This window comes from Mus caroli, unplaced genomic scaffold (assembly GCF_978045245.1).
Source record: "Mus caroli unplaced genomic scaffold, Mus_caroli_1 scaffold_9, whole genome shotgun sequence".
In the NCBI taxonomy this organism is placed as follows: domain Eukaryota; kingdom Metazoa; phylum Chordata; class Mammalia; order Rodentia; family Muridae; genus Mus; species Mus caroli.
Genome location: NW_028227264.1, coordinates 27,566,619 through 27,710,797, shown reverse-complemented (window position 1 = coordinate 27,710,797; position 144,179 = coordinate 27,566,619). Strand labels below are relative to the sequence as shown.

The window sequence follows — 144,179 nt, the reverse complement described above, 5'->3', positions numbered from 1 at the left end:
ATTTAGACTAATTGCTTTGAAAAAGGCAGTCTGATGTACATTCTGTTGTGTGGTTACTAAAGTTCACTCTTATGAAGAGCATTTTAATGAGAAGGAGCAAGTTGAGAAAGAAAAAAAAAAAACAACAAATATATGGCTCAAGGGTTCAATTAAAGGGTCACTAGGAAGTAGAATAAAACTGAATCCTATATACTAGAAGATTCCAGATTAAGGGAGTGGGGCTTTGGGGCAAGATCCTACCCAGCTAAGTTTAGAACCAGGCATGGTGGTATATAACTTTAATCCCAGGAGCTAACCAAAGCAGATCTCTTGACTTCAAGGTCAACCTGGGAAAAAGCAAGTTCTGGAAGGTGAAGAAAAGCTTAAGTCCAGGCATGGTGGTACACACCTTTAATCCCAGGATGCAGGCATGCAGATCTCTGAGTTCAGGGTCCATCTACAAAGCAAGATCCAGGACAGCCAATCTTAGGTAGTGAAGAAATTGGAAAACAGAAGGCTACTGACAATGTAATAGAACATATGGGCCAAGGCAGGAATGTGATGGTTTGTATATGCTTGGCCAAAGGAATGACACTATTTGGAGGTGTGGCCTTGGAGTAGGTGACTTGCTGTGGTTGTGGGCTTAATACCCTAGTCCTAGCTGCTTGGAAGCCATTCTTCTTCCACTAAAAGACTCTCATCTGAAATCTCAACTCCTCCTGCATCATTTCTGCTCTTGCCTTGACAATAATGAACTGAACTTCTGAACCTATAAGCCAGCCCCAATCAAATATTGTTCTTATAAGAGTTGCCTTGGATGCTCACAGTCGGCTATTGGATGGATCACAGGGCCCCCAGTGGAGGAGCTAGAGAAAGTACCCAAGGAGCTAAAGGGATCTGCAGCCCTATAGGTGGAACAACAATATGAACAACCAGTACCCCGTGGAGCTCCTGTCTCTAGCTGCATATGTATCAAAAGATGGCCTAGTCAGCCGTCAGTGGAAAGAGAGGCCCATTGGTCGTGCAAACTTTTTATGCCTCAGTACAGGGGAATGCCAGGGCCAAGAAGTAGGAGTGGGTGGGTAGGGGAGTGGGAGGGAGAGGATATGGGGGACTTTTGGGATAGCATTGGATTTGTAAATGAGGAAAATACCTAATTAAAAAAAATTAAAAAAAAAAAAAAAAGAGTTGCCTTGGTCATGATGTCTGTTCACAGCAGTAAAACCCTAAGACAACATCCAAGGGTTTATACCAGGTATTCCCTAATTATTTTATTATTTTCTTGTTACAATGCTTAAACTAAGATTCATAAAGGTTAAGGTAATTTCCAGCAGTCCTATATCATGTATGGTATAGCATGTCAACATCTAATTTCTTTCTTTCTTAATATGTTAATTTGTTTGGAAGTTCTCATCAAGTGTGAAAAAAAATACTACACTTATCCAAGAAATTCTTTCTTGCTTGCATCACAAATCTCTCATGCAACCCAACTCTATCTCCCTTTTTTCTGTGTCTTGAAGACAGAGTTCACAGCATGGACAGTGAATGTATCTCCTTTGATCTTAGTCTGTTACTGGGGTTTTCACTAACATTCATCTGACTCTAAAACATGTTTTTAATCCATGGAAGACAGTTCAGGAAAACATTCTACTGCACTAACCTCGCTCCTGAATTTGGAATTCTGTAGATTTAAGTGAGGACATTTGCTCTATTAGACTAGTATACAATAAGATATCCAAAACTAAGCCTAGAAAATAGCCACTGCTACGTATGTATACATTGTCCTCAAATGAACCATGTCAGAAGATCATTTTAATTTATGAATAGGAAGTAGTATTGTGCTCCCGGGTTCTGCTGAGTGTCTTCTGAGCCATTTACATTGCTAAGGTGCTCTGAAACTAGTTAGATAAGAACCCCAGCCAGGAAGTTGGGACTAACAGGCACACCCACTTGCACAGACACACACATTCAAGAACTTAACATTTCTTGCTTTCTTTACTGTTTTCATATTCAATCCTGAATGTGTACTATTCAGTCCTCTATTGCCTTTTGTAATTTTGGGAACCGGGGGCTTCAACTTATGACTTAACCAAATACTGAGGTTTATAATCTCAAATCAACAACTTTGGTCTGCATTGACACGTAGAAACATGAAAATAGTTTTTTGTTTGTTTGAAGAAACATCCATGACTTTCTGAAAAACAATTGTTTTTAATTTTTTGCTCTTTTCTGTCAGTTTGGAAAGATCCTGACCTTTCTGGGACTTGTATATTATGGGTAGAGGCCCCGTTTCTTGTAAGGGCTTGGGAGTATCAGCTTGTTTTCATGGAAGTTTCCATAACTAGATGTAGCTTTTGTGACTCATGGAGGGACCTCCTCTCCCTAGGGCACCGAGAAAGTGTTAAGCATTGTTGAAGTATTGTTAAAAAAATCACTGTTGATTCTGAGTTTAGATTGTGAGTCCCCCATGTCCAATTTGCTATAAACAAACAAAGACATTGAGTACTTGGTGATTTGTCTCCTTCAGAAGTAGCTATCAGAATATCTTTTGCTGTGGAGTTTGAATCATTGGCTTCACAGCCAGTAGGACAAGCCTTGTCCTATCACCAGCCACTATGAACACACGACAAATGCCTCAGTATGAGTGTGCCCAGACTGAATACCATGGCTGTCAAAGGTGTAGCCTTTGCCAGGGCTGTTTAAATAGTTTGGGCCATACGTGTCATGCTATAAATTTGCCTTGAGGAGCTCTAAATGACTCTTGAGCATGCTCTTTATGAGAGACTAATGATACGATACAATGATATGATTGGCTCGGACAAGTGTCAAAACAAATGTCTGTGATTGGCCCAAATCCCCCTTTTTCAGGCTACACAATCTGACTACAGAGGCTCCCTCCCAGAATCATCTGGGAGATGATTCTGCAGAGATTTGCTTAGTAAGGTTGTTAGCTCAGGTTGTCCCCTCTTGCCAACTTTCAGTAATATGATCAGAGCTGGATCAGCAAGAAATAATGGACAACAGAAAGCAGAGGTAGTAGCAAGAACTCTAAGACAAGGACAATGACAAATGAAGAGACATCAGGAATGGACCCCTAGGCCCTGATAGGTAGATACTTTGGCTCCCAACCTGGTTCCACTGAGTAGTCCCTACTGTGGCTGCCAACCCAGTCATCTTGTTAGGATGGGGGAGTTGCCTGATATGAAGAAAATAAATAAAAAGATAAGGATCCAGTTAGAGAGTTCTAGCAGAAGTAGACTCAAGTATAGAGGGAGGCTTAAAGAACAATAGCCACAGAAGAGACCTTGCAGGCCTTGGTTGCCACAGAAACTCAAGAACTCAAGTAATCTTCATAACCAAGGGTCTCACTGACCAAGATGAGAATGGCCATACCCCTAATCCCTGGTAGTATCACTGATTATCTTTGCCTACAGAGTACTACATGTGGGGCTGGAGGATCCTGCAGTCCTTGGGAACAAATGAGCCCACACCACCTAGGCAATTCTAGGCAACACACATCCCACCGCATCATCTCCCTTTCGGTGATGTTCTTTTGCCCCTTCAGATTTCATCATCTGGTTCCGTAGTACATACCACAGCTTACTCACGACTTCCCTCAACTCTTATTAGACAGAATCTACACAATACACATATTCTGAAAAATGTCAAAACACAAAAACTGCCTTATTTCGTAGCCAAAAGAGGAAAGAAAGAAAAAGAAAAATGAAAGCAAAAGCAAAAAACAAAACAAAGCAAAACAAAACAAAAAATCAAACAAAAAAACTTGTCTTTATCCCAGAAATTTCCCTGATGTCTTACTATCATATTTTTAATAAGGTCATTCTACACCAAATTTGGCTTCTGGCCACAGATTCTCTTGGGTAGGGACTCCTTCAGTTGCTGTTATATATGTCACTATTGGTGCTGTTGTGTTAATAGCAAATGCAGTTTATGTGCTGGATATTGAATGAACAGCAAAACAAATAATGTTTCCAAAATGAGTGTTTTTGGCAGGCTCGTGGCCTGGCCATCATTACTAGGGGAGGAAAAACTTTCTCTGAGTTGTTCTGCTTTTATGAGAGTCTCCTTCTTCTAGCTCTTTTATTATTATTATTTTTTAGTTTTGGTATGTGTTGAAGTAGCCTTGTCTGAGACATTGAGTGGAAACTTTGGCTCGTAAAGAATAGGAATTCTTTCCTTCACTTGTTAGATATGTTTATGAAGTAGAAATTACTTGTTGGGCTGTTAGTTTTCATGACATATAATATATAACTGAGATAATTTGAGCCATGGACTTAAATAGCACTTGGGTGAGTGCCCAGGTGTGAAGAATCCTTTGGGATTATGGGTAGATGATACTGAATTCACAATAAACTGTCAGCTAAATGGGGTTTTCAATTCCTCGGGATACATTCCTAAGTCTGCTTATTAACTGTTTATTCTGTTGATAAACATTTCAACAGATTCAGAGGTTACACTTGAAAACAACTCCCCAAATTTAGCACTCTTTTAACACTGATTGGATATATTTTAGATACATCCAGAGCAATAACTTTTCCTTCTTCCTAACTTCATGAAGTATAAAATACCTTCACAAACAAAGAGTGACAGATGCAGTTTTTATGTAAACTCTACCCTTGTCCAAAATCAGGGATACAAAAATGATACTGAGGACAGAATTCATCTGTGTGTAGTGGGGTCATACCGAATTTCTTAATGCATGATTTTGTTCTCAAATTTATGTCACTATATGCCATCTGTATTCTGCTGAGCAGAAATAAATTTGTTACTTTGACTGTGATTAACTTATCTTATTTCATGAGCATTTTGTTGTTGTTGTTTTTGTTTGTTTGTTTTTGTTTTGTTTTGTTTGTTTGTTTTTGTTTTGTTTTGTTTGTTTGTTTTTGTTTTTCTAGACAGGGTTTCTCTTTATAGCCCTGGCTGTCCTGGAACTCACTTTGTACACCAGGATGGCCTCGAACTCAGAAATCCGCCTACCTCTGCCTCCCGAGTGCTGGGATTAAAGGCATGCGCCACCACGCCCGGCTCATGAGCATTTTTTAAACTTGGAGTAAAATTAAAATATTATCCCAGAGACCTGAATTTTGTTAAACCAAATATTGATTAGTTTCCTGGAACTCTCAGGTCTGTGGTCTTCTAGGGCTATAGTTTTCAGGGGAGAAAATATTATTAGGAGAGAGAAAGAAAAGAAAGTAAAAGTTGGAGTACTCAGGTGGCTTAGGAGCAAGTCTAAGTCATGAAAGCTTACTGGTCTGTGTGAGGAATGAGGGTAACCTTTCCTGTGGCAGGTTTGGCAAGGCTTCTGGAGATAGCAGAGGAGCTGGCAGAGTCAGCAGTACACATGGGATGGCTGACAGTGAGCAGTGAAACTATAGGGTAAAGCCAGAAGCTAGACTAGAACACAGTGAGGTTCCATAGCAACAAGATTAATGGAGTCTGCTACTAGGTTTAGGTAAGAACAGATATAAGGTCTCTGTCATATGCCTATGATAATTCTGATACTTGCTTTAAAAAGATGTGTCAGTGGATTGTTAACCCTTGACTTTCAATTCAGAGACCCCCCAACACAAAAAGCCATCTTGGGTGATCATGACACTGCCTCTCAAGGAAATCTCTAGTTTGCTGTGTAGAGGAATGCCATCCTCTCTAGGGAGAGATATGAGGGATGCCAGCCTGAACTATGGAAAACACTTGTCTATCCATCAGTGGTGAAGTCTCTTTAATACCTTATGTGTTTGGGTAATTGAAAGAGATCTTGAGAACCTACAAGAGATAATTAGTAGGGATTGTGTAATGCAAAATTGGACAATGAAGAATAAAATAGGGTCTTGGCAGGAGGTCTACTAGAGTGTTCTTCTGATCACTCTGCTTTTGTGTTTGTTTGTTTGTTGCTTTTCCTTGCCTGCCACCCATACAAGATTCAACATTTATATATTTGATCATTCTGCTAACCAAATAAATGTTCATGCAATTTGTGTAGAGTATTCCACACTTTGGCGAGATGGGAGAAAATGGTTTGTTTGCTTATTAGATAAATTGTTATCAATAAAAAGCTCAAATTGGACCTAAACAAAAACATTCCATGCAATTATGTTTTGGATCTGGATATATTTTGAATATTTTGTATCATATTTTGACTTTTGCTATGCTCAAATAGTTGTATAGGTATCATCATGGCATGAGTATTAAAGGTGTTTTTTTTGTTTGTTTGTTTGTTTTGTTTAGTTTAGTTTAGTTTAGTTCAGTTTAGTTTTGTTTTGTTTGTTTTGTTTTTTCGAGGCAGGGTTTCTCTGTATATCCCTGGCTCTGGAACTCACTCTATAGACCAGGCTGGCCTTGAACTCAGAAATCTGCCTGCCTCTGCCTCCCAAGTGCTGGGATTAAAGGGATATGCCACCACTGCCCAGCTCAAAGTATTTTTTTTTTTTTTTTTTTTTTTTTGGTTTTTCGAGACAGGGTTTCTCTTTATAGCTCTGGCTGTCCTGGAGCTCACTTTTGTAGACCAGGCTGGCCTCGAACCCAGAAATCCGCCTGCCTCTGCCTCCCGAGTGCTGGGATTAAAGGTGTGTGCCACCACGCCCGGCTTAGCTCAAAGTATTTTGAGAAAATTAATTTGATCATTAAATACTAGTATATCCTCAGATAATAGGTATTCATGTGGCCTCAAGATATGTTACTGCACTTTTTTTATTTAAATGTTTTTTTGTTACGTATTTTCCTCAATTATATTTCCAATGCTATCCCAAAAGTCCCCCATACCATCCCACCCACTCCCCTACCCACCCACTCCCACTTTTTGGCCCTGGCGTTCCTCTGTATTGGGTCATATAAAGTTTGCATGTCCAATGGGCCTCTCTTTCAAGTGAGGGCCAACTAGGTCATCATTTGATGCGTATGCAGCTAGAGTCAAGAGCTCCGGGGTACTGGTTAGTTCATAATGTTGTTGCACCTACAGGGTTGCAGATCTATTTAGCTCCTTGGATACTTTCTTTAGCTCCTCCATTGGGGGCCCTGTGATCCATCCAGTAGTTGACTGTTAGGATCCACTTATGTGTTTGCTAGGCCCAAGCCTAGTCTCACAAGAGACAGCTATATCATTGACCTTTCAGCAAACTCTTGCTAGTGTATGCAATGGTGTCATCGTTTGGAGGCAGATTATGGGATGGATCCCGGGATATGGCAGTCTCTAGACAGTCCATCCTTTTGTCTCAGCTCCAAACTTTGTCTCTGTAAATCCTTCCATGGGTGATTGTTTCCAATTCTAAGAAGGGGCAAAGTGTCCACACTTTGGCCTTCCTTCTTCTTCAGATTCATGTGTTTTGCAAATTGTCTCTTATATCTTGGGTATACTAAGTTTCTGGGCTAATATCCACTTATCAGTGAGTACTTATCATTTGAGTTCTTTTGTGATTGATTGTGTTACCTCACTCAGGATGATGCCCTCCAGGTCCAACCATTTGCCTAGGAATTTCATAAATTCATTCCTTTTAATAGCTGAGTAGTACTCCATTGTGTAAATGTACCACGTTTTTTTGTATCCATTCCTCTGTTGAGGGGCATCTGGGTTCTTTCCAACTTCTGGCTATTATAAAAAAGGCTGCTATGAACATAGTGGAGCATGTGTCCTTCCTACCAGTTGGGACATTTTTTGGATATATGCCCAGAAGAGGTATTGCTGGATCCTCCGGTAGTACTATGTCCAATTTTCTGAGAAACCACCAGACTGATTTCCAGAGTGGTTGTACAAGCTTGCAATCCCACAAAAAATGGAGGAGAGTTCCTCTTTCTCCACATCATCGCCAGCATCTGCTGTCACCTGAATTTTTGATCTTAGCCATTCTGACTGGTGTGAGATGGAATCTCAGGGTTGTTATGATTTGCATTTCCCTGATGATTTAGGATGCTGAATATTTCAGGTGCTTCTCAGACATTTGGTATTCCTCAGGTGAGAATTCTTTGTTTATCTCTGAGCCCCATTTTTTAATGGGGTTATTTGATTTTCTGGAGTCCACCTTCTTGAGTTCTTTATATATATATTGGATATTAGTCCCCTATCTGATGTAGGATAGGGAAAGATCCTTTCCCAATCTGTTGGTGGCCTTTCTGTCTTATTGATGGTGCCTTTTGCCTTACAGAAGCTTTGCAGTTTCATGAGGTCCCATTTGTCAATTCTTGATCTTACAGCACAAGCCATTGCTGTTCTATTCAGGAATTTTTCCCCTGTGCCCATATCTTCGAGGCTTTCCCCCACTTTTCCTCTATAAGTTTCAGTGTCTCTGGTTTTATGTGCAGTTCCTTGATCCACTTAGATTTGACTTTAGTACAAGGAGATAGGAATGGATAGATTCACATTCTTCTACATGATAACCAACAGTTGTGCCAGAACCATTTGTTGAAAATGCTAGTCGGCCATCACTGGAAAGAGAGGCCCATTGGACTTGCAAACTTTATATGCCCCAATACAGGGGAATGCCAGGGCCAAAAGAATGGTAATGGGTGGGTAGTGAAGTGGGGGAGGGGTATGGGGGACATTTGGGATAGCATTGGAAATGTAATTGAGTAAAATACGTAATAAAAAAAAAAGAAAAGAAAAAAAAGAAAATGCTGTCTTTCTTCCACTGGATGGTTTTAGCTCCCTTGTCGAAGATCAAGTGACCGTAGGTGTGTGGGTTCATTTCTGAGTCTTCAATTCTATTCCATTGGTCTACTTGTCTGTCACTATACCAGTACTATGCAGTTTTTATCACAATTGCTCTGTAGTAAAGCTTTAGGTCAGGCATGGTGATTCCACTAGAGGTTCTTTTATCCTTGAGAAGAGTTTTTGCTATCCTAGGTTTTTTGTTATTCCAGATGAATTTGCAGATTGCTCTTCTAATTCGTTGAAGAATTGAGTTGGAATTTAATGGGGATAGCATTGAATCTGTAGATTGCTTTTGGCAAGATAGCCATTTTTACAATGTTGATCCTGCCAATCCATGAGCATGGGAGATCTTTCCATCTTCTGAGATCTTCTTTAATTTCTTTCTTCAGAGACTTGAAGTTCTTATCATACAGATCTCTCACTTCCTTAGTTAGAGTCACGCCAAGATATTTTATATTATTTGTGACTATTGATAAGGGTGTTGTTTCCCTAATTTCTTTCTCAGCCGGTTTATCCTTTGTGTAGAGAAAGGCCTTGATTTGTTTGAGTTAATTTTATATCCAGCTACATCACCAAAGCTGTTTATCAGGTTTAGGAGTTCTCTGGTGGAATTTTTAGGGTCACTTATATATACTATCATATCATTTGCAAAAACTGATATTTTGACATCATCTTTTTCAATTTGTATCCCCTTGATCTCCTTTTGTTGTCGAATTGATCTGGCTAGGACTTCAAGTACAATGTTGAATAGGTAGGGAGAAAGTGGGCAGCCTTGTCTAGTCCCTGATTTTAGAGGGATTGCTTTCAGATTCTCACCATTTACTTTGATGTTGGCTACTGGTTTGCTGTAGATTGCTTTTATCATGTTTAGGTATGGGCCTTGAATTCCTGATCTTTCCAAGACTTTTATCATGAATGACTGTTGGATCTTGTCGAATGCTTTTTAGGCATCTAGAGAGATGATCATGTGGTTTTTGTCTTTAAGTTTGTTTACATAATGGATTACATTGATGGATTTCCATATATTAAACCATCCCTGCATCCCTGGAATAAAATCTACTTGGAAAGGATGGATGATTGTTTTAATGTGTTCTTGGATTCGGTTAGCAAGAATTTTATTGAGTATTTTTACATCGATATTCATAAGGGAAATTGGTCTGAAGTTCTCTATCTTTGTTGGATCTTTCTGTGGTTTAGGTATCAGAGTAATTGTGGCTTCATAGAATGAGTTGGGTAGAGTACCTTCTACTTCTATTTTGTGGAATAGTTTGTACAGAACTGGAATTAGATCTTCTTTGAAGGTCTGATAGAACTCTGCACTAAACCCATCTGGTCCTGAGCTTTTTCTGGCTGGGAGACTATTAATGACTGCTTCTATTTCTTTAGAGTATATGGGAATGTTTAGATCGTTAATTTTATCCTGATTTAACTTTGGTACCTGATATCTGTCTAGAAATTTGTTCATTTCATTCAGGGTTTCCAGTTTTGTTGAGTATAGCCTTTTGTAGAAGGATCTGATGGTGTTTTGGATTTCTTCAGGATGTGTTGTTATGTCTCCCTTTTCATTTCTGATTTTGTTAATTAGGATGCTGTCCCTGTGCCCTCTAGTGAGTCTAGCTAAGGGTTTATCTACCTTGTTGGTTTTCTCAAAGAACCAGCTCCTTGTTTGGTTGATTCTTTGAATAGTTCTTCTTGTTTCCACTTGGTTGATTTCACCCCTGAGTTTGATTATTTCCTGCCATCTACTCCTCTTGGGTGAATTTTCTTTCTTTTTTTTTCTAGAGCTTTTCGGTGTGTTGTCAAGCTGCTAGGGTTTGCTCTCTCTAGTTTCTTTTTAGAGGCACTCAGAGCTATGAGTTTACCTCTTAGAAATGTTTTCATTGTGTCCCATAGGTTTGGGTATGTTTCCACGTGAATGTTGGTTTTCCATTATTTATGTTATTGTTGAAGATCAGCCTTAGTCCATGGTGGTCTGATAGGATGCATGGGACAATTTTAACATTTTTGTATCTGTTGAGACCTGTTTTGTGACCAATTATACTGTCAATTTTGGAGAAGGTGCCATGAGGTGCTGAGAAGAAGGTATATCCTTTTGTTTTAGGAGAAAATGTTCTGTAGATATCTTTTAAGTCCATTTGTTTCATCACTTCTGTTAGTTTCACTGTGTCCCTGTTTAGTTTCTGTTTCCATGATCTGTCCATTGATGAAAGTGGTGTGTTGAAGTCTCCCACTATTATTGTGTGAGGTGCAATGTGTGCTTTGAGCTTTACTAAAGTGTCTTTAATGAATGTGGCTGCCCTTGCATTTGGAGCATAGATATTCAGAATTGAGAGTTTCTCTTGGAGGATTTTAACTTTGATGAGTATGAAGTGTCCCTCCTTGTCTTTTTTGATAACTTTGGGTTGGAAGTCGATTTTATTCGATATTACAATGGCTACTCCAGCTTGTTTCTTCAGACCATTTCCTTGGAAAATTGTATTCCAGCCTTTCACTCTGAGGTAGTGTCTGTCTTTTTCCCTGAGATGGGTTTCCTGTAAGCAGCAAAATCTTGGGTCCTGTTTGTGTAGCCAGTCTGTTAGTCTATGTCTTTTTATTGGGGAATTGAGTCCATTGATATTACTAGATATTAAAGAAAATTAATTGTTGCTTCCTTTTATTTTTGTTGTTAGAGTTGGCATTCTGTTCTTGTGGCTGTCTTCTTTTGGTTTGTTGAGGGATTACTTTCTTGATTTTTCTAGGGCGTGATTTCCGTCCTTGTATTGTTTTTTTTTTTTTTTTTTTTTCTGTTATTATCCTTTGAAGTGCTGGATTCATGGAAAGATAATGTGTGAATTTGGTTTTGTCATTTGGTTTCTCCATCTATGGTAATTGAGAGTTTGGCCGGGTATAGTAGCCTGGGCTGGCATTTGTGTTCTCTTAGTGTCTGTATTACATCTGTCCAGGATCTTCTGGCTTTCATAGTCTCTGGTGAAAAGTCTGGTGTAATTTTGATAGGCCTGCCTTTATATGTTACTTGACCTTTCTCCCTTACTGTTTTTAATATTCTCTCTTTATTTAGTGCATTTGTTGTTCTGATTATTATGTGTTGGGAGGAATTTCTTTTCTTGTCCAGTCTATTTGGAGTTCTGTAGGCTTCTTGTATGTTCATGGGCATTTCATTCTTTAGGTTTGGGAAGTTTTCTTCTATAATTTTGTTGAAGATATTTGCTGGCCCTTTAAGTTGAAAATCTTCATTCTCGTTTACTTCTATTATCTGTAGGTTTGGTCTTCTCATTGTGTCCTGGATTTCCTGGTTGTTTTAAGTTAGGATCTTTTTGCATTTTGTATTTTCTTTGATTGTTGTGCCGATGTTCTCTATGGAATCTTCTGCACCTGAGATTCTCTCTTCCATCTCTTGTATTCTGTTGCTGATGCTTGCATCTATGGTTCCAGATTTCTTTCCTAGGGTTTTTATCTCCAGCGTTGCCTCACTTTGGGTTTTCTTTATTGTGTCTACTTCCCTTTTTAGGTCTTGGATGGTTTTAATCAAATCCATCACTTGTTTGGTCGTGTTTTCCTGCAATTCTTTAAGGGATTTTTGTGCTTCCTCTTTAAGGTCTTCTTCCTGTTTAGCTGTGTTCTCCTCTATTTCTTTAAGTGAGTTATTAAAGTCCTTCTTGATGTCCTCTACCATCATCATGAGATATGTTTTTAAATCCAGGTCTAGCTTTTCGGTTGTGTTGGGGTGCCCAGGACTAGGTGGGGTGGGAGTGCTGCATTCTGATGATGTTGAGTGGTCTTGATTTCTTTTAGTAGGATTCTTAAGTTTGCCTTTCGCCATCTGGTAATCTCTGGAGCTAGTTGTTATAGTTGTCTCTGGTTAGAGCTTGTTCCTCTGGTGATTATGTTAGCCTCTATCAGCAGACCTGGGAGACTAGCTCGCTCCTTAGTTTCAGTGATCAGAGTACTCCCTGTAGGCAAGCTCTCCTCTTGCAGGGAAGGTGTCCATATATCTGGTGTTCGAACCTGCCTCCTGGCAGAAGTTGTGTTCCACTTACCAGAGGTCTTAAGATCCCGTGGGGGATCCTATGGGGGTCCTTGCGGGTTTCCGGAGACTCTGTGGGCAAGTAACCCCAGTGCTGGCGTGGACCGGAAGGGACTTGTGACCCTGCTCAGGCCGGGTTCATGTTACTGCACTTTTTAAAAGCTTTATTTTTACAAGAACACTATTGCCTTTAACACTAAAGATATATTTTTAAAATTTTAAACCTTTATTCCAATTTCATCTTAGGCTCTAATTATCAGACAGTTATTTTTCAAGTATTTGAAGTTAATTTGTACTCCAGGTTTTTTTTTTAACTAGGATTTAATGACTTTTAATTATTTCAGTTAATCATTTTATAACATCTTTTTTTCTCAGAAACTTTATCTGTAGTTACTTCTATAATCAACTTAGACTTGTTTTTTTTTTTTTCCAAAATGTAAATCAACAGAATGGAATCTGTTACATTAGGGATTGTAATACCCTGCTGCCTGTGGATTTTCCATGTCTGTTAGTATATGCCAATGCTGGCTTGATTAGTTTGGTTTTGTATTTTAATAGTTACATACTTTTCTGTTCATAGTAAATTTATATTAAACCTTGTGTTTGTAACAACATTCTTTCTCACTTAGATTTCTTTATGTAGAAGAAATACTGTTGTGTGCTTTTAAAAATATATATTCAGAACCAAATCTTATTTTGTATTCTTTTATTGACTCATTAAGCAGATGTCTGCAAGTTTTCAGGCACAGAACTTGGGAGGGAGGTCAAGGCTGAATAAAAAATGTGTTATTTCCTAATGAAGTATTTGTTATTGGGTGTACCACCAAATATCACAATGAATAGATAGCTTCTCACAGTGAAGAACTATCTGGTACCACAGAAAGCATGCTATGATCTACTCCCTGTGAGAGCTCAGATGATGGCTCACCAAATATCTTATGAGAAAGTGTAATAAACCTAAATCATCTGTCTTTTCTTGGGTACCGTGTAAGATTAAAGCACAAGTCTCAGTGGCACATCACTAGGCAATTCATTGGCTACATTTTTTTCCCACACTAAACAATATTCAAAGCACAGCTTCCAATCAAGATCCAATTTACTTAATTCATTCTGGTCACATTTATTTCTCTAGTCTTTATGTTACTTGTTAAAATACATTGTCATAAAAATAAATAAATAAATAAATAAATAAATAAATAAATAAACACTTCAGCAAATGTTTTCCTAAAGTTGGGATACACAGGATTTCACCTCTCTTAAAGAAGCAGTTTAAAAATATTTCAAAGGATAAAGAATGTATTATCCTCGAAGTCTTTTGAAATTATTGGATCACCATACATATGCAGGAAAATTTTAATTTTTTAAGTATTCCCATTGAGGGTAGATGTAGAAATGTGGTGTGTGCATGGAAATATTCTTTGACCTTACATTGGAAGACATGAGTATGTATCTGTAGTGCCCACAACTTCTTGATATGTATTTGTTTTAAGATCATTTGGTGAATAATTTGCTATGCAATAGACTAACACAAGCCTTGATTTATTTCCATTTTATCTACTTAATATATTTCTTTCCATCTTTTGAGACAGTCAGTCTGCTGTTCAAGCTCCTTTGGTCCTCACTATATAATCCAGTCTGCCCTCAATCCCTCAACAATGCACCTACTGCAGCCACCTCTCTCTTGGGACTGTGGGCCCCTTCTTTACCTATGTCAGTGCTGTCGTAAGTAGCCTGCAAGTAGCACTAGGGATTCAGATTGTTTGTAGTATATCTATCTCAGTGTTGTCACTTTCCATAATAAATATGGCTGGACCTAAATAACAAGACTATTAAAGAGATGAGGACCTGTGATTTTAGAAGCTGGTTAGAGAAGATAGTATTACTTCATCTTTATTTCTCCAAAATGAGTTAGTGATGTTGTCATGCAGGAAGCCAGATACCATATCATAATAAGGATGTCCATAAATCCCCATGGAGATATCTATGTGGTGAGAAGGTGTGGGCTAATTCCATCAGCCAGCACTTCATGTGGCTACAGCTCTGAAGACATCTCTACTGCACATTCATAAGCTTAAGACACCCCTTGCCAGAAACATTCTAAGAAGATATTCCCAAATGCTTCACATACAAATGAAGAGCTGGTGCTTTTCATTTGTAAGTAGCAGTACTTTGGGCTAATTTGCTAGGCAAAACATAATAATTTATGTAACTCACCTATGAGAGCCTTGTGCAGAAGAATTCTCCTTATATTTGAATGAGTTAGACATGTTGAATTAGGATTATATAGAAAAATGTTAAGTTTACATTTCATGAAGAAAATGTCTTAGGTCAAACAATAGTCTCCTAACTACTTCAATCTGTTTCTGAATAACAATAATAATGCCATTTACAAATGTGCCATTATTGCTTAAAATTTCATTATGTTTTATGTGATGATGGATTTAAAGTATAAATACTACACTGGTGTTTAGAAAATGTGGTCTGCATTTTCATATTATTTTAACCATTATATCTTGAATGTTTCTATATAGTTTTATAAACAGATACTGAATGCCTTCTTCACTCTTATAGGTCCTGTTTGACTTACAAATTATTTCACCTTTCTTTTTCTTGGGTTAGGCCCAGACCAAGCTCTGTATTATATATTAGAAAAATGGGGATGGTTTTCTTTGTACTATATCCAGTAGAACATATGTATTTCTTCTGAAATGGCTTATTGTTTTAGAATGGTTCCAAAAACAAAATAAAACACATACATAGGCGCTCACACTCACACCACATTAAATACATATATACAACACACATACATACACATATCTATCAACACAGCCTGTATTTTGTTCTAGGGATAACCATCTGTATTTGAGTCCAAGAAAAGAAGCATTTTCTGGAAAATGCCAAGAAACTAACTAAAACCATGAACAATAAATACAATGGATAGCAATTGGGCCATTTTTTTTAAAGCTATTTTAAAAATCTATAATGAAGGCCTTGGTTTCAGTGAAAGAATAATTTGATGTGCTTTAAAATGAACATCTCTTTTGCTGTTTATTTTGGCCTCTCTTATAGTTGAAGAGAGTATATGGGGATTGACTGGGCTACTTCATTCAGCATCATTATCTCTGGTACCACAGACATAATCAGCAGTATGGGGAGTAGCTAAGAAGCTACAAATGTCTGTATCTCTTCCCTCAGAAAATGACTCCTAAAGCATTCCACTCACAGTGTTTTTGTCTGTCTGTCTGTCTGTCTGTCTGTCTGTCTGTCTGTCTGATGTGGTGTGTGTGTGTGTGTGTGTGTGTGGTGTCTATGTCTATCTCTCATGTGTGGGTGTGCATGGTGTATGTGTGTCTGAAGTTATCTCTTTTTCTCTCATGTGTGTGTATGTGCATATGTATAGTGTGGGTATGTGTGTGGTATATGTGTGTGTGGTAAGTGTGTGTATGTATCTGTGTCTCTCTCATGTGTATGTATGTACATGTATATGGTGAATGTGTGTTTGCATGTGGTGTATGTGTGTGTCTGTGTCTGTGCATGTATGTGTATTGAGTAGAAGCCAATCTGTATTATGAAATATTTGAGTACAAGTGACTATTATGAATAATAAAACATAAATAAAATGAAGACCTGATGAGACAGCTGTCTGTTAAGATGAAGTTCATAGGGTGCAAAACTGTGCTAGACATCTCGATTGCTGGTGTTAAATTATTCTATCTACTCCAAGTACTCTTCCCAAAAAAAGCTGATGCACTGTTGTTGACAGACAATTTATGAAATCTTAGCATGAGCCCCATGCCTATGCTTCTGGGATGTGAACTGCATTTAAAGTGTCAATAACAGCACTGCAGTAACATAATATTTACAACAATCTGAAAAGTTCCTCTTGTCTTCTTACTCAGACTGCAGACTATATTTAGTCACACGTGACTTTGTTCTTTTTTTTTTTTTTTTGGTTGACAAGACAAACATAGAGTTTTGTACAGATGTGATTTTTTCCTACAATGTTTTTGCTTTGTTGTCATGGACAGAACTGGATAGGAAAAAGGCTTTGAGTATCTTTGTTTATTCCAGCACCAGAGTGAGAGGAACACTCATCCCTGTGAGCAATTTAGCACCAAATGAGGATGAACTTGCTCTATTGAGTAATACATATTCATTGAGTCTCAATAATACTTGTATTATATATATATATGTATAATACTAATATAATACTAATATATGATATGTAATATATGTAATGTATAATAAGTGTTATGATATAGTGTATAGGTGGTGGAGGGTTACATGTAGTTTTCCTTTGTTATAAAGTTTAAAAGCAGTGGAGGAGACATACTACAAATATAAGTGTTATAAGTAGAAAATATAAGTGTTATAAGTAGGATGATGTGTGTATAGGTGTCAATGGAAAAGGAAAATTCAAAAGCTTTAAGAGTGAAGCTTACTGATGATAGGTAAAATGTGATCTCATTTTCGTTTTTTAAAACATAATTAAATGTATTCTTTGTCAAGTTAATGCACACACACGAGACATCCTGATTTATGTATAGGAATCACAATGTACTTGCTTACACCACACTTTGTAATGGTAATAGCCTCTATCTGTTGGACATGATTCTCCAAATCAAGATGTAATGTGGAATTCCTTCAGTAACACCCTTGAGAATGAGTCCCAAGCTGCCTGAATAATAGATTTAATTACCTTGGGAGTTTTTTGTTTGTTTGTTTTGTTTTTAATAATCTGGTGCCTGGGATACTCTCAAAACCAGTAGAATCAGAATCTGTGGGGGTGAACTCTAGACACCATCATTCTTCACAGCTTCCGGGGTTACTTCATTGTGAGGCTACTTAAAGCCCTCTGGGTACAGACTCAGATTTCCCGAAATTCCCTACAAGGACCTATGCCACTGTACCACTTCAGAAAAGAAAACATTTCTGTGATTATTTTAGCTACTTTCCTTGTTGCTGTGATAAAATGCATGGCAAAAGTGTCTTAAAGAAGTTTGGGCTCACAGTCTGAGAGTCTATTCTGTCATGGCTGAGAAGGTATCATAATGTGTACCTAGAAGTGCATGAGGCAGCTCATTGCATTGTCTGTATTCAGAAAGCATCGAGGAATGAATCTTACCTGGATTTATTTTTCCTTTGTAATCCTTTCAGGACTGCAGTCTTTGGAGTGGTACCGTTTACATTTAGGGTGTATCTTTCCATGTCATTTAGCCTAACCTATAAACTTCCTCACAGCCATGCTCAGAAGTTTGTACCTTAGGTGGTTTTACATCATGTGTAGATGACAGTATTAACCACCACAACCATTATGAGAAGTTCTAAAAATAATTTTTAAATTAAGTTATAATTATCTGCAAAGATGCACAAGTCTTGAGCGTAGTTGCAGTGAATTTTGGCAAAGCATGGTCCACGTAACCAGCAACAGCTGAAATACATTTCCATCAACACAGAGTTCCCTATAGTTTCTATTCATTCTCTGACACACTCCTTTGAGAAAAAAATAAATTCTACTTTTTTCTGATATGTCTTTGAGAATTTTGTATAATGGTTTTTTATCATATTTACCTTTTGTTTCCTCAATTTCTTCAAGATCTCCCCACTTGCCATTAATGTCCTCTCAAAAACCAAACAAATGAACAAATTAAAAAAAAACATCAAATTCAAGTTTTGCTGCTCCTATACTGATATATTCATATATGCATCTATTGGAGAATGTCTGACTTAGCAAGGACTATGCCCTTAAAGAAAATCAACTGACCTACTGATCTTCTTGCAGATGGTAGCAACTGTCAACAGCTCCTCAGTTATGAATTCGACTCATTGCCTTCCTCCGATTTCCATGGTGGGATTTGGTTCATATTGAGCTTGCATTAGTCTCATTAATGATGTCAATGCCACTGTGAGCTCATTCATGTTCTGCCCTGCATTGTACAAAATACACCATTCTCTTATAGTTATTCACTGTCTTTGGCTCTTACATAATTTTATCTCTTCTTCTGCACTGAACTTTAAGCATTGGAATGAGGGAGTGTGATGCAGATGGCCATTTAGTGCTGAACAGTCTACATTCCCTAATTATTTGCAAAATTTTAAGTTGTGGTTCATTGTGTTAATTACTATCTATTAGAGACAGAAACTTCTCTAAGAGAATTAAGAAATGCATTAATCTATGAGTGTGATTATAAGTCATCAGGAGTAGGTTTAGTACTAGGTTCATTTAGTTCTCCCTTAGTGTCTATAACCCATCTAGCCATAGAGGCCAGGTATGAGTTTCATCCTCTTGAGTGGGACTCTAATCCAAAACTTGTGTGGCTACCCCCATCATGTTTATGTCACTAGTGTACTAGTGTGTATTCCAGAGATCTGTTTTTACCATTTATCAGACTACAACAATAGCATGCATAATAAAGTCTTTTGTTCTGAAAAAATTGTGTTTGTAAATAATTTTTCTTCATGCAGTTGATAAAACAGATGTTTCCCCCAACCCACCTGACCTCTAAACTCCCTGAGACCTTCAGTCTCTTGAGTTTAGTTAAGTGCATCCTATCAGAATGAAACAGACCTGGAAATTCTCTACTCTATGTGTGTTGGGGGCCTCATATCAGCTGGCATATGCTGCCTGTTTGGTGGTCCAGTGTTTGAGAGATCCTGAGGGTCCAGATTAATTGAAACTGCTGGTCTTCCTACAGGGTTGCCCTCCTCCTCAGCTTCTTTCAGTCTTTCCCTGATTCAACAACAGGGGTCAGCTGCTTCTGTCTATTGGTTGGGTGCAACTACTCTTTCAGCTGCTCACTGGGTCTTCCAGAGTGCAGTCATGCTAGGTCTCTTTTTGTGAGCGCTCCATAGCCTCAGTGGTAGTGTCTGGCCTTGGGACCTCCCTTTGAGCTGGATCCCTCTTTGGGCCTGTCGCTGGACCTTCTTTTCCTCAGGCCCCTCTCCATTTCCATCCTTGTAATTCTTTCAGACAGGAACAATTATGGGTCAGAGATGTGACTGTGGAATCCCTCCCCCATATGCCCCCCATTTGATGCCCTGTCTTCCTGCTGGAGGTGGACTCTATAAGTTCCCTCTCTCTACTCTCAGGACTTTCTCTCTACTCTCAGGACTTTCATATAAGGTCCCTCCCTTTGAGTACTGAGAGTCTCTCACCTCCTAGGTCTCTGGTACATTCTGGAGGGTGCCCCCATCCTCCTACATCCTGAGGTTGCCTGTTTCCATTCTTTCTGCTGGCCCTCAGGGCTTCAGTCCTTTTCCCTCATCCAGTACCACATCAGGTTCCACTCCCCCCCCCATTCCCCATCCCCACCCACTTTCTCTCCCAGATCCCCCCTCCCTCCCCACTTGTGATTGCTTTCTTCTCTCTCCCAAGTGGCACTGAAGTGTCCTCACTTGGGCACTTCAGCTGTTGACTTTTTTGAGTTCTGTGGACTGTATCTCGGGTACCTTTTCCTTTTTTTTTTTCCTTTTTTTTTTTTTTGCTAACATCCACTTATTAGTGAGTACATACCATGCACGTCCTTTTGGATCTGAGTTACCTCACTCAGGATGACATTTTCTAGTTCCATCCATTTGCCTGCAAAACTCAGGATGTCCTCATTCTTAAAAGCTGAGTAGTATTCCATTGTATAAATGAACTACATTTTCTGTATCCATTTTTCTGTCATGGGACATTTAGGTTGTTTCCAGCTTTTTGGCTCAGGGGGAAATTTTCTAAACAGAACTCCAATGGCTCATGCTCTAAGATCAAGGATTGATAAATGGAACCTCATGAAACTGGAAAGCTTCATCTGTAATTCCAGTTTCAGGGGATATGTTATCTTCTTCTGTCCTTTACTGGCACCAGACACCTCATATGATGCACATATTTACATGCAGACCAAATAATCATACATTTAAAATAAAATAAATGCATCTAAAAAATAATTAAAAAACAAAGAGATGTGTACCAATTACTTAAGTGATGCAAAAGAAATTAGCATATTCTTTATTTTCCTAATATGCTCAAATAAAATAAATTTGTCACAGATTGTACCTGAATATAATTACATTACATTTTAAGAGTCTATACATATCTACTATAGTCAACAACTTTTATGATTTTGTCAAGATGACACTAGTGTGTCATCTAGCAGTATTTATATATTGAGAGGATGATTGTGCCCTAATGATTACCAAATCTTGCTGATATCATAAGTCAAATTCTTATATGATAGGTTTTATACGATATCAATAAAAAACAGAATAGGCTCCAATAAAGCCCAATGGGCCCATACAAGAAATTCTGACACTCAGGAGCTCAAGTGTGTAGTTTAAGTATTTCTCTTTTTCATAAACATTGGAAAATTAAAGTCAACATTTTCTGTTCTGGGACCTTCATCATGCCAGATTTTCAAGAATAATGGCTTTTGCTTGATAATTGGAATATAATCCAGCAAAGATAAAAGTGGAAGAATTTTCTTAAACAGCAGCAAAAATAGCATTGTGACAAGGTTAAGAAGTTGTAGTGGATTGGAAAGTACCATCATATGGTGATCCAGGCCACGTTCTCACTAAAAGATAGGATTCAGGAAATGTGTGTTATACCACTTTATATAGGACTTGAATATAGGGAGTTTTTTTGTTTTTAATTCTGTTATATTTATTTGTGTGTGTGTGTGTGTGTGTGTGTTTAAGTGGGTACACATGAACATACACAGAGCTGTGCATGTGATGGCATGCATGTGGGCAGTCAGAGGACAGCTTGTAGATTTTCCTTTACTTTTCCTCTAATATGCGTCCCAGGGGATCACACTTAGGTTGTGAGACTTGGTGGTAAAGGCTCTTCATACACTATGCCATCTTTTATGTCTTAGACGAGTAAATTTGCCTTCCTAGGTGAAGACATTTTAATTTAAGCAAAATCAACAAGCATTAATTGACTGAATGTCAGTAATTAAAAAAAATCAATTCCTCATATGATATAATTTATGGTTATTCAAGTAAATTACACTGATAACATCATTATCATTTGGAGCTTTCTGGAAATGTGAGGCAAGATCTCTATGAATGATCCTTGAAACAAACTATGGATTTCAACAAGATCCTTATGTGTTTTATGTGCACCAAAGTTTGATAATCATATCCTTCACTCCAATTTGATTTGGAAGAAATAGTTAAGGTTTCCACTCAACTCTTTTGTTTTAGCTAGTTGTAACATTTGTTTGCCAGATATGGTGTTGTCTCAGAGGCTTACTGCTGGCTGGTTGAACACAGCTGTCCTGGTTCTAAACTTCTCTCCAAGCTGACTGATTCAAAAACTGGCTTCTCTCAGCTTCTAACTGAATTGCTCTGCTTGGTCACAAACTGACACTGACAATCTGTTCTAAACTTCTGGCTCCTTCTCATTCTCTGGCAAGTCCTGTCTTTATAAAGACCTTCATCCTGTCATGATAAAAGTGTTCTGGTAAAATTGTCTCCTCTGTCTCTCTGTCTCTGTCTCTCTGTCTCTGTCTCTCTGTCTCTCTCTCTGTCTGTCTCTCTGTCTCTGTCTCTGTCTCTGTCTCTGTCTCTCTCTCTCTCTCTCTCTCTCTCTCTCTCTCTCTCTCTCTCTCTCTCTCGTCACTATTCCTTTTTGACTCTTCTCATGAGAGTTGGGCATATTCTATTCCTGACCCATTCCATAAAATCTTTTTCTGATTTGTCCCCTTTGCCCTTCTATGAGATGTCACTTTCAAACATGGTTGTTTCCTTCTAAAAATTAGCCTTACCTACATTGTTTGCAATAAAAGGTGTGTAATAAGGGCATATCTGCACTCTAGTTAAATAACACAGAATATATATATGTGAGTACTTTCATGCATGTATGTGTGTCATGTGCCTGCCTGATACATGCAGAAGGCAAATTCCCTGGAACTTGAGTTTTGGGCACTTGTGAACTAGGATGTTGTTGCTGGAAACTTCACCCAAGTCCCCTGTAAGAATACCAAGTTCTTGTAACCAGCCATTTCTCCAGCCTCCTACTCAACTTTTAAAGCTTTCTTATCCATTTAGGTACTGACAAAATTTGGAGAGTAGGTAAAATTGTTGTTTAAAATTTTAATTTATTCTATTTCAAAGAAAAGGGGAACCTTGGGGAACAGTGAGTTTTTTAGAGAAAAAAAAAAGGTCACCATAAAAGTAGAGGACAGGGAACCAAACTCAAAGACATTTCACCCTTACTCCTTAGCCCAAAATTTAGGCCCATGGTTTATTATTTGGATAAGATCCATATATTGCATAGTTGGGAGCATAGATAAGCCCCAAGAAAATAACAGATTGTTGTCCATTTGCATGTTAGTAACTTAAAACTTTGAAAGAAAATTTTCCCATAGAAAGTATTATAGTTGATAGGTGGTTCCAACACAGCATGCAAAACCCCACTTTTTCAAGTGTTTTCCAAAAAACCAAGTGTACTTATTTGGTTAGAAGTAAAATTTTGAGGGGAATTTTAGAAACGAGTGTGTGTTAAAATGGAAAGTACTTAGTTTCAAATTTTGCCTCTCACACAATTGAACTTTTCACTTTGAATGAATTCACTTATCTTTTATAAAATAAATTACTGATAATTACCTTATACAATATTATTAAAAGGAAAATGTTTTTAAAAAAACCACTTGGTGTTGAACCAAGTATCTTTTCATGATTGACCACATAATATGAAGTTATTTTATGTTATACTGGTAAATATGGATTAGATACTCGATTGCTGGAGAACACTTGCTTAGAAAAATATGACAATTTGGAGTGTGAAAGAGTCTGTTTCATAGGGTCCAATCAAAACCAATTTCTGTGAATAAGATATTGTGGGCAGAAAACATCTAGGTTTACACACATGAATTTCCCACAGAGTAAGTTGGAAGCAGTTCTTTGGCTTTGTTTAGAATTATCATTGACACAGTGATGGAAATGCAGGTTCCAACAAAATCACACGCAACAGGACTCACGTGGGAGGTTTACTAACAGGAAGAGATACAGAGGCAGCCTCTTGGGGGAAGCAGGGGAAGAAGGGTTTGGTGAAGGGAAAACTCAACCTTTTATCAGGGTTGTGGTGCATACATAAGAGCACATAGGACAGGGAAGATAATGTTCACCTCTGGGCAGCTAATATTGAAGTGTCTTGTTATTGCTGGTTCTCTCAGGAGCTGGATGTAAAAATGCCTGATTGTTGTAGAGTCCCTTTCAGATGGCCATGGGGGTGTTTTATTGATAACATTCCTTTCTTTTTTTTGTCATAAAGAGGAGAATTAAAAGGGGGAACAATGATGAGGCAGGGGTAGGGGCATCAGATTTCTTAAACTGCTTTCTGATGTCCAGGGGTACCATCAATTTGGGGATACAATAGATCCTCACCATCCCAACAAAATTTGTTGGCATCAGGCTCCTCTGTAGCCAGTGCTTGGTAATGCTGTAAGAGAAACTAACTGATCATTTGGTTGAGAAACTTTTTGGATTTGTTATTGGAGGAATGTGGAGGAGAGTTTGATGAAGTTGGACACACATAATAAAAGCAGAAAAATGAGAAGAGGGGTTAGGAAGGGCAGTATTCATATCCATATGGGAGTTTTCAAAGGCTCATGGATCAGAGGCATTGAGTTCTTCTTTATGTTTTTGGAGTTGTAGGATTTTGTTCTTTAATATACTGGACAGATTGACATAGAAGCAGCATTCTTCTTGGAGAAAAAGGCTAAGTCCACCCTTTTTAGCTGTAAGAAGGCCTAATCCTAGTTGGTTTTGAAATACCATTGCTGCCAGGGAATTGATCTGTCTTTGGAGAGTGAGTATGGTTTGGGTCACCTGTTGAAGATCCTGGATAAACTTGGAAGAGACCTGATGGTACAAGGTTAGAAATGTGGCTAGTACTGCTGTCTCTGTGGCAACACCTGAGTTTATTACTGCAGCATCCAAGAGGGATAGGACTTGAATTGTCTTTTTGTTAACCTGGTTTGGTAGGGTTTCCTCTTCCTGTTTCATCCCTAATTTAGGGAAGAGAAGCATAAGTTTGCAAACTCCTGACAACTGGCAGGTAGACAATGATACACCTGTCTAACACAAAGAATCCATCCATGTGTTTTGGACTGTAGGGTACTGTGGTATAGATGAGGTAATGACAGTTATGGTTTTGTAACCATTTAGGGAATGTAACATTCCTATCGAATAGGGATAGGGTTGGCCAATCCCTATTTGAGATAGTCTCCATTGTGAAGCAGTATTGATGCCTTGGAACAGTCTGTTATGTCAAAGAGGGTGATATAGAAAAGGTAGAAGGTCATGGCAACACCAGAGTCAGGGAAGTTGATAAAAGGTGAAGCAAGGATATTTGACTGAGTCACTGGGGAATCTGTAAATGGCAGTTAGTGAGTCTGTTCCCAGGGGCATGCACAGCTCCTGGTTGAGGGATCACACACCAACCCTTCTCACAAATTTTAACCCAGAATTGTTTCTCTCTAAAGGACATACAGGGACAAAGAGTGGCACAGAGACTGAAGGAAAGTCCATGCAGAGACTGTCCAACCTGGGGATTCATTCCATATGCAGCCACCAAAACCAGTCACTATTGCTAATGCCAACAAGTGCTTGCTGACATTAGCACGATATGGATGTCTTCTGAGAGGCTCTGCCAGAGTCTTACCTATACAGATGCAGATGCTTTCAGCCAACTATCGGACTGAGGATGGAAATCCCAATAGAGGAGTTGGGGAAAGGACTGAAGTAGCTGAAGGGATTTGCAACCCCATAGGAAGAACCACAAAATCAACCAACTAGACCCCCATAGCTCCTAGGGACTAAATCATCAACCAAAGAATACAAATAGAGGGACCCATGGCTCCCTCTGTGTATGTCAGAGGATGGCCTTATCTGGCATCAATGGGAGGGGAGTCCCTTGGTCCTGTAAGGGCTTAATTCCCCAGCCCAGGGGAATGCTAGGGCAGTGTGGGAGGAGTGGGTGGGTGGGTGGGTAAGCACCCTCATAAAAGCAAGGGTGATGCAGAGTGAGTTATAGGGTTTGAGGAGGGGAAACTGGGAAGGTGAATAACATTTGAAATGTAAATGAATAAAATAACCAATAAAAAAAAAGCCACATCAAATTGTGAGCCTTGTTGTATTCTATCAAGCTTGCTCTTCAAGCCATTGGCAAATTGTGGTTTTGGCAAAGTAGAAGCCAAGTCATGTAGGTAAATGAAAATGCTGGAAGGGATAAAGTCAGCATGGCAATTCTTGTCTGTAATCCCAGCATTTATTGAGGCAGAGAAAGGAGGATCAATCAGAGCTACATAGCAAGATCAAGGCCAGCTTGGGCAAAAAAACAAAACAAAACAAAACAAACAAACAAAACAAACAAACAAAAACCAAAAGTCCCGAAACCAAAACAATAAAAATTAGTCAGTTTCTTCTTTACTTGTAAAATATTTAGTTCTTTAAATAACAGAAACTGACTCTGTAACATTAAATAATGAAGTCTTACTGAACTATCTACACCATGTATTTTAGGGTGTAGTCTTCCTTTCGCCATGCTCTCTAGTTAAGAAGTAAAACGTTAATTGTACTTTCAAATTTTAATTTAGGATAACGTCTTGATATAAGGACCTCAACTTTTAGATTGGCATCATTCATCCATCCACTGTATTTATTATATTCAGTGTTCAACAGTTTCACATTTCCTACAGATATTTTGGTGTGAGATAGGCTGTCTATCCCGATACAGAGTCAACTGAAATTCACACTTAATACTTACTACTTAGTACTCTAAATGGACTAGAATGAGTTTGGACTAATATTTACAACTCCAAAGAACATAACACCATTCATTTGGGTTGCTATATAAATATACATTAGCACAAATACAGTTTTGCTAGGCAATAGGCTAAGTGATTTTGTAATTAGAGAAACTAGAGAGAATATAAACTTTCCATCTCCAAGGAATTTAATATATGTTTGGAGTCATTATTTAATACTGCTAAATAATTTTAAACAAGAAGCTAATAAATAATTAGAGAGTAAGTCCTTAATACCCTCACATTTGGCTCAACCTTCATAGTTGTCTACAACCTTATATTCAATCCACTAACCTTGTGCCTAACTATGTAATTATATATCATTTAAAAACAGAAAACATTCTGAAAAAAAATGCTGTTAGGTGATTTCACGATCATTGGAACATCATAGAGTACATTATTGGAACTTGTATGGTATAACCTACTGCATAGCTGTGCTATATGGGAGCACTGGGAGATATGTATCTTTATACTAGCTAAAATGTCACCACGTGGCATATGACTTCAGCTTGATCCTATGCTCTGCTACCATACCTGGTTACTGCAGAAATACAATAAAAGAAGTAGCATAAATCATTTAAACAATTGTTAATTATTGAGCATCATTTAAGTACAAGAAATATACTATATATAGTTTCACTACACTCTTTATTTGCTTTATGTATTGAAATTTTATCATTTGGTAGAGAATATATGAAACACATCAGTACAAAGGAAAGATAATGTATTTACTACTACTACTGAAAACTTAAAACTATTAGATATACCTAGGAAACAACAGTTAAATCAACAAAATGTTAAATTAATTAGAAGTAATTTTTACAAGACAAATGATAAAAATAATGTTATTCAAATAATTTTAAAATGAACATAATATATTTGAACCAAAATAACTACAAATTTACATAATACAATCCAGAAGAGTAGAAATTTGATTATAGTCTAATTCTAACATTACAAATCTGTTTGTGTGCTTGTACATAAAATATTGAATTTATATTTAAGTGTTGGTTTTATTTTAAAATTTTAGATTTACTTATCTTAAATATGTTACTTAAATTTTTTAAGTAGAGAAACAATTTATACTTTAATGGGCTAGTTTGTGAACTGGATTGTGACAGTTTTATAATCTATAGAAAAATGTGTAAAAACAATAAAGAAAATCAAGCAAGTGCTGGATACATTCATATTCCATCTCTTTTAACCCATTCCTGCTCTCTCTGAGGCCACACTGAACATTTAAATATATTATCCAATAGCATAAAACTAGTAAGTGACAAGGGTGAGGTAAACCAGGTCATGTATGCCACTCAAGGCAGGATTTTCTCCCAACACCCCTCCAGGATGCAGTGCAGAGCTTATGAAGCTGAAAAGACTAAGGTCTTAAAATAAATGAAGTGCTGAATCTCATGAAATATTATGGAAGAGAGGACAGGGAAAATGTAAGAGGTGGAGGGCAAGAATGAGTCTCTTGGATACGATAAGGCCCTTACAATCAGGAACAAGATAAAGCCATCTTGGTTTCTGTCCATCAAAGAAAGGGGAGGACCTCAGAAGGGTATACCCTCTGAGTAGTCAGTGGCAGTTAGTGTCCTTGGGAAGGTAGAGTTATTTTCTTCAGTGGTATAGTAATTGTTACGTTACAATGGCCGAGGGTTTTAGAAATAACCTCTCTCCATGCCCACATAAGCAAATGTGATTGAACTTACTGAGTCACACAAGAGACATAGCACTAGATAGGAACTCAGGAAGGAGTTCAGCAGGAGTAGGAAGGGGAAAGAGAGGGCAACATGGCTTGCAAACGCTTAAAATAGTTTACATGTATATGTGAAATTACAAAAGAGTAAAATTTAAAATTGTGAAAGATATGTGCTGAGCCTCACCTTGGTGTTTAACCATGTAGCGTGGGAATGGACAGAAGGCAGGGAAGCTTGGTAGGAAATTACTGCAGAGTCACAAGAATGTGTGCATTTCCTCAGATTATTCAGGGAAAATATTCAATATAAAAGGGGACATTCATATCTGCATATATTATCTATCTGTATATGTTGAAGCCAATAGATTATATCTTTGAAATACCAAAGTGTAGTCAGTATTTTTCTTCTGTTCTCATTTCCATCATGAGCTAGCAGAAAGGACTCCATTTTTAGGAATTCATTATTTTCAGAATATATACAAAATGTTTAATACAATTTATGTCATTTTGAAGTAGAAATTACATTTCATAGTGAATAAATACATATATGTATATATGAATATATACATATGTATAATATGTGTATTGATGGATACATAGGTATATATACATACAAAATGTACACATGTGTATACATATATACATGTACATGTATGAATGCATAGATATACACCCTTTTTTGAATATTATAATTACATCACAAGTGTTAGAAAGAATGATTCAAACATTTGCATTTAAAAAGTAGCAGGCACAGTGATGTAAAGAACATTGTTATAGCAGAAAATGAAACATAACACAATGATTACAGCTTGCCTTGTTTATAGCATATTGTGAAATATGCTATAAATGAATGCAGCTGGGTCAATATAAAAGCCAAAACAAATGTGACTCTGTCAAATCTCTAGATTACCTTCTTCGGTTTTACTAATGTAATTCCTATGACTTAGAAAATTAAGTTTTGTATATTATATTGCACTTTAAAAGTCATGTGTCTATACTCTCATTTTAATTCAACCCTCCTTAGGAGACTATTGTTTATCCACCCTTCCCCAATGGCATCCTATCTTTTATTTCCTCTTGGATCCTTTCATCATGCATGTATCAATGGGTTTTGAAAAGTCACTTAGTTCAGTTGATTGAGTAAAAAGGAAACTGGTCAAGTCAATTGCCAATGTCCTACATACCTAATCAAGATCACTGGCTGGATGCTATACTTGCCAAGTGTTTGTGTTGGCATTATTTAGACACAGCCTCTGCAGTTTGGCCCTGTTCTCATTATTGAATCTACTTTTATTACTTTTGTGTTATCTTTCTTGGCATTCTTCTAGCTTCTTCCTTCCCTGCCGGATTGCTCACACAGTTCTATTTTTATACACATTCTTCAATTGATCTATATGATATGTGTTCTAACTGCTTTAGCACTAAGTCTATAGGCTATTTATCTTGATACCAAAGTCTATGCTCAAGTAACCCGAGTTAAAGTTTGAATTGGAATAAGATCCAAGGCCATGTGTACCAACTTGTTTATTTTTAATATCTCAGTCAGGTTTTGGTATTTATAGAAACACACGCATGACAACTGAAGGAAAATAACGTCAATTATCAAACACCTGGTACTAATACCTAATGATTTCCCCTCGTCTTTTCCTGAGCTGCTGTACTGCAGTCGTGAGATACCTATTAGATCAAAGCAGGTGCCGACTGACCATTTTTACCTTCCAAGTGAACAAAGGCAGAAAAACTTAGCTAAAGAAACAGAGAGAACTCAATTTAAATCTTGAAGGGGTATTCCCCACTTCCAGTACAGCCCATTGTCTATTGAATTCATGGTCCTGCACTTTTCCATAAAGTCTTCCCAAATACTTCTTTTTGGAAATGCATCAGATGACCTCTCAAAACAGTGAAAGAAATGCAATCTGATGAAAGTGAACCCATGTCATTCTGTCATCAACCCACCAACCCCCAGCGCTTGCTTTGCACATGTGCAGTGATCTTTGCACATGTACAGTGATCAACAGAAAACTGAGACTGTAGCTCGGTCCACTCTCCCCAACCCCTGCTGGTCCATAGACTTATTGTCTCTCCCCTTCAAAAGCTTTGAGCCTATTAATGTATACCCATTCTTTACACTTGCACCATCAAGCCCTACTCCATTACTATTTGCTCACATACATTTAAACGTCAGCCAGTTTTTAAAATCCAAAAGCATAGACTATCTTGACTCTGTACTCTCTTCTGGCTACTGAACTGATCTCTAACTTTAAAATTCTCAAAAAGTAGTTTATAATTATACCTCTGTCTTTGTATTGTCCTACATTCATTCTTAAGTCTCATTTTTTCATTTTTTATAGAGAATTACTGAAACAGAATCAAGTTGGTTAAATATTGATTAGGAAACAAAGTATAAATAGTATTTAAAATATTTTTTAAGGACTGGAGAGATGGTTTTGAAATTAAGAGCACTTGTTTTCTCAGAGGACCTGATTGTGGTTCCCAGAACCCACATTCAGTGCTTTGTAACTTGTAACTCTGGCTTTTGGGAATCTAATGTCTTCTTCTGACCTCCATAGGCACTTATACTAACCTGGCAGTTATAACAGTATAACAGGAGCACGCGCACACACTCACACTCACACTCACACACACACACACACACACACACACACAAGTAAAGATAAAATAAATGTTTTTAAAGCTACATTTCTTAAAATGTGTTATAACATAATTTCTTCAGAAAGTATACTTTTTAGTTGAATGTTCTAGAAATATTCTGTTCTAAGAACTATAGCTCTCCAGATGTGTCTTGTAGTGCTGTCAAAATACAGACGGGCATTTCACAACTGTTTCAATAAGACAGTGATGTCTATGGTTCTTGTTGATATGTTGGTATGGGAAGAGTACAAACTTTTTTTTTTGATTTTTAATATTTTTATTACATATTTTCCTCAATTACATTTCCAATGCTATCCCAAAAGTCCCCCATAGCGCCCCCCACTTCCCTACCCACCCATTCCCATTCTTTTGGCCCTGGCATTCCCCTATATTGGGGCATATAAAGTTTGCAAGTCCAATGGGCCTCTCTTTCCATTGATGGCCGACTAGGCCATCTTTCGATACATATGCAGCTAGAGACAAGAGCTCCGGGGTTCTGGTTAGTACATCATGTTGTTCCAACAATAGGGTTGCAAATCCCTTTAGCTCCTTGGGTACTTTCTCTAGCTTCTCCATTGGGAGCCCTGTGATACATCCAATAGCTGACTGTGAACATCCACTCCTGTGTTTGCTAGGCCCCGGCATCGTCTCACAAGAGACAGCTATATTTGGGTCCTTTCGGCAAAATCTTGCTAGTGTATGCAATGGTGTCAGCGTTTAGAAGCTGCTTATGGGATGGATCCCTGGATATGGCAGTCTCTAAATGGTCCATCCTTTCATCACAGCTACGAACTTTGTCTCTGTAACTCCTTCCCTGGGTGTTTTGTTCCCAATTCTAAGAAGGTGCACAGTGTCCACACTTTGGTCTTCATTCTTCTTGAGTTTCATGCGTTTATCAAATTGTATCTTATATCTTGGGTATCCTAAGTTTTGGGCTAATATCCACTTATCAATGAATACATATTGTGTGAGTTCTTTTGTGATTGTGTTACTTCACTCAAGATGATGCCCTCCAGGTCCATCCATTTGGCTAGGAATTTCATAAATTCATTCTTTTTAATAGCTGAGTAGTACTCTATTGTGTAAATGTACCATAATTTCTGTATCCATTCCTCTGTTGAGGGACATCTGGGTTCTTTCCAGCTTCTGGCTATTATAAATAGGGCTGCTATGAACATAGTGGAGCATGTGTCCTTTTTACCGGTTGGGACATCTTCTGGATATATGCCCAGGAGAGGTATTGCTGGATCCTCTGGTAGTACTATGTCCAATTTTCTGAGGAACCGCCAGACTGATTTCCAGAGTGGTTGTACAAGCTTGCAATCCCACCAACAATGGAGGAGTGTTCCTCTTTCTCCACATCCTCGCCAGCATCTGCTGTCACCTCAATTTTTGATCTTAGCCATTCTGACTGGTGTGAGGTGGAATCTCAGGGTTGTTTTGATTTGCATTTCCCTGATGATTAAGGATGTTGAACATTTTTTCAGGTGTTTCTCTGCCATTCGGTATTCCTCAGGTGAGAATTCTTTGTTCAGTTCTGAGCCCCATTTTTTAATGGGGTTATTTGACTTTCTGGAGTCCACCTTCTTGAGTTCTTTATATATATTGGATATTAGTCCCTTATCTAATTTAGGATAGGTGAAGATCCTTTCCCAAACTGTTGGTGGTTTTTTTGTCTTATTGATGGTGTCTTTAGCCTTGCAGAAGCTTTGTAGTTTCATGAGGTCCCACTTGTCAATTCTCGACCTTACAGCACAAGCCATTACTGTTCTATTCAGGAATTTTTCCCCTGTGCCCATATCTTCAAGGCTTTTCCCCACTTTCTCCTCTATAAGTTTCAGTGTCTCTGGTTTTATGTGAAGTTCCTTGATCCACTTAGACTTGACCTTAGTACAAGGTGATAGGAATGGATCGATTCGCATTCTTCTACATGTTAACAACCAGTTGTGCCAGCACCATTTGTTGAAAATGTGTCTTTCTTCCACTGGATGTTTTTAGCTCCCTTGTCGAAGATCAAGTGACCATAGGTGTGTGGGTTCATTTCTGGGTCTTCAATTCTATTCCATTGGTCTATTTGTCTGTCACTATACCAGTACCATGCAGTTTTTAACACAATTGCTCTGTAGTAGAGCTTTAGGTCCGGCATGGTGATTCCACCAGAGGTTCTTTTATCCTTGAGAGGAGTTTTTGCTATCCTAGGTTTTTTGTTATTCCAGATGAATTTGCAGATTGCACTTTCTAATTTGTTGAAGAATTGATTTGGAATTTTGATGGGGATTGCATTGAATCTGTAGATTGCTTTTGGCAAGATAGCCATTTTTACAATGTTGATCCTGCCAATCCATGAGCATGGGAGATCTTTCCATCTTCTGAGATCTTCTATAATTTCTTTCTTCAGAGACTTGAAGTTTTTATTATACAGATCTTTCACTTCCTTAGTTAGAGTCACACCAAGATATTTTATATTATTTGTGACTATTGAGAAGGGTGTTGTTTCCCTAATTTCTTTCTCAGCCTGTTTATTCTTTGTGTAGAGAAAGGCCATTGATTTGTTTGAGTTAATTTTATATCCAGCTACTTCACCGAAGCTGTTTATCAGGCTTAGGAGTTCTCTGGTGGAATTTTTAGGGTCACATATATATACTATCATATCATCTGCAAAAAGTGATATTTTGACTTCATCTTTTCCAATTTGTATCCCTTTGATCTCCTTTTGTTGTAGAATTGCTCTGGCTAGGACTTCAAGTACAATGTTGAATAGGTATGGAGAAAGTGGACAGCTTTGTCTAGTCCCTGATTTTAGAGGGATTGCTTCAAGCTTCTGACCATTTACTTTGATGTTGGCTACTGGTTTGCTGTAGATTGCTTTTATCATGTTTAGGTATGGGCCTTGAATTCCTGATCTTTCCAAGACTTTTATCATGAATGGGTGTTGGATCTTGTCAAATGCTTTTTCCGCATCTAAGGAGATGACCATGTGGTTTTTGTCTTTGAGTTTGTTTATATACTGGATTACGTTGATGGATTTCCGTATATTGAACCATCCCTGCATCCCTGGGATGAAACCTACTTGGTCAGGATGGATGATTGTTTTGATGTGTTCTTGGATTCGGTTAGCAAGAACTTTATTGAGGATTTTTGCATCAATATTCATAAGGGATATTGGTCTGAAGTTTTCTATCTTTGTTGGGTCTTTTTGTGGTTTAGGTATCAGAGTAATTGTGGCTTCATAGAATGAGTTGGGTAGAGTACCTTCTGTTTCTATTTTGTGGAATAGTTTGTGAAGAACTGGGATTAGATCTTCTTTGAAGGTCTGATAGAACTCTGCACTAAACCCATCTGGTCCTGGGCTTTTTTTAGTTGGGAGACTATTAATGACTGCTTCTATTTCTTTGGGGGATATAGGGCTGTTTAGATCATTAACCTGATCTTGATTCAACTTTGGTACCTGGTATCTGTCTAGGAACTTCTCCATTTCATCCAGGTTCTCCAGTTTTGTTGAGTATAGCCTTTGGTAGAAGGATCTGATGGTGTTTTGAATGTCTTCAGGATCTGTTGTTATGTCTCCTTTTTCATTTCTGATTTTGTTAATTAGGATGCTTTCCCTGTGCCCTCTAGTGAGTCTGGCTAAGGGTTTATCTATCTTGTTGATTTTCTCAAAGAACCAGCTCCTTGATTGGTTGATTCTTTGAATAGTTTTTCTTGTTTCTACTTGGTTGATTTCACCCCTGAGTTTGATTATTTCCTGCCATCTACTCCTCTTGGGTGAATTTGCTTCCTTTTGTTCTAGTGCTTTTAGGTGTGTTGTCAAGCTGCTAATGTGTGCTCTCTCTAGTTTCCTTTTGGAGGCACTCAGAGCTATGAGTTTTCCTCTTAGAAATGCTTTCATTGCGTCCCATAAGTTTGGGTATGTTGTGGCTTCATTTTCATTGAACTCTAAAAAGTCCTTAATTTCTTTCTTTATTCCTTCCTTGACCAAGGTATCATTGAGAAGAGTGTTGTTCAGTTTCCACGTGAAGGTTGGCTTTCTATTATTTATTTTGTTATTGAAGATCAGCCTTAGTCCATGGTGATCTGATAGGATGCATGGGACAATTTCAATATTTTTGTATCTGTTGAGGCCTGCTTTTTGACCAATTATGTGGTCAATTTTGGAGAAGGTACCATGAGGTGCTGAGAAGAAGGTATATCCTTTTGTTTTAGGATAGAATGTTCTGTAGATATCTGCCAGATCCATTTGATTCATAATTTCTCTTAGTTTCACTGTGTCCCTGTTTAGTTTCTGTTTCCATGATCTGTCCATTGGTGAAAGTGGTGTGTTGAAGTCTCCCACTATTATTGTATGAGGTGCAATGTGTGCTTTGAGATTTACTAAAGTTTCTTTAATGAATGTGGCTGCCTTTGTATTTGGAGCATAGATATTCAGGATTGATAGTTCCTCTTGGAGGATTTTACCTTTGATGAGTATGAAGTGTCCCTCCCTGTCTTTTTTAATGACTTTGGGTTGGAAGTCAATCTTATCAGATATTAGAATGGCTACTCCAGCTTGTTTCTTCATGCCATTTGCTTGGAAAATTGTTTTCCAGCCTTTCATTCTGAGGTAGTGTCTATCCTTTTCTCTGAGATGAGTTTCCTGTAAGCAGCAAAATGTTGGGTCTTGTTTGTGTAGCCAGTTTGTTAGTCTATGTCTTTTTATCGGGGAGTTGAGTCCATTGATATTAAGAGATATTAAGGAAAAGTAATTGTTGTGTCCTGTTATTTTTGTTGTTAAAGTTGGCATTTTGTTCTTGTGGCTGTCTTCTTTTAGGTTTGTTGAGGGATTACCTTCTTGTTGTTTCTAGGGCGTGGTTCCTGTCCTTGTATTGGTTTTTTTCTGTTATTATCCTTTGAAGGGCTGGATTCGTGGAGAGATAATGTGTGAATTTGGTTTTGTCGTGGAATACTTTGGTTTCTCCAGAGTACAAACTTTTTTAACAACATAATTTTGATGTTAAATAATTTTGTGGTAACACTTTCCACTTTCATCCATGTCCACAGTCTGAAATAGCCTTTCTAAGTGGCTGTCAAGTACAAGGAGTCCAGAATACTTACTGCCAGATTTGTACAAGAATGGTTTGGAAGAGACAAAAAAGAAAAAAAAAAAAAAAGGTTGCAATACTTGGTAATGATCTCTGTGTCCCGGGCCACATGAACATGCTGCAGGTCCTATATCCATGGATGCAGTGTGTTTTCTTTCTTATTCTAAATCTCATCCTCTATCCCAGAGGTGGCAATTAAGCATCTTCACAGCAGCTCCCACAGAAGAATCTCCATTGGTTTCACACATCCAGCATTGCAAGGGCTGCTCGTTTTCTTTAAGTGCTTCCACTGGGCATAAGAGGATCTGGACCTTCTTCATTTGACCTCTCTTTTGCATGGTGTAAAAGTAACTTTTATCCATTAGATGTAATTGTCATCTTAGAGGCTTATTCCTAAATAAGCTCACCCTTTCTGATTTTTTTCTGAACTCAGACTGGCTGATTCAACTCAGTTTGTTCTGGCCCAAAATTCTCTTTAACTGGTTGATTCAAACTGGCTCCTCTTGACTTCTCGATGAATTTCTCTGCTTTGTCTCAAACTAACTTTGTCAATCTCTTTCAATCTTCTAGTTCCTTCTCATTCTCTGGTGTTAACTGTCTCAATTCCACTGCACTGTAGTCAATGGACTGACTCCCAGCTGACTGCACCACACTCAGCTCCACTCAACTGAAGGAACTGAATTTACCATTTCCCTAATCTGCTCCTAAATATCTTTACTCCTTAGAGTTGGTTATATCCTATTGCTGACTCAGTCTGTCAAATCTTTCTCTGATTCATCATTTTGCCCTTCAATTAGATGTCTTTTTTCAAACATGGCTGCTTCATTCTATACACTAGATTTACCTTACAGGTATATACCAAGGGCAAGTCTGTATTCCAGCAAAAGAGATTAAAGGAGTATGGCAAGTCTGTATTACAGCTGTATCACACAGACCCACATTTTTGGAAGTGATCCCTTGTCTTAGAAGCCATGTTGCTGGATTAAAATTCCTCTACAGCCTGGCACAAGTAATCAGCAGGTGCTGTTCTTTTCTGAAATGGGATCCATCTTCCCTGGGTTTCAGTCCGTGTCCTTCATTCTAATAGGCAATCTAGAGCTTTAAATAGACATGTATGTAGAAAGAGAATTATGTGGGAAGAGGAAGGGAAGCAGAGGTAATGGAAAATGTATACTAGAAAAGGTCATGGGTAAATATGATCAAAGTTCAGTATATACATGCTTGAAATATCTCAATGAAGCCAATTATTTTGTACAATTAACATATGCTAATTAAATGTTAAATAGCACAAAAAGAATGTCATTCAGTTTATATTCAATGACAAGGAGTTCTAAATAAACATTATGGCCATCTTTTATGAGTGTTTACAAGGTTTTCTCATAGGACTTTTTCTCCTGACTCACCTGCAATTTCTCCATGAGCTGCATGGTGTCCTTTTACAATTGTCAGTGCCGTGCCTCCAAGCCTGCCTTCCATCAGCCAACTGGGTCATTTGCTGGTATCACTCCTGTATCTCCTGTAAGTCTCAGTACTACTGTTTCTATTTGTGTGTGTGTGTGTGTGTGTGTGTGTGAGAGAGAGAGAGAGAGAGAGAGAGAAAGAGAGAGAGAGAGAGAGAGAGAGAGTGAGAGAGAAAGAATATGTAGAGCTCAGTGATTAACATCAGGTGTTTTCTATTCCTATTTTTTTTTTTTGAGATAAAGCTATTCTCTCTCCATGAACCTAAAGTTCATGGATTAAGTCTGAATGGTTGATCAGCCAGCCCTTGGCTGTGAATCTAATGCTGGATTCACATGCCTCCATGAGTGTTGAGACTCTGAACTTCGGTCCTAATTCTTACCCAGAAAGTACTTTATTCACTTATCCATTTCCTTAGCCACTAGCCCTGCTTTTGCACTGCTCTAGTTTTGTAAGCAAGGTCCTATTATTTAGCTTCAGGGAGAGCAATTTGCTAAGGCAGATGAAGAGGACATTCTGCTTGTTTCGCTCTTCCTGCTTGTTGGCTCAGATGCTCTGATTGTAGTGTTTGTGTGCAGCAGACTAGAGCTTGGAAGACCAAAGCATGAGCAACCGATGCATACAGGTGACAAGTGGTACCAGAGTGTGGTGAGTTGTTGTGGTGAGTTGTTGTACATGGTGATGGTCCTTGTACTTCCACATCATGGCTGCTTCATATCAGAGATGAAAAATGAGGACTCTGATCTAGTAGACCTATTGAAGTGAGACAAAGTAATATATCTGGCACCAGAAGAAATACTGCTCTAGGTCTTGATAAATGGCTCAGTGGTTAAGGGACCTTGCTGTGCGATCATAAAGACCACAGTTCAGATTTCAAAACCCGTGTAACAAGCTGGATATCTCGAGAACACTGTAATCCAGCTCTGTGGAAGACCAAACCTTCTTGCCTCCACGTGCAAAGATCTGTGAGCATGCACAGATGAACATATATTAATGCAAGCAGCTATCCACACATTAATTAATTAATTAATTAATTAGATTAATATTTTAAAAAAAGGAATAGTATTGTATTAGTTACATCTATTTTATGGGAACTATTGACCAGATATGCATTGAAAAGGTCTGTAACCTGTATTAGGTGTATTTTCAATATTAAATTGTTCTAGTATATTTGTTCTTAGAGAAATAACAGAGCAAAATGTATATTAATTTTGTTCCTTGAACTTGACCCTTTTCATTGACTCATATATTCTCAAGTCAAACTGACATCATTTCAAGAATTTGAGATTAAAATGCATTCTACATGAATATTTCAGCCTAAGTTGTCATATACAAAGTGAATGGTCCAAAAGAACCATCATGATTATTTTTTCCTTAATCTGTACAGCAACATACACAAACACACACACATACACACACACACACACATATCCACCACTGGCTTATAGTAAAGTAAGGTACATTAAACTTAGTCTGGATTGCCAATGTAATCATATTTTCTTTTTACTTTAAATGTAAGGTCCAGGTTCTAAGTATTTAAACTTAGAGCATAAAACAGCAGTAGGCTTATGCTTCAAGTTTATTAGGATTCCTTGATTAGCTAAGGCCCTGAACTTCTCTGCCAAAACAATCAAGGAAACACAGTCATAGTAAATACATGGATTTTCAGGCCTCATAAACAATTTACCATTTCCTAGTATACCAAGTAATAGTCAAGATCCTGTGAAATTTTAGTATTAGTTATTCAAAAAATCAAGAGTACTGGATCTATTGAAACTTGACATAGTCTCTGGGTAGCAAATATGCTAAATGAGCCTCCCAAGAGAGTCTGAGTCTGGGATTACAGTAGAGCCTGTGTGGGGTCTCCTAGGAGCTACAATCACAACAGCACAGTTTTGCTACTGCACCATCCTGAGCTGACCCACCAGCAGCTATATTTGAGAACATAGTGTAACTGTCAAAAGCAGAGTGAGCTCTTTCTAATGGAGGAGAGGTCAGCTACAGTGCAGTTCAAACTATTAGCAGTAAATAAACACTATCCATTCTGGAATAAATTCTACTACCATCTACTAAACATTATGAAAGCATCTTTCTTAGAAATTTGGTGTCATAGTTTTACAGAAAGCAGCTTTCCTATTGTGTGTGGTTCAGCTTCCAAGAAGGTGAAACCTTTACTTCCTCGCTCAAATAAACAAATCGTGGAGTGTTATTTGAGCCCATGACTCTTTGTGAGTTGACAGTGAGATTTATTTTAACAAAGTGAGTCATTTAATTTCAAAATGCTTTGGCTTAATATTTTTATGAATACCTGAGAAATGACAAACCAAATGATTTCAGAGTCCATCTCTACTACATAGCCATTTGGGATTTTTTTTTCTTCTTTTATACAATGAAGCTTGCTAAAAGAAATGGTCTAAATGCCATTTGACGAAAAGATTGCCCTGATTTTCTCCTGAATACAGACTATTTAGCTTTTATTTATGGAAATGAGGAGCAAGAAAATTCTGTACAGACCTGAACTCACATTTAAAACATTTAAGTGTAGTAAAAATTCCGGTGTTTCGTGATAACACATAGCCAAATAAACGAATTTATAACATAGAGGGAGATTATTTTTAATATTTAAATTCTTGGGTTACTAAATGAGAAATTTCATGAGGAATGATTCATATTTAATGTTAGTTTTGCATAGGGTTTTTGAGCTAGCTATAATAAATGATGAGTTAGAAGCCAGAGATACTGCTGTTTATTTTACTGTCTTACCTTAGAGAAGTTTAGGCTAGTAAAGCTTTTGTAATTCTAAAATGTCCTAATGTACAACTAAACCAAATTTATGCACTGCGTTTGACAGTCATAATCTTTCCATGAAGTTTCCCAGGTCACCAGGGTAGCAAGATTCCTTTTAGCTTACTCCATTCTTCACCAACCATCATGTCTATTCTTTCTTTTTCTCTACCCCTATTAGTCATCAGCAAACACATACTAAAGGGTTCCTGGGAAAAGCTAGTACATAGTACAATTTGGTACATTAGAAGCCAACACTGGTATAACTCTTGATGATCATCTATATTTTTTTAAATGTACAATCTAATATCCATAACAAACATTAAGCATGAGAATGCTAGAATTTATGTAAAAAGTGTCTACTTACTGATTGTCTACTATGCAAATGCAATTCATTTCATTAATGAACAGAGAAACAAAATTAGTGGGATGAGAGAAGAGTGAAAGGTGCTGCTCACTTATTTAGAAGGTAGGAACAATAGTGCGGACCTGAGAGGTTTGTTAACCTTCTGACAGTTATTAACACACTTCTCAACGAAATGTTTTCTGATGCTCAGAGTCTTCATGCTCACTGGTTCTACAGGGACATCTGTTGCCTTCATTTTTGCTCGGGATGATGTTATAGCTGGGTAAACATCATTTGGCTTCATCCAGACTTCTGGCATCTGCTTCTCACTGAGTCATGATACCCATGTTCCCATCCTCATTTCTGGCCTTATTCCCAGTCTTAGTCCATTCCCACTTCACTTGAGTTGCTCTGTTATCCATTAAGTTTCATATGTACCTAGTATCTTTTAGTTGAAACTTTAATAGCTATTACATTGCACAGATTTAAGTAGTCTCCAAGTATCGATCATGATTTACATTTTCTACAGAAATGAAGAGAACTTGTCAGTGAATACTACCAATTGAGTCATTTGGTTAGTTTTCAGTTAGGTCTACATATCCTAATGCAAGAAACAGAGTAAAAAAAATTCATGGCATAATTTGTGGCAACAAACAGAAATAACAATAAAAAACATATTTTGTTAGACCAGAAACTACATTTTAAATAATGTAATGAGATTGTCTCACTGCAGTTCTTTGAGTAAGATTTAAATGCCACATTTAAAAATTGTTGAGGACATAATGTATAATGCTCTTTATGGCAGATTTAAAAACATAGCATATCCAATCTATATTAATGGAAATAATAAGACTTGCTGTCTATGGTTAACAGACATTGAATTTAAGGGAACAAAGGAAGTAGCCTGTGTTGTGGGGAAAATTTTAATTGTTTCATCAGAGTAAGGCCATACTATAACTTATCAAGCCACATACTTAAAACTTGTGCTTTTTCTTCTATAAATATTATACAAGGAAAATATGAGATCTTTTTTGGATAACCGTAATATTAATTCTTCAAAATGTTAGTATTTTGTACCATGTTATTTCTTTTTAATTGCTTTATCCATTTTTAAAACATTGGATTTTTTCTAGTATTTTTCCTTATTTGAAGCAATAACTCAATAGTATATCATGTTTTCTCTCTATTTCTGTATTTTATTTGAAATAACAAATTAAGAGCATCGTATCTATTACCTACTGGTTATTTCAATCATTACCTTTCTAATGTTTTTCTTTAAACTTCATTTGCTTAAATTATTCAAAAATTGGTTTTACTTTTGTTTTCAGTATATCCCAACTGCTGTTTCCCCTCCTGCCATTCCTCCCAGACCTTCACTTCTCCTCCAGTGCCCCCTCTCCCTCCACTCTTCCCTTCCCTTCTAACCTCCACTCTCCACAGATGCACTTCTCCTCTGTTTCCCTTCAGAAAGGAGCAGGCCTCCCAGCAATATCCATGGAACATAGCATAACAAGATACAATAAGATTAAATGCAAACCCTTATATCAAGGGTGGTAATGGTAACTCAGTAGGAGGAAAGGCGTTTCAAGAGCACGTTGAGCAAGAGCTACCACTGCTCCCACTGTTAGGAGTCTCACAGAAACACCAAGATACCAAGCACAACATATATGAAGAGGTCCTAGCTCAGATTCATGCAGGCATTTTTAATGGCAACTACAACCTTTATGAGCATTGCTTAGTTGATTCCGGGTACCATGTTCTCCAGGTGACCTCAACCCCTCTGACTCATACAATCCTTCCTCCCCCTCTTCTGTGATTCCCAGCTCCAAGTGGAGGGACCAGATGGAGACCTCCAATTTAGACTCTTTTCCCCCTAATGTTTGACTGTGGATTTTCAGATTTGTTCTCATTAATTACTGGTGGAAGCCTCTCTGAAAATCATTGGGCTTGACACTGATAAATATATATTAACATCAATTTTATGAGAAGCAAACTCACCTTCTACTACTTTGGAAGTACTTTCAACTCAGTCTGATATTTAAGCTCTTTATTCATGCAAAAACTGTTTTGTTTTGTTTTGTTTTGTTTGTTTTATTTTGTTTTTTTTTTGTAAACTAGAAAACCAAGTAGCCAGCCCTGGATATCTTTAACGGCTGAGCTATCTCTACAGCCCAGCCCTGAATATCTTAAGCAAATACTAGAGCTTCTAGTATAGTAACTGCTATTGGTTATGAGATTTTATACATTTAACTCTGGTTTGTTTGTAATTCTTTGAGAGACTTATCCAGAAGCACTAAATTCCAAATTTCAGAAACTTGATCACATGATAGGCACAGAAGAGAATCTACGTTGTGAGGACATTGCCTGAAAATGTTTGAGGGGTGACGATGAAGCAGAAACTACCTTATTGTTTTGGGATAGTGTTGCAATGATGCTGTGCATAGTTATGATGATGCTAATGTTGGAGTCATATGCTGTAGTTAGCTGTTTTAAATGTCACTAGATTAGTCTTTGGTGTACCCACAAAAGACAGGTATTATCATTATCACAAAGAATAAGAAATTACAGAGAGAATAAATGATCCCTCATGTCCCTCAGTCATGCTTTGAAGAGAACTGCAATTGTACAAGAGTCTCCTGAACAATGAAGTCTTTTTTTTTTTTTCTGAGAAATTCTGTTCCTCTCAGCCCACTTACTCCCTTCCTTTCCTGGACATTCAAATGACTTGATCAGAAAAATATCTTCAATGAGACAGCCTGGGGTCAATTGTTGCAGAGAAAGGGAGCACTGAGATTCCAAAAGGAGACAAGAAAGCAGTTGGTGTGAGAGGAGAAAGACTATGAACCATTCTCTTCTGTTTTTGTAGATTTTTCTTAATGGAACCTAGATGCTTAGGATCATGTTTGATTTGGTGGGTGAGAAAATTAAGTACCTAATATAGTAAATAATTAAGCTTGAGAAAAATGTCTTTATATCAGTAAAAATAAATAATTGTTTTGCTAGAAGGTTAGTCTATATTTATCATGAGGAGATCATGTTTTAGTGTAAGGAGTACAGAAAAGGATACACAAAGAAGATAATACAGTTATAAGAATGAATGGGTAATGGTTAGACTGAGTCCTGAAGAAGAGAATATGAAGAGTTTGGAAGGGAAGACACAATATTTCATAGGAACCTTCTTTCCTAGAAACTTTATGAGCCACTGAAGGGGTAGCAGTAATGGAAAACTTTCCTTTTTGAAGATCTGGAAATGTGGTTGTTGCTTTCATTCTCCTTGTGGGAATTAGCATGTGTTTGTAAGGCTTATTAGAGGTGCTTGTGTCGTGGGGGGTGGGGGTGGGATGAAATGAAACACAGTGTTGACAAGAGCTGTCTGTAAATGTCTAGGTTTGGATTGGCTCCCTTGCTCTTGGCTTCAGACCTCTGGCAGACTCAGCACAGGTCAGAAATAGTTACTGAAAGACTTAAAGCAACAGTTTCTAAACAGGAGAACTACAACTTGATCAGTTGAAATAGGAAATGATTTACATGAAATGTCTCAGTGGCTTCTTGATTATGTGGATGTTATAATTAGATGTACAGTGCTTTTAGACTGAAAATGTTCATGCTTTTAAGCTTAGACCTCCAGCCCAAGTTGTCCTGGAACTCTTCTATGTAACTAAAAGATGACCTTGGCCTTCTGACCATCCTGCCTCCATACCTGGTGGGTTGGAATTAAAGTTTCATGAAGTTATAAGGATTAAACTAACACATCTAGATCCTCATCCCCATACTGAAAGCCTCTCAGGAACTCTGAAATGTAGTGGTGATCAACAGGAACAAAGGGAAAACAAGCACTCACTATAAGTCTCTCCAAATGCAATGTCTGTTAAGGTTTTGTAAATTTATGATCACATGTTTACCCAATAGACATCTAGCATACCAAACTGAGAACACTTCCATTTGGGAAGCTGCATGCTTGTCTACACAAGGTTTCTGAATAGGGCAGAAAGGAAAAAAAATGTGTGGTTCTCCTATATTGAAGTTATGAGGATATGTTTTTTCCCCTATATAAAATCTTTATAATTATACTTACCAAAATGTTAACAGTTTCCCATAGATGGAACAAATATGGTAAGAAAAGAGAACACACACACACACAAACATACACACACCCCTCCTATTTGAAACATGCCAAATTACTTCTCACAGTAAAAATACAAGAAATGGAAGTAAAGCTGTTGTGGCCTTTATGTAACATAACAGAAAATATAGTCCTTATTTTTCTCTCCTATTTGAGATCGATCAAAACATATAATAAGCATTCTAGAATTAGTTCACAGCATCTAACACAATTTTAGGTCTCTGTGGGAAATGACTGAATGTCATACTAGAGCAAAAGGCCAAGATTTTTACAGTCTATAGACCTCTTAAACCACTTCACAACAGAAAGATGCTCAGTCATGTTTTAATGTATGGATCCACTAGAATCAGTACATTTCTTCTTCCTGTTCAAACAGAAAAAGATAATTCATATTTAAGAAAGGGAATTTAATAATATTAATATGGTACAGTGAATATCTGTTAAAAGGGTCAAAGAGACAAGTCTGAAGTTTATAAAGAAATATACTGGACAGATATAACATAAAATGATATCAATAGTCACATATTTGAGGAAATAGCTTGCTGATTATGAAATACAAAAAACAATTAAAAAAACATTTTCTTAATTACTTTCTTATTGCTGTGATGAATTACCTGAGAAAAGTAACTTCATGGAGACAGAGATTATTTTTATTTGAGGTTTCAGAAAGATACAGTCCATAATGGTACAGAAAACATGGCAGCAGTCAGGGAAGGCATAGTGGCAGGAACAGGAGGCTGTTCTACTCACCTACACTCAGAGAAAAAGCAAGAAGAGAACCCAGTCTGTAAAGCCTCAAGGCCTATCCTGAGTTAACCATTTCATCCAGTAAGGTTTCAACTCTTAAAGGTTCCACAACCTTTGCAAACAACACTACCAGCTACTGGCCAAGTATTCAAACATATGAACTTATGGGGGGCATTTTTCATTGTAATTGCAATGACTGTATTATCACTGCTAATTATCCATTCATTGATACATTTCAAATTTTCTTAGTAGGTCAGAACAGAAAACAGTTCTTCTTTTCCATTAAAATAGAAATCACCATTGAAATATTTGTTGTGGTTCTCAGGCAGATAATCATCACACTGCCTACATAAAAAATAAATAACTAGTTACAGGACTAAGCAATGGAATACAAGGCAACGAAGTTAGGCAAAACATCTCAAATATAATTTTTAAAAAGATGGTATTACAGTTTAGCTGTGTTCAAACAGCCATGGCAGTGGTGTTTGGAATTTAGCATGGAGAAAAATTACATTGTAGACACCAAAGAGTGGTTTTTGGCACTAGCTAGAGCTTTGATCCAGTACCCTGGATAGCTCCTTGGCCTATCAGTAGGATGGCTCTTTGGTGTCTCTGGCAGATTCTCCAGAATGAGTTTTCTGCATGTTGTCTGTATAGTTGCCACAAGCACATTATCATCATCATTATTCTCTGAAAATGTTTAGTTTTCGCACCAAATATTACGTGTTAGGTAGTTAGTACTAATCTAGGATTTGATAAGAATCACTTGTCCCTGACAGGTATTGTAGTATAAACCTTTTATTCCCACACTCAGGAAGAAGATGTGAGCAGGTCTCTTGAGTTTAAGGCTGGTCTGTTCTGGCTGAGACCAGTTTGGACAGTTCAGACCAGAAAAGGGTATGTCATAAGAAATTCTATTTTAACAACAACAACAACAACAAAAGAACAAAACAATCAACAAAATTTGCTTCCCAAATTTTGTCAGAGTTGCTGGGGAAGATAAGGAGCATGTTCTCCACCGCTATGGAGAATATGCATCCCAGGATTCCTTCATTTTAGAGTTAGGATTAAGAATCAGCTCATGCAGGAGCCTGATATAGCTGTCTCCTGAGGGCCTTTGTCAGTGCCTGGAAAATACAGAAGTGGATGCTCACAATCATATATAGGACAGAGCACAAGGACCCAATGAAAGAGCTAGAGAAAGTACACAAGGAGCTGATAGGGTCTAAAGCCCCATAGGAGAAACATCAGTATGAACTAATCAGTACCCCCAGAGCTCCTTGGAACTAAACCACCAATCAAAGAAAACACATGGTGGGACATGTGGCTCTAGCTGTATATGTAGATGAGGATGGCGTAGTTGGTCATCAGTGGGAGGAGAGGCCCTATAGGTCCTGTGAAGGTTCTATGCCCCAGTATAGGAGAATGCCACGACTGGGAATGGGAGTGGGTGGGTTGGGGGAGCAGGGGGAGGGGGGAGGGGATAGGGGATTTTTAGAGGTGAAACTAGGAAAAGGGATACATTTGAAATGTAAATAAAGAAAATATCTAATAAAAAATAAAATAAAAAAGAATCAGCTTATGTAAAATGGACTCAAGAGTACTGTAAATGAAAGAAATATTATTATATTTATCTTTTGTCTTTTATCACTTTGAGAGACACATATAGATTGAACCAACTTGAAAAAAGTATAATGTTACTAAATGGAATGAATTTCATCTGTTAGGAAACTAACAAAGCCTGTACATGTAGGATCAAAAGCTTTCTAAACTATTTAATATATATTGACTATATTCTAGATTATGGAAACAATCACAGAAATGTAAACACAAGTACAAATATGAAGAGTGATAGAGGATAGATTTGCTATTCTTCTAAAACTTAAAATTTCAAAAACTTTGAAAAACTATTTGTTCAAAAGTGTTAATAGAGTCAAAAGGCATTAAATTGGTGACATGTGTTCATATATATATATATATATATATATATATATATGTATATATACATGTATATATATATGATAGAGCTAGGTGTTTATAATATCTAAAACCACACAAAATGTTTTAATACTACATTATTAAATTAATAATATTTAATAGTCATTTTTGGGACATACCTATAATCATATTATGCAGCAGGCTAACCAGGAAAGATTGTAACAAGTTTAAGGCCACCTTGGGATCCACAATGAATACCAGAAAAACCAGTGCTACACAGCAAGACCTTATTTCAAACAAACAAAAAATCAAATGGGAACAAAACAACACATGTCAAAATATAAAAATATAATAAAAATGTATTAATATTCATATATATGAGAGACTACACTGGGAAGAAGTATTAAATAATATTTGCCAATATTTTGTGGCTGCTTCTGTATGACTGTTATTACATGGAATATTTTTTATTAAATATATGTGGTATTTTCTAGACCAGTCATCAATGTATCAATTCTAAAATAAATGTTTCATAATTTGTGCCAGTAACATATTTAATTCAACTATTATTGGCCATTGTGGGCACTGGCTTAGGAATGAAAGGGAATCATGACATGGTCTCTTATGTCATAGAACTTACTATGCATGGAAAAGACAACAGAGAACATTTGATGAAAGCTCATATTATCGACTTGATAATAACAAATTGTTAAAAGCTCTATTTGGGGCATGTAGTTAGAAAAATTAGATCAGTGGTGTGTCGATATTTAACTGATTCTCAGAAATAAATAGGTAAGGAAGTAAATAAGCGCGCATATACAGCATTTCAAATTTACATAACTCAAGTACTACCATGGCCTGTATCAAACTACTCGCCTGTGGTGACAAAGTATGATACTGAGAATAAATAGTAACCACCCAAAGAGAGGAGCTTGTGTGTGCAGTGCAAACACATCAATAAATGAGGAACTATAGGGTGAAGTGCTGTGCAGTAGGAAGGAACCTGGAAGGTTTCTAAGAAGGTGACAGATAGATGAACCACTGAAGAGTAAGTGAGAAATTCGGTAGAGAGGGGTAGTTAGAGAGGTGGTAAGAAGAGAGAAGCTGTGCTGAAGGCTGTCAGGAGGGAACAGGTCATGTGAGAGTCTGTATGACTGTACTAGGGTGGTGTGGATAGGGTTGAAGAGTATGCCAGACATGTTTTTTTTTTGTTTGTTTGTTTGTTTTTTTGGTTTTTTGGTTTTTTGGTTTTTCGAGACAGGGTTTCTCTGTATAGCTCTGGCTGTCGTGGAACTCACTTTGTAGACCAGGTTGGCCTCGAACTCAGAAATCCACCTGCCTCTGCCTCCCGAGTGCTGGGATTAAAGGCGTGCGCCACCACGCCCGGCCAGACATGTTTAAGTTATAAGAACAAATGCTATCTATCTATCTATCTACCTAATGGATATGTGTGTCTTCATAATGATGAGGAGGGTACTGGAAGCATGAAACAAGGAACCTAGATGATGTATTTATTTTGCCTTAATTACATTTTTAATGTTTCAAATCTGAGCATTTAGTTAGAATGGCATATGGACACAGGTGTGTGAGATTGAACACTATTGAAATGTGTTCTTTTGCAAATCACTCAAAGAAACTCCAGTTACAATAACAAAAGAAATTTGTATATTTACAGCCACTTTGAAAGAGACCAATAATGCATACTTGGCACCAGAAGAAAGTAATATTAAAAAGAAATTGAGTGTCCACTCTAGACAGTTCTCAGAGCATTTGCCACAATTCTGTCCTCACACTCAGTTGTTCTTTGATTCTTGTGCCTTCTCTCCAGCCCTTTCCTAATGTTATCTTGTCTGTCCAACTTCAATATGATACTTTTTATTTTAGCTTATTTTATTTTGTTGCATTTTTAAATGAATGGATGGATGGATGGATGGATGGATGGATGGATGGATGAATGAATGGAAACCTATCTACTATTTAATGAGTTCCAGGCCAGGGAGGAATACTTAGCGAGATCTTGTCAAAAAAAGTAAGGGAGGAAGGGAGGAAGGAATTAAGAGAGAAAGGGAAAGGAAGAGAGAGGATGAGAGAAAGAAAAGGGTTTGTGAGCTGGCTCCTTAGGTAAAAGTGATTGCTTTATAGTTTTAGAATGACTACTTAATAGCACTCTGACACCAACCTCCTTCACACACACACACACAAACACACACACACACACACACACACACACACACACACACAATCACATGAATAAATAAATAAATAATTTAAAAGGAAAATTGAATAAAAGTTTGAGAATAACTCAAACAGCTCCTAAATGTTCCAGATAACAAAAGCAATTTCTCTGCCATGTCCTATTTCATTGTCAGTGGTTGGATTCTAGAAGCTACTTTGTTACTTTAGGGCAATTCTCTCCCTTACATTAATGTAACAGCAAAGCTTCTCTAAGTTCAGGGCATGTGTAGCCCAGGAGAAACATCCCCAAGCTTTAGAAGTACAGTGGAATGAGCTACAGCAGGTTGAGATGTTATAGTTGTGGTGACTAATTACAACAGGATGGATCTGACCCTTTAATACAGTTCCTCATGTTGTGGTAGCCTCCAACCACAAAATTATTTTTGTTGCTACTTGATAACTCTAACTTTGCTACTGTTACAAATTGTAATGTAAATAGCTGACATGCAGAATATAGAATATGCAACTCCCAAAAGGGTCATGACTCACAGACTGAAAATCGCTTCTGTGACTTAGATAGGGGCCCAGACTCCTCTACTTTGTCTTATGGAGCCAGTAAGGCAGGAGTGTGGCAACCATTATCTTTACAAGGAACCAAGGATTCAAATGGAAAACTCATATGTTTGTACAGAGAGGAACATGATTGATTACAAGGACAACTCAAGGCTGTACAGGATAGATTTCAAGAACATTCTATGTTTTCTTACAATCCTTTAACTGTCAAATTTTAGTTATCATAGACAATCTATAAATGTTTCTATTCTTGGGTTTGTTAAAGATCTTGAAGACCAAAACAACGATACTATTTGAATATTATTTTCATCAGATTCAGAAGGCTGGTAATTACCTTCCTAAGTAGATCCTATTATCAAAACAAGTTTTACTCTAGGGTGGTGATTTAGGGAAAACTTGTCCAAACTGTTAATTGACAACACAACTTCCTATAGTATAACTAAATCAGTCATTTATATTAGTTCACTATTTTCATACACAAAAAAATTGTAGAATGAAATGGGAAAAATCAATGGACAATCCCAAATCAGAAAATCCCCCCAAACTAACTAGACTAGAATTGGAAACAGGCCTGGGTTGACCCTTTGTTTTGTGCCAAGCTTAAATAGGGCAAACTAAATTATAAACAAATCATACATGAATGGTTAGGTTAAGCCAGGTCTGTATGATTCAAAACTCTACTGTAAATAAAGAGAATCTTCATTTTGTACTCAAGCAAGTTACTACTGTGAATATTTAACCATTGTTTGCAAGAGGGATATTCACAAGATATATCGCACTATATATCTTTCTAGTGACCATGCCATATTTCATGTGTAAAAAGTTGGAGTTTTTGAAGAAAGCATGAAAAGTTCAATAACTAGTTTTATCTTGAGTTTTCTGAAAATTGTTGAAAACTCAACTTGAGTAAAAATATGTAAACCTCTGAAATTTAAGTTTTTTCACTGTTATTGCTTGAGGGGCCCCTTATTGTATCTCGTTAAGCGTAAAATAATTACTGGAGGGAAGGCAGTAGGAGTGGCCTTTCATTTTTTATTAGCTATTTTCTTCATTTATATTTCAAATGCTATCCCAAAAGTCCCCCATACCCTCCTCCCCCTACTCCCCTTCCCACCCAGTCCCACTTCTTGGCCCTGGTGTTCCCCTGTACTGAGGCATATAAAGTTTGCAAGACCAAGGGGCCTCTCTTTCCAACGATGGCTGACTAGGCCATCTTCTGATATATATGCAGCTAGAGACATGAGCTCTGGGGGGGTACTGGTTAGTTCATATTGTTGTTCCACCTATAGGGTTGCAGACCACTTTAGCTCCTTGGGTACTTTCTCTAGCTCAGGAGTGGTCTTTCAATCTTAAAAGAAGGAGGGGGAAGTAGGAAAAAAAAGGCCATGCTCCTAAACTGTCAATAATAGGCAAAATATCATTAGGCTCTTTAGGGGGATAATAGTACTAAGCTTGTTTTGTTTTATTTTGCTGATTGATTTTTAGCTGCTGTGTTTTAATTTTTATCCACATGATGGTACCTCAGATTTGACCATAAATTACCCTGGAGCAGATTCCTTGGGCTGTAGATACAAATGTAGAACCTGTCAGTGCACTGTTACGTAAGAATAGCTGATGTAATCATGTCATGCTGTCTCATTTCCTATCAGATGTTTTACTAAAAGTATGTACATAGACAGCCATAATGTCCATGTATGGTACTAACCATTTACTAGAACATTAAGGTTTATATTTGGGGATGTGTGGATTTTACAATGAACCATAATTATTATCCTGTAGTGGTGGATAATCATCCAGCCATACTTTAGGTGTGATATATTACACTGGCTGTAGAAGCGTTTTCAACCAGCAGAACACCACAAGTCATTTACTCTGGACTTGATTATATAAAGCTTTCATCCATTAGGCACTAAGTATGTTATGAGATGTGTAGAAATACTACAATCAATAAGTGTGTATTTTTTTCCATTCTTGTGTCTTTCAGTTGCCTTATTTTTTTTATTATCTTTATCTTTTTACACTTCAGTAGTTGCCCGGCTTGCAGTCCCCACTCCCACAATTCCTCATCCTATTCCTCCTTCCCCTGTCTTCAAAAGGATGCCACCAGGCCTCCCCATTTCCTGAGACCTCAAATCTCTTGATGGCTAGGCATGTCTTCTTCCACTGAGGGAAGACCAGGTAGTCCTCTGTTGTATATGAGCGAGGGGTCTCAGACCAGGCTGCTAGTGAATGCAGCCTGGTTGGTGACTCACTGTCTGAGAGACCTCAAGGGTCCAAGTTAGCTAAAACTGCTTTTCTTCCTATGGGGTTGCCTTCCTCCTCAGCTTCTTTCAGCCTTTCCCTAATTTAGCCACAGGAGTCCCTAACTTCAGTCCATTGGTTGCGTGTAAGTATCTGCGTCTGTCTCAGTCAGCTGTTTGTTGGGCCTCTTGGAGGAGAGCCATGTCAGGAGGCTCCTGTCTGTAAGCACACCATAGTATCAGTAATAGTGTCAGGCCTTGGAGCCTCCCCTTGAGGTGGATCCCAAGTTGGACTGGTCAGTCCCCTCTCCATTTTTTTTTCAATTATAAAAATAGGATTTATTTACATATAGAAACATACAGAATACAAGATGCATTTACTAACTACTCACGAGTTCTGCTTTTAAACTGGGGAGCTGGGTATACAGTATAAAGAGTGGGAAGAACTCCTAAAGTCGCCATTGTATTTTGATCCTCAGTCTCACATGGTTTCCCTTTACAACTGGATCAGTCTTAGAATCAATCATACATTATAGCAGTTATTTTCCAAAAAACAGTCTATCTAGCAAATGTTTTTTTTTTTTCAATCTGAGATTCAAGAACACGTAATGAAGTAAAATATCTTTAAACTCTGTCAACACTTCATTCCATATATCCAACTTCCCCCTCTTTATTATTCTGATATCACTAAACTTTCTTGAACTGGAAAACATAACAATAACTGAACACGACCATCCCTTTTCTCCAGTGGGAAGCCAAGGTTGTTATGCCTTGGAACATTGGGCTTTGAATTAAGCCTGATTCCAAGGTTTATAATCTGAAATTAACATACCTACAGATGAATGTCAAATTAGTCAATTATTTGTCTTCCCACCACAAAATCATCTTAAATAATTTTGTTAGGTGCTGACTATAAGTAATTATATTAGCATAAGAGTCCAACTTCCTTTGATGTGTATTTGAACATTGCACTATGGGACAGTAATGGCTATAAGAAATGGTGCCATATATAAATGGAACAAATACTTCTTTCAAAGAAATACATGTTCACACTTTATATTTAAGAACTGTGCAACTGAGTGTGGTGGCACAGGCCTTTAATCCTGGCACTTGGAAGGCAGAGGCAGGACTGAGATCAAGGCCAGCCTGCTCTACAAAGTAAATTCCAGAATAATCAAGACTACTAAGAGAAACCCTGTCTCAACAAACAAACAAACAAACAAAACAAAACAAATCAAACAAAACTTTGCAGGCTGAGGGTGTAGCTCAGTGGTATATAACTTGCTTAACATAGTAGTACAAGGTCCTGGTTTCAATATATAGTACAAGAAAATAAATACATAAATAATTGTCCTCAGTGGTGACTATCTCAGCAGTGTACTCTGTAATGCCTGAAGGACAAACCACACTGTCTCCAATATTACCAGCACGTGTCAAAACATCTGGTTCACAGGAGTTTAGCAGATATTGAGTAGAAAAATAGTATGTTCCATTCCAACTGACTCAGAAGACAATATTGTCCATTTCAGTGTTTGGAATAATTTTACTGTAGAATGCTAACAACAAAGAATAATATGTACATTCTCATAGGAATAGCAACTTTTCATATATTCCAGAGTAAAAGTCGTGTTTAAATTTTCCAAAGGCTTGAATCTGGGGCCTTGTACATATAAAGCAAGCAGGCAGTCTACAGCTGAGCTACATCCCCTGCTTCAAAGCAGTTGTAATGGTAGCAAGCAGTGATGACAGTACCATTTTTTATCATCAAGAACAATGAAGTCCCAATAGAAGATACTGGTCCATACATCGTCTTATAAATTACACTGCTTATATGACACAGTAGGTATACAAAAACTTTTGAGCCATTGCAGTGTTCCCACTGCTCTGATAAACGAGAGACATGTTGTAGGCAATATCTCTTCATAAATCTAACTGGTCAACTTCTATACCGTCTACCACAAGTGGAGGGAGTGCCAGAGCCTTCTGGTAATAGTGGATTGCAAGGTGTGTCAGCCCCAGCTGATGAAGGCCATGGCCCAAATTGTAGAAAGATTCCTGGCAAGGTCCACAGATGCTGAGGTATCAATTAAGAAAGGAAAAGCCCTGCACAGTCAGAGCATGTCTCTTCAGCACATACTTCTGAGATGCCATGTGAATAAAGGTGAGGCCTATGCAGAGATTGTAGAGCGGCTCACTGGGATAGGCATGGAAGGGCTTGGACATATTGTCCAAGTGCATGTTTGAAACTACCTGATATAAATGCCTTGTGTCCATTTAAAACGCACAGAGCATGATTATCTGGGTTTTTCAGCCTCAGATGGAGACAGAATAGATGATGTCTTACATCTTGGGAGTGCATGATAACTTGATTAAAAATATTCCACAGCTGGGGCTTATTGACATTTTCCATTACCATTACCCTGATATAGTCATATGCCTTTCTGAAATTTTTGTCCAGGATAGCAGCAGAAAGACCAAAGTATTCTAGTTCTTTGCATTTTTGTATATGATCATAAAATGAATAATATTCCAGGGAAGACTCTACCAGCAATTCAGCTTCTTGGAATCCAGCCAAATCACTCAAGGTATATATGGCCTTTAAGAGAAAGTTCCACCAGTCTTCTTTTGGCAAGACACTTGTGAGTACAGCAAATATTGCTTTTGCATCATAATTTGATGTTTCCTGCTCATTGTTGTCTGATATTTTATCTCTTGACACTTTAATAAGGTAGAGATGTCTTTCTCCAGATTTGGAACTAGATATCAAACAAACTTGGGCTCTATTCATCACAACCTTTAAAAGCATGGCGAGCATAGTTAGCAAGGGATCCAGATAGCTGTACATTTTGCCTTGTGAAAACAATAGAGTAGAACAATGGAGCAGTAATTTCAGTTCCTGCTGTGCAGCATTCGCATCTTGGGCTAAGGTGTCTGGATCATACATGAATTTCAGTGCTTCCAGAGCTTTCTCAGGACAGCCTAGCTGCTGCTGAAGGATGGAAAGTGAAATTCTTGCATCCAAATGGAGTGGAGTCAGATCAACCACTTCACTGTAGCTTTCAGCAGCACGTGACATGTAGCCCAAGGCCTTTAAACATTCTGCATGCCGAAGCCAAACCAGGGCACTGAGCAGGGCAAGGGCAGAATTATATTCACCAACATCCAGAAAAGCTTCAGCAACATCAAGATAGAGGTCACCCATATCTTCAGGATTCTGTTCTACCAGTGTTGTCAGAAGAAGATTGAGGGGCTCAAGGATGTTGAGATGTACGAGGCAGACCATCAGCTTCACCGTGACGTCTGTTGGCACGCTGTCAGGTATAGAGCAGGTAACTGTCTCAGCAGCTTTATTCTCTTCTGAGATGCCTTCTTCCAAAGTTTCCTTTTCTAGGATAATTCCAGAAAAATCTGTAATTACCTCCAAAGCTTTGTCATACTGCTTGTTGGAAATATATAATTCAGCTGCTATGTTAACATCTTCCATGGAGACTAAGCCTTGATGTTTTGAGAAAACTTCTTCAATTATGTTTATAGCTGAAGCGCTGTCATTGGCTTCATAGTAACTCTTTGCCATATCTCTAGTCAACTACATAAAATGTTCTCCAACAGATGGAGACAAAAGATTTAAAATGTGCCTATAGCCATCCATGGCCATTTTATGATCACCCATCTGTTCATAAAGGCTTGATCTCTCCCACATTAGTAGGTTCATATTTAAGAGCCTTTGTATAGCAAAAAATAGCCTGCTTAATGTTATCTTGTTCCAGAGACATTTCTGCCAGCCTAACCCATTCTTCTCTGTCACTGGGATTTAAATGTGCAGCAATCAACTCAAACTGCAATGACTTCTCCATGTCACCTTGATCATGACAAGTGTAGAGAATGGCTCATAAGCCAAAGGAGCTTGTCTTATGATTTCCATGCACATCAATATGGCTTCTTCATGTTCTCCTTGAGCAAAGCGAATATTGGCTTCACCCATGAAACCTCTCAGGGCTCTGGGGAGTTTACTCTGAGGCCTCTTCTCTTTCATCATTTTCTTGGTTTCACGGTTGAGAACCATCTCCAACACAAATACATCGCCTGCAGTAGTTTTCTCTGCTGTTTCTTCCTCCTCTTCTTCTTCTTCCTCCTCTTCATCATCTTCAGTCTCTCCAAGCATGGAAGCAAAGACTTTGTGAACTGACTTCCTCACCCCATCTGATGTTTCTCCTTCATTGGCGTCTTTGTCCTGGGATTTGCAGAGTCAATTCCTGACCATGATGGAACTTCAGAGTCATCTGGGTTTTCTTTGGGTGATGATTTTCCTTTTTCCTGAACACTTTTCTTCTCTCAGGTTTTTCTCTCTTCTCTCCGCCTTTCGAATTCTTCAAAGGAGATTTTCCCTTCCAGGTAGTCGATAAGTTCTGGGCTGAACCCCGACATGTCTGCGGCCCGAGCTCCACAGTGGGCCATGAAAGCTGCAACACTCCCAGGCTCTGCAGGGCCTCCTCCATTTTTGTCCTTGCAGTTCTTTTAGACAGGAACCATTATGGGTTAGAATTTTTTGATGTGGGATGGCAACCCCATTTCTCACTAGATGATCTGTCTTTCTACTGGAGGTGATTTCTACGAGTTCCCTCTCCTCCCTTTTGGGCATTTCATCTAAGGTCCCTCCATTTGAGTCCTAAGAGTCTCCTACCTTCCAGGTCTCTGGCACTTCTAGAGCGTCACCACCAGAAAGGTTGCATATTTACGTTCATTCTGCGGGCTCTCTGGGCTTCTATTCTGTTCCCCCAATACCTAATCATGCTCCCCTTCTCTCCTCCCCCTCCCTTTTCCCACTCAGGTCCCTCCTTCCCTCTGCTTCCCATGATTGTTTCTTCTCTTTCCCAAGTGGGACTGAAGAGTCCGAACTTGGGCCCTTCTGCTTGTTATCCTTCTTGAGTTCTGTGGATTGTATCCTAAGTATTCTGTACTTTTTTGGTTAATATTCACCTATTAGTGAGTACATACCATGCATTCTAGGCCTTAGTATGGATGCTATTCACAGAGATCTCTGGCCCAGCCAGGTGGGAGGGTTCAAGCGAAGGGGAAAGAGTGTGAACAGGGAGGGGGAATTGCCTCCACCTCATTGTTTTTGCTGCTGTTGTTGCTGCAAAACACCATACTGACTGCCCTGAGCCCAGCTGGGCTGAGCTGGTGGAAAGCTGGCTAGCCACAGAGAGGAGGGCAGGGAGCTTCTGGTGGCAAACATTTCAGGAGAGCAGTTCTCTTCTCCGGTAGCGTTATAGCTTTTTTGACAGATGTTCTCAAGCAACGGAGTAATTCTCACACACCTTTGTTCCTTCTGAATAGGATCTTATATCCAGTTTTGGGGTGGGTGGGGTCCTGACAGTAGGTGATTCCTATTGGCTTGGTCTGAGATGTTAGGAATGCCTCATCTACATGTGCAAGATCTTGGAGCTTTGTCCATATGCTGGTTGCCACAAAACTCTCTATGGGTCCTGCAATTATGAGATCATGATGTCTTCATATTCCATTGTGCAAATGAACCACATTTTCTGTATCCATTCTTCCTTTGCTGGGCATCAGGGTTGTTTCTAGCTCCTAGTCATCACAAATAAGGCTGCTTTGAACATAGTGGACCATGTGTCCCTGTGGTATGGTGGGGCATCATTTGGATATATGCCCAAGAGTATAGCTGGGCCTTCAGGTAGATCATTCTTAATTTTGTGAAAAACATCCAGATTGATTTTCAGAGTGGTTGTACCAGTTTGCAATCCCACCAGCAATGGATGTTCCTCTTTCTCTACATTTTTGCCAACATATGATGTCACCTGAGTTTTTGATCTTAGCCATTCTGATTGGTGTGAGGAAGAACCTCAGGGTCCTTTTGATTTGTATTTCCCTGATGACTCAGGACTTTGAATATTACTTTAAGTGCTTCTCTGCCATTTGAGATGCCTCTGTTGTGAATTTTGTTTATATATCCCATTTTTGACTAGGTTGTTTGATTTTTTTTTTGAGGTTATCTTCTTGAGTTGCTTATATATTTTGGGTATTAGCCCTCTATCACATGTGGTATTAGTGAAGATTTTTTTCTCCCAATCTGTAGGTTGCTGATTTGTCTTATTGACAGTGTGCTTTGCCTTACAGAAGTTTTTCAGTTTCATGAGGTCCCATTTATCGATTCTTGATCTTAGAGCCTGAGCCTTTGGAGTTCTGTTCAGAAAAATCCCTACCCCACCCCCACCCTCCATGACAATTAGTTTGACTCTCTTTCCCACTTTCTTTTCTATTAAGTTCATTTCATTTGGTTTAATATTTTGGTCCTTGATCCACTTGGACTTTAGGTTTGTCCAAGGTGACAAATATGGATCTATTTTCATTTTTCTACATAAAGATTGCCAGTTAGACCACCACTATTTATTGAAGATGCTTTGTTTTCTTTCATTGTATATTTTTGGCTTCTTTGTCCAAGATTGTCTGTAAGTGTATGGGTTTATTTCTGGCTCTTCAATTCTATTTCACTGATGGGCCAGTCTGTCTCTGTGCAAATACCATGCAGTGTTTATTACTATTGCTCTGTAGTACAGATTGAGGTCAAGGATGGTGATTCTCCCAGAAGTTCTTTATTGTTAAGAATTATTTTCACTATGCTGTTTTTGTTTGTTTGTTTTTCCACATGAAATTGAGAACTGCTCTTTCCATGTCTGTGAAGAATTGTGTTGGAATTTTGATGGGGATTTTGCTGAATCTGTAGATTGCTTTCAGTAGGATGGCCATTTTTACTGTATTAATCCTACCAATCCGTGAGCATTGGCAATCTCTCTATTTTCAGAGGTATTCTTTTTTTTTCTTTTTTAATATTTTTATTAGGTATTTTCCTCATTTACATTCCCAATGCTATCCCAAAAGTCCCCCACACCCTCCCCCTCATTCCCCTACTCACCCACTCCCACTTTTTGGCCCTGGCGTTCCCCTGTACTGGGGCATATAAAGTTTGCATGACCAATGGGCCTCTCTTTCCAGTGATGGCTGACTAGGCCATCTTTTGATACATATGCAGCTAGAGTCAAGAGTTCCGGGGTAGTTTAGTTCATATTGTTGTTACACCTATAGGGTTGCAGTTCCCTTTAGCTCCTTGGGTACTTTCTCTAGCTCCTCCATTGGGGGCCCTGTGATCCATCCAATAGCTGACTGTGAGCATCCACTTCTGTGTTTGCTAGGCCCCGGCATAGTTTCACAAGAGAAAGCTATATCAGGGTCCTTTCAGCAAAATCTTGCTAGTGTATGCAATGGTGTCAGCGTTTGGGGGCTGATTATGGGATGGATCCCCGGATATGGTAGTCTCTAGATGGCCCATCCTTTTGCCTCAGCTCCAAACTTTGTCTCTGTAACTCCTTCCATGGGTGTTTTGTTCCCAATTCTAAGAAGGGGCAAAGTGTCCACACTTTGTTCTTTGTTCTTCTTGAGTTTCATGTGTTTCGCAAATTGTATTTTATATCTTGGGTATTCTAAGTTTCTGGACTAATATCAACTTATCACTGAGAACATATCATTTGAGTTCTTTTGTGATTGGGTTACCTCACTCAGGATGATGCCCTCCAGGTCCAACCATTTGCCTAGGAATTTCATAAATTCATTCTTTTTTTTTTTTAAAGATTTATTTATTTATTATATGTAAGTACACTGTAGCTGTCTTCAGACACACCAGAAGAGGGTGCCAGATCTCTTTGCGGATGGTTGTGAGCCACCATGTGGTTGCTGGGATTTGAACTCTGGACCTTCGGAAGAGCAGTCGGGTGCTCTTACCCACTGAGCCATCTCACCAGCCCAAATTCATTCTTTTTAATTGCTGAGTAGTACTCTATTGTGTAAATGTACCACATTTTCTGTATCCATTCCTCTCTGTTGAGGGGCATCTGGGTTCTTTCCAGCTTCTGGCTATTATAAATAAGGCTGCTATGAACATAGTGGAGCATGTGTCTTTCTTACCATTTGGAACATCTTCTGGATATATGCCCAGGAGAGGTATTGCGGGATCCTCCGGTAGTACTATGTCCAATTTTCTGAGGAACCACCAGACTGATTTCCAGAGGTCTTCTTTGATTTCTTTCATGGGAGACTTGAAGTTCTTGTTATACAAATCTTACACTTGTTTGGTTAGAGTAACTCGAAGACATTTATATTATTTGTGACAATTATGAGGGGTGTTACCTTGACTTCTTCTTTGCCAAATGGTATCCATTTCATCTCCCTTTGATGTCTTATTGTTCTAGGTAGAACTTCAAGTACTATATTGAATAGATAAGAACAGGATGGGAATTCTTGTCCCTGATTTTAGTGGGATTACTTCAAGTATCTGTCCGTTTAATTTTATATTGGCTATTGGTTTGCTGTTTATTGCTTTTATTGTGTTTAAGTATGGGATATGAATTTCTGAAACCTCTAATACTTTTAACATGAAGGGATGTTGAATTTGTGAAATGCTTTTTCAGCATCTAATGAGATGAATATGTGAATTTTAGTGGATTTTTGTATATTGAACCAACCTTGCATTCCTGGGATAAAGCCTACTTGATAGTAGTGAATGATGGTTTTGATGGGTTCTTGGATTCTGTTTGCTAAAACTTTATTGAGTAGTTTTGCATTGATATTCATAAGCAAAATTGGTTTGAATTTTGCATTGTTGGGTCTTTGGGTGGTTTAGGTATCAGTAAACATAGCTTCATAGAATGAATTAGATAGTGTTCCTTATGTTTCTGTTTTATGGAATAGTTTGAGGAGTGTTGGTATTGTTTCTTTTTTGAAGGTCTGGTAGAATTCCATGCTAAAGCCATCTGGCACCAGTCTCTTTTTTTTTTTTTTTTTTTTTGGTTGGGAACATTTTAATGACTTCTGATTCCTTAGGGGATATGGAACTGTTCAGTGATTTTACCTGCACTTGGTTTAACTTTGTTATGTGGTATCTGTCTACAAAATCATCCATTTTATCTAGATTTTATGGTTTTGTAAGGTATTATCTTTTGTAGTAGGGTCTGATGTTGTTCTGAATAGCCTCAATTTCTTTTGTTATGCCTCTCTTTTCACTTCATTGTTAATTTAGATACTGTGCCTTTTAGTTAGTTTGGCTAAAAGTGTATCTATCTTGTTGGTTTTCCCAAAGAACCAGCTTTTGAATTTGTTGATTCTTTATATATAGTTTATATAGTTGAATTTGGTTGATTTTGGCCCTGAGCTTGACTATTTCTGGCTGTCTACTCCTCTTCAGTATTTTTGTGTCTTTTTGTTCTAGGGCTTTCAGGTATGTTGATAAGTTGCTAGTAATATTCTCTTCAATTTCTTTATGAGGGCACTTAGTGCTATAAATTTTCCTCTTATCGCTGCTTTCATAGTGTCCCATAATTTTTGCTATTCTGTCAACATTTTCATTGAATTCTAGGAAGTCTTTAATTTGTGCCTTAGTCAGGGTTTCTATTCCTCCACAAAAATCATGACCAAGAAGCAAGTTGGGGAAGAAAGGGTTTATTCAGCTTACACTTTCCACATTGCTGTTGATCACCAAAGAAAGTCAGAACTGGAACTCAAGTAGGGCAGGAAGCAGAAGGTAGAGCAGAGGCCACGGAGAGATATTTCTTACTGGTCATGATGTTTGTGCCTGAATAAAATCCCTGACTAAGACAAATTGGTACCAGAATACTGGGTTATTCCTGTGACAACCTGACAATGTTTTGGGGAGGACTGTGGAAGGACTTTGGAACTTTGGACTAGAAGGTCAGTGTTAAGAGCTCTGTGGGATATTGTATAGGAGCTTGGCAGATAATGTTGAAAACAGTCCAGAAGATGGAGGCCTGGCTTGTGAAATTTCAGAGGGAAGATTAAAGACTCTTATCAGGGCCATTGCAATTTTGATTGTGAAGATTTTGTGGTTCTGGTTAGATGGTGCTGAAAATCAGCTGCGATTAACAAGATAACAGAACTACTAAAGCAAAACCTTTCCATTACTGGGACTATTGATGCTGGTTAGCTGGAGCTAAGAAATTAGTTGTGATTAAGAAGAGACCAGGATTATTGAGGTGACATCTTCTGGGATGTGTTTTCTGAGAGCACAAAGAGACTCTGTTCCAGAGATAGCCAAGGTTGTACATTATGCTGCAGCAGGGCATGGTAATGTGTAAGAGTCACCCAGGTGGTACTGGTTTTGAAGGCATGAAGGGGTCATAAAGAGCAGCTCGACATTGTGAGAGTCCATGGAAGGCCACTAGTGAAGGTGCAGCCTCAGTTGCAATTAATAGCCCAGGACTGAGGGGGTCATGCAAAGGAGTTGAGGCTTGGCACCATGAAGAGAGCCTATGAGAGCCTATTGGTGAAGCCTATTTACAGCAGAAGACAGCAGTGTTGTGGAGATGCCAGTACCATGAGATGACCTCCCAGGACAGCAGCAGCAGTGGAGTACAGGCAGCTGGAGCCTAGAAGACAATATGTGTGCTACAAAGGGCAGGGCTGGAGAAGTGACCCAAGCCCTTGGGGGAACTCAGAAGTTGGATCCCAGACATTGGACAGTTGGAGTCTGATTTTGCTTTTGATTGTGACTATGCCCTGATATTTTTTCCTCTTGAAGAAAGAAGGCATTTTGTTGGAGTCCACAGTTAAGAGACTTTGAATTAAAAAAAAAACTTGAATTTTAAAAGATATTGGATATTTTAAAGGGATTGAACTTTTAATATACAAGACTGTGGGACTTTTAAAATTATTTAGACTTTGGGGATGGATAGGAAAGTAAGGGATGAGGCTTGTTTGTATTTCAAGTTGACAAGGGGTCAATTGTACAGGCTGGATTTGTGTGTCAACTTGACACAGGCTGGAGTTATCAAAGAGAAAGGAGTTTCAGTTGGGGAACTGCCTACATGAGATCTAGCTATGGGGCATTTTCTCAATTAGTGATCAAGGCAGGAGGTTCCCTTGTTGGTGGTACCATCTCTGGGCTGGTAGTCTTGGCTTCTATAAGAAAGCAAGCTGAGCAAGCCAGGGGAAGCAACAGCCCTCCAAGGCCTTTACATCAGCTTCTTCCTGACCTGCTTTAGTTCCAGTCCTGACTTCCTTAAGTGATGAACAGCAATGTGGAAATGTAAGCTGAATAATCCCTTTCCTCTCCAACTTGCTTCTTGGTCATGATGTTTATGCAGAAATAGAACACTAAGACAGTTTGTTTCTTTATTTCTTCCCTGATCAAGGTATTGTGCAGAGAGTTGTTTTGTTTCCATGGGTGTGTGGGTTTTATGTTGTTTTTGTTGTTATTGAAGTCTAGCCTTAGTGATGGTGGTCTGATTAGGCTGCCTGGGATTATTTCAATCTTCCTGTATCTGTTGAAGTTTGCTTTGTGACTGATTATGAGGTCAGTGTTGGAGACAATACCAGGAGGTGCTGAGAGGAAGGTATATTCTTTTGTTTTAGGCTGAAATGTTCTATAGATATCTGTTAAATCCACGTGGTCCATAACTTCTGTTAGTTTCTCTATCTCTGTTGAGTTTCTGTTTCCATGTTCTGTCTATTGATGACAGTGTGGTGTTGAAGTCTTCCACTCTTATACTGTGGAATTCAATGAGTGCTTTGATCTTTAGCGAAGTTGCTTTTTTAAAAAAAATATGGGTGCCTTGCATTTGGGGCATAGAAGATGTATACTAAGAAGAGCGGAGGAAGAGAAACGGAGAAGAAAGGGGAAAGGAAATATAAGAGACACGAACAGAATTAAGTTCTTTATGCATCGCTTTCCATTTTACCTTTTAATAAAACTCATGAAGGGTAGGTACTCATCATTTTACTTTGTGGATGAAACAGAAGTTCTAAAGCTTATCTGCATAGGGTTACAAATTTGGCCACAGCTTGACTTTGTAGCTTGGACTTAATTCATGGCATACAAAAAAAATCTCCTTTTCTTGTTAAGACATACTGAAGACAAGATCAGGGACTGTTAGAATAGGACGCCAGGTAATGATGCCTAATGACCACTGGTGTAACAGATTTTGTCTCTGCTTCTAATTTCTTTCATTGTCTTCCTTTGTGTACGATGCTTGGTTTATCACAAAAAATATCTCCATATACGTTAAAGACTAATAGCATTTGTATCCTTTTCAGTTAGAGAACAATGAAGAAATTGAGCTAAAACAAGAAGGCAGAAAAGCATCAGTGCATTGTGGACAGATGTCCAGATCTTGCTTCAGTTTATCAGAGTGGGAAGCCTTTACCCAGCTACCATAATCTCTAAAGCTTCATAAAGCTTGTAACTTTGGAACTGCCATGTGCTAAATTTTAAGCACAAATCCTGAGTCTTGGTGTTGAAAGCTGTACTAAGACAGCCAGGCAGGTCCTCAACTATCTGAGTCATGCCAGTAAATCCAGCCAAAAAAAAATCTTTTTAATAGTTTTATGAATAAATGGTATTACGGGAAGACACCCACACAGAAAGGAGAGGTATAGGGGAAGAACAAACTTTGAAGGGTTTAATACAGGGAGTTTGCTTTCTCTGTTAAACTCCACCTGCAGCCCTAAGTGAGGGGGCTGGTTAGGACTCGGCTATAGCACCACATCGCATGCTCCCTTTCTCTACTGTGTGGGATCTGATAAGTTTTCAGGATCCAGTCCAGCTGTGCTCTCATCACGTTGATTTAATGGCCCTTAAGAGAAACCATAAAAGTGCTTTCTGTTTAGTAGGACCCAGCTGTTTCTCGTGCAATTGCATAAGAGAGCAAGCTGAGTTAGCTATAGATTATTATTAAAAATTAAGAACTTTCCATGTGTTTTCTTTTTGTAGCAAAAAAAAAAGACTTAGATTACATGTATGATCTGTTAAGCTAGATTGTTAGACACACAGGGGAAAAACTTAAATGTATTATCTGATTTGATTCAAATAATCTTATTGGGCCACCCCAAAAGCATTGGGTCTGATTAATGTAGTATGTGTGTTCTCAGTATAAGATAATTGATCAATGACTATAGAGAAAACTCTGTTTTCATTAGCAGGCAGGAGTATAAGAAACCAAGAAAATTATTGGCAGATTATCAGGCTTTCTGATGAGGTTATAAGTGGTGGAACTTGGTACTGAATGAATGGCTGTGGCAATCATGTCATCTGAGCCCTTTGGTTTCTGCAAACAGAAGGGAGACTGATTGCACTACCAGTAAATCTGTTTAGTGTTGTCAGGTTATGAAGCAGTCTGTATTGCAAACCAGACATGAAGCACTTAGAGCCTTTGAATATCAGGTACTATTTAGTCAATGGAATATTGCAAAATAGGGTAGAATGTGTTCTTTTCCCTTTTAAGTAATGAGGGACATGGGCTTGGGAAGGATGAAACACTGATATTTAGAGCAATTGTTTTAGTATTGAACCATATTACAGTTGCTATGTTTAAGGAGTAAACTCATATAAATGAAATATTATGCAAAAAATAACAAAACAAAAACCAGAAACCAAAAACCTGTCTGGAGAATTAATATTTATTTATTTTGGTTGATCATGCTTGACTGCCATCACCTTTATTCAAAATTGACCATGTAAAAGCTACTTTTTGTTATATTTGTACAATCACAAAATTCTATATTGAAAGCTACAAAAAATTAGGAAAGATTTGCTTTTTACCCTATCATTGAAGAACCCTGCCAGCTATAGACAATGTTGTCTTAGAGAACTAATTCATACAATTTACAACCATTCATTTAAATGTAGAGCTTAGTAACCATTTAACACATGCATGTAGATATTTTAGTATCTACTCATTAATGGGTCCTATGGTTGTAATATGCACTCAAGAAAATTCATGTGTTAGAAGCTTTATTCTCTTTTAGTTTATTCACTCAATCATTCGTTCATTATATTTTGGAGGGCAGCCCTGGGACATGATTAGGGTTAGATGATGTCATGAGGATGGGGCACCTATAATTCAGTTAGTGGCTTTAACAAAATAGGAAGGAAATCTGAGCTAACATGTTCCAGAGATGTCCGTATGTAGCATCCTCAGTCATGTTGGGACAGCAAGAAAGCTAAGCAGATACCCAAGCGATGTTCTTAGACTTCTGGCCTCCACAACTGGGAGAAATATTTTTTTTCTTTATAAATTATCCAGGCTGTGGCATTCAGTTATAGAAAAAGAAAACAGACCAATACAATGTGGTTTACAGTAATAATGCTTCTATAACCCATTTCAAAGTTCATTTGATTTAAAAACATCTAAAAGTTGTGTATTTCCAACTTAAGAATTCTTTTCACCACTAACTGAAACACTGGGGTTTTTTTAGATGTTGTTCTTGGCTTACATTTGTTGTACTTGTTTTGAAAAAAACTACCTGTTGAATATCTATGAGAAACCTAATACAGAACTCATAGGATTGTTCCTATGGTAAGGAAGCGGTATAGGATGTGCAGAACCAACAATGCTTTTCCTTTGGACATGCAAGTTTGGGTCTATAGCAGACAGAGCTGCAACAGAATAAACACTATATCCAGAGGTATCTTCAGGTCAGTATTCCAATAGCTGCTATTTCTGCCATGTAAACTGGTGTTCTGTACTAAATAACATAAACTTGAGAAATCAAAGGATTAGTGGCTCAAAGAGACACCAATAACCAGTATCTTAACTTTGCCAGATGGTTCTGTGGGAAAAAGTAGGCTGTGTCAATATTTGCCATTATTACAATTCTAGCCAATGCCCTAAAGGCAGAATAGTGTTGCTTGTTTTGCTGTGTGAACTGTGAGTGTGGCAACCACCCCAGTGCTCTGCCTAGATCCAGAGGCAAGTTTGCTTTTGCTAGCAGGAAAAGTGCAGCCCAGGCTCCCTGTAGCTCTCCAGTTTGATGATTTAGAGTTCAGAATAAGAAAGGGGTTGGCAACCAACACTAAGCAAGTCAGAAAAATGCCAGGCTGATGTAACACAGACTTCTCTTTCCCTTGAGAATGAGAGTTCAATGTTCCTTGAGACTGTTACAGGGTAACACATTATGGTTATCTTATGAATGATGGCTTTGAAAAGTAGTGTTTGTGCTAAATATTTTTGTGCTATTTTAGAAAATGTATTACAAGGGACAAACAGTCAACAGCACAGACTGAGCTTCAGATGAAGTACGACTGGTTTTGTGTATACTGAGTTTGGGGTTTTTTTTTTTCTTTTAGGTCAAAGGGAAAGTGTATCATGCTGCACATGCATTTTTGGGATGTGTGTCTGGTCAGGTACGGTTCATTAAAAATATAATAATAGTAAGATTTTCTCCTCCTTTCTTTTGTTTCATTATTGTCAACTGAAGTTTTCTGAAACCTTGGTTATTAGCATTTTTCTATTTGTTCACTTAAAAAGTAGAAAAGAAAAGAGAACTGGACACATGACAATACATATACGGGTAACAACATTATATCTGTCTCCTTCTAGCAGGACCTCCTGTGGGTAGGCTCCAAACACAATATGATCATGCCAGAAGCTTATCAACATAGACCTGGGTGACCATTAATACTGGGTTGGCTCTTTATTTATTTCTGTGGTACAAGAATGGTATGTGTAGAAGAGAGTAGTTTCCTGAGTCCTCTGTAACGTTAACACCCAAACAGCACTACAGCAGCATCCTACATTGTTTAATAAGAGGGTATGGAAAGATGCTTATGCTTGTCCATTTCTCTCCTGATAGTCACTTACAAGCTTAATGCTCTGCCCATTTGAGGTGCCACTCATCTGTGGCCATCTACTGTTACTTTGTAATGACCTTCATTTGGTCTGTCCAGACAGCCACATTTTGGCAACGACCACATGCTAATTTTTCTAAATAAAGGGTAATTCTAGGCAATTAACAGTGATGAAATTTCTCTCATACTTTAGTTTTATCAGATAACACAATGTAAAAAGGGAACAAAATTATAAATACTGAAAAAGTACTTGATATTATATTGAGGAAGTTAATCTCATAGTCCTAATGTGCTCATGTGAGTCTTAAGATGATTTTAATTTTATTTATCATCATTCCATTTTTATCTACCTATCTATCTATCTATCTATCTATCTATCTATCTATCTATCTATCTATCTATCTATCTATTTATCTATCTATCATCAATTGATTATCTGTCTAGCATCAATCAAACACACACACACACACACACACAAACACACAAACACACAATCCTATCTATCTGTCTGTCATTTAGACAGGGTCTTACTCTTTAGCTCAGGCAAACCTGAAATGGGATATCCTCTATCTTTAGGCTTTAGAGTGATGAGATTACAAGCATATGTACTCTACCTGACTCAGTTTTTCACTTAAAAATTAATTCTTAAATGTATTTGTGTGTGTGTGTGTGTGTAAAGTGTTTTTATATTTTTGATGTGTCTACTATTGCTGCACTCGACAATATCATTTGCTCATGAAATCAACCAGAACATTTTTCTAAGACCTCCTATTAGGAAGAGTCTCTGCTTCCATTTAATAGCCGATGAGTGTTTATTTTCTATTTCCACTTGAATTAATTTGATAGATTAGATTTTTCAAGGAACTTGTTCCTTTAGTCTAATGTTTCAGTCTGATCAAGGCATTATATTACTTGTTTCATAGTCACAGTTGCTGTCCTCTCCCTCTTTGTTTTATGCCTGCCATTTTTTGTGTTGCATATTTTTAGTAAAACTTGCAAAAAGTTCATTAATTGACCATGAATAAACCTTATGCTTTTATTTGTACATGCAACAAATCCCTGGACTTATACTCATTCTTCCCTTTCTTCTATTACACATAAGTATTATTCTATTAGAATTGTGCTATCTGAATCTTTCATTAACATTTAGCCCTTGCCCTTTCCCAGTAGAAATAAAGGTCTGTTTCTTCCCTAAAAAGTCCTTACCTGTGCCCATATGTTTCTATTAGTGATTTTTAAATTATCTTTATAATAGTAACATATATTTTGGCTCTAAATTTTTTTAACTTCTATGAAATTTTATAATTCCCCACTATGATTCTTTTTACTGTTTGGTATCTTTATACGTAGTTACAAATAATTTTAGTCTTTTTTCATCTGTATGGATATTTATCATGCCCCTCTCTATTTTGATGAAAACTTTCTTATTTTCAACAGGACATGTCTCCAATTTCCTGCCGTGTCTGTGTGTGTGCACGTGTGTGCGTGCATGCATGTGTGTGTGTGTGTGTGTGTGTATTTTTTCTGTCTGTCTGTCTGCCTGACTGCCTGTCTCCATCTGTCTCTCTGTGTCTTTCTCTGTGTCTGTTTCTCTATCTGTCTCTGTGTATGTGTGCATCTATCTCACTGTTTTTCTGTCTCTGTCTCTCTCTGTACCTGTCTCTCTGTCTCTGTTTCTTTCTCTCTCTTTTTCTCTCTTCCTCTCTTTCTCTCTCTCTCCGTATCTGTCTCTTTCTGTGTGTCTCTGTTTCTTTCTCTCTCTGTATCTCTTTCTCCCTCTGTGTGATTGTGTATATGTGCTCATGCACATGTGTGCATATGCATGTTCAAATCCCACTCAAGTCCTACTGAATTTAATAAGAGTTCCTTCCATGAGCATGTGTGGGAAGCTAATTGCTAGGCATGGAATACTTTTCTTTCTTTTTTTTAATTAGATATTTTCTTCATTTACATTTCAAATGCTACCCCCCCCCAACCCCGCTCTGCTCCACAACCCACCCACTCCCGATTCCTGGCCCTTGCATTCCCCTGTACAGGGGCATAAAATCTTGCCAATACCAAGGGCCTCTCCTCCCATTGATGGCCGACTAGGCCATGTTCTGCTACATATGCAGCTAGAGACATGAGCTCTGGGGATACTGCTTAGTTCATATTGTTGTCCTTCTATAGTGTTGTAGATCTCTTCAGCTCCTTGGGTACTTTCTCTAGCTCCTCCTTTAGGGGCACTGTGTTATATCCAATAAATGACTGTGACCATCCACTTCTGTGTTTGCCAGGCACGGGCATAGCCTCACAAGAGACAGCTATATCAGAATCCTGTCAGCAAAACCTTGTGGCTGTTTATGGGATAGATCCCCAGGTGGGGCAGTCTCTGAGTAGTCCTTCCTTCTGTCTCAGCTCCATACTTTGTCTCTGTAACTCCTTGCATGGGTATTTTGTTCCCTATTCTAAGAAGGAATGAAGTATCCATACTTTGGTCTTCCTTCTTCTTGATTTTCATGTGTTTGCAAATTGTATCTTTGGTATTCTACGTTTCTGGGCTAATATCCACTTATCAGTGAGTGCATATCATGTGAGTTCTTTTGTGATTGGGTTACCTCACTCAGGATGATATCCTCCAGATCCATCCATTTGCCTAAGAATTTTATATATTCACAGTTTTTAATTGCTGAGTAGTACTTCATTGTTTAAATGTACCAAAATTTCTGTATCCCTTTCTCTGTTGAGGGACATCTGGGTTCTTTCCAGCTTCTGGTTAGTATAAATAAGGCTGCTATGAACATAGTGGAGCATGTGCCCTTATTACCAGTTGGAACATCTTCTGGGTATATGCCCAGGAGAGGAATTGCTGGATCTTCCAGTAGTACTATGTCCAATTTTCTGAGGAACCGCCAGACTGATTTCCAGAGTGGTTGTACTAGCTTGCAATCCCACCAGCAATGGAGGAGTGTCCCTCATTCTCCACATCCTCGCCAGCATCTGCTGTTACCTGAAATTTTTGATCTTAGCCATTCTGACTGGTGTGAGGTAGAATCTCAGGGTTGCTTTGATTTGCGTTTCCCTGATGATTAAGGATGTTGACTATTTTTTCAGGTGCTTTTCAGTCATTCAGTATTCCTCAGCTGAGAATTCTTTGTTTAGCTCTGTACCAAATTTTTAAATAGGGTTATTTGATTTTCTGGAGTCCAGCTTCTTGAGTTCTTTGTATATATTGGATATTAGTCCCCTATCGAGTTTAGGATTGGTGAAGATCCTTTCCCAATCTGTTGGTGGACTTTTTGTCTTATTGACAGTTTCTTTTGCCTTACAGAAGCTTTGCAATTTTATGAGGTCTCATTTGTAGATTCAAGACATTGCTGTTGTGTTCAGGAATTTTTCCCCCTGTGCCCATATCTTCGAGGTTAGTCCCCACTTTCTCCTCTATAAGTTTTAGTGTCCCCAGGGATCCATCCCATGATCAGCTTCGAAACGCTGACACCATTGCATACACTAGCAAGATTTTGCTGAAAGGACCCTGATATAGCTGTCTCTTGTGAGACTATGCCGGGGCCTAGCAAACACAGAAGTGGATTCTCACAGTCAGCTAGTGGATGGATCACAGGGCTTCCAATGGAGGAGCTGGAGAAAGTACCCAAGGAGCTAAAGGTACCTGCAACCCTACAGGTGGTACAACATTATGAACTAACCAGTACCCCGGAGCTCTTGACTCTAGCTGCATATGTATCAAAAGATGGCCTAGTCGGCCATCACTGGAAAGAGAGGCCCATTGGACACACAAACTTTATATGCCCCAGTACAGGGGAATGCCAGGGCCAAAAAAAAAAAAAAAAAAATGGAAATGGGTGGGTAGGGAAATGGGGGAGAGGGGAGAGGGTATGGGGGACTTTTGGGATAGCATTGGAAATGTAATTGAGAAAAATAAGTAATAAAATATATTTTAAAAAAAGTTTTAGTGTCTCTGGTTTTATGGGGAGTTCCTTGATCCACTTAGACTTGAGCTTTGTACAAGGAGATAAGAATGGATCAATTCATCAATTAGCTTTCTTTTACATGATAACTACCAATTGAGCCCGCACCACTTGTTGAAAATGCTGTCTTTTTTCCACTGGATGGTTTTAGCTCCTTTGCCAAAGATCAAGTGACCATAGGTGTGTGGGTTCATTTCTGGGTCTTCAATTCTATTCCATTGCTCTATCTGCCTTTCGCTGTAACAGTACAATGCAGTTTTTATCACAATTGCACTGAAATATAGCTTGAGGTCAGGCATGGTGATTCCCCATAGGTTCTTTTATTGTTGAGAATAGTTTTTGCTATCCTAGGTTTTTTGTTATTCCAGATGAATTTGCAAATTGCCCTTTCTAACTCAGTGAAGAATTGGTTGGAATTTTTGATGGGGATTGCATTGAATCTGTAGATTGTTTTCAGCAGGATAGCCATTTTTACTATATTAATCCTGCCAATCCATGAGCATGGGAAAAATTTCCATCTCCTGAGATCTTCTTCTATTTCTTTCTTCAGAGACTTGAAGTTCATATCATACAGATCTTTCACTTCCTTAGTTAGAATCACACCAAAGTATTTTATATAATTTGTGACTATTGAGAAGGGTGTTGTTTCCCTAATTTCTTTCTCAGCCGGTTTATCATTTGTGTAGAGACAGGCCATTGATTTTTTTTTTTTTTTAGTTAATTTTATATTCAGCTACTTCACTGAACCTATTTATCAGGTTTAGGAGTTCTCTGGTGAAATTTTTAGGGTCACTTATATATACTATCATATCATCTGCAAAAAGTGATATTTTGACTTCTTCCTTTCCAATTTGTATCCTCTTGATCTCCTTTTGTTGTCTGTCGAGTTGCTCTGGCTAGGACTTCAAGTACTATATTGAGTAGGTAGGGAGAGAGTGGGCAGCCTTGTCTAGTCCCTGATTTTAGTGGGATTGCTTCAAGTTTCTCTCCATTTAGTTTGATGTTGGCTACTGGTTTGCTGTACATTGGATTTATTATGTTTAGGTATGGGCCTTGAGTTCCTGATCATTCTAAGACTTTTATCATGAATGGGTATTGGATTTTGTCAAATGCTTTCTCAGCATCTAACAAGATGATCATGTGTTTTTTGTCTTTGAGTTTGTTTATAAGATAGATTACATTGCTGGATTTCCATATATTAAACCATCCCTGGATTCCTGGGATAAAGCCTATTTGATCATGATGGATGTGTTCTTGAATTCGATTTGTGAGAATTTTTATTGAGCATTTTTTGTGGATATTCATAAGGGAAATTGATCTGAAATTCTTTCTTTGTTGGGTCTTTATGTGGTTTAGATATCAGAGTAATTGTGGCTTCACTGAATGAATTGGGTAGAGTACCTTCTGTTTCTATTTTTTGAAATAGTTTGAGGAGTATTGGAATTAGGTCTTCTTTGAAGGTGTGATAGAGCTCTGCATTAAACCCATCTGGTCCTGGGCTTTTGTTTGGATGGGAGACTATTAATGACTGCTTGTATTTCTTTATGGAAAATGGGACTGTTTAGATCGTTAATCTGATCCTGATTTAACTTTGGTACCTGGTATCTGTCTAGGAAATTGTTCATTTCATCCAGGTTTTCCAGTTTTGTTGAATATAGCCTTTTGTAGTAGGATCTGATGATGTTTTGGATTTCCTCAGGTTCTGTTGTTATGTCTCCTTTTTCATTTCTGATTTTGTTAATTAGGATACTGTCTCTGTGTCCACTAGTTTTTCTGGCTAAGGATTTATCTAACTTGTTGACTTTCTCAAAGAAGCAGCTCCTGTTTTGTTTATATATACATATATATATATATATATATATATATATATATATATATATATATATTTGTTTCCACTTGGTTGATTTCAGCCCTAAGTTTGATTATTTCCTGCAGTCTACTCCTCTTGGGTGAATTTGCTTCCTTTTGTTCTAGAACTATTAGGTGTGCTGTCAAGTTCCTAGTGTGTGCTCTCTCTAGCTTCTTTTTGGTGGAACTCAGAGCTATGAGTATTCCTCTTCGGAATCCTTTCATTGTATCTCATAAGTTTAGGTATGTTGTGTCTTCATTTTCATTAAACTCTAAAAAGTCTTTAATTTCTTTCTTTATTCCTTCCTCGCCTAAGTTATCACTGAGTAGAGTGTTGTTCAGCTTCCATGTGAATGTTGGCTTTCTCTTATTTCTGTTATTGAAGATCAGCCTTAGTCCTTGATGATCTGATAGGATGCATGGGATAATTTCAATTTTTTTTTTTTCTGCTGAGGCCTGTTTCGTGACCAATTATATGGTCAGTTTTGGAAAAGGTCCCATGAGGTGCTGAGAAGAAGGTATTCTCTTTTGTTCTAGGGTAAAATGTTCTGTAGATATCTGTTACATGCTTCTAATTTTAGTTTTTTGTTTTTTGGGGTTTTTTTGATGAGCTTACAAATCTTTCGATTTCCAACGTTTTTTTTTTTTTTCATAAATCTCTTGTTTTGGCCACTCTTCTCTCCTCTCCTCCATTTAGAATGAGTTTTCTCTAATAGGCAATTCTAATCATTTTTCATTATTTTCTATATTTGCACAATATTATGTATAACTGTATAATATTCGGTTATATGATACAGAATATATTATAGTGATCTCATGTTCTTTTTTCAGATGTTGCCTTACTTTTAAAATTATCTTGTAAATAGATAAATTTCCACATAAGATTTTTTATATTTATTTCATTTTGCCCAACTCTTCCTTATCACTGTCCCCTTTCCCTCTTACCTTTCCATTCCTACTTTCCCTGTTATACCTCTCACCCCTGGAATTCTTTCTTCTACTTTGTTTTATTCTCTTCGAAATTTTTTTTTAAAATCTTCCTTTTTCCATTCATGTATCCCCCTTTTAGATCCTGGTCATTACTTATAATTGTTCCTACTTCTGTATATTTGACAGTTAGGATATAGAATCCACAAATGAAAGAAAAAAAGTATCATTTATGACTCTAGATTATTTTGTTTTCCAGGTTTTAATGTTTTCCAATTCTATCCATTTCATAATTTTATATTAGTGACTTTAAAGAATTCCATTGTCTTTATTACCACATTTTCATTATCCACTGGTTTGGTGAGGTGATGGGCATCTAGGTGGAATTTATTTCTTTACTGTTATAAAAAGAGAAATGATGACCATGGTTGTAAAAGTATTTCTACAGCAAGGTCTAGAGTCCTTTGCGTAAATGCCAAGGAATGGTATAGCTGGGTCACATGGAATTTCTACTTTTTAGTTGACTTTTTAAAACTCTACACTGATTTCCATAGTGATTTTACTAGTTTATAGTATCAGCAAGAGACAAAAATTGTCCCCATATCCTTGCCTGCATTTGTTGTCATCTTGTTGTTGGAACTCTCTTATATCATTTATAAGTCAAGATATCACTCCCCTCAAAGACATTTCAGCAACCTAATCCAGAAAGTTTCTCAATTAAGGCTATCCTTTTGGATAACTTTAGGCCATGTCAGATTGATCTTTCAAACAAATTTAATAACAAGCGTGATTCCACTGAAATTGTACATTTATTTGTGACATTCATTATTCTTCAAATTTTAGAAGTTTGGCTTAAAATCCTGTCAACTATCTTGAGTCACTTCATCTCAGTCACCCTCACCATTTCTGGCTTTCAAGTATAAGATCTTATATTTTATTACTATCTTGTTTGTACCTAATTATTACTCTTAGTGCATTTGTGATCAAATCATGTTTAGATTAGACCAACTTCTTACAAATGTATTTTGTTATCTTCATTTTGGCTTTTCTGTTTCCTCACCAAGATTTATACTTTAATTGTTCTTCAGTAAGAACTAGAAAACTTGGTCAATTTTAATCCCTACCCAACTATACATTTATTTAAATCCCAAATTCTAGTCTAATATGAATTGTTTTTTTGCAAGACATTGATTATTTTTATGATACCCTCCTTGTTTTTGATATTCCTCCCGTTTGAGGTTCTGATGGTTAGCACAGACACTCTCGCAATCTTAGAAGCCTTGTCTTCTGGTTTCTACAATGGAAGCCACTGATGTCCAGCAACCTTGGAAGCCAGTCTCCAGCAGGACTCTGAGCAGCCTTTCCTCACAGCATTGATATCATGGCAGTAGGACTACAGGACCCAGGTTCTTCAGTGTCATTAGCATGAGCTCTTGAAATCTTTCCATACAGTTGTATCCATGTTTCCAGGCACCACAGTATCTCATAGGTAGCATTAGTTTTCCTTTCACTCCCTAACTGTGAACACTGTGAACAACGTTCTACAATTCATTTCTGTTGGATGTAGATCTCAGAACAGAATAGCACCGTTTCTCTATCTGGACACTCTTTAGGAATTATAGATGAGAGTGAAGTAGATCATCTTAATGTTCAAAGTTTATACATCTTTGTTCCATTTGTGTTATGATCAAACAGAAGCTTAATTAAACACTGTAGTATTCATATGACAATAGCTCTCTTTATCTTCCTTTACCTCAATGACAAGACCAGAAATGTTCCAAAAACAAAAGGTGATCATTTGGATTTTCCATGCAGACCTATATCTATGGAACACAAATCTACGATGAACATAATAAGGAGAAACATGTTTGTTATTGTAAGCATTTATATATTTAAGTAATTTGTTCGTACAATATAACTTAGTTTTGGATAACATATATTTTTATATATGGATATTATATATTTTTATTTGGATAACATATATTTTTATATATTTCCATATATATTGGATAACATTACATTTGAGAATAATTAGACACAATTTGAACAATTATGTTATCTTTTCAGTTCTAAGAATTTAGCCATTTTTGTAAAATATTGCTTCCATCTACTTTCAAACTTCTTTTTCTGGTACTCAAATAGGAATATGTTCCCTTGTATTATATTCTTTTCATCTTTTAGCCTCTTTCTTCTCTTCTGTATGAGTGACTCTGTGTGTTACATTTTGACTGATTTCCTCCATCTGTCTGCTAGTTCATCTTTGTCTATTATTCCCACGAACTGTCCCTTATTTCATGACTATTTTCACCTATGTGCTTCTACTTGCTTTAGGAACAAAACACTGTGTTTTGATAAACCATCTCAACTTCCCCTTTCTCTTGTATTCCTGGGTCTCAACTCACTGGCAATACACTTGTTACATAATCATCTTATTCATTTTCATTATTGTGATGTTAAAATCCTTCTGATTTTTAATTTCACTTATCCTTTTTCAAAGATTATTATTTTGCCATATAAAAGCAGTTTTAACAATGACCTATGTTCAATGGAATTCTCCTCTTTAGGAAAGTTCTGCACACTAAATTATGATAGCACTATTTGATAATATTTCCACATTTGCATTTCCAGGTGCTATAATCTAGTATTAATTTCTCCATGAATGCATTTTAGCTGAGGAAACACTATTTTATAAAATTTAGACTCCCATCAATATGAAGCTTTGATTTTTCTTCACAGAAAATTTTCTTCACCTAGATTCCCAAACAGAGACAAAATTTTATGTATGAAGTGGCTTTTCGGGCTTTTATTTTGCTGAAATAATGTCCTTCCCAATGTCTTGCCTTTCCATAGATATATGAACCCTACCCTTACCATTACATGTTCTATGAATCTTAAACAATCATTGCATATCAGTTAAAACATTTCTCCATGTTTGACAGATATTAAAAGCTAAATATAATCTCGTATTACAGAGTCTTTGGAGTAAACTGGCATCTTACCACTCAAACTATTTGCAAATGTGTATTTCAGTTAGCAATTTCATTTCATTTTTCTAGCTTACGTTTTCTTGTGCCACAGATTGTGTTATCATAATGATCAGTTAACTGAGTTAACTGAGTTAACTGAGGATTCACATATAACTACAGGCAAGCTCTTTGTGTCCCATATGGATTGTAACATTTTGAAATCAGGCAGGAGGCTTATATTGGCTTTGCACCCACGTGAGCAGGCAAAATAGTGTGTGTGTGTGTAATTTATTCTTTTCTCATATTTTACAACTTTACCACAGTTTTTACTCCCCTGGTCCCCTGGTCCCCTGGTCCCCTGGTCCCCTGGTCCTCTGGTCCCCTGGTCCCCTGGTCCCCTGGTCCCATGGTCCCATGGTCCCCTGCCCCCACCCCACCCCCAGATTCACTCCTTTGTTTCCCTTCAGAAAAAAGCAGGCCTCTCACAGATGTCAACTAAATAGAGCATAACAAGGCTTGATAAGGCATCCTAGTAGGAGGAAAAGTATTCCAAAAGCAGGCAAAACAGTCAGAGACAGCCTTTGCTCTCTCTGTTCGAAGTCCCACAAGAACATCAATCCATAACGTATATGCAGAGGGTACAATCCCTGATCGTTGATTCTGTCTCTATATGCCCCTATAAGCCTAAATTGGTTGGTTGTGTGGGGGTTTTTTTGGTGTCTTTAATGACTCTGTCTCCTATGATTCTTCCTCCCTCCAACACTCCTGTATCCACAAGGGTCTGTGAACGTTGCCTAATATTTGGCTGTGGGTCTCTGCATCTGCTACCATCAGTTGCTGGATGAAGCCTCTCTAATGATGATTACACTAGACTCTGATCTATGAGTATAGAAGACTATCATTAGAAACCATGGAGTCAATTCATTGCCTTTTATTTTTGTTGATGATGCTGTTGTTGTTTTGCTAGTCATGTATGGTTCTATCCTAGGTCTCTTGGGGTATCTAGCTTTTAAATCCTGGCCATGCAGCCAGCATCAGGGATAGGCTCTCTCTTGTAGTATAGGTCTCAAGCTGGACAAGGCACTGATTGAGCATTGCTCCAAGTTCTTCACTACAATGATCCCAGCACATCTTGCAGGCAGGACAAATTGTAGGTCAAAGGTTTTGTGGCTGGGTTGAGATCCCAGTCCCACCATGGGACATCTTGCTTGGTGGCAGAGCTTAGTCAGTTCAGGCTCTGTTTCCTCCATTGCTAGGAGTCTTCATTAGACTGTAGATTCCAGGGAATTTCCATTGCACTAGGTTTCCACGTTGCCCTGAAACTCACCCTGACCCCATTCCAGTTGTCTCCCTCTACTTTTCTCATCCTCATCAACCCCTACTCTATCTAAAAAAATCTGACCTATTTCCCTTTCCATGTGTCCCCACTTGAGCCCTCTTTGGTACTTAACCTTTCTGGGTTTATGGATTGAGATATGATTATCCTTTACTTAACAGCTAATATCAACTTATATGTAAGTACATACCATGTTAGTCTTTGTGGGTCTGGGTTACCTTACTAAGGATTATTTGTTGTCTAGTTCCATCCATTTGTCTGCAAATTTCATGATGTCATTTTTAACAGCTGAGTAATATTCCATTATACATATTCTTGGCAGATTTATATCACAGGGGGTCTATCTGGCTTTTTCAAAATATTTGTGTAATAATAAATTACAAAAGCAAAAAATTCAGTCAAAGTTAATTTAATTGAAGGAAAATGTACTAACAAAAGAAATAAGAAAAATAAATAAATAAATGGAACTTGCATGATATTTTTATATATCAACTGCTGATATGTATTCCTGCTTGTAATAGTTCTATTGAGGTATAATGGTATACAATGAATTGCATGTATTTAGAGTGTAAAATTTTATGGAATTAGACATATGCAATTATCTGTTAAAATATTACTTCAGTTACAATAATAAACATCTATCATCACTTGAAAGTTCCTATGTTCCTTGTGTGTGCCTGTATGCGTGTGTGTGTGTGTGTGTGTGTGTGTGTGTGCATGTGTGTGTTTCAGGAACATTTAACAGATGGTCTACTACCTAAATATTTCAAACACAAAAATATTGATACTTTTTGGTAAAGCAGATTTCTAAAACATACTCGATTATTTGAGCTTTTAAAAATTGCTGGGCTTGGTGGCACACTCGGGAGGCAGAGGCAGGCAGATTTCTGAGTTCGAGGCCAGCCTGGTCTACAAAGTGACTTCCAGGACAGCCAGGGCTATACAGAGAAACCCTGTCTCAAAAAAAATTTATGAATTTAGTTCTTTGACAATGTTACAAATGTGTTATAATGTGTTTTGGTTAGTTAGTATTCCCTCCTCCATCCTCTTTTACCTCTCTCCCATTCCCTGTCAGCTCATTTCCTCTTGATAAAAATCTTTTCCACATTTGTAACATTTTATTTTGTTTAGTGATCCATGCAGATGAATCTTCCTTTGCAACTAGTCATTAGAATATGGTGACATCAGGAGTGGGTACATGACTGAAAACAATGACTCCCTCTTTTCCAGAATTTGCCAGTCACCAGAACATCAGCAGTATGTGTTGAGTCCCTTTGAGTCCTTCTTACATCCATTTCTAAGAGGTAGGAGGACCATTCTTGTGGAGCTTTGTGCCAGTAAGCAAGTGCTGCGAGTTAATGATAGCAATGGCTACATCATGCCCAGGATATATCACTTTGTAGCCCTTTCCCTATCTTCTGGATCTTAAAAGATTTTTCTCACCTCTCTTCTGCTGTGTTCCCTGAGCCATAAAGGGAATGATATCAATGCTTAGAATTGAGCCCTAAGCTGTCGTTTAAGTCCCTGCATGCATCCATTTAAATACACACACACACACACACACACACACACACACACACACACACACATTCCTCTTTGCCCTCTACTCTCTGTTCTGGAAAATACATTACTATTTTCTATTCTGTGAGCTCAACCTTTTTTTTTTTTTTTTTTTTTTTTTTTAGATAAATAGAACAGTGCAGGGTATGATTGAAATAATGTTTTCTTCTCTTTAAAGACTGGACAACCTTACATCGTATATGTAAACTGGATGTTCTTGATACAGTTATTTGTCAATTAAAAACTACTTCTTGGTCATAATGAGTAAATCTGACAAGATGAGTGGAGAGCATATCCTTGAAGAAAACAGTTTAAGGAGCTGAGTACTGAGACTGGCAGTTTAAGACACTTGTTCCCTTGCCAGAGGACCTGAATTGTTTGCTTCCTATCATCCATGTTAAGTAATTCACAGCTTTCTGAAGCATCAGCTCCAGAGGGTCTCACCCCTGTGACCTCAACAGACACCCATGCTCAAGCAAATACACACATGCACACTAACTTACAAATAATTAAAAATGTTAAGGAATATTTTAAGTACCTGATTTCAATTATTTGAATATATTTGAGAAGTAGACTTACTGGATCACCTGGTACTTATAATTTCATTTTTTAAAACTCCCCATGACAGAGACAACACTGTAATTCTCCACATCTTCCCAAAAATAATGTGTCTTCTACTTTGTTTTGGTTTGGTTTTATCTTGTTTATAAGGTCCAAGATGCCATTTTTTCATTTTCATTTTTTTAATGGTTAGTGATGTTGAATATTTTCTTATATACTTGTAATCCACTTGTGAATCTTCTTTGGAGAAATCTGTTTTAGTTTCCCATCAGGCTTTTCTTTTTTTTTTTTTAATTAGGTAATTTCCTCAATTACATTTCCAATGCTATCCAAAAGGTCCCCAATACACTCCCCCCCCCAGTCCCCCACCCACCCACCCCCACACCTTGGCCCTGGCATTCCCCTGTACTGGGGCATATAAAGTTGGCAAGTCCAATGGGCCTCTCTTTTCACTGATGGCCTACTAGGCCATCTTTTGATACAAATGCAGCTAGAGTCAAGAGCTCTGGGGTACTGGTTAGTTCATAATAATGATCCACCTATGGGGTTGCAGTTCCCTTTAGCTCCTTGGGTACTTTCTCTAGCTCCTCAATTGGGGGCCCTGTGATCCATCCAATAGCTGACTGTGAGCATCCACTTCTGTGTTTGCTAGGCCCTGGCATTGTCTCACAAGAGACAGCTATATCTGGGTCCTTTCAGCAAAATCTTGCTAGTGTATGCAATGGTTTCAGCGTTTGGAAGCTGATTATGGGATGGATCCCTGGATATGGCAGTCTTTAGATGGTCCATCCTTTTTTCATAGCTCCAAATTTTATCTCTGTAACTCTTTCCATGGGTATTTTGTTCCCAATTCCAAGAAGGGGCACAGTGTCCACACTTTGGTCTTCGTTCTTTTGAGTTTCATGCGTTTAACAAATTGTATCTTATATCTTGGGTATCCTAAGTTTTTGGGCTAATATCCACTTATCAGTGAGTACATATAGTGTGAGTTCCTTTGTGAATATGTTACCTCACTCAGAATGATGCCCTCCAGATCCATCCATTTGCCTAGGAATTTCATAAATTCATTCCTTTTAATAGCTGAGTAGTACTCCATTGTGTAAATGTACCACATTTTCTGTATCCATTCCTCTGTTGAGGGGCATCTGGGTTCTTTCCAGCTTCTGGCTATTATAAATAAGGCTGCTATGAACATAGTGGAGCATGTGTCCTTCTTACCGGTTGGAACATCTTCTGGATATATGCCCAGGAGAGGTATTGCTGGATCCTCTGTTAGTATTATGTCCAATTTTCTGAGGAACCGCCAAACTGATTTCCAGAGTGGTTGTACAAGCTTGCAATCCCACCAACAATGAAGGAGTGTTCCTCTTTCTCCACATCCTCGCCAGCATCTGCTGTCACCAGAATTTTTGATCTTAGCCATTCTGACTGGTGTGAGGTGGAATCTCAGGGTTGTTTTGATTTGCATTTCCCTGATGATTAAGGATGTTGAACATTTTTTCAGGTGCTTCTCTGCCATTCGGTATTCCTCAGGTGAGAATTCTTTGTTCAGGTCTGAGCCCCATTTTTTAACGGGGTTATTTGATTTTCTGTAGTCCACCTTCTTGAGTTCCTTATATATATTGGATATTAGTCCCCTATCTGATTTAGGATAGGTAAAGATCCTTTCCCAATCTGTTGGTGGTCTTTTTGTCTTATTGACGGTGTCTTTTGCCTTGCAGAAGCTTGGCAACTTTATGAGGTCCCATTTATCGATTCTCGATCTTACAGCGCAAGCCTTTGCTGTTCTATTCAGGAATTTTTCCCCTGTACCCATATCTTCAAGGCTTTTCCCTACTTTCTCCTCTATAAGTTTCAGTGTCTCTGGTTTTATGTGGAGTTCCTTAATCCACTTAGATTTGACCTTGGTACAAGGAGATAGGAATGGATCAATTCGCATTCTTCTACATGATAACCGCCAGTTGTGCCAGCACCATTTGTTGAAAATGCTGTCTTTTTTCCACTGGATGGTTTTAGCTCCCTTGTCAAAGATCAAGTGACCATAGGTATGTGGGTTGATCTCAGGGTCTTCAATTCTGTTCCATTGGTCTACTTGTCTGTCGTTATACCAGTACCATGCAGTTTTTATCACAATTGCTCTGTAGTACAGCTTTAGGTCAGGCATGGTGATTCCTCCAGAGGTTCTTTTATCCTTGAGAAGAGTTTTTGCTATCCTAGGTTTTTTGTTGTTCCAGATGAATTTGCAGATTGCCCTTTCCAATTCGTTGAAAAATTGAGTTGGAATTTTGATGGGGATTGCATTGAATCTGTAGATTGCTTTTGGCAAGATAGCCATTTTTACAATGTTGATCCTGCCAATCCATGAGCATGGGAGGTTTTTCCATCTTCTGAGATCTTCTTTAATTTCTTTCTTCAAGGACTTGAAGTTCTTGTCATACAGATCTTTCACTTCCTTAGTTAGAGTCACACCAAGGTATTTTATATTGTTTGTGACTATTGAGAAGGGTGTTGTTTCCCTAATTTCCTTCTCTGCTTGTTTATCCTTTGTGTACAGAAAGGCCATTGACTTGCTTGAGTTAATTTTATATCCAGCTACTTCACTGAAGCTATTTATCAGGCTTCGGAGTTCTCTGGTGGAATTTTTAGGGTCACTGATGCATACTATCATATCATCTGCAAAAAGCGATATTTTGACTTCTTCTTTTCCTATTTGTATCCCCTTGATTTCCTTTTGTTGTCTAATTGCTCTGGCTAGGACTTCAAGTACAATGTTGAATAGGTAGGGAGAGAGTGGGCAGCCTTGTCTAGTCCCTGATTTTAGTGGGATTGCTTCCAGCTTCTCACCATTTACTTTGATGTTGGCTACTGGTTTGCTGTACATTGCTTTTATCATGGTTAGGTATGGGCCTTGAATTCCTGATCTTTCCAAGACTTTTATCATGAATGGGTGTTGGATTTTGTCAAATGATTTTTCAGCTTCTAACGAGATGATCATGTGGTTTTGTCTTTGAGTTTGTTTATATAATGGATTACATTGATGGATTTTCATATATTGAACCATCCTTGCATCCCTGGGATGAATCCTACTTGGACAGGATGGATGATTGTTTTGATGTGTTCTTGAATTAGGTTAGCGAGAACTTTATTGAGGATTTTTGCATCAATATTCATAAGGGAAACTGGTCTGAAGTTCTCTATGTGGTCTTTATGTGGTTTAGGTATCAGAGTAATTGTGGCTTCATAGAATGAGTTGGGTAGAGTACCTTCTGATTCTATTTTGTGGAATAGTTTGTGAAGAACTGGGATTAGTTCTTCTTTGAAGGTTTGATAGAACTCTGCACTGAACCCATCTGGTCCTGGGCTTTTCTTGGTTGGGAGACTATTAATGACTGCTTCTATTTCTTTAAGGGATATGGGACTGTTTAGATCATTAACCTGATCTTGATTTAACTTTGGTACCTGGTATCTGTCTAGAAACTTGTCCATTTCATCCAGGTTCTCCAGTTTTGTTGAGTATAGCCTTTTGTAGAAGGATCTGATGGTGTTTTGGATTTCTTCAGGGTCTGTTGTTATGTCTCCCTTTTCATTTCTGATTTTGTTAATTAGAGTACTTTCCCTATGCCCTCTAGTGAGTCTGGCTAAGGGTTTATCTATCTTGTTGATTTTCTCAAAGAACCAGCTCCTCGATTGGTTGATTCTTTGAATTGTTCCTCTTGTTTCCACTTGGTTGATTTCACCCCTGAGTTTGATTATTTCTTGCCATCTACTCCTCTTGAGTGAATTTGCTTCCTTTTGTTCTAGAGCTTTTAGGTGTGTTGTCAAGCTGCTAATGTGTGCTCTCTCTAGTTTCTTTTTGGAGGCACTCAGAGCTATGAGTTTTCCTCTTAGAAATGCTTTCATTGCGTCCCATAAGTTTGGGTATGTTGTGGCTTCATTTTCATTAAACTCCAGAAAGTCTTTAATTTCTTTCTTTATTCCTTCCTTGACCAAGGTATCATTGAGAAGTGTGTTGTTTAGTTTCCACGTGTGTGTTGGCTTTCTATTATTTATTTTGTTATTGAAGATCAGTCTTAGTTCGTGGTGATCTGATAGGGTGCATGGGACAATTTCAATATTTTTGTATATATTGAGGCTTGTTTTGTGACCAATTATGTGGTCGATTTTAGAGAAGGTACTGTGAGGTGCTGAGAAGAAGGTATATCCTTTCGTTTTAGGATGAAATGTTCTGTAGATATCTTTCAGATCCATTTGTTTCATAACCTCTGTTAGTTTCACTGTGTCCCTGTTTAGTTTCTGTTTCCATAATCTGTCCATTGGTGAAAGTGGTGTGTTGAAGTCTCCCACTATTATTGTGTGAGGTGCAATGTGTGCTTTGAGCTTTACCAAAGTATCTTTAATGAATGAGGCAAGGGAATAATACATCCCTTGTAATATACAAGGGAATAATAATCCCTTGTATTTGAGGCATAGATATTCAGAATTGATAGTTCCTCTTGGAGGATTTTCCCTTTGATGAGAATGAAGTGCCCTTCCTTGTCTTTTTTGATGACTTTGGGTTGGAAGTCAATCTTATCAGATATTATAATGGCTACTCCAGCTTGTTTCTTCCTACCATTTTCTTGGAAAATTGTTTTCCAGCCTTTCATTCTGAGGTAGTGTCTATCTTTTTCTCTGAGATGAGTTTCCTGTAAGCAGGAAAATGTTGGGTCCTGTTTTTGTAGCCAGCCTGTTAGTCTATGTATTTTTATTGGGGAGTTGAGTCCATTGATATTAAGAGATATTAGGGAGAAGTAATTGTTGCTTCCTTTTATTTTTGTTGTTAGAGTTGGTATTCTGTTTTTGTGGCTGTCTTCTTTTAGGTAGGTTGAGGGATTACCTTCTTGCTTTTTCTATGACGTGGTTTCCGTCCTTGTATTGGTTTTTTTCTGTTATTATCCTTTGAAGTGCTGGATTCGTGGAAAGATAATGTGTGAATTTGGTTTTATTGTGGAATACTTTGGTTTCTCCATCTATGGTAATTGAGAGTTTGGCTGGGTATAGTAGCCTGGGCTGGAAATTGTGTTCTCATAGTTTCTGTATAACATCTGTCCAGGCCCTTCTGGCTTTCATAGTCTCAGGTGAAAAATCCGGTGTTATTCTGATAGGCTTGCCTTTATATGTTACTTGACCTTTTTCCCTTACTGCTTTTAGTATTCTATCTTTATTTAGTGCATTTGTTGTTCTGATTATTATGTGTCGGAAGGAATTTCTTTTCTGGTCCAGTCTATTTGGAGTTCTGTAAGCTTCTTGTATGTTCATGGGCATCTCTTTCTTTAGTTTTGGGAAGTTTTCTTCTATAATTTTGTTGAATATATTTGCTGGTCCTTTGAGTTGAAAATCTTCATTCTCATCTACTCCTATTATCCGTAGGTTTGGTCTTCTCATTTTGTCCTGGATTTCCTGGATATTTTGAGTTAGGATCTTTTTGGATTTTGTATTTTCTTTGATTGTCGTGCCAATGTTCTCTATGGAGTCTTCTGCACCTGAGATTCTCTCTTCCATCTCTTGTATTCTGTTGCTGATGCTCGTATCTATGGTTCCAGATTTCTTTCCTAGTGTTTCTATCTCCAGTGTTGCCTCAATTTGGGTTTTCTTCATTGTTTCTACTTTCCTTTTTAGGTCTTGGATGGTTTTATTCAATTCCATCACCTGTTTGGTCTGGTTTTCCTGCAATTCTTTAATGGATTTTTGTGCTTCCTCTTTAATGTCTTCTACCTGTTTAGCAGTGTTCTCCTGCAATTCTTTAAGGGATTTGTGCTTCCTCTTTAATGTCTTCTACCTGTTTAGCAGTGTTCTCCTGCAATTCTTTAAGGGATTTTTGTACTTCCTCTTTAATGTCTTCTACCTGTTTAGCAGTGTTCTCCTGCAATTCTTTAAGGGATTTTTGTGCTTCCTCTTTAATGTCTTCTACCTGTTTACCAGTGTTCTTTTGTATTTCTTTAAGTGTGTTATTAAAGTCCGTCTTGATGTCCTCTACCATCATCGTGAGATATGCTTTTAGAACTGGGTCTAGTTTTTCCGGTGTGTTGGGGTGCCCTGGACTGGGCGAAGTGGGAGTGCTGGATTCTGATGATGGTTAGTGGTCTTGGTTTCTGTTAGTAAGATTATTACGTTTACCTTTTGCCATCTGGTAATCTCTGGAATTAGTTGTTATTGTTGTCACTGTTTAAAGATTGGAGCAGACTCTGTGTTCCACTCACCAGAAGTCTCAAAATCCTGTGGCGGGTGTAGTGGGTAGCTGGCGGGTGTCAGCTGACCCTGAGCTCTAGCTACCCCGGTGCTGTTCAGGCCGGAAGAGGCCTGTGGCCCTACTCAGGCTGGTTTTCTGCTTCCCTAACTAATGCAGTCTCAGGTCCCGTGCAATTGGATTGGAGCAGAAGCTGTGTTCCACTCACCAGAAGTCTTAAGATCCTGTGGCGGGTGTTGTGGGTAGCTGGCGAGTGTCAGCCGACCCTGCGCCCTAGCTACCCCTGTGCTGGTCTGACCCGAAGAGGCTTGTGGCCCTACTCAGGCCGGATTTCTGCCTCCCCAACCAAAGCAGTCTCAGGTCACACGGGATTGGACTGGAGCAGAAGCTGTGTACCACTCACCAGAAGTCTCAAAATCCTGTGGCAGGTGTCGTGGTTAGCTGGCGGGTGTCAGCTGACCCTGTGCTCTAGCTACCCAGGTGCTGGTCAGACCCGAAGAGGCTTGTGGCCCTACTCCCCCATCAGGCTTTTCACGTTCAATATCCCATAAAGTTCTCTGCTTTTCTCTTTGGTTCATTGAGTTTTCAAAAAAATTTGGTGATGTCTTGTAATAGTGTGCCTTAAATCATTGTTTTATGTATGTTTTATGTGGTTTTCTTTGTGGTTTTGAGGTTTAAATATAATATTTAACAGTCATAATAAGGTATTTCAAGTTATTAACAACTATGGTGATTTAGATGATAATGTCTCCCATAGGCTCAAATGTTTGAATACTTAGTTAATGAAACTGTTCGAGAATTTAGAGGTGTGGCATTGATGAAGGAGGTGTGTTAAAAAGACTGACCCCATTCTTAGGGTGCACTCTCTGCCTTTTGCTTATGGGTCAAGGTATGACCACTTAGCTATTCCTGCTGCAATGCCTTTGCTACAAAATCATGGACTCCAACCTTCTGAAACTGTAAATCAATTAGACACTGGTTTTAAAAGTTTTCCTGATCATGGTGTTTTGTCACAGCAATAGAAACGTAACTAAGATGACAACTTTGAATTTTAAGATTTTCAAGGACTTGCTACTATAAAGGGACTTTAAATTTTAATGTGTTTGAATTTGTAAAGACTATATGACTTACTTTATGTCTTTAATGTGAGACCTTAGGGATGGATATGGCTTAATTATGGCTTACTAGTGATATATGTTTGTGTTTTAAGTTGGCAGGGAGTCAGCTGTTCTGGCTGTTTTATGTGTCAATTTGACACAAGCAACAGTGATCAGAGAGGAAGGAGCCTCAGTTGGTTGGTTTTTTTGTTATTGCTGTTGTTTTTTTTCTCAATGATTATTTATTTTTGGAATATAGGTTTTTTTGAGTATATATTTGTGGCCAATATACTTCTTCTATCTGCTCTTTAAATAAATCATATTTTGAAAGTCTTACAAGACGTATTGAAAGTCATGTATAGTCATTTTTGTGCAATAACTTGATTTGCCTTTGCTGCATTTAAACTCTCTTTGCTACTGGCTTAGCCATAGGACTATCAATAGGTTTATCAATATTTTGTCTCGTTATTTGAGGATTCTTTTGTCTATATAAAGATAAATGATTATTGTCAAATATATGGTCAGGAAATGCCATACATTTCTTTACATAATCTTTTGAGGTCTCTCCCACTTTATCTCTCTCTTCTCTGGAGTGTGTACCTATACAAATGGTTCAGTTGGTTGAATTCCATAAGTCCTTCTAAGCTTCCTCAGCATTTTTCTTTTTTACATTTTTTTTTTGTCTTTGCTTTTAGGTTTACTTAGTCCTCTCCCTGACTGAGACTGCTATTAAAGGTGTATTTTTGATTGTTTTGTTTTTCTTTTACTATTATAAAACTCTCCAGGTCAATAGTTGTTTTTCATGTTCTTCAAATTTTCTTTTCTTTTAGGATTCCTTTGTCTCTATTGAATTTCTTTTATATATGACTTACTCTATTTCATTATGTTTTGTTCTTTATCTTTTTAAATGTTCATGAGAAAATTCTATTGAATTATTTTTCAGAGAATTCTTAGAACCAGATGAATAAGTTTGTATACTTCTACTGTGTCAGAATTTACTGGGTAACAAAAAGAAAATCATGTCTTGGGCACAGGGGAGATGTTCTCCTCATGCAGCTTCTTTTGGCTTGAGATAGGCTCTACAGTCATGAGAGTTGGAGAGCTGTCCCTTCCCTACCCCTTATCAGCTGCAGCACCTGCACCTCAATTAGGCAGAAGAGTAGAGCTGACCCTGATGGCAAAGGCATGGGTGATCCCACCATCATTTTTTTCCTTGTGACTCAAATGACTTACGACTCAAATGAAAACAATCCCTATGTTAGTGCAATGAAAAACCTGGAATATGTCTCTTACCTGAATAAAAATCTTAGGCTGAGGCAATCTTTCTCTTTGTTGAGATAATCTGTTATCACGAGAAAACTTGAGAGATAAAAATAAATTCCCCACTTTACCTGTTTCAGTGAAGTTGCTCTCAATTGTGTGTGTGTCTTTATGTGACTATTGTGAAATATATGAGCATGTTATAGACATTGCATGCACACAAGTATGCACGCACATACTAAGGCAAAGAAAGTCCTGGTCTATCACTCTTCTTTTTGCTTACTGAAGTGAGTTCATTCCCAGCTTTTTAAATGGAGTTAGAGATGTGAGCCTAAGTCCTCATGCCTGGGCAGCTTGTATTCTTGCCCATTTGCCTTCCTCCCTTATATTCTGAGCTTTGTGGTGATTTTGGGTATTTGAGTTTTTGACCTGATTCTGGATACAGGTTTTCTGTTTTATCTATGACTATTATATCAGTGTTTTTCTTGTGGGGAAAAGGTCTGTCTTTCTATTTCATCAATTTTCTAACATTACCTCTTACATTCTCAGTGCAAGATTCTTCATTATTGTAACAACTCATTACTGCTTTATGTAAGAGTATAGATTGGAAATCAATATTTCTCAAAATGAAGACATGCTCCTTCACATACTTCACTTGCTTCATTTATAGAAATTATGACCAAACTAAAAATACATTTTTTCAATGCCTTTTTTCCTCCAAAACTTAATTTATTGTAGAGGTTTACATATTAATATTATTTCACAAGGTTAAATAAGGTATTCTTATAGAGGACTAGATATGAATAGTCTTTAAAACAATGTAATTTTAAACAACCTTATGAATATCAGAGTGTTCTGTAATTGATTTAAGTCAAAGTTGACAACTTATGGGCCCAAAACTAAAAAGGTATTTATCTGAGTAACCCATAGTCTCAAGTATGGCAAACAGAATCTTAAGTGATGATTCCTATGAAAAGCATGCTGTTATAATACTTTATAAAATGTTACACAGCTGCACTTGGCTGGATTTCATTCCTGATGCAGTTTAAAGACGTTATTGTTAGAAATTATGATGCTTTTGTTCTACTTAATGGTAATTGTATGCAAATTTTGGAGTCTGCCACAGGCTTGTTATTTGTGGTAAAAAATGAGCTAGTAATTCCATTTCTTTTTATTTTTCAGGAAAATGGCCAATATCAGGAGTCACTGAGTGTCTCAAAATTGCAGCTGTGGTTGCCTACTCAAATTACTAGGAAATTTGAGCCGAGTTTTTAGCAAACTCGAAAATTATTGTACAGCAATGTCCTGTTGCTCAGAAATACAGCTAATGCATAAAGACAGTGAGAGAGAAGATGAAGTTAAAGTAAGAGAGAAATTGGAAAATTGTTCAGTTACCTAATTCATATTATCCTAAATGAAAAGGAAAAGAAAGTGTGTGTGTGTGCGTACACACACACACACACACACACACAAGAGAGAGAGAGAGAGAGCGAGAGAGAGAACCATCCTGTTTCAAGTTTTTCTTCTAGTAATGAAAATTGTCCATTCTCCTGTCTTCTATTGTTGAATTTAATCTTTTTGTAGATGCATGTTTAATCTCACATACAGATTAAGTTTGAGATAAGTTTTAAAGCTAATTGAAAATGCAGATACTGTCTTTAGTAAGTGACTCTGTTATGTGGATAGAAAGCAATAGCACATGAAACACAGAACCACTACCAACAGCCACCACTACAGCCAATTAAACTAAACGATGCCTGGGAGATAAATGCTTGCAAATAGTGGGGTACTATGTACTATTTCATACCATAACTTCGTTATGAATTTCCTTGTTTGTATATAATAGTATATCATAGATTTCATTATGTGAGACTTGTTAAAGTATGAGTGTTTTTCATTAAGCCTCCTTTGCTTTATTTTTCCATTTGGACAGCTGACTACTCTAAATTTTTTCTGAAGATTTTGTGATTCCTTCATAAGATTCTATCAAATAAAATAAAAATCTGTTTTATCATTAAGTTATATGACCATTTCTTTTATGCTCAGAGTTAATAGTCAATTTAATAATTTGATGAAGCTGCCTTGAAAATATGTCACCTCCATGTCATATGTGCCATCTTTCCAAGTGCCATCTACCCACTATTTTTTCCTGAATTTTGCCATGGTCTGACATTAGAATCTGTGTCCCTTCTGCTGTTAATGTCTACATATGACTTTTCCCATGTAATAGATTTTCTTGCGTTTGGGAGTCACATAGGAACAATGGAGAATCATAGTGAATTTTAGAAAGTAAACCAAAGCCAGCTTTCTGTTTTCTTTATATATAGTATGTGGATTAGTTAATTATGTCATTACATATATGTATTTATAATATAAAATAACTGATAGTTTATGTTTTCATTGTATAAGATATAAAAATAAGCTAACTTCTCTTAAATCTAAATATACTGGTGTACACTGTGATGAACAGATGCTAGGATTTGAGACAATTTCTAGTATTCTAACATAAATTCACATATCTTAAAATTATCTCCTATACTTTTAAAGATGATTGCAAGCTGATACTATATTTGCTAAGTCTTTGAATTAAATGCTTCAATAAAGTCCATGTAGCAAGGTGTCCAGATGGCTCTGCTAATGATGCTTGCTACCCAACTGAAGGAACTGAGTTTGACCCCCATAGCTTCTGGGGGAAGGAGAAAAGAAACTCCTGTAGGTAACAACCCACTCCCTGACTTCCACATGTGAATTGTGTGTGTGTGTGTGTGTGTGTGTGTGTGTGTGTGTGTGTGTGCCCACATGCACATCTCTCTCTCTCTCTCTCTCTCTCTCTCTCTCTCTCTCTCTCTCTCTCTCTCTCTCTTTCTCTCTCTACATATATATATATATATATATATATATATATATATATATATAATTTCAAAAACAAGCAATCAAAACCCAAGGTTTTATATATAGACTATTTTCTGTAATAATTGCTGGGAAAGGGAAATTGAGATAGTGTTCCACTTAGCCCAGCTGGCCTCAACCTCCCTATATGCCTCGCAATGACTTTGAACTTCTGAACCTCCTGACTTTACTGCCCACGGTCTAGGATTACAGGCTGATAACACCATGGCTCGTCAATCTGTGGCAATTTTTAAACAAACCTATTACCTTAAAAGAGCCTTGAAATCATAATGGCACTATATTTATTTGGCATGTTATTTAATTTGAATATTTATAAGGATTGCATAAAAAGAAAGAGAGACTCTGTCCAAGAAAGACTCTCAAATATGCTGTAAATGGTTGCAGGAAAAGACCTATAAAATATTTTACTTGGACTTAAAAATTATAAGTGCCTTGCAGAAATGCCTGTCGGCAAATATATTTCTTTCATGAATGATGAAATGAACAGAAAGGACATTTTTCTAGCATTGAGTTCGCAGATAAATACTCTGGTAATTTACAGCAAAAATCTTCATGTTGAATGGTATCAAGATTACTTAACTGCTTTCAGAGTGTGAATCATATTAGTGGATGATATTTCAGCATTAATTATACAAAAAATGAAAAATTTCAGAGTGTTATCCTAGAGAACTGGATATCAAAATTTTACTTGTTCAGAAAACAACTGTGGTGCCATTGAAACTAAGCTAAGTCTGAGCCAAAGCATTGAGCCAACAGATGTCAGAGGTTTGAGTTCCACCATCAGAGACAGCACATTAGTGTAGTAGAGAGGGAAACGAAACCCCACAATTAATGTCGGCCTCACAGTTGATTGATGAGACTGGAAAATTCAAAATGCTGAAATAATGTGGACTAGAAGATGTGGAAGTGAGCAAGAGAAAGAGACAGAGTGTTTATGGAATTAATAACTTGATAAAACTGAGTTTCCTTTACTATAATTTCTGTCAGACTTCAGACATTACAATGAGGAAAAAAGAGAACTCTTGAGTTGAGGTGTATATATAACTTACCAGTTTTGAGCAACAAATACTCTGTTTTCATGTTTCACCATTTTCCAAAGAACCTAATCACCCTTGCAGTGTCATAACAAGGCTCCTGGTTCTTCTTTCCCATACAATGTAGTTTGTGGTTTCTTTTCTTTTCTTTCTTTCTTTCTTTCTTTCTTTCTTTCTTTCTTTCTTTCTTTCTTTCTTTCTTTCTTTCTTTCTTTCTTTCTTTTTGGCTTACATTTTAATAGCAGACCAGCAGAGAGTCTAGGTCTTCAGGATCCCTTTGTAAGTGGAGCAGGAAGGAGCTTCTTTCGGACAAATACAGGAAGGCTACTAATCCTTCACAAAAGTCAGAGGCAGAAGAGACAATTTCAGAGATGTGGCAGAAGAAACCATTAAGTAGAAGAAGATGGCTCTGGAATCTCAATCATAAGCATCATGGGACTATAGTAGGCCAATCTATCCTGTGTACCACACATTTTATTCATTCCATTTCTGCCTTCAATGTCTTTTTGGAAAAAATATTTATGTGAAAAAGTCTCACTCCATCCTTAGATTTCAAGCACTACTAGATTCCCAAGTGGATGCTGTTGTGGTCCCCTCTTAGTCTCGTGCATCTGAATACTTGGACTCAAACTGGGGCACTTTTTGGGAAAATGAAACCTTAGAAGATGTAGTCTTTCTGGAGGAAGAGTACTGTTGAGTCCATGCCTTGATTTTACAAATTGTTCTTTGACTTAAAACCCAACATTGTCAAGGACTCCAGTGTACCTTTCTTATCACTATGACTTTATCCAAGGAGTCTGTCATACATAGCTAAAGTTAGCAACAGCAACAAAACAACATCAACAACAACAGAACAAACAAACAAAAAACATAACAAAAACAAAACAAAAGTTCAACCAAACAAAAAGGAATCAAAACAATAGGGAATAGTTGTTAGGCATAAGAGAGCTTACACAGGGGCCTAATTCCTAATAATAGCAATAAATTATAGTTGTTGATATGTTTGTGAGATTTAACATGTGAGAATATGCAGGCGTGGGTAGAGGGGTGAAGAGAGACAGAGCCAAAAAGACAGAAAAGATGAGAGTGACAGGGAATGAGTGGGGGAATGGAAAAAGTAGAAGATGGAGAAGAATGGGAGTACATAGAGTGAAACAAGATACTGAGGGAAGACGCAGCAAGAATCCAGTGGAATACCCCACCACCTCCCCCCACACCCCGTTGGCCTTCTCAGTGAGAACAAAGCCATTTAAACAATAACATAAAAACTTGATCAGATGTTGCCATCTTTGTCATCTCCCTTGGTCCCATGTGCATTTATATCCCTCTTATGAGCTGGTAATTGCACACAAGTGACAGTTGCTCCTTGAGAAGATAGTCCAGTAAATTTCCTTCTTAATATTTTACAATCAAAAGAGTCAGGCAAAAAATGTTCTTGTCTTAGTGTTTCTGCATTTGTAGACATACCCTAAGAAATGGTCTAAATATATGATGAATTGTTTGCACGTTTCAAAACCTTCCTCCAGGTCTCAATTCTGGTCCAGACTTTTAAGCATTTCATGTCTTGACCTGGCTGATTTCCTCACACATAGTATTTAAAATCACAACCCCAGTAAGGGAGGTGTTTAGAAATCAGGTGAAGGTGATCTCACAGATTTGCAGCAATTATCTGACTCTTAATACAATAAACCCTGCCTTCTCAGATTAGCTGAAGATGAACATTTCCCCCAACAGATTAAATGATACTTACAGACAAAAAATGTCACCTCATGTTTTGGAAATTTTTGCAGCCATTATTAAGAGTGTAGAATGCCAGTAAGTCAGCAATGAACTTGACTTGGAGAGAGGTGAAGGGTTTGGAAACTGGATACCTGTTGGATCTTTCCTAATATATTTTACTCTAATACATTAATGTTAGTGGAAAGTCAAATAACACCTAGAAATGATCAACTCTGCAAGCACCATGTATAGAACAGGTAACACAATGGCCTGGTTTTCAATAGAGTTCTGCTCTGCTCTCTCCTTCGTTCACAAGGAACACTCATTTATTAGAACTGCAATGTGGTTTAGAGAGATTTCAGAGTTAGGATGGATCCAGGTTGTGGCTCTAATTTAATTGCATGTTAGACTCTCACGAGTTATCCACAATGGAAAAAAAAAAAAGATGGAAAACTCCTACTACTCGCTCAACATCTCACAATTCTATTGAAACTAACGTATCTCAATATACACTAACATTTTTACATCCCTTTAAAAGAACCCCATAGTTTTAAATTCTTGGAATTTCTGAGAATCAGCATGAATTTCCTTATGTATAAATTTGGGGGTGTAAGGAGGAAGGGAATAGAGATGAAGAGAAAAAAGGAGGCAGGTGAGGGCAAAGTTTAGTGCTTTGTATGAAAACATGGCTTGCCATTTGTCTTCTGTAATTTTAGCAATATCCATTGCATGGTAAAAATGGAAGACCTACACCAATTACTGCCTATGTTTATCATATATCTTTTAAAAAGAAGACATTCAAGCTGATTATTAATTGATATTCATCACAGAAAATGAATAGAACATCAAGGAATCCAAGTGGATGAAAACTGATAAAGATCTGTTGGTTCTGTAATTGAGGAACTGATGTATTGTTCAGTAACCAAGGAGGCAAGCACTCCATTCCTCTTCTTCTGGGATCCATTATCTAGGCAACTATTTCATATCTCTGCACCGACAGAGCTTATTTCAATGCAGTTACACAGTTCATTATATTGCCTTAAAATCTGTTCCAAGTCTTAGTAAAGCACTATGCCTTACACCAGCACTAATAGGTGTCGTTGTTGATTTTGATGATGATGATGATGATTTTTTGTTTGTTTGCTTGCTTGCTTGATTGATTGCTTGTTTTGAGACAGAATTTCAGTATTTAGCACAGGCTAGGCATTAGCACTGTGATTCACTACTACAGGTCCCATAACCCCAAGTAATTGGATTAGAAACATATGATATCATTCTTTGTACCCATAATAATTTAAAGTGGTTTGAAGCTATCAATTCTGTTTTCAGGAGAAAGAAGCAATGTTTGACCAGTGTCAAGTACAGCCACAGGGTGAATCTATAAAGGAAGCAATAGGAATGTGTCAACATTCACTCAAAACAATGTGTATTCTCCAGGCAAGAGTGATAAAGGGACAGTGAGAGTGGATTTATTTATTTTTTTTATTTTTTAGCTTTTTCTCTGTTGGAATGAATTATACATTCCTTCCCCCCCCACACACACACACACATTTTTTATTAGGTATTTTCTTTATTGACATTTCAAATGCTATCCCAAAAGTCCCCGATACCCTCTCCCACCCCTGATCCCTACCCACTCACTCCCACTTCTTGGCCCTGGCATTCCCCTGCACTGGGGCATATAAAGTTTGCAAGACCAAGGGGCCTCTCTTCCCAGTGATAGCCAACTAGGCCATCATCTGCTACATATGCACCTAGAGACAAGAGCTCTGGGGGTAATGATTGGTTCTCATTGTTGTTCCACCTATATGGTTACAGACTCATTCAGCTCTTGGGTACTTTCTCTAGCTCCTATGTTGGGGGCCCCATGTTCCATCCTATAAATGACTGTGAGCATTCACTTCTGTATTTGCCAAGCACTGGCAAAGCCTCACAGGAAACAGCTGTATCAGTGTCTCTTCAGCAAAATCTTGCTGGCATATGCAATAGTGTCTGTGTTTGGTGGCTGATTATAGGATGGAGCCCCAGGTGGGGCAGTCTCTAGATGGTCCATCCTTTCATCTTAGCTCCAAACTTTGTCTCTGCAACTCCTTCCATGGATATTTTATTCCCTATTCTAGGGAGGAATGAAGTATCCACACGTTGGTCTTCCTTCTTGCTTTTCTTGTGTTTTGGAAGTTGTATCTTTGGTATTCGAGGTTTCTGGGCTAATATTCACTTATCAATGAGTGCATATCAAGTGACTTCTTTTGTGATTGGGTTACCTCACTCAGGATGATGTCCTCCAGATACATCCATTTGCCCAATAATTTAATAAATTAATTGTTTTTAATAGCTGAGTAGTACTCCATTGTGTAAATGTACCACATTTTCTGTATCCAGTCCTCTGCTGAGAGACATCTGGGTTATTTCCAGCTTCTGGCTATTACAAATAGGGCTGCTATGAACATAGTGGAGCATGTGGCCTTATTACCAGTTGGAACATCTTCTGGATATATGCCCGAGAGAGGTATTGCTGGATCTAGTGGTAGTACTATGTCCAGTTTTCTGAGGAACCACCAGACTGATTTCCAGAGTGGTTGTACCAGCTTGCAATCCAACCAGCAATGGAGGAGTGTTCCTCTTTCTCCACATCCTGGCCAGCATCTGCTGCCACATGAATTTTTGATCCTAGTCATTCTGACTGGCATGAGGTAGAATCTCAGGGGTTTTTTTGATTTGCATTTCCCTGATGATTAAGGATGTAGAACATTTTTTCAAGTGCTTCTCAGCTCTTTGGTATTCCTCAGTTGTGAAATCTTTGTTTAGCTCTGTACTCCATTTTTAATGGGGTTATTTGAATTTCAGGAGTTCAGCTTCTTGAGCTCTTTGTATATATTGGCTATTAGTCCCCTATCAGATTTAGGATTGGTAAAAATTGTTTCCCAATCTATTGGTGGCCTTTTTGTCTTATTGACAGTATCTCTGGCCCTACAGAAGCTTTGCAATTTTATGAGGTCCCATTTGTTGACTCTTGATCAATTTTATTTGATATTAGAATGGCTACTCCAGCTTGTTTCTTCTGACCATTTGCTTGGGAAATTGTTTTCCAGCCTTTTACTCTGAGGTAGTGTCTGTCTTTATCTCTGAGATGGGTTTCCTGTAAGCAGCAAAATGTTGGGTCCTGTTTGTGTAGCCAGTCTATTAGTCTATGTCTTTTTATTGGGGAATTGAGTCCATTGATATTAAGAGAAATCAAAGAAAAGTAATTGGTGTTTCCTGTCATTTTTGTTGTTAAAGTTGGGAATCTGTTCTGTGGCTGTCTTCTTTTAGTTTTGTTAAAGGATTAGTTTCTTGTTTTTTCTAGGGTGTAATTACCACCTTTTTGTTGGTGTTTTCCCTTTATTATCCTTTGAAGGGCTGGATTCGTTGAAAGATATTGTGAGAATTTTGTTTTGTCATGGAATACTTTGGTTTCTCCATCTATGGTAATTGAGAGTTTTGCTGGGTATAGTAGCCTGGGATGACATTTGTGTTCTCTTAGGGTCCGTATAACATCTGTCCAGGATCTTCTGGCTTTCATATTGTCTGGTGAGAAATCTGGAGTAATTTTAACAGGCCTGCCTTTATATGTTACTTGACCTTTTTCCATTACAGCTTTTAATATTCTGTCTTTATTTAGTGCATTTGTTGTTCTGATTATTATGTGTTGGGAGGAATTTCTTTTCTGGTCCAGTCTATTTGGAGTTCTGTAGGCTTCTTATATGTTCATGGGCATCTCTTTCTTTAGGTTTGAGAAGTTTTCTTCTATAATTTTGTTGAAGATATTTGCTGGCTCTTTAAGTTGATAATCTTCATTCTCATATACTCCTATTATCTGTAGATTAGGTTTTCTCGTTGTGTCCTGGATTTCCTGGATGTTTTGAGTTAGGATCTTTTTGCATTTTGCATTTTCTTTGATTGTTGTGCCAATGTTCTCTATGGAATCTTCTGCACCTGAGATTCTCTCTTCCATCTCTTGTATTCTGTTGCTGATGCTCACATGTATGGTTCTTGATTTTTTTTCCTAGGGTTTCCTATCTCCACAGTTGTCTCCCTTTGGGTTTTCTTCATTGTTTCTACTTCCATTTTTAGATCTTGGATGGTTTTGTTCAATATCATTGCCTGTTCAGTTGTGTTTTCCTGTAACTCTTTAAGGGATTTTTGTGTTTCTTCTACTTGTTTAGTAGTGTTTGCCTGGAGTTCTTTAAGGACTTCTACCTGTATAGCAGTGCTCTCCTGTAATTCTTTGAAAGATTTTTGTGTTTACTCTTTAAGGGCTTCCACCTGTTTAGCAGTGTTCTTCTGTATTTCTTTAAGTGGGTTATTAGTGTCCTTCTTAAGGTCTTCTACCACCATCATGAGATATGATTTTAAATCCGCATCTTGCTTTTCAGGTGTGTTGGGATATCCAGGACATTTTGTGGTGGGTGTACTGGGTTCTGATGATGCCCAGTGTTCTTGGTTTCTGTTAGTAAAATTCTTACATTTGCCTTTCACCATCTGGAAATCTCTGGTGTTAATGTTCAAGCTGTCTCTGTTTGGAGCTTGATCCTCCTGTGATTCTTTTAGCCTCTGTCAGCACTCCTGGGAGTCCAACTCTCTCCAGAGTTCCAGTGGTCAGAGCACTCTCTGCAGGCAAGCTCTCCTCTTTCCAGGCAGGTGTCCAGCACTCTGAAGCTCTGATCTACCTCCTGAGTTCTGGGGTCAGAACTCTCCCTGTAGCCCAACTCTCCTCTGGCAAGGAATGTTCCCAGGGATCTGGGTCTCAGCTCTGCCTCCTGGCTGAGAATGAAAGTCCGAAGGGACCCTGACCTAGGAGCTCTGTTGCTTCTATCTCCCACTTGTTCTCAGGTGATCAGGAGTTCCTGGGTGTTCTAGGGGTCCTGTTGCATGGAGAGTCCTCTGGTGCCCTAGATGCCCTTGGCCAGGTTCATGCAGAAGATGGAGTGGCTGGCCCTGACCTGAATGGATCCCAGCCTCTGGTTGGGTGAGGTTTCTTTGTCCCTGTTCCTGTTGGCACAAGACCCTCCGCGATTCTTTGGAACTGATGTTGTGTTCCACTTACCCATGATCCCGAGGTGATCCCGAGATCCTGTGGCGTGGAGAGCACTCTGGAGCCCTTTGGTTTAATATTCTTATTAAATGTGTGACTATTTCCTTGAAATCAAAAGACAAAATTGTCTGGTTCTGTGCTGAAAATGAAAATTGAAAAATCAAAATTTAGAAAATAGTTTTCTGTATGAAATATAGTTAAGTAGGTCCAAAAAGTCCTCTAATTTATTGAAAATAGCCTGCCAGTTTATTTTCTTTTCCATGGATCATTGACACTTCTACAACTCTCACCCATAATTGTTCCTGTCTAAAAGAACTACAGGGTTAGAAATGGAGAGAAACCTGAGGAAAAGAAGGTCCAGCGACAGGTCCAAAGTGGAGGTCTCAAGGCCTGATACTATTACTGAGGCTATGGAACACTCACAAAAAAGGGACCTAGCATGACAGCACCCTGGAAAACCCAACAAGCATCTAAAAGAGTCAGATGCAGATATTTACACCCAAACAAAGGACAGAAGCAGCTGAGCCCTGTTATTGAATTAGAGAAGGCTGAAAGAAGCTGAGCAGGAGGGTGACCCTGTAGGAGGACCAGCAGTCTCAATTAATTTGGGCCCCTGAGTTCTTTCCAACACTAGACCACCAAACAAGCAGCATACACCAGCTGATATGAGGCCCCCAACACACATATAGTAGAGGACTTCCAGGTCTATGTTCATTCAGTTATGATGCACCTAACCCTCAAGAGACTGGAAACCAAGGTAGTTTAGAGGTCAGATGGGATGGGGGATGGGGACATCCATGTGGAGACAGGGGTTTGGGGAGGAGGTATGAGTTGTAGAACAGTAGGAGGGTGGACAGGGGCTGGGAATAAAATATGAAATGTAAAATAACCAAATCAATTGATTAAAAGAAACATGGGAGCTGTTGAGAATAGTTTTCATATCTATGATATAGATGCTCATCCAATGTTGTTTAAATTCTGCTACTCATTTATATTTCTACCTAAAAGAAATCATAACAGAGAACTATACTATGAGAGGCAATACAGAATTTTTAAATATATTTTGACACCACATGTATGTGTAAAAGAAGTTTCTAACACATCTGCCATTTTGAAATCTTGTTAGATTTCAGAACTTTCATTCACATAGATATTTAATACCACAGGGAAAAATTTAGAGCCAACAACTAAGGTTTACAAAATGTTCTTGATAAAAGAATGGTTGTATTTACTGGGCTTATTAAATCAGAAGACAGCATTAATTTCTGAAAAATATATACAGTACTTTAAATAGTATAAAAACCAAGTATTGTAAAATAATAGAAAAGCAAAACAAAACAGAAAACAAAAACAACCAAAACCTCCAGATATCACTACTGTGCACTGTGGTTTTTAAGGTGAGAACATACTGACAGGATAGCATTCCTAACATAGATATAAATTAACCTTAAAGATGGCTATGAGCCAGAGTTGTGTTGTTACTTGAAAACCGTCTGGGGAACAATGATAATGATGTCTATTAACTTCGGAGCACTTTAAAATACTTACCTTTCCTATGTATTTATCAAAGGAGATTTCTGCTAAATTTAATCTAAAATATTTCTCCCGCACTACTCATAAGACTAAGAGTCCATTTTCCAAACAATTCTTATAACAGAAAGACAAACAATAATCAGCACAAACCTGCTTCTCACCAGGTGTTTACCCACCGTGACTTTACACTGTAGATATTATGTTACTCAGTGGAGAGAAACTCAACATCCAAAGAGAAAGCCTTATTTAAAATCAAAGTGTCAAGATGTTGGTGTGGGGAGCTGAGAAGGTGTGTAACCCACAGGCTCTATTTTTAAGGCATGTGTGTCCTATCAATGGTTTCTTTTATTCTTATTCTTATTCTTATTCTTATTCTTATTCTTATTCTTATTGTGTCTGCTATGGAGTTGGAGCTTCTAACTCCTCTTTCATAGAAATCTGACCTCTAAGGTCCTATGGATTATCTGTCCCCTTATGGTCAGTAAAATCCCCACTGTTATCTATGCCTACCCTGTGAACTTGACTCTCCTGATCTTTAGTTGACAGATTACAGACTTAATTTTTAATTCACTGTGTTCTGCCATAGGCCTACTTCTGCATGTTCTCTCTTTTCTTCTGCAAACACCACCTGCAGTATCCATGTTATCTCTATCTCTGTTTCTGATTTCAAAACGGACATTTTTTCCATCTGGTTTTACCATATACTGCATAGCTAATGACCATCAAATTTAATTATGTGTACACTGGAGGGTCCAGGATTATATTTAGTGTCTATTTTGCAAATAATCTGACTCTGAAGAAAGAAAATGTGTAGATTTGCTGAATATAAAATGTAAATAATCCTCAATGTGAAGACAGACTTTGATCTAAATGATATGTTTTTTTGTTTTGTTGTTTTACAGATGCAAATTATCATATTTTTCTATCACACTGGATGATAGAGAAGAAAGAAGAAAAAAAATTCTTGTAGTTGCATCTTCAAGGGCACTCACTGAGAGTTCTAATGGTATAGGTTATGTAGACGCACAACCTTCCTAGTTAATTGACATTAACTCAAGGTTTGGAAAATGACATGGTCATGCACTACATTAAGCGTAGTGCTTTAAATTTGAAGAACTATATTTCTCAGGAACTTGAGGAAACTAGTAGGTTTTAATCTCCCAATGGCAATGAAGTCCCTACAAAACAAATGCAGGACCTGGGTCTCATGGTCCTGCTGCCAAACAGGAAGAGTGACCCAGCACTCAGTGGCTTCATCCACGTTTTTTTTTACAGTTAATTGCTACTTACACAGGACAGTGTAATTGGAGTTTTCTTACATCCAGCTGCATGCCAAGGAATTTCAGAAGCATTTTCTGTGCTCAGTTTCCCATCATCTATCTTAGGGCATGAAGCAAGAGGAAATACTGATGAATATCTAAGTTTTGCATTCTGGAATGTACATGGAAAACATTTTCACAGAAAAGTAAAAGGAATTCTGAATGGTGGGGGAGGAAATAATTTCTTCAAGGGGTCTTCCCTGCTGCTCATTCTGGATCTGATGTGGACTTAAGTCAGCAGAATTGCCTGTCACCTTTTCCTCTAAAGTTTTTACTAAATGCATTTATGTCTTTGTGTTATATGTGTGTGTATGTGTGTGCCATGATGCATTTGTGGAGGTCAGAAGATAACTTCCAAGTCAATTTTTTTCCTTCCACTAGGTTGCTTTTAGGAATTGAATTCAGTAGCCAGGTTTGGCAGGTACCAGACTTCGAGACAAGAGCTATCTCATAAGCCCTATGCTTCTGTTATAGTATCTTTTGAAGTATCATCCCACTTCTGTCTCTCACCTGTGACTTTCACCTGAAATTGGGATGCTTTTCCTAAATCCATGCTACACACAGAACAAACAATCTGGGCACTGGCTGGCAGACCTGGAGAACTCAGAACTTAGGAATTTTTTTCCTATCACTCTTCTACTTCTGTGAGCTTATGGCTGAAATACCATTTCATTTTCAACCTTCCCATCTGACACACACTGTTTTTCCAGCCTGCCTCTCAGAAGTAGACTTTGAAGAAAACAAACAAACAAACAAGCAAACAAATAAACAAACAATCCATTTAAAGATAGGAAGGTATCAGTTATCTTTTCATAACTAATCTTATACTGCTCTCAACATAATTGAAATTTATTAGTTACTTGACCAAATTACCCCTTAAACTCAGAGTTCAACAACCCCCAACCCCAGACATAATGCTTGCTTTCTGTGATGCTGAACTTCAGCTTTGCGGAGGTATGGCTGGGTGTAGTCCATTGTCATGAAAATTTTGAAGTTAAACAGACAACTGAATTCCAGAATCTTACATCTTGACGAACTACTTAAAACTTGGTGCCACATTTATTTCCTTCTTTGACATCATGCTCTTTTATGTTCCCAGTTGTATGTACCCATTTTGTATTGTTACTTCCTTCTTTAGATATTTGTCCTAGTGCAAATGTGTGTGAGTAAATATTAACCACAGATGTTTCAATGCAGACACTGAACACAATGAATCAGCCTGAACTAGAAATGTTATTCCACTTACATATTCTTGTATTCTATAGTTGTAATGCAGTTATGGTTCTTGTATCATCAACCAGTAGAAAATTGGTTTCTGTGGTTGGTATTTTATTTTCAGCTACAAGTTTTGATAGAAATGGAGGCCTCTCATTAGATATTTACCCAGCTTCTCTGTTTTCCAAATAAACACATCTAGACTGACTTCTAAACCCATGTGAAATGAAACTGTTTAGTTACATTCTTTAAACGGCCTTTTCCTAGGAAAATCCATTTTTTTTTTCTTTTTGGTTTGGTTTGGTTTGGTTTGGCTTAGTTTGACATAAGAGGAATTCAATGTATTTTTGTTGAATGAAGGAATGAATTGACACATGAACTAAATTGGTTTTGAGATAGCCAAGTAACAAACAACACAGAAGACATTTTTGGTTGTTGTCAATCCCTTTATTTATAATCTGATATCAATAAATTTCCTCAGCTGTAATTCATATTCCATGAGGAATAAATGTATCCAAGTACATACTTTAGGTTTTTTTTAAAGTAACTTAAACATTTAAACATTTTAGACTCAGACCTTGTGCATCCTGAACTTTTCATTTTATGAACTCCCTAGAAAAAACAATAACGTCCTTGCCAGAGGGCTCTCATGTTCCTTCAAGTTTTCTGATGCCAAAGTGTACAAGGTCTTTCATATTACCTGACTGAAGAATTGAAATCTAGCATAAGGAATGCAGATATACCTCCATGACCAAACAAAGCATGTTTATAAATCAACCCCCCCTCCCCCGAGGACCAAGAGATATACAAGAAGACAAAGTGCAGAGAACTCCCTACTTTACCCACATCTGTAGATTTTCTTGTCAGACTACTTAACCTTCGATTCCCAGACAGAGACGGTGCCTGGACTGGAATAGGGGACATCTGTCAAAATGGAGGCTCTTCTTCTTTTTTCACTGATGAATTGAATTTATGGAAAACATTGTCACTCACACTGTAGAGATGGCTGACACTTCTTTTTTTAATGATCAACTTGGGCAGTCCTTTTGATCTTTATATTAAATAATGATCAATTTATGAGAACTTTTAGTAATTCATTTTCCTTAAAACACTAAATAAAAATGAAAAGGCAGTAGGAAGAAAGAAGTAGATGAGGCAAATTATAAATTACTTGAGCCTTCTAAAATCTACAACACTATTCAGCAATTCTAGTCTTTTTTACTGTCTCTGTCACATTTAACTTATGTCAAATTTATATTTAAGGGGTATAAAATTCACATTGATATAGGAAGCTTCAAGTTTGTTTTAAATTCATTTTTATGACTGATATTGTTTACCCATAACCAGTAAAAATGTATGACAAATGCATTTTTAGATAAAAGAAAGCAATGGTCAAAACTGATAGTTGATCATTTTAGATAAATAATTAGTTTAAGTGGAATAACTCACAGATTGCAGTGCATGGCACTTGCAGTGAGAGTCGGTGCCCTGGAACATAGCTAGGTAGGACTGTGAGTTGCTTCTCTCCCTTGGCCGTGTGCATTATCACTTGTAGATAGTACAGTAGATAGTCTTCAGGGAGGAGCCTCCAAGTCAGTTTCAGCTTGATTTCTCCAAGTTCTGTGTCAGAAGTATATTGTACCTTCAGCAATAGAATCTTATCCATATGATCTTGGAGGCAATCTATCTAACATTAAAAATCTATACTATTTTGAGGATCTTCTGAACTTTCCTTAGAGGAAACTTTAAGAAAAGGTTTAAATGCCTTACATAGTGTCTTTAAAAAAAAAAAACTAAAGCATTGTGCAAATATTTCTATCTACATTACTGTCTCTAGTTACCAAATACAAAATACCAATATTTTTCTCATAACATCTTCCAAATATAATGCTTAGAAATGGCACATTTCTCATACTAAAAATTATGGGAAACAGAGATTCAAGTGCCTCAGAATAACAAGACAGTGGAAGAAATGAGGCTCTTCTTAATGTCCAGGGAGCATTTGGTTTGCAACTGGGCCTCACAGTGATATCGAAGACACACACATTTTCCACATCCCTTCTAAAAACATGGCTTTGTTTCCAACACTAAGTAGTGTGAACTTACTGACAGTGTTAGTGACCTGGAATTTATTGGAGCCTTGAGAGGAGACTTCTGGCTTCCCAGTTCAACATGGATTAGGAAACATTTAGAATATGTAAGCCCACCCAAACCACAAAATATCAATGCTGCTGGTCTGTCTGAATCTCTATTATCAAAGCTGTGCAAAGACGTTTTCAGGGAGTTCTCAACTCATAGTAAGGAATAGGGCTGGACTATCTTGCTGAAACCTGCCTATGATTTACTGAGCATTCAGGATTCATGTTCTTTTCTTCCTCTTAGAGTGTACCAAGATGGTATTCTAAAAATGCAACTCTTTGTCTCTCTTTACACATTGGCAGACATGGTTGGATGTGTATTTTCACAGTCCTCTCTCAAGTTGTCCATAAACTGCAACATACTGGAAGTAGCAGAAAATGATGTGGAAACCAAACCAAGCAGTTGCTGCTGCTCTGAACAAGCTTTGCTGCTGGGGCCCAGTAAAGATAAATACTCATCCATCCAGCGCCTTCATTTCTGTAATGTCTCCCTGTCCAACTTAATAAATGCTTCCTTGCTGCTTTCTTGGCATCTCTTTGAATGAGGAATGTAAACTGAAAAGGCCTAGGAGACCAGAACTGGCACAAAACTCTATGATGAATAATACCAGGAGACACAGAGACTTGCTCAGTAGTCCCATCACGGTGCCACAGCCTACCAGAGGGTAGATGGATGAGCTCTCAGAACTTAGATATTGCATAGGAAGAAGCAGGGAATGAAAGAACAAAAGCAACCTCCAGTTTTAAACAATTGAAGGTTAAGAATAAAGCAAGAGAGCATTCCAGACAACAATTTCAAGCTTTACTAATAGCAGTGCTGATATTCATGCGTATATGTGTGTATTCACACACACCACACACACATACACACACATACATACATATTATATATATATAATACATATATGTGTGTACATATTATATATATGTATGTATATTATATATATAGTGGAATATATTTATTCAATCTCTGGATATGGATATAGGTAAACTTAACTAGGTTTTTCTAGGAGTAGAGTACTGAAAATTTGAGAGAAACAGCCAACAAAATTAGACTGAAAGTATTATTTATCTCTTTCTGTATTTATACGATATCATAAACTGTTCCTGTTTCAAGATCCAAAAATAAATAAGTTCCTTAGAATATCATGTTACTTTTCCCAAGCTGAATACCTTGGAAAAGAACTTTTTTACAATGCTAAAGGGTCTGACGGTCTTCACTTTCAACTTTTTCTCCAAAGATACTTTCAAGTATATTATTTGTAAGGTTCTAGTTTCTTTTTACATATTACACACATTTCTATGCTTAAAACTTTGATTACAATGCTATTGCACTATAGAACATATGAAATAATAATTAATTCAGAGCATGCTGTAATGAGTAGCCTGGACTACTTATTCACTGTTTTTGAAGTCTCTTGGAACAAGCATAGAATTGCTTCTCAACAATGGAAGTGGGAAGCCAGAGACAGAACTCACATGGTAATATCTCATTGTTGAGGATCTCTGGAGATGCAGGTGTTGTTGAATTTGCAGATATGTTATATTTATGAGGTTTTGTCAAATCAGAAACATGGAGTCCTATTGTAAGAACATTTCTGCCTGGTTACAACCAGGCTCAAAATGGAGGCAGAAATAGAGGTGGCAAATCTCTTCCTTGAGTTGTGATTGTTGATCAGAACATGTCCCTACAACCTGCTGGCCTGGCAGAGGACACAAGTCCTACTAATTTGTGGCAAAGGATGGGAAATATGAGACAAAAAACTGAAGGATAAATAGCACTGTGCCATCATGATCAAAGGTTAAAATTAGATGAACAGTTTAATGGAGAATATGCTCCTTTGTAATGATCATCAAAACAATTAAAGTAAAAGGGGCCAGAGGCCATGAAATTTAGAGAACTTAAGGGAGAGGTAGAAGAGAGGAAAGGAGAAGTGTAAAGTGACATAATTATAATTTTAAAATAATAAAATTTACCTTTATGAATTTTGCAGGATTGTTAACATTATGACAAGTCTGTAGTCCCTAGTAGAAAACTACTGTCTGTCAAATAGCCTATGTTCTTTCACCTTTCTGACAGTCACATGGAGTCTGTCAACATCTTACTGCACATAGTAAAGTAAGTAATCCGATGGATAGCAAATCCTCATCTTGCAGCTTCAGCTATTTCCTCAGCCATTCACCCCTATAGATAGTCAAAGCATTTTCTTAGTTTCAGTGCTGCCCCTCCTTCTTAGCCTTTCTTCTGTCTTGTCTCTTATTGATTACTGTGCATTGGGTGACTTGTGAGACAGTGAATTCTTTGTACATGGAGAGAGGAGGGGACTTTAACCCTGGTGAATAGAGGGCAAACCAATGCATCTAAAGAGATTCTTTTGGCTGGGCACATGCTTTTAATCCCAGCACTTGGGAGGCAGAGGCAGGCAGATTTTTGGATTTGAGGCCAGCCTGGTCTACAGAGTGAGTTCCAGGACAGCCAGGGCTATACAGAGAAACCCTGTCTCAAAAAACCAATCAATCAATCAATCAATCAATCAATAAAAATAAGAGATTCTTTTGATCAGCCAGGAGGTATCAGTTTCTTATAGTGTTGCTTCCTTGGGTTATGGTAAACACATGTTCATATTTACTAACCTTAGATTCTAAACACAACTAAATTACCAATAATATGATATTATAGGTAAGTACTCATTCATGCCTATCACATTTGTTGTTTTGGAAATATATTTGTAAATAAACTATGCTTGTTAACAGTACAAACTTTTTATTTAAATCTAATTGTATTACTTCTTCCTCCCTCTGTCTGTCATACCACTCCCATGTCTGAGTCCTTCCTTCTGAATTTACCACTTCCTCTTCACTGTTTTTACATATATATATACATGCGAGTCAACATATAAATACAACATGCCGAGTCTGTTTAGTGTTGCCTGCATATATGTATTTCTAGGGTTGACCACTCCGTATTGGATAACTGTGGAAACAGGACTGAGGTGCACCAATGAAAGCCTTGCCTAATGAAGTAACTCAGAAGGAATGGGGAGTATCACTCACTGCCTGTGAAGATTTTTATAAAGACTGGAAAGCATCCATTGTCCTGGCCTTGGTTCCTTTTTGCTGTCTCACTGGTGTTCTGGGAGCCATTTTAGATCTAATCCTGTGTAGGGCAGATCAGGACTCTTCTAGGAGTTGTGGTGTCTTGCTCACCATCCAACTTTTTCCTTCACAAGGTTGACTGCACACCTGCTTCCCCCCCAGATAATCAATCAGTGAGCTCATTCCTGAGAAAGATGAACTCTTCTTCTCCCAGCAGTTAATTGCTTGTAGCTCTTTATATTGGAATGGGGCCCCTAGAGATTTTTTCCCATCTATACTGGGATGTTAATGTTGGGATTATCAGACATGACAAGACTAGGAGGGAGGAGAGAAGCGATCTTGGAATTATTCAGGTCTTGTTTAGGTTGTCACATTGTGGATATTTTATAGGTATAGTAGTTTCCCTGTCATAGCAAGAAACAAATTCTCATAGCTAGCTTTTTGGTCCTCTAGCCTTTATAATCAACATTGCTCTTCATCGACATTCTGTGAATGTTGGGTGAAGACAGGTTGTAGATGTATCATCAGTCAGGGCTTGTTCTTTGCATTTTGACTAGTTTTGGCTTTCTGTAATGGTCTCTTTATGCTTTGATAAAGGATTTCACTTTCCTAAACCAGCATAATTCCCAACTCTAATCTAATAATAGTCTTTATTCATATACACCCATTTTATTAAGTGTCACATGAGCAAAGAACAAAACAAAACAAAAGCAAAAACAACAAAGTTTATCTGTTTTAATCATGTCAGGAAGAAGTCAAATTTGAAACCAACACAACCTGGAGTTACAGAGTATCCATCAACTTCATTCAGAATGTGGTCAGTGTAACTAAAGAGTACACAAAAGTGGGCAAATACTTAGAACACTCTTTGAATCTAGTGAGTGAAAGACACTGTTTTAACAGATTTCATGCAACTGTGTTTATAAACTATTGACTGTTGCACAACAAATTATTCTAAAATTAATATCTTCAAAGAGCAAACATTTATTATCTCATAGGTCTGATAAGTCAAAAATCAATTGTTACTCCGCATCTCTGTCTCAGGAAACAAAATGTCACCTGGAACAACATTCAGCTTCAGGCTCCTTTGACAGATAACCTGCTTTCAAGTGAAATCACATGGCACTTGAATGATTTGCAGTCCTTGCTGGCTTTTCCCACTCAAATAACAAAATGGCAAGCAGCTTTGCTCACAATGAGTAAAATAACTTACAGGAAATCACCATGAAGACACTTTGTCTTTGTTACCTAGATTTTAAGTATCATTCCATCAATTTGCCATTATCAGCTCTGGACATCACTAATCCTCGATCTATACTGAAAAAAAAAATAAACGGAAGAATGACAGAAAGCAAGAAACATTAAAAGAGAGGGAGAGAATAATTGAGTGGCAGTCTGGGAGACTGCCTATCATAGTTCATGAAGATAGAGAATAATATTCTGACCTCCAGCTAGTCACTCAGATTTCAGTTGGAATCCAATGTTCTTAAATCTGTGAGATTTGGTTACTCTCCAACCTCTACTGTGAAGACTAATTGATGAACAGATTCTCATGCTGCCTTTTCTTATCACTGTAAGATGGGTAAGGTAGACTATTATTCTTAGGTCTGTTGGGAGGATTAAATAGTATAATTATACTTAACATTGTGGGATACATACAGCAACTCTTTTCTTATTTTGGAAGGACACCATATTTTTTTTGCTAAGTTCAAGAAAAACAATCTTCCACAGTGACTGTTTATGGATTTCCAAGGTTCAACACTGGTGCCTTCTAGAAGAATAACCAGCTTATTTATATCTTCAGAGTTCTTTAAAAGTGGTGGTTATTTTGGACAACCTTCTGTGAGAAGCAAAATACTGTGACCCAACTAAAAGAATTTTTTTTTCTAATTTTTCCCCTCTCTCTTCCTAGTATTTGAGTTCAGCCAAGATACAGCAATTTCTCATTATAACCCGTGAATCGTTAGACCTCTAAATGGTCCACTTTGTACTTAACGCTGACAACACAACCAGATTGTTTTCACATTTTCTAGATACTACATTTCAAAGGGGGGCATAGACCTGTGGAAATATGTCTAAGAAAATAGATCAGATTGATGAGTGGATTCTAAATCTAGCCACATGTCAAGTGAAAGATTAACAAGAAAAAGAGTATTAAACTAATGTAAAATGGACAGGGCTGGCCTCAAATCTTAGTTCTTTGAATCTTAGTTTTGTTAGTAAAACTTAGCCATTCACTCCCAATCTCTGACACTGTTTTCTGATTCTGTAAACGTACAATAATTATTATATTATATATTATTATAATAATATATAATTATTATATTAATTATTATATGCCATGGAACTATTGCATGCCCATATTAAACAACTTGCTTTGCACATGGTTCAGATCACTATTGTTATCTCCTTTTTTATATGAGGAGGGAGCCTTGCAACATAAGTTTTGACCCTCTGCCATGGCATTTCTCTTTAGTATTTTTGTTGGCAAATTCAACTTGTATGGAACATCCTTTCTTTTTCAAGATTTATTTATTGCATCTTTATGGGTGTGAACACATGTCAGTTCAAATGCCTAACATCCAAAAGAGGATGTTATATCTACTGGAGATTGAGTTATAAGTGGGCATGAAGTGCAGGACTTTGACATGGGGCACCAGGCTTGGGCATTCTGTAAGAGCAGTCTGTGCTCTTAACACCTTAGCCATTTCTCTAGCACCAGATTGCACTAGACTCTCTTGTCTGTATGGATTTTCCTGACTTTTTATCCATTAGAACAACCAGTGTCTTACTTTAATTAACAGTTTACTAAGAGCTGGACTTAAAATGAATACTTCGTTCTTATTTTTTTATTAGATTTTTCTTTATTTACATTTCAAACGTTATCCCCTTTCCTGGTTTCCCCTCCCAAAACCACCTATTCCCTCCCTCCTTCCCCTGCTCACCAAGCCACCCACACCTGCTTCCTGGCCATGGCATTCCCCTACACTGGGGCTTAGAGCCTTCACAGGATCAAGGGCCTCTCCTCCCATTGATGACCAACTAGGCCATCCTCTGCTACATAAGCAGCTGGAGCCATTAGTCCCACCATGTGTATTCTTTAGTTGGTAGTTTAGTCCCTGGGAGCACTGAGAGTACTCATTTGTTCATATTGTAGTTCCTCCTATGGGCTGCAAACCCCTTCAGTCCCTTGGGTCCTTTCTCTAGCTCCTTCATTGGGGACCCTGTGTTCAGTCCTATGAATGGCTGTGAATATCCACTTCTGTATTTTTCAGGGACTAGTAGGGCCTCTCAGAAGACAGCTATATTAGGCTCCTGTCAGCGAGAACTTGTTGACATCCACAATAGTGTCTGGGTTTGGTGATTGTATATGGGATGGATCTCCAGGTAGGGCAGTCCCTGGATGGTCATTCCTTCAGTCTCTGCTCAATATTTTGTCTCTGTAACTCCTTCCATGGTTATTTTGTTCCCTCTTCTAAGAAGGATCAAATTATCCACACTATGATCTTCCTTCTTGATGAGTTTCTTGTGGTTTGTGACTTGTACTTTGAGTATTCCAAACTTCTGGGATACTGGAATATTCTGGATAATATCAACTTATCTGTGAGTGCATATCATGTGTGATATTTTATGATTGGGTTGCCCCACTTAAGATGATATCCTCCAGAACCATCCAATTGCCCAAGAATTTCATAAATTCATTGTTTTTAATAGCTGAGTAGTACTCCATTGTGTAAATGTACCACATTTTCTGTATCCATCCCTTTGTTGAGGGACATCTGGGTTGTTCACAGAATTAGAAAGAACAATTTGCAAACTCATCTGGAATAACAACAAACCCAGGATAGCAAAAAACTATTCTCAACAATAAAAGAACGTCTGGTGGAGTCACCATCCTTGACCTCAAGCTGTACTATAGAGCAATTGCAATAAAAACTGCATGGTATTGGTACAGAGACAGGCAGGTAGATCAATGGAATAGAATTGAAGACCCAGAAATGAACCCATGGTCACTTGATATTTGACAAAGGAGCTAAAACCATCCAGTGGAAAAAAGACAGCATTTTCAACAATTGTGTTGGATCAACTGGCAGTTAGCATGCAGAAAATTGCAAATTGATCCATTCTTATCTCCTGTACAAAGCTCAAATCCACGAAGTCAAGGACCTCCACATAAAACTAGATACACTGAAGCTTATAGAAGAGAAAGTATGGAAGAGCCTTAAAGATATGGGCACAGGGGAAAAATTCCTGAACAGAACACCAATGACTTGTGCTGTGAGATCAGGAATGATCTTACATTTGGGACCTCATAAAAAAGCAAACTTATGTAAGGCAAAGGACACTATCAATAAGACAAAAATGCAACCAACAGATTAGGAAAAGATCTTTACCAATCCTAAATCTGATAGAGGGCTAATATCCAATATGGAGTTATTGTTGGTGGGCTTGCAAGTTGGTGAATCCACTCTGGAAATCAGTTTGGCGGTTCCTCAGAAAATTGGACATTGTACTACCTGAGGACCCAGCAATACCACTCCTGAACCCAGATGATGCCCAACATGTATAAGGACACATGCTCTACTATGTTCTTCAGTCTTTAAAACCCCAACATCATAAAATATGGGTTGTAGAATTCACATCTCTTTAATTATAAGTTACTTTGGCAAATTAAAGACAAGAGGAAAATTAAAAACCATGGTAGACATGGTAGAGATGTTGAAACACCTTCCTGGGCCTTACTATTTTTAGAGCCATTATCAGAAAACAGTGAGAATTAATCACTTTAAACAGGAAATGTCTTTCACTATGAGATAAGGAAGTTGTATTTGAGGCTCCTTTTAGTTATTTATACTTAGAGGGTAATAAAATGTGTCAAATTTACTGTAGGAATGGAAATGAAAAAAATAAGTAACCTTTAAGATTTTATTTCCTCTTATAATATATCATAATTTAAAAGAGATTAAAGATTAAAGCAATATGAATGAATACATGCTGATTTTTCCTTGGCTACTCAATCAAAAATATAAGAGATAAGATTAGAAATCAAAATATAATAAAATTTATGTTTAATTTTTTGACATTCCCAATTCTACATACTAAAATATTTTTACACACATATGTATGGAATTATTTTTATGTGAAACTAATAATGCTTGACTATTTTAAACAGTTAACTGGGATATTAATACCTTTTTTGACAAAAGAGTATATGAAAACACTGAAAACTGGTGTTATCCAAACAGAAGCAGGGGATAGAGAAAGGCACCATAGACTCCTCATGCAGAGTACAAAGATGGAAACCAAAAATGGAAATGAGAGAAAATAAAAAAAGATGGAAATCAGTAGGATTAATATAATAAAAATGGCCATAATTCCAAAAGCAGTCTACATAGTCAATGCAATGCCCCATAAGAATTCCAACACAGTTCCTTACAGAATTTAATATAACAATTTTCATCGTCATATGGAAACAGAGAGAGAGAGAGGGTGACTGAACTCTTGAATAAATAATAATAATAATAATAATAATAATAATAATAATAATAGATATGTGATTTAAGAAACCTTCATGTGCTTCCAGTTTCCATCAACACCTGGAGCAGAACCTATGCCACAGGACTCTATACCCAATACTGCTGAGTGGGAACGAGCCTCCCAGGAGTGTGGACAGGCTGTGAGCACAGGTAGGACCACCACTGCTGCTCAGAGAAACCTGCCCAGGACCCTCAGGATACAGGAAACAAGGAGCTGCCTGGGACAGGAGTGTTCCATTTTCCCATCTGAGCCACAAGCTGATCCTGTGCCACAGAGATACATACACAAATACCACCAGGAATGAGCAGGTATCCCAGGAGTGCCTACATACCTGTAAGCACAGGTAAGACTACCACTTCTCTTCAAATTCCTGGCCCAAGGGGGACCCTCACAGAGCCATGAAGACACAGGAACCAAAGAACAGCTGTGGGCAGGATCTTTCTGGTCTCTATCTATACCCCAGAGCTGACCATGTACCAGAGCTCTCCATACCCAAATTCCTCCCAGAGTGAACTGGTCTCCCAGGAGTACTGACACACAGGCTTGCTGGAGAGACAAGCCACAGTCAAAGACAGCAAGACTAGCTAATACCAGATTTAACCAGATGGCAAAAGGCAAGTACAAGAACATAAGCAACAGAAACCCAGACTACTTGGCATCATCAGAACCCAATTCTCCCATGACAGAGAACCCCTCTTACCCCAGCACACCAGAAAATCAAGACTCTAATTTAAAATTACATTTCATTATGATGACAGAAAACTTTAAGAAAGACATAAACAATTCCCTTAAAGAAATACAAGACAATAGATGAAAACAGGTAGAAGACCTTAAAGAGTAAACACAAAATTCCCTTAAAGAATTACAGGAAAACAAAACCAAATAGGTGAAGGAACTGAACAAAACCATCCAGGATCTAAATATGGAAATAGAAACATAAAGAAATTACAAAGGGAGACAAAGCTGGAAATAGGGAACCTAGGTGTAGCCTCCCCCAGCCTTGATCAGGCTGGCTCAGACCTGTTCTGCTACTGTGAATGAGTCCACCTAGGGTGGAGTCTTCCAACCTAGATAGGTCTATTGTTCTGCCGCCCATGCTCTTCTCCAAGATACTGGTACCCGCTGAGAGGCTGAACCTGTCTTTCTAGGATATTCCTGAGATAGCTGACAACCTGGCTACTGGCAACCTAGTACTAACAACAGCTCTGGCAGACCAAGTGCTGACAGGCTGGCAACAAAGCATCAGAGCCTGGCATAGCAGGGGATGGGCCTTCCCCTTTATAAGCTCAGACTGTTAAGTAAACATTGGGCCTTGATCAGAATCTGTTTTGGTCTTCTTATTTCTGGCACCATTTCTTCCCATACTGCTCCAGCCTCCTTCTCAGGAACTCAGTTTCTATGGCCTTGGCCGACTACACCTAGGAAAGAGATCAGGACTCATAGATGCAAGCATCACCAACAGAATACAAGAGATAGAAGAGAGAATCTTTGGTGCAGAAGATTCCATAGAAAGCATGGATACAACAGCCAAAGGAAATGCAAAATGCAAAAAGCTCCTAACCCAAAACATCCAAGAAATCCAGGACAAAATGAGAAGACCAAAACTAAGGATAATAGGTAAAGAAAAGAGTGAAGATTTCAAACTTAAAGGGTCAGTAAATATCTTCAACAAATTATAGAAGAAAACTTCCCTGACTTAAAGAAAGAGGTGCCAATGAACACACAAGAAGCCTACAGAACTCCAAATAGTTTGGACCAGAAAAGAAATCCCTCCCGTCACATAGTAATCAAAACACCAAATGCACTAAACAAAGAAAGAATATTAAAAGTAGTAAGGAGGAAAGGTCAAGTAACATATGAAGGTAGAGCTATCAGAATTACACCAAACTTCTCACTAGAAACTCTAAAAGCTAGAAAATCCTGGGCAGATCTCATACAGACCCTAAGAGAACACAAATGCCCAGGCTAATATACCTGACAAAACTCTCAATTACCATAGATGGATATACCAAAGTATTCCGTTACAAAACCAAATTTGCACAATATCTTTCCATGAATCCAGCCCTTCAAAGGATAATAGATGGGAAACATCAATACAAGAAGGGAAACTACACACTAGAAAAAGCAAGAAGTAATCTTTCAACAAATCCAAAAAAAGATAACCACACAAACATAAAACTAACATAAAAAATAAGAGGGAGTAGCAATCCTATTCCTTAATATCTCTTAACATCAATGGACTCAATTCCCCAATAAAAAGACATAGCTTAATAGACTGGATATATAAAAAAGACCTAGCATTTTGTTTCATAAAGGAAATGTACCTCATGTCAAAGATAAACACTACTTTAGAGTAGAGGGCTGGAAAACTATTTTCCAAGCAAATGGTCACAAGATTCAAGTGGGAGTAGCCTTTATAATATGGAATAAAATCTACTTTCAACCAAAAGTCATCAAAAAAGATAAGGAAGGACACTTCATACTCATCAAAGGAAAAAAAAAAATCTATCAAGAAGAACTCTCAATTCTGAACTTCTATGCTCAAAATTCAAGGACACACACATTTATAAAAGAAACTTTACTAAAGCTAAAAGCACACATTGCTCCTCACACAATAATTTTGGGGGACTTCAATGCCACACTCTCATCAATGATCAGATGAGATGATGAGACTACAATGATCAGGGAAACACAAACTAAACTGAGACATAGTGAAACTAAGAGAAGTTATGGACAAAATGGATTTAACAGATATCTACACAACACTTCATCCTAAATCATAAAAATATAACTACTTCTCAGCACCTCATGGTAAATTCTCCAAAATTGATCATATAATCAGTCACAAATCAGACCTCAACCAATACAAGAAGATTGAAATAATCCCATGCCTCCTATCAGATCACTGTGGATTAAGGCTGGTCTTCTATAGCAACAAAAACAACAGAAAGCCCACATCCACATGGAAGTTGTACAGCTCTACTCAATGATAACTTGGTCAAGGAATAAATAAAGATAGAAATTAAAGACTTTTTTAGAATTTAATGAAAATGAAGGTAAAACATACCCAAAGTTATGGGACACAATGAAAGCAATGCTAAGAGGAAAACTCATATGTCTGACTGCCTCTCAAACAAGACTGGAGATAGCATACACTTGCTGTTTAAAAGCATACCTGAAAGCTATAGACCAAAAAGAAGCAAATACATCCAAGAGGAGTAGACAGTAGAAAATTATCAAACACAGGGCAGAAATCAACCAAGTAGAAACAAAAAGAATTATACAAAGAATCAACCAAACCATGAGCTGGTTCTTTGAGAAAATCAACAAGATAGATCAACACTTAGCCAGACAAACCAGAGGGCACAGAGACAGAATCCAAATTAACAAACTCAGAAACAAAAAGGGAGATAGAACAACAGGAACTGAGGAAATTTAAAAAAAAAAACACACACAAAAAAAAACAAAAAACAGATCCTACTACAAAACTGGAAAATCTGGATGAAATGGACAATTTTCTAGACAGATACCAGGTACCAAAGTTAAATCAGGATCAGATAAACCATCACAGTACCATAACCCCTGAAGAAATAGAAGCAATCATTAAAACTCTCCCAATCAAAAAAAAGAAAAAGCCCAAGACCAGATGGTTTTAGTGCAGAATATCATGAGACCCTCAAAGAAGACCTAATACCAATACTCCTCAAACTATTCCACAAAATAGAAACACTACCCAGTTTACTCTATGAACCCACAATTGCTCTGATAACAAAACCATACAAAGACCCAACAAAGAAAGAGAACTTCAGATCAATTGCTCTTATGAATATTGATGTAATATTGATGTAATACTCAATAAAATTCTTGCCAACCAAATCCAAGAACACATCCAAACAATAATTTACATGATCAAGTAGGCTACATCCCAAAGATGTAGGGATTGTTCAATATACAGAAATCCATCAATGTAATCGAAGACATAAACAAACTCAAAGAAAAAAACCCACATCATCATATCATTAGATTCTGAAAAAGCATTTGACTAAACTCAACATCCCTTCATGTTAAACGACTTGGAAAGATCAGGGAATTCAAGGCCCATACTTAAAGATAATAAAAGCCATATACAAACCAGTAGCCAATACAAACCAGTAGCCAATATCAAACTAAATGAAGAGAAACTTGAAGCAATCCCACTTAAATGAGGGACTAGACAAGGCTGCCCCCTCTCTCCCTATCTATTCAATTTAGTACTTAAAGTTCTATCTGGAGCAACTAGACAACAAAAGGAGGGCAAGGGATACAAATTGGAAAGGAACAAGTCAAACTATCACTATTTACAGATGATATGATAGCATACTTACATGACCTCAAAAACTCTGCCAGAAAACTCCTATGGCCAATAAACAACTTCAGCAAAGTGGCTGGATATAAAATTAACTCAAACAAATCAGTGGCCTTCCTCTACACAAAGGATAAAAAGGCTGAGAAAGAAATTAGGGGAACAACACCCTTCACAATAGTCACAAACAATAAAAAGTATCTTGGTGTGACTAACAAAACAAATGAAATATCTGTATGACAAGAACTTTTCAAGTCTCTGAAGAAAGAAATCGAAGAAGACCTCAGAAGATAGAAAGATCTCCCATGCTCATGTACTGGCAGAATTAATATAGTAAAAATGTCTATCTTGCTGAAAGCAATCTACAGATTTAATGCAATCCTTATCAAAATTCCAACTCAATTCTTCATAGAGTTAGGAAGAACAATTCACAAATTCATCTGGAATAACAAAAAACCCAAGATAGCAAAACTATTCTCTATAATAAAAGAACCTCTGGGGTAATCAGCATCCTGGACCTTAATCTGTACTAAAGAACAATAGTGATTAAAACTGTATGGTATTGGTATAGTGACAGGCAGGTAGATCAATGGAATAGAATTGAAGACCTAGAAATGAACCCACACACCTATTGTCACTTGATCATTGACAAAGGATCTAAAACCATCTAATGGAAAAAAAACAGCATTTTCAACAAATGGTGCTGATTCAACTGGCATTTAGCATGCAGAAAAAGGCAAATCGATCCATTCTTATCTTCTTGTACAAAGCTCAAGACTAAGTGGATCAAGGACCTCCACATAATACCACTGAAACCACTGAACCACTGTTCTATTGGTACACTGAAACCAATAGAAAAGAAGGTGTAGAAGGGTCTTGAGCACATGAGCACAGGGGAAATTTTCCTGAACAGGACACCAATAGTTTATGCTCTTAGATCAAGAATTGACAAGTGGGACCTCATAAAATTACAAAGCTTCTGTAATGGTACAATGACCATTAGTCAGTAAGCATAAAGGCTCGAGTTAGGCACCAGCTTAACCTCTCCATGTTGTCTTCAGACATTGACATCACTTTATGGAGAGCAACCAATAACTTTGGCAATAGACTGAGTCATTTGGGGGTTTTCATGAGGGCTCCTTTGGTCAAGAATTAATTAAATTAAATTGATTAACTGATTACCCATAATGAAATTTGTTCTTGGTGGTGAGAGCAATTTATTTGGGTCATTATTTCCCCTGATTCTGGGTGACTCTGTTTAGATTTCTTTTACATGCATTTATATTTGAGAAGATTCTACAGTAGTAAATTTGCAAATGGCCCATTGAACTACCTTTAGTGCTTATTGTCTCCCCTGTACTTCCTCCTTTCACATCTTCTTAGCATTTTATCCTTCTCTTTCATTCTGTCTCCTGTTTGCTCATATTGGTATATTCTATTTCTCCTTCCTAGAAGATTCTCCCCTCTCCACTAGGCTTTACTCTATTCCTAACCACTGTGGTTATGTAGATTATAGCATTCCTATGCAACACTTAAAAGATAAGATCCACATATAAAAGAATATATACCATATTTGTCTTTTTTGGGTCTAAGTTATCTCATACAAAATGAGTTTTTCTGCCTCCAGTCATTTGTCTGTAAAAATTTCATGATCACATTTTTTAAGCAACTGAAGTTTCCACTTTATAAATATGACACATTTTCCTTATCCATCCGTTGATGGGCTAGGTTGTTTCCAATATCTAGTCATTATGAATAGGGCAGCAATAAACATTAGTGAGTAGTAGGGTGTAGATCTCTTTGGTGTGCCTGAGAGTGCTGTAGCTGGATCTTGAAGTAGATCTATTCTCAGATCCCTGATGAATCACCATGCTGATTTTGATAGTGGCTGTACAAATTTTAATTCCTCCCAGCAATGAATGAGTGTTATTCTTTCCATATGTCTTCTCCACCATGTCCTGCCATTTGTTTAGCTTTTCTGTTCTGACTAGTGTAAAATGAAATGTCAAAATAGGTTTGATTTACATTTCCCTAGTGATTAAGAATATTGACAATTTCTTTATTTTTTTTCTCTATCATTTATGTTTTATCTTTTGAGAACTCTTTGCATAGATATGTACTCAGTTTTTAATTGGGTTTTCTTGATGTTTAGTTTTTTAGTTTTTATGCATTTTAGATATCAACCCCCATTGTGTGCAAAGTTGATAAAAATCTTTTCTCCTCTTTTAACCTGATGGTTTCTCAGAATGATGGTGTCATTTGCCACACAGAAGTTTCTTATTTTCATGAGGTCCCATTTATTAATTATTGACCTTGGTGTTGTGCATTGCTCAGGGAGGTATGAGGAAGAAGAGGTACAAAGATTGTAGAAGCTAAAAAGATGGATAAACCTTGGAAATTGTGTCTTATGCTTTTTTCACTCTTTAATTCTAATGTGTTTGCCATATTTATGTTTATTTTTGTTTTATTTTTATGTATTATGGTAATTCTCTAGAGAAAGAGAAGGAAGACATGTAGTTATATGGGCCAGATGTGGGGAGGATTTTGGAGGAGATGGGAGAGGAGGATCATACTCAAAATATATTATACTGATTTTCAATAAAAATAAGTCAAGTAATAAGTTATAATCTCAAATAGTAAAAAATATTTAAAATATTTTAAAGCTTAAAATCTTCAGGCAATAGTAACATAATACTCAACTTTGAATCTGATGAAGGACTGAAGAATGTTGGAAACAGATAAATATGGAAAAAAAATTGAAACCAATTAGTTTTTCATGTTTTGTTTTTTTACTTTTAATTACTGAAAAGCATAATCAACTTCTAAAAATAAGAACAGGCATTCTTATATAAGAACAGGAAGAATAGCCTTCTGGTCTCTGCCAGCTCCAAGCCACCTTGGGCACAAACTCAGTGGATGATAACATGGTCCCCAGAGGACTCTCCAACACCATCTCCCCAGGTGCCCTAGCATGCCCAGGATCTTAGAATTACTGGTGAGTGGAACACAACATCTGTTCCAACACAACTGGGAGTGCCTGGTGCCAGCAGGAGCAGGGACACAGGAGCCTTGCCAGACCAGCAGCTCTGGTTCCTTCTGGTCGGCACTGGTATAGCTTGGTTTCAAACTCAGTGGACAGCACCATGGTCCCCAGAAGAGGTACCACTTCCAGGTGCTCTAACATGCCCAGGATCTTAGGATCCCAGGATGTCTGGATCCCAGGAGCTTGGTCACATCAGGAACTCAGGTTCTCAGAGGAAGAATGACTGCCAAGAACTCTGACACACCCAGAATCTCAGGATCACAGGATCCTGTAACCACAGGATCACAGGAGTAATATAGTCAAAATGGCTATCTTGCCGGAAAGCAATCTACAAACTCAATGCACTCCCCATCAAAATTCCAATTCAATTCTTCACATAGTTAGGAAGAGCAATTTGCAAATTCATCTGGAATAACAAAAAAACCTAGGATAGCAAAATCTATTCTCAACAATGTAAGAACCTCTGGGGGAATCACCATGCCTGTTCTCAAGCTGTACTACAGAGCAATTTTGATTAAAAACGGCATGGTACTGGTACAGTGACAGACAGGTAGATCAATGGAATAGAATTGAAGACCTAGAAATGAACCCACATACTTATGGTCACTTGATCTTTGACAAAGGAGCTAAAACCATCCAGTGGAAAGAAAACAGCATCATCAACAAATGGTGCTGGCTTAATGGTGGTTATCATGTAGAAGATTGTGAATTGATCCATTCTTATCTCCTTGTACAAAGCTCAGGTCTTAGTGCATCAAGAAACTCCACATAAAACCAGAGACACTGAAACTTATAGAGAAGAAAGTGGGAAAGAGCCTCGAAACTGTGGGCATAAGGGAAAAATTCCTGAACAGAACAGCAATGGCATGTGCTGTAAGATCGAGAATTGACAAATGGGACCTCATAAAATTGCAAAGCTTCTGTCAGACAAAGGACAGTGTCAATAAGTCAAAAAGGCCACCAAAAAATTGGGAAAAGATCTTTACCAATCCTAAATTAGATAGAGCACTAATATCTAATATATATATAAAGAACTCAAGAAGTTGGACTCAAGAAAACCAAATAACCCTATTTAAAAATGGGGTACAGAGCTAAACAAAGAATTCTCCACCGAGGAATACTGAATGGCTGAGAAGCACCTAAAAATGTTCAATATCCTTAATCTGGATGATATCATCCTAAGTGAGGTAACCCAAACACCAAAGAACACACATGATATGTACTCACCAATAAGTGGATATTAGCCTAGAAGCTCAGAATCTTACTTAGAAGGGGGAACAAAATACACATGGAAGGAGTTACAGACACAAAGTTTGGAGCACAGAGTGAAGGAATGACCATCCAGAGACTGCTCCACCTGGGGATCCATCCCATAAATAACCACCAAACCCAGACACTATGGCAGATGTCAACAAGAGCTTGGTGACATGAGCCTGATTTAGCTGTCTCCTGAGAGGCTCTGCAAGTGCCTGGCAAATACAGAAGTGGATGGTCACAGTCATCCATTAGATGGAGCAAAAGGTCCCCAATGAAGGAGCTAAAGAAAGAACCCAAGGATTTGAAAAGGTTTGCAGCCCCATAGGAGGAACAACAATATGAACTAACAGGTACCCCCAGAGCTCCCTGGGACTAAACCACGATCAAAGAAAACACATTGTGGGACTTGTGGCTCTAGCTGCATATGTAGCAGACGATGGATAGTTGATCATCAATGGGAGGAGAGGCCCTAGGTCCCGTGAATGTTCTATGCCAGGACCAGGAATGGGAGTGGGTGGGTTCAGAAGCTGGGGGAGGGGATAGGGGATAGGTGATTTTTCAGAGGGGAAACTAGGAAAGAGGATAACATTTAAAATGTAAATAGCAGTCTGACCAGCACCTGGGTAGCTAAGGCGCGGGGTCAGCTGACACCAGCCAGCTACCCACGACACCCGCCACAGGATTTTGAGACTTTTGGTGAGTGGAATACAGCTTCTGCTCCAGTCCAATCGGGCGGGACCTGAGACTGCTTTGGTTGGGGAGGCAGAAATCCGGCCTGAGTAGGGCCACAAGCCTCTTCCAGTCAGAAAAGCACCTGAATAGCTAGGGCGCAGGGTCGGCTGACACTCGCCAGCTACCCACGACACCCGCCACAGGATCTTGAGACTTCTGGTGAGAGGAACACAGCTTCTGCTCCAGTCCAATCGGGCGGGACCTGAGACTGCTTTGGTTGGGGAGGCAGAAATCCGGCCTGAGTAGGGCCACAAGCCTCTTCCAGTCTAAACAGCACCAGGGTAGCTAGAGCGCAGGGTCGGCTGACACCCGACAGCTACCCACGACACCCGCCACAGGATTTTGAGACTTCTGGTGAGTGGAACACAGAGTCTGCTCCAATCTTTAAACAGTGACAATGATAACAACTAACCCCAGAGATTACCAGATGGCGAAAGGTAAACATAAGAATCTTACTAACAGAAACCAAGACCACTCAACATCATCAGAACCCAGCACTCCCACTTCGCCCAGTCCAGGGCACCCCAACATACCAGAAAAGCTAGACCCGGACCTAAAAGCATATCTCATGATGATGGTAGAGGACATCAAGAAGGACTTTAATAACACACTTAAAGAAATACAAAAGAACAATGGTAAACAGGTAGAAGACATTAAAGAGGAAGCACAAAAATCCCTTTAAGAATTGCAGGAAAACGAGACCAAACAGGTGATGGAATTGAATAAAACCATCCAAGACCTAAAAAGGGAAGTAGAGACAATGAAGAAAACCCAAATTGAGGCAACACTGGAGATAGAAACACTAGGAAAGAAATCTGGAACCATAGATTCGAGCATCAGCAACAGAATACAAGAGATGGAAGAGAGAATCTCAGGTGCAGAAGACTCCATAGAGAACATTGGCACGACAATCAAAGAAAATACAAAATCCAAAAAGATCCTAACTCAAAATATCCAGGAAATCCAGGACAAAATGAGAAGACCAAACCTACGGATAATAGGAGTAGATGAGAATGAAGATTTTCAACTCAAAGGACCAGCAAATATATTCAACAAAATTATAGAAGAAAACTTCCCAAACCTAAGAAAGAGATGCCCATGAACATACAAGAAGCTTAAAGAACTCCAAATAGACTGGACCAGAAAAGAAATTCCTCCCGACACATAATAATCAGAACAAAAAATGCACTAAATAAAGATAGAATACTAAAAGCAGTAAGGGAAAAAGGTCAAGTAACATATAGAGGCAAGCCTATCAGAATTACACCGGATTATTCACCAGAGACTATGAAAGCCAGAAGGGCCTGGACAGATGTTATACAGAAACTAAGCGAACACAATTTCCAGCCCAGGCTACTATACCCAGCCAAACTCTCAATTACCATAGATGGAGAAACCAAAGTATTCCACAATAAAACCAAATTCACACATTATCTTTCCACGAATCCAGCACTTCAAAGGATAATAACAGAAAAAAACCAATACAAGGACGGAAACCATGTCCTAGAAAAAACAAGAAGGTAATCCCTCAACAAACCTAAAAGAAGACAGCCACAAAAACACAACACCAACTCTAACAACAAAAATAAAAGGAAGCAACAATTACTTCTCCCTAATATCTCTTAATATCAATGGACTGAACTCCCCAATAAAAAGACATAGACTAACAGGCTGGCTACAGAAACAGGACCCAACATTTTGCTGCTTACAGAAAACTCATCTCAGAGAAAAAGATAGACACTACCTCAGAATGAAAGGCTGGAAAACAATTTTCCAAGCAAATGGTAGGAAGAAACAAGCTGGAGTAGCCATTATAATATCTGATAAGATTGACTTCCAACCCAAAGTCATCAAAAAAGACAAGGAAGGGCACTTCATTCTCATCAAATTTAAAATCCTCCAAGAGGAACTATCAATTCTGAATATCTATGCTCCAAATACAAGGGCAGCCTCATTCATTAAAGATACTTTAGTAAAGCTCAAAGCACACATTGCACCTCACACAATAATAGTGGGAGACTTCAACACAACACTTTCACCAATGGACAGATCATGGAAACAGAAACTAAACAGGGACACAGTGAAACTAACAGAGGTTATGAAACAAATGGATCTGACAGATATCTACAGAACATTTTATCCTAAAACGAAAGGATATACCTTCTTCTCAGCACCTCACGGTACCTTCTCCAAAATTGACCACATAATTGGTCACAAAACAAACCTCAATATATACAAAAATATTGAAATTGTCCCATGCACCCTATCAGATCACCATGGACTAAGACTGATCTTCAATAACAAAATAAATAATAGAAAGCCAACACACACGTGGAAACTAAACAACACTCTTCTCAATGATACCTTGGTCAAGGAAGGAACAAAGAAAGAAATAAAGGACTTCCTGGAGTTTAATGAAAATGAAGCCACAACATACCCAAACTTATGGGACACATTGAAAGCATTTCTAAGAGGAAAACTCATAGCTCTGAGTGCCTCCAAAAAGAAACTAGAGAGAGCACACATTAGCAGCTTGACAACATACCTAAAAGCTCTAGAACAAAAAGAAGCAAATTCACCCAAGAGGAGAAGATGGCAAGAAATAATCAAACTCAGGGGTGAAATCAACCAAGTGGAAACAAGAAGAACAATTCAAAGAATCAACCAATTGAGGAGCTGGTTCTTTGAGAAAATCAACAAGATAGATAAACCCTTAGCCAGACTCACTACAGGGCATAGGGAAAGTACTCTAATTAACAAAATCAGAAATGAAAAGGGAGACATAACAAAAGACCCTGAAGAAATCCAAAACACCATCAGATCCTTCTACAAAAGGCTATACTCAACAAAACTGGAGAACCTGGATGAAATGGACAAGTTTCTAGACAGATACCAGGTACCAAAGTTAAATCAAGATCAGGTTAATGATCTAAACAGTCCCATATCCCCTAAAGAAATAGAAGCAGTCATTAATAGTCTCCCAACCAAGAAAAGCCCAGGACCAGATGGGTTTATTGCAGATTTCTATCAAACCTTCAAAGAAGAAGTAATCCCAGTTCTTCACAAACTATTCCACAAAATAGAATCAGAAGGTACTCTACCCAACTCATTCTATGAAGCCACAATTACTCTGATACCTAAACCACATAAAGACCCAACAAAAATAGAGAACTTCAGACCAATTTCCCTTATGAATATTGATGCAAAAATCCTCAATAAAGTTCTCGCTAACCGAATTCAAGAACACATCAAAACAATCATCCATCCTGACCAAGTAGGTTTCATCCCAGGGATGCAAGGATGGTTCAATACACGAAAATCCATTAATGTAATCCATTATATAAACAAACTCAAAGACAAAAACCACATGATCATCTCATTAGATGCTGAAAAAGCATTTGACAAAATCCAACACCCATTCATGATAAAAGTCTTGGAAAGATCAGGAATTCAAGGCCCATACCTACCCATGATAAAAGCAATATACAGCAAAACAATAGCCAACATCAAAGTAAATGGTGAGAAGCTGGAAACAATCCCACTAAAATCATGGACTAGACAAGGCTGTCCACTCTCTCCCTACCTATTCAACATTGTACTTGAAGTCCTAGCCAGAGCAATTAGACAATTAAAGGAGATCAAGTGGATACAAATAGGAAAAGAAGAAGTCAAAATATCGCTTTTTGCAGATGATATGATAGTATACATCAGTGACCCTAAAAATTCCACCAGAGAACTCCGAAGCCTGATAAATAGCTTCGGTGAAGTAGCTGGATATAAAATTAACTCAAGCAAGTCAATGGCCTTTCTGTACACAAAGGATAAACAAGCAGAGAAGGAAATTAGGGAAACAACACCCTTCTCAATAGTCACAAACAATATAAAATACCTTGGCGTGACGTGACTCTAACTAAGGAAGTGAAAGATCTGTATGACAAGAACTTCAAGTCCCTGAAGAAAGAAATTAAAGAAGATCTCAGAAGATGGAAAAACCTCCCATGCTCATGGATTGGCAGGATCAACATTGTAAAAATGGCTATCTTGCCAAAAGCAATCTACAGATTCAATGCAATCCCCATCAAAATTCCAACTCAATTTTTCAACGAATTGGAAAGGGCAATCTGCAAATTCATCTGGAACAACAAAAAACCTAGGATAGCAAAAACTCTTCTCAAGGATAAAAGAACCTCTGGTGGAATCATCATGCCTGACCTAAAGCTGTACTACAGAGCAATTGTGATAAAAACTGCATGGTACTGGTATAACGATAGACAAGTAGACCAATGGAACAGAATTGAAGACCCTGAGATCAACCCACATACCTATGGTCACTTGATCTTTGACAAGGGAGCAAAAACCATCCAGTGGAAAAAAGACAGCATTTTCAACAAATGGTGCTGGCACAACTGGCGGTTATCATGTAGAAGAATGCGAATTGATCCATTCCTATCTCCTTGTACCAAGGTCAAATCTAAGTGGATTAAGGAACTCCACCCAGAGATACTGGAACTTATAGAGGAGAAAGTAGGGAAAAGCCTCGAAGATATGGGTACAGGGGAAAAATTCCTGAATAGAACAGCAAAGGCTTGCGCTGTAAGATCGAGAATCGATAAATGGGACCTCATAAAGTTGCAAAGCTTCTGCAAGGCAAAAGACACCGTCAATAAGACAAAAAGACCACCAACAGATTGGGAAAGGATCTTTACCTACCCTAAATCAGATAGGGGACTAATATCCAATATATATAAGGAACTCAAGAGGGTGGACTCCAGAAAATCAAATAACCCCGTTAAAAATGGGGCTCAGAACTGAACAAAGAATTCTCACCTGAGGAATACCGAATGATAGAGGAGCACCTGAAAAAATGTTCAACATCCTTAATCATCAGGGAAATGCAACTCAAAACAACCCTGAAATTCCACCTCACACCAGTCAGAATGGCTAAGATCAAAAATTCTGGTGACAGCAGATGCTGGCGAGGATGTGGAGAAAGAGGAACACTCCTTCATTGTTGGTGGGATTGCAAGCTGGTACAACCACTCTGGAAATCAGTTTGGCGGTTCCTCAGAAAATTGGACATAATACTACCAGAGGATCCAGCAATACCTCTCCTGGGCATATATCCAGAAGATGTTCCAACCGGTAAGAAGGACACATGCTCCACTATGTTCATAGCAGCCTTATTTATGATAGCCAGAAGCTGGAAAGAACCCAGATGCCCCTCAACAGCGGAATGGATACAGAAAATGTGGTACATTTACACAATGGAGTACTACTTACCTTTTAAAAGGAATGAATTTATGAAATTCCTAGGCAAATGGATGGATCTGGAGGGCATCATCCTGAGTGAGGTAACATATTCACAAAGGAACTCACACAATATGTACTCACTGATAAGTGGATATTAGCCCAAAAACTTAGGATACCCAAGATATAAGATACAATTTGTTAAACGCATGAAACTCAAGAAGAACGAAGACCAAAGTGTAGACACTGTACCCCTTCTTGGAATTGGAAACAAAACACCCATGGAAAGAGTTTCAGAGATAAAGTTTGGAGCTGTGAAGAAAGGATGGACCATCTAAAGACTGCCATATCCAGGGATCCATCCCATAATCAGCTTCCAAATGCTGACACCATTGCATACACTAGCAAGATTTTGCTGAAAGGACCCAGATATAGCTGTCTCTTGTGAGACAATGCCGGAGCCTAGCAAACACAGAAGTGGATGCTCACAGTCAGCTATTGGATGGATCACAGGGTCCCCAATGGAGGAGCTAGAGAAAGTACCCAAGGAGCTAAAGGGAACTGCAACCCCATAGGCGGATCATCATTATGAAGTAACCAGTACCCCAGAGCTCTTGACTCTAGCTGCTATTGTATCAAAAGATGGCCTAGTCGGCCATCACTGGAAAGAGATGCCCATTGGACTTGCCAACTTTATATGCCCCAGTACAGGGGAATGCCAGGGCCAGGGGGTTGGGGTGTGTGGGTGGGGGACTGGGGGGGGGGGAGTGTATTGGGGACTTTTTGGATAGCATTGGAAATGTAATTGAGGAAAATACCTAATAAAAAAAATTGAAAAAAAATAAAATGTAAATAAAGAAAATATCTAATTTAAAAAAAGAATATAAAGAACAGGAAGACTATACTCCATTTTGAAGAGAGAGGACAAATGGGGTTTGTTGTGATTATTCCAGTCTGACATTGTTGTGGTAAGGCAGCAGGGACGATATTTGCATAACAATTGGGTGTGGTCATGCTTTTATGAACTTCTTCCTTTAATTGTTTTCTCTCCTGCTTCTCTGAAGTATCTCAGACTCCCTCATTTCTTCAGGAGTTTTCTTTTGGTACTTTGTCCCTTTTGGTAGAAAGTATCCACATTATCAATATTTTCAACTTAGATTTATTCTTTAGGCTTTAATCTAAGATTTTTTTTGTACAGCAATGTTTCAAAATATTTTATTCATTTTCTTTTTTTTTAACTGAATAATGACATGTTAGAGAATATATTGTACAATTATATTTGTTCTTTGGCAAATATCTTAATTTTATATCTTTCTTTCAATGTTGTTCTTGTCTTATTGTGAACAGGTAACACCAGGAATTTGTTGGCCACCATAGTCCAGAGAAGTTCCAGGCATGAAAAGTTCCAGACATCTGAGCCTTCCTGTCTTCTTATTGACCATAGACAAATGGGAGTACAGCCTGCTTTGACTTCTAAAATACCTCAGCATATCTCAGATCCTTTTCCATTTCTTTCTGTTATGCATGAAGTATTTTCTCTTGTCCCAATACATCAGATTTCATGAGTGTATGTCTCTTTTCCTTTCTTCTTTAAGCTCTTGACATATTTGAGTTTCTCAAGATCAGTGTGACAAAATAACAATATTTCACTTAGTGTATTTTCCCTCTTTTTCTCCACAATTCCTTTCTGTCTCTCTCCCCCACTTTCTTATCTCTCCTTTCCTTTCCTCTGTTTCCCTTTCCCCAGTTTAAAAATTAGAAATTGCCTGTACTGTCCCAGAGAGCCAATATCCACACCAAAGTAGTTACTTCCTTGTCTTCCTGGTGCTAGGAAGTAACTTGCTGTTCCCATAGTGACTACCGGAGGAATAGTGCTCACCAAGGGGCAATGAAGACTCCTTCAACATGGCTAATGTAGATGATCAGACATAATCACCTCCAGAAATACAGAGAATAAAATGGCACTACACTGACAGAAATGCCTCATGTCTGATTTCTTCCAACCTCAACTGTGGAAGGAATTGGAACAGAGAGTGTATTTGCTCAAAGTACATTATATGCATGTATAAAATTTTCAAGCAATAAGAATGTATTGAATCTATTGACTTGCCCAGGTCATATAGTTGAAAAATAATAGAACTGTTAAACAAATGTATCTTCGTATTTACTTACCAGATCAATCGTTAAACATTCTACCAATATCTGCTCTTCTCTTCTCTTCTCTTCTCTTCTCTTCTCTTCTCTTCTCTTCTCTTCTCTTCTCTTCTCTTCTCTTCTCTTCTCTTCTCTTCTCTTCTCTTCTCTTCTTTTTCTTCTTTCTTTTATTCCTTTTTACTTTTATGTTTCCATTTTTTTTCTCACCATCTAAATTATGGGACATTGCTATCTTTTTTACAATTTTTTCCCTAAATGACAATTTGAAAAAGTAAAACGTAAAAACAAAATTCTAGGCCTTTAGGCCCAGGCTTGGGAATGTGGCCTTTGTGACTCAATGCTCCAAGGTATGCTAACCATAAAACAGATAGCGACATTCCTCCACCCACCCACTTCCTGGGTTCAAAGAGTGTTCATTCAAAGAATGTGCTATTGTTAGGGGCTCTTAGAAACTGTCTTGAGAGATAACCTGAAAAATTACCAGGTATTCCTTGTGACACTTGTGACTTTGCACTTCCTTGTGACTCTTAACTGGTATCTTTGGTATTTTTCAACAATGCCCTCCCCACTTCCTTGAGTTGTGGTTTCTTCCTTTAAATACCCCTTTACCCAGCTACTCGAGGCGCCACGGTCCTCTACCCCTGCGTGGTGTATGACTGTGGGCCCGAGAGCGCTCTTGAATAAAAATCCTCTTGCAGTTTGCAGCAAGACCGTTTCTTGTGGGTGTTTTTGGGGTATCGCCTCTCCTGAGTCAGAATGTGAGGGAGTCCTCACGTTGTGGGTCTTTCAAATTCACTACAACTCATTGTGTTATTAAGAAATATGGAGATTAATTTATCCACAAACAAAGCAACTCTTTTGCATCTTTCGGTTGTTCCAATATGTTGTATTTTGGACGAGTAATTAATAATTAAGTTTTTAACCCCAATTTGTCTGTAAATAGGTACTAGAGTTGAAATACTTGGGGTGACTATTCAGGGCTGAATATTGTTCTAACTTCAGTGTGATAGTATTAAGAGATGGGGACTTTGGAAAAAAGAGTAGAATACCTAGGATAGAACTAGCAGTCCTCCGAGAGAACTTCAATGCTGCCTCTCTGCTTTGGAGAAAAAACCAAGAAGTTGATATTCTGTTGTTCAAGAGGAAAGTCCCTCTACTGGAAATAAATTGATTGAAACTTCATCTTTGACTTAGTCTTCAAAACCGAAGAACATAAATGCCTGCTTGTCACTTGATCCACAGGACTTTATGAATACATGCCAAATTGTCATGATACTGTTTTTCTGGACATAAGAGTTTCTGTAGAATTGCTTAAGAGTCATTTGTCGAGTTACTAAGAGTTTACATCTGAAGGAGCTCTTTGCCTGAGCATCGGCAGCAGACATCTTGGTTCCGGGACCGCCAAGTGTATTCTGCACAGGTGAGAGTACGGAATACAGAAGCTAAAAGCTTCTGGGACAGGGGGGAGCCACAGAGCTTCTAAGGCAGACCCCTTTTCGGGTCCCAGACAGCTAGCCACTTTCCGGGTCAGAGGATAGGGATCTGACCGGCCTGGGAACACTTTCCCTGAGCATCAGCAACAGACATCCTGGTTCCGGGACCCCGCCGAGTGTATTCTGCACAGGGATCCACCTGGCCTGGGAGTGCTCTGCCTGACCATCTGCAGAAGACATCTTGGTTCTGGGACCCCGCCGTGTGTATTCTGCACAGCCCCAGAGATTACCAGATGATTGAAAGGCAAATGCAAGAATCCTACTAACAGAAATCAAGACCACTCACCATCATCAGAACGCAGCACTCCCACCCCACATACTCCTGGGCACCCCAACACAACCAAAAATCTAGACCCAGATTTAAAAGCATATCTCATGATAATGGTAAAAGACATCAAGAAGGACTTTAATAACTCACTTTAAAAAATACAGGAAAACACTGCTAAAGAGTTACAAGTCCATAAAGAAAAACAGGAAAACACCCAAACTGGTAGAAGTCCTTAAAGAAAAACAGGAAAACACATCCAAACAGGTGATGGAAATGAACAAAACCATACTAGACCTAAAAAGGGAAGCAGACACAATAAAGAAAAGCCAAAATGAGGCAACGCTGGAGATAGAAACCCTAGGAAAGAAATCTGGAACCATAGATGCGAGCATCAGCAACAGAATACAAGAGATGGAAGAGAGAATCTCAGGTGCAGAAGATTCTGTAGAGAACATCGGCACAACAATCAAAGAAAATAAAAAATGCAAAAGGATCCTAACTCAAAACATGCAGGAAATACAGGACACAATGAAAAGACCAAACCTACGGATAATAGGAGTATATGAGAATGAAGATTTTCAACTTAAAGGACTAGCAAATATCTTCAACAAAATTATAGAAGAAAACTTCCCAAACCTAAAGAATTACATGCCCATGAACATACAAGAAGCCTACAGAGCTCCAAATAGACTGGACCAGAAAAGAAATTCCTCCCGACACATAATAATCAGAACAACAAATGAACTAAATAAAGAGAGAATATTAAAAGCAGTAAGGGAAAAAGGTCAAGGAACACATAAAGGCAGACCTATCAGAATTACACCAGACTTTTCACCAGAAACTATGAAAGCCAGAAGAGCCTGGACAGATGTTATACAGACACGAAAAGAACACAAATGCCAGACCAGGCTACGATACCCGGACAAACTCTCAATTACCATAGATGGAGAAACCAAAGTATTCCATGACAGAACCAAATTCACACATTATCTTTCCACGAATCCAGCCCTTCAAATAATAATAATAACAGAAAAAAACCAATACCAGGACGGAAATCACGCCCTAGAAAAAGCAAGAAAGTAATCCCTCAACAAACCAAAAAGAAGACAGCCACAAGAACAAAATGCCAACTCTTAACAACAAAACTAAACTAAAAGGAAGCAACAATTACATTTCCTTAATATCTCTTAATATCAATGGACACAATTCCCCAATAAAAAGACATAGACTAACAGACTGGCTACACAAACAGGACCCAACATTCTGCTGCTTACAGGAAGCCCATCTCAGGGAAAAAGACAGAGCCTTTCCAGAGTGAAAGGCTGGAAGACAATTTTCCAAGCAAATGGCCTGAAGAAACAAGCTGGAGTAGCCATTCTAATATCGAATAAAATCGACTTCCTACCCAAAGTTATCAAAAAAGACAAGGAGGGACACTTCATACTCATCAAAGATAAAATCCTCCAAGAGGAACTCTCAATTCTGAATATCTATGCTCCAAATGCAAGGGCAGCAACATTCATTAAAGATACTTTAGTAAAGCTCAAAGCACACATTGCACCTCACACAATAATAGTGGGAGACTTCAACACAACACTTTCATCAATGGACAGATCATGTAAACAGAAACTAAACAGGGACACAGTGAAACTAACAGAGGTTATGAAACAAATGGATCTGACAGATATCTACAGAACATTTTATCCTAAAACAAAAGGATATACCTTCTTCTCAGCACCTCATGGAACCTTCTCTAAAATTGACCATATAATTGGTCACAAAACAGGCCTCAACAGATACAAAATTATTGAAATTGTCCCATGCATCCTATCAGACCACCATGGACTAAGGCTGATCTTCAATAACAACATAAATAATGGAAAGCCAACACTCACGTGGACACCGAACAACACACTCCTCAATGATACCTTGGTCAAGGAAAGAATAAAGAAAGAAATTAAAGACTTTTTATAGTTTAATGAAAATGAAGCCACAACATACCCAAACCTATGGGACACAATGAAAGCATTTCTAAGAGGGAAACTCATAGCTCTGAGTGCCTCCAAAAAGAAACTGGAGAGAGCACACACTAGCAGCCTGACAACACATCTAAAAGCTCTAGAAAAAAAGGAAGAAAATTCACCCAAGAGGAGTAGATGGCAGGAAATAATGAAACTCAGGGGTGAAATCAACTAAGTGGAAACAAGAAGAACTATTCAAAGAATTAACCAAACTCAGAGTTGGTTCTTTGAGAAAATCAACATGATAGATAAACCCTTAGCTAGACACACTAGAGGGCACAGGGACAACATCCTAATTAACAAAATCAGAAATGAAAAGGGAGACATAACAACAGATCCTGAAGAAATCCAAAATACCATCAGATCCTTCTACAAAAGGCTATACTCAAAAAAACTGGAAAACCTGGATGAAGTGGACAAATTTCTAGACGGATACCAGGTACCAAAGTTAAATCAGGATCAAGTTAACGATATAAACAGTCCCATATCCCCTAAAGAAATAGAAGCAGTCATTAATATTCTCCCAGCCAAAAAAAGCCCAGGACCAGATGGGTTTAGTGCAGAGTTCTACCAGACCTTCAAAGAAGATCTAATTCCAGTTGTGCACAAACTATTCCACAAAATAATAGTAGAGGGAACTCTACCCAACTCATTCTATGAAGCCACAATTATTCTGATACCTAAACCACAGAAAGATCCAACAAAGATAGAAAACTTCAGACAAATTTCCCTTATAAATATAGATGCAAAAATCCTCAATAAAATTCTCAATAAAAGTGTTGGAAAGATCAGGAATTCAAGGCCCATACCTAAACATGATAAAAGCAATCTACAGCAAAACAGTAGCCAACATCAAAGTAAATGGTGAGAAGCTTGAAGCAATCCCACTAAAATCAGGGACTAGACAAGGCTGTCCACTCTCACCATACCTATTCAACATTGTACTTGAAGTCCTAGCCAGAGCAATTCGACAACAAAAGGAGATCAAGGGGATACAAATTGGAAAAGATGAAGTCAAAATATCACTTTTTGCAGATGATATGAGAGTATATATAAGTAACTCTAAAAATTCCACCAGAGAACTTCTAAACCTGATAAACAGCTTCAGTGAAGTAGCTGGATATAAAGTTAACACAAACAAGTCAATGGCCTTTCTCTACACCAAGAATAAACAGATTGAGAAAGAAATTAGGGAAACAACACCCTTCTCAATAGTCACAAATAATATAAAATATCTTGGCGTGACTCTAACTAAGGAAGTGAAAGATCAGTATGATAAAAACTTCAAGTCTCTGAAGAAAGAAATTAAAGAAGATCTCAGAAGATGGAAAGACCTCCCATGCTCATGGATTGGCAGGATTAACATTGTAAAAATGGCTATCTTGCCAAAAGCAATCTACAGATTCAATGCAATCCCCATCAAAATTCCAAATCAATTCTTCAACGAATTAGAAAGTGCAATCTGCAAATTCATCTGGAATAACAAAAAACCTAGGATAGCAAAAACTCTTCTCAAGGATAAAAGAACCTCTGGTGGAATCACCATGCCGGACCTAAAGCTCTACTACAGAGCAATTGTGATAAAAACTGCATGGTACTGGTATAGTGACAGACAAATAGACCAATGGAACAGAATTGAAGACCCAGAAATGAACCCACACACCTATGGTCACTTGATCTTCGACAAGGGAGCTAAAAACATCCAGTGGAAAAGAGACAGCATTTTCAACAAATGGTGCTGGCATAACTGGTTGTTATCATGTAGAAGAATGCGAATTGATCCATTCCTATCTCCTTATACTAAGGTCAAATCTAAGTGGATCAAGGAACTTCACATAAAACCAGAGACACTGAAACTTATAGAGGAGAAAGTGGGGAAAAGCCTTGAAGATATGGGCACAGGGGAAAAATTCTTGAATAGAACAGCAATGGCTTGTGCTGTAAGATCTAAAATTGACAAGTGGGACCTCATGAAACTGCAAAGCTTCTGCAATGCAAAAGACACCATCAATAAGACAAAAAGACCACCAACAGATTGAGCAAGGATCTTTACCTATCCTAAATCAGATAAGGGACTAATATCCAATATATATAAAGAACTCAAGAAGGTGGACTCCAGAAAATCAAATAAGCCCATTAAAAAATGGGGCTCAGAACTGAACAAAGAATTCTCACCTGAGGAATACCGAATGGCAGAGAAGCACCTGAAAAAATGTTCAACATCCTTAATCATCAGGGAAATGCAATTCAAAACAACCCTGAGATTCCACCTCATACCAGTCAGAATGGCTAAGATCAAAAATTCAGGTGACAGCAGATGCTGGTGAGGATGTGAAGAAAGAGGAACACTCCTCCATTGTTGGTGGGATTGCAAGCTTGTACAACCACTCTGGAAATCAATCTGGCAGTTCCTTAGAAAATTGGACATAGTACTACTGGAGGATCCAGCAATACCTCTCCTGGGCATATATCCAGAAGGTGTCCCAACAGGTAAGAAGGACACATGCTCCACTATGTTCATAGCAGCCTTATTTATAATAGCCAGAAGCTGGAAAGAACCCAGATGCCCCTCAACAGAGGAATGGATTCAGAAAATGTGCTACATTTACACAATGGAGTACTACTCAGCTTTTAAAAAGAATGATTTTTTTGAAATTCCTAGCCAAATGGATAGACCTGGAGGGCATCCTCCTGAGTGAGGTAACATATTCACAAAGGAACTCACACAATATGTACTCACTGATAAGTGGATATTAGCCCAAAACTTAGGATACCCAAGATATAAGATACAATTTGTTAAAGACATGAAACTCAAGAAGAATGAAGACCAAAGTGTGGAGACTGTGCCCCTTCTTAGAATTGGGAACAAAACACCCATGGAAGGAGTTACAGAGACGAAGTTTGGAGCTGTGACAAAAGAATGGACCATCTAGAGACTGCCATATCCAGGGATCCATTCCATAATCAGCTTCGAAACGCTGACACCATTGCATACACTAGCAAGATTTTGTTGAAAGGTTCCAGATATAGCTGTCTCTTGTGAAACTATGCTGGGGCCTAGCAAGCACAGAAGTGGATGCTCACAGTCAGCTATTGGATGGATCACAGGGCTCCCAATGGAGGAGCTAGAGAAAGTACCCAAGGAGCTAAAGGGATCTGCAACCCTATAGGTGGAACAACATTCTGAACTAACCAGTACCCCGGAGCTCTTGACTCTAGCTGCATTTGTATCAAAAGATGGCTTAGTCGGCCATCACTGGAAAGAGAGGCCCATTGGACACACAAACTTTATATGCCCCAGTACAGGGGAACGCCAAGGCCAAAAAAATGGGAATGGGTGGGTTGGGAAGTGGGGGAGAGGGTATGGGGGGCTTTTGGGATAGCATCGGAAATGTAATTGAGGAAAATACGTAATAAAAAATATATATAAAAAAAAGTTTACATCTTACCTACACGCAGTGGGTAAGATGGATGTTTGAAACCTCAAAGTCCATTCTGTGGGCCACACCTTCTCCTACGAGGTAGTACTTTTTAAGCCCTCCTAAACAGTACGCCAAAAAAACATTAAAAAAAAAAAAGAGTCATTTGTCAATGTTTCATGGGCTCCAGTATGTAAAATTGTTTTTAGAATTAAACATAATTATCTTGGAAAATTGAATAGTTTCTCCCTGTTACCTGAACTGGGTGGACAAAGATAATAAGGTAGCATAGGAATCTCACGTTCTGTTGGTAGAATGCTGTCTGGTGTGCAGGAAACTCCGGTTAGTCCCTAACACTATCCATAGCTCTAATTCTAATATTTTGGATTTGGAGGCAATGTCAACATAAGTTCTAGGTTACTATTGGCTACACAGCACTTTTGAGACCAGTCTAAAGTACATGAGAACCTGTCTCTACCCCTTCTACACACAAAGGATTTCAACAATTAATTCAATGGTTCTCTACCTCCCTAATGCTGTGACTCTTTAGTATAGTTCTTTCTGTTGTAGTGATCCAGAACCTGAAAACAATTTTTATTGCTATTTCATGAGTATAATTTTGGTCCTTTTATGAAACATAATGTAAATATACGATATATAATGTATCTAATACATGGCCCCTGTGAAAGGGTTGCTTGACCCCCACCCCCAAAGGGGTCGCAACACAGAGGTTGAGAAACATTCATCTACTTGATCCATTGTCTCCAAATGCGAGGCTGATTGATGTTTGCATCTTTATGAATTCTCTGTAAAAATACAAATAGATACATTCCTTGAAAGGTAACTATAGACAATGTATGATTTTTATAAGAAATTATAAGAGTTTAACAAGAAGCAAAAATGTAAAGCCTGTGAAAATTTACATATAATTAAACTTACATATAATTTCTATTTTATTAAGACATACAAATGCATCTATGAATCATGCTTTTGAAATGTTTCAAAATTCTATGTTCAAGTAAGTACTGATCATTAAAAGTCAAATCAGTTAATGTTAATGAGTCCATTGATTGCTAAAAATCTTAATATTTGAAGCTTGATTGATTTGGAAGAATAATATCTACTTTTGTTACAGAGGGCTAAGAAGTAGAAAATCCAAGTGAGCTAACAAATGTTGACTTCATCAGGTCCATCTTTGCTGACAAAAGCCATTCAGGTCATTTCTCAGGGGACCAATTGTTCTCTAGTAAGTGTCCCAGTCGTGAGAATATACCACTCATCCTCCAAAACCTCTCACTTGATTCTTTCACAGAACAATCTTCCTCAGTGGCACTAACTCAGAGATGATGGCTGCTCTTTTTACCCACTATCTGAGTTTGAGACAGTGTAAAAAAAAAAAAAAAAAAAAAACACAGCGGAGTGTTTCCACCACTTTCTATCCTGAGATTGCTGAAATAGTATTGATAACCTAGATGACAACCATGGTGGAAACATGAAAACAAATGTTTTGTCTAACTTTTCCACTATAGCAAAAACATTTTCTTTAGTATCTGTTCTTATTGAATCTGCTTTTCTTAAATTATTTTAGTTCTCAAACCTGTAGATTTTTTTTTAAAGAAGTTTTCAAAATGTTGTCATCAAAAACCTACCAGCAAAACTAGGGAGATTGCCATGCTCACAGCTCTGGTCAACATAGTTAGCTTAGTCTACAAATACTGAAGAGAAACATGTCGGGCTAAAGTTCTTCCATATCCTGCACAGCACAGGGAGGCCTGGAAATCTGTGCTCCATGTTCCAATTGAGAGTAGAACTGGCTTTCCTAGAAACAGTCCATTAGATTTTTCATAATTCTATAGTTTAAAGAAGCAAATAAGCAGTCTGGAAAGGGTTGCAAGTGGAGCATCATGATGCTATGGTTAGCTAAGTCCATAGGCACATCTGGAAAGCAATTGCAATTCATGAACCATGCAAAATTGTAAATGTGGCTTTTGGAGAAGAAGGGCCCTTTCTATCTGACATTATATTGACCAGGCTCTTGCTCTCCCCTCTGCAGAGGCCTTTCACCCTGTTCTGTAAACAGAGAAGGAAGTCGGTGGCTTGCTCTTGCATGCAGGAGGTTGGCAGCTCACCCTGAACTTGCTTTAGCCGGAGCATACCCAGGCGTCATGGTCAGTGGGTATCTTGTAGCTTCAAAGGTAAGTCCACTGCTCAAAGGGAGACATTTCAATGACCCAGGATTCCTGGCAGATTTTATTTCAGTTGCTGGAAGTTTCTCAAAAAGGCACACAAGCTCCCCAGCTGCCTGGAGAGTCTGTGAAATGCATGCAGCAGGGCTCCTGAACAGGCCTTTAGAAAGCAGCTTGCACTCCAGATCCAGCTCAGGCTCTGCATCTTGATTTCACTAGAACAGATGTTATCTGCAAGCAATTAACATACTTGTCATCACCAGTGAGACAGACACAGAGTTCTTCAGGTCATTGCTTACAATGTTCTAATATACCCTAAAGAAAAGTGTGCTCAAAGCAAAATTTTCACGTTGATATTGAGACAGCATTCACTAAAAAAGAGAAAGTTACATGTGTCTATTTCTTAGCTTTTCTCTAAATCTTTAGAAAGCAATACTAACATTTTATTTTAATTGTTAGGAAATAAAATTCGAGAGCAACATAAATATTACGATTAACTGGCAACTCCATTTTATCATGTCTAATTATAGTTGTTAATATATCTTCATAAATTGATTGATAGAATTTGCCATTTGACTTATTTTCATCTATTTTAATTCTTTAAAGTTACTTATATTACATGTTTTTTGTGTGCACAAATAGTGTAATTTGTAATCATTAAACAAATGTCAAGTAGTAAAATATTAGTGTTATGTCTCCTAAGATCAGTATGATGAAAGTTTGGTGATAGTCCAATAAGATGTTCTAAAATAGATGATAGAACAAGAACAGAATAACAATTTTAAATTCTTAAACTGTGTTTAAAAGTGCCAAAGTACATAATGCATTCTATCACACAGATACACTTTTGACATTAAATTATTTTCTTATAGACTGACTCTGACCTGATTGTCTAAATATCTATCCTCACAATTCAGTTTTTTGCATTCATATCTTTATTTTTTAGAAGATAGTGGCCATTTGAAAGATTTCTCTTGTCACAAAATTCCTGCGGAGGTTGAGTAATTTCTTCTTTTCTCTCAGACTTAAAAACTATGGCAACTGGTACACTCTCAGGGCAAGGTCACCAGTCAGCTCCACTAGCTTCACAATGTAACCTGAAATCACAGGAATAGAATGCTCTGATCTACAATTCACCCCAAATCACAGAATTGTATATGAAGTGATAATGTAGTCACTGCTCCGGAATGAAGACATAGGACAGCCAATAAAGCCCAGGCTGGAGTCTGATGTTCTATGTCACCTCAGAGTCCACATTTTTACTAACTGATACCCTTGAAAACCCAGTATTTTTATCTAAAGTAAGCTTTGCTTTTACTTGAAAGTGTTCATTTTATCTAGAAAAATCACTTATGTAGTATATGTAAAGTGATCATTAAAACTAAAACATGACAAACTCTGCTATACTTTTTATTAAAGTACTCTTTCTTGCTTCTGGGTTATATAATAATTCCACTGTGGTTTTTCATGTATCATACTGTAAGGAGTAACTATTGAAATATCTGCCAGGGTCAACTATGTGAAATATCTCAGAGCGAAATCAGGGTCTTTTGCCTAAGGGAGGACCAAAATTCTGATACCCTGTGTGACCCCCTTTTGAGTATTTCTTGCCCAGTCCTTCAAAAAACAGTCAAGACACTGAGGTGACAAGCCTGTGTGTGTTTTGGAGAAGAGAGGGCATTCAATCCTTTCAAAAATGTTTTGTCAGCTTCTACACTAATTGAAACATGTGACTTATCTGTGAACTTATTGATTCTATCCCTGTAGGCTTGCTGGAAGCACATTCCATACAGCATCTGACAGTTCAAAGAGCAACTTCTTGTTTCAAAAGCCTTCCTCTGCTGGACAAGATGAGAAATATAATATGTAAAACCATAATTAAATGAACAAATGATTTTAGACACTCAAATTTCCAATGAAAGAAATCACCACAATGCCATGATAGAGATCAGCAGGTGAATGGGGTAAAGTTTAAATGATGTCTGAAATTTTAAGGCAAGCAATGAGTAAGGCAGTGGACAGAGTGTGTGCCAAACCCACAGGCTGACTTAAGGTATCACAGAATTTAACAGTTCTCAGAATGTAATGTGTGTGATGCCCATCAAGGGGAATGGGGATGTTAAGAAACAGTTTCAGAATAGCAATGATGATGTTACTGGCTAACATGACTTGTTATTTCAAGATAGAATAGTCATAAAACACATTACACAATGAAATAATAGTATACATAACTTACAGTTACATTCTTAGAGACATTCAAATGGGTATTGTTCTAATCATGAACTCATTTATATGCTAGGATGCATCTTTCTTTCGTTACAGTGAAGAACCACTGAATACTAACAGGGTCAGTGAATTCTGAGCTGATCTCTAGGTCATAGATGGCACATTCTAAATGTGTCCTCACATAGTTAAAGGGATAGGACAGCTCTTGGACTTCTTTAATAAGGATGCCAGTCTCTTTGATTAGAACTTGACCTTCCTGAACTAATTACCTTTAAAAGGGACCAGTTCCTAGTACCATTATGAGGTGATTAGAGTTCGGCATATAAATTTCGGAGGTAATGCATTGAAAGGAATAGCACTGAGGGAGAGTCGGGAGAAGGTTACAACCACAGACATTTGGGAGGAGGCCACAGGGATGAAAGGAATGGGAACCATCAAGGCAGAGTCCAAAGTAGCACAGATAAACAGCTTCTGCTAGTTTAACCCATCACTACCAACACTCAAAGTCACTTAAAACTTCTCCGTGCCTTGCTCATGGACATT

At 37.9% G+C, this 144,179-nt stretch overlaps 1 pseudogene; it reads right to left on the bottom strand.

Moving 5' to 3' along the window:
- Positions 1-54,098: 54,098 nt before the first annotated feature.
- On the bottom strand, positions 54,099-56,696 carry LOC110303904 (general transcription factor 3C polypeptide 3 pseudogene; annotated as a pseudogene).
- Between the last annotated feature and the right edge of the window lie 87,483 nt (positions 56,697-144,179).